Here is a 144,179-nt window from a genome sequence, read left to right as displayed (position 1 = left end):
CAAAATTGGGTCCAGAAGATATATCCAATGTGGCCACATGAAGTCATTTTTTGGGAGCAGGAAGTAGTCATCGTTTCATTCCAAAATATTATGAAATAAAACACATAAAAATAAAAATAATTACCTTTCTACATTGTGTCAAATAACTTATTTTGTGTCAATAATTACCTAAAGAATCTGGCCACCACATCATCGCGTATGGCCCCCCCACATACTGACCTCCGACCAACCTCGGGGGGGCCATCCTCAGGCAAGGCATCCTCTGACTGCATTGGGACACCACTCCTTATGGCGATGTTGTGAAATATCCCACACAGGACCACAATTTTCAAAACCATATCTGACAAATACATGAGCTCGCCACCAGAGTGGTGGAGGCATCTGAATCGGCCTTTTAAAAGGCCGATACAGCACTCCACCACTTGCCTGGTGGCTGTAAGTGCGGAATTATACTCACTTTGTGGGCCTGGTGTGGGAGCCAAATAAGGAGTGAGCAGCCAGGGCGTGCAAGGGTAGCCACTGTCTCCTGTGAAAAAGAAGTTACAACTTCAGGATCACTGTGTATCAAGCTTTGCATTGGTATCTACTAAAGGTCTCCACTTACCCAGAAGCCACGCATCACCAGCTTGTAGGTTGTTTAATTTTTGCCAAATCTCTGATTGCCGGATGATGAATGAGTCATGTGCACTCCCGTTTAATTTTGCATTCAGGGACAGGATCTGGAGGGAGGCATCACATACCACCATTACATTCAGTGAGTGATAGTGTTTTCAGTTCCTAGAAACTGCCTCCAGCCGTGCTGGAGGCTGAAGTGGTATGTGAGTACCATCCACAACCCCTATGATCTGTGGGAAGCCAGCTATTTGGTAAAAATTAGCCTTGGCCACACTAAGGGAAGCCAAATCCAAAGGCATTTTAATAAAATGATGGAGGTGCTTGAAAAGGGCCTCCATCACTGCTCTCAGGATCTTTGAAAAGGAGGATTGGGAGATTCCCGCAACTATTCCCACCGTGGTTTGAAAGGATCCTGAGGCACAGAAATGTAACACCGCCATAAATTGCGTAAGTGGTGGTATTGATGTAGGACTGTCAATTTGCCGCTCAAGATCACTCTCTATTAATGAGAGAGTGTCTATGATGATTTGGGGTGGAAGACGGTAGCGCCTTAACACCTCATCATCGGGCATTCCAAAAAGGGTGACGTGTTCTATATATCTGGGGCCGAGCATGCCTACGATGCCTACGCCTGGGACGAGATTGAGGTTGGTCGGCTTCCGGCAGCATGGCCACAATAATACGACCAACATCAACCTGAAATTGTAAGAATTGTAGTTAAGGTATGTTGCCCCCAAAAAAGTCTAAAAAATACTTATCTTTACGATACAATCCAAAGATGCTTACATGCCGGGGTATTGCCATGATTTTAAAACCTACGTTTCAAAAGACCAAAAAAAGTTAAGATTTTGGGGTGGCCATTTTGTAATTTTGATTTTTGAAAATTCATAAAAATAAAGGGGGTAAAAACACATTTCGAAAAATAGGAAACCAACATTGAGAGGACTTCCACAATTTGGCACAAAAAAAACAACCCAGAATTTGAGCGCTAAATGGTTCGCATTTTTACAAGGGGAATCAAGCCTACAAAAGTGCGCAAAATGGTTCGCATTTTTACAAGGGGAATCAAGCCTACAAAAGTGCGCAAAATGGTTTGCATTTTTACAAGGGGAATCAAGCCTACAAAAGTGCGCTAAATGGTTTGCATTTTTACAAGGGGAATCAAGCCTACAAAAGTGCGCTAAATGGTTTGCATTTTTACAAAGGGAATCAAGCCTACAAAGTGCGCTAAATGGTTTGTGTTTTTACAAGGGGAATCAAGCCTACAAAAGTGCGCTAAATGGTTCGCATTTTTGACATCCCCAAAAACCCGGAAGAAAACCATAATGAGCCCAAAATATGCAAAGAACAAGACATGAACATTTAACAAACAAGTTAAAATCAAAACTTACCAATACCCGATAAAGAAGTCACAGAACAAAAACAAACAAAATTAAAAAATAAAATTATTTTTTGGCCAAAACAAAAAAAAAGGAGATCCATATTTTACAAAAGGATGACGGGAAAAAACTTACACAAAAAAAACACCTCAACTAAAAGAACCACACCAAAAAATGCGAAAGGAAAGTTATCCAAAAAAAACCGCCTCTAACACAATCCAAAAAACCTCCAAACACAACTCCCTCCAACAATCCACTCCGAACAACGTAACCTCCAACAAACAACACCCGCTACCTCGACTCGAGTCGCCAAAAGCCATAAATAGTGTTTCTTTTCCCGCTCAAATTAAGGACGGATCATAGGAACGCACAATCAATGATGCGGCCGAATAATAAGGACGCATGTATAAATACGTCACGGAAAAAAACAAATGGTCTGGTGTAGTTCTTGTTTTTGCATGAAATATGGCTACAGACCAGCCAAACAATGGCCATGAGGCAGCCGGTAAGTATTTCTCACATTTCTAATCAAGGCTTAGTTTGCACCAGAATATAGTGAAAGATTGACATCTAAATTCAAATTAATTTAATGTAAATAGGTGTTGAGGATGACATGGAAGAGGCTGCTGGGCCCAGTATTCCGGCCAAAGCTGGCAAAAAGAAAAGGCAGCCACAATTCACAAGAAAGGAGATGGAGGTTTTGGTTCAGAAGTGTGTGGACATCCTGCCACAGGCAGACAGGAATATGGGTGTAAGCCAGAAGTGGAGAATGTGCGAGGAGATAGCCAGTGCTGTCAATAGGGTGGGTGATTATGTCCGTCTAGCCCGGGATGTCAAACGCTGGTAAGTAAAAACTTCCCAAAAAAAAAACAAAACAGGGTCAAATAATGCAGGAATAATACTTACTTTTTTCACCCACAGATGGCAAGACTTCAAATATCGCCTGAAGCAAAAAGTGGCTGACAGGGCTAGGCATGCAAGGAGGACAGGTGGGGGTCCCACCCCTGTGTTGTTGGAGTTGAATGATTTGGAAGAGCTGGCACAGGGGTGTGTGCAGGATGTGGAGGTGTTTGGCGTGTCCAACATGGATACGGACATGCCAGACTTTGCGGCTCCTCATTGTCCCAGGTAAATGTTGTGATGTAACCAACTCTGAAATGTTATTGTTACAATATGTAGATTGTAATGTTCCTCTTTTCTCTTTTTTCGCACAGAGACACAGGCGGATGAGTCTGCTCCAGAGGGGAGCCTTGGCCGCAGAATTTCTGCTGGCTCTGCAGGGGAGGAACCAGTACATCCGGCTGATGACCCTGCAGAAGCCAGTCCTGGGCAATCCCCCTTGCAGGCAGTGGCACTCCTCACAGAACTCAATTTTAAATCGGATTACCATACAGAGATTCTGCAGAGGATGGACGCCAGTCTGCTACGGGTGGCTAAGGCCCTGGAGCAAAATGCTGCGGCCAACGTGACCATTGGTCAGGCCCTGGCTGAAAATACCAGGGCCAACATCAGAATTGCCAATGCCCTGGAGCAGCTCGTTCGCCAGCACATGGTGGAGCCGACCTCCCTTCCTGCCGGAACATCTGGATCCTCCACCTCTGGCACAACAACAGCCATTCCTCCAAATGTGCCTAGCCCTGTGCCTAGTCCAGAGGAACGTCATCTTACATGGACGAACATCATCATTCCTGGACGAAAGTCCAGGAATGATGATGTTCGTCAATGTAAGATGACATTTTGCCTCTTTCTGAGTTCCGTTTTTTTGGAGGGAAAAATCCGAACTCCACGTGCAAACTCGAACCTATCCGAGCCTGCACATCCCTAGTTTAAACTGAAAAAATGTTACCTGGTTTAAAGCTCACCTGCCAGCTAATGGCTTTTAAAGGTAAGGCAGTCACCTAACATAGCTTCTATCATACTACCAAAAAGACAGCTGACACAGGTCAATATAAACTGCACCCCAGTCCTGGGAATGGTGAGTGCAGGTCTGTACCCCAAATCTGGGAGCTGGGAGTGGCGAGTACAGTGGATTTGTGACTTTATATATATATATATATATATATATATATATATATATAATGTTCGATCGATATATATATATCGATCGATGGATATCGCAGAGCCTCTGATTAGGGATGGCAACTGACTATCGTTGGTTTGCAAACCATCGATGGTCTGGCTGAAAACAAGTGGTTTGCCATTGCTGGTGGCCATCAATGTTGCACCATCGATGGCAACCCTCAATCGATGTTTAGGAGACATCGGCAGTTGTGGTGTACACAGATCTCCTCGACCAATTGCAAAACAAATGATGGCTTCTAACGATGATTGAACCATCGATGGTACAGCCGATATTATTATATTTAATAATATAAAAATTGTTATTTTTATGGTATACTGTGTTTTAAAAAAATATTTTTTTAAAATAAAATAGTGATGGATAAGTTTAAAATTATGTTCGTGACCTTCGTGACCTAATTCAATCATAAAAGAAACCGACAATTTTGGAAAAAGAATGTCAGTTAAGTGGTTAATAAGCCCCTGGATACACCCATAGCTGATGTATAAGTAGCATTAGTCACTTCGTAGATATCTTTTTGGGATATAAGCATTTGGGAATATGAATGTGAGTTATCAAAGAGGGCAATTAAGAGACTTTATTATGCCCTGGTACTAAAGGGGTGTGTGGTCTAGTGTATGGGGGTGTGGCCAACCCCCATTGTAAATGCTGAGGTCCTGTGTACAGGGGATTTGGCCAGAGCATCTATGCCTGAACCCCAGTCATCGGGAATATTGTTCCTAACGCAATGTTCTATTGTTTTATCTCAGATATTAGCTGCAATCAACCATGATATTAGTAATTGGTGCAATCATTTGTTTTTCACAAACATAGCATAAAACAATAGTAGATCTTTAAACTGCTTGTTACAATGTGTAAGGATTCCTCAGTGATCTCCCCTATAACCAGAGCTTTATCTATCACAGGGCGCACTGAGTGGCAGGGGCAGAATGGTGATGATCACACACATCAGCCCTGCGGATGCTGCCTATGAAGACTCTCGCAGCACACTCACCTACGGGAGCAAGGCCAAGCACATGAAAACACTGGTGAGCAGCCCCCAAGGGGTAACTGCATGTTTATCTATGTTACTAGGTATAACTGTGGTGGAAGAAGGGATTTATTATTAAATAAAACAAACATCATGAACGTTCAAAATCGGTTTTATTAGAAGATTGGTTGATGTGATCTTTTACTTTCTATTGGAAATGTAGCTACCGATTAAAATATGTAAAAAATATCTACTACAGGCTCAATCAGTCATAAAAGCTACACCTGTGGTATTACCTGTCTGTGTGAGGACACGTAGGTTACCCATCCATAATCTCCTGTCTCCCTGTTTTCTCTGAGTGTGCCGGTGCCCACTAACTAAAGGTGGGTACACACCTGAAAGATATATCTGCAGATCAAATGATCTGCAAATATATATTTAGATTATGGTCGTTCATACACACTAAACGGCATCACCTATCTGGCAGCCACTGGTCTCGCTGGCAGATAGGCGGATTTGGGTCGCCCCCCTCCCCGCGGCTGCCGCTGTGTGTACGGGCGGTCTGTACACACTTGCCAATGGACAGATATGTCTGCAGACATATCTGTCCATCGGCTGTGCAGCACAGCCAATGCAATAGGTCTGTGAACGACACGGTTCACAGACATATCATCTGTACACACTGGCCAACAGCCAGCAGATATATTGGCCGATCAATGTGTACCCAGCATAACTCTCTGTTTACCCTCCTCCTGCAGGTGGAGAGGAACCGTGTTTGTGCCCCCCACAAAATCCCTGAGGCTGCAAGAGAAAGCAAAGTGCAGCTGAAAGACCCTCAACCTCCAAGTATTCTTTTTCTTGTAATGAAAAGATTGAGAGGTCAGTTTATCATAGTTGTAACCTAACAATCTGCATCACCATTTATCACAGCAATACAAATTGTAGTTACACCACAAGCAGAGTTGGACTGGCACACAGGGGTACAGGGGAATCCCCCGGTGGGCCCCACTGCCTGTGGGCCCACCCCCTTCTCTAGGGCTCAGGTTCAAGACTGTGCACTTGAACTATGCATTATACCTATGTTACATTGTATGTTATATGTTACATTATACTGCACAGGACTATGGCGTATTTTCTACAATGCACTGCTGTTATTAATCTGGTACATTATCATGCATGCACTAGAAGTATTCACTATATATAAATTTTTAAGGAGCTCAGTCCATGCATTCTCTGTGGAGGCTGGCCACACCCCCTTTAAAGGCTGGTCACACCCCTAAATATGGGCCCCTATCACTGCATTTTCCTGGTGGGCCCTTCATTCCCCAGTCCGACACTGACCACAAGTTACCATGCTGGGTGGTTGAGAGGTGTGTACATATGCTGGTCTTTACAGTTACAGATTAGGCAAAGGAAGCCGCTGACCCAGGAACAAATTGGGGTTTACACTTCCAAACAATATTCCATTGACTGACGCAAAACATATACCAGACATAGTAGTAACTGTACTATTTCTATATTCTTTTCCATAGAGCCAGCACATAAGGACAAAGCCCCCAGTTCCAGTAACACTGGTCCTATGAGACGCTCTGAGTAAGTACTTTGTGCAGATATCACATGAACAATAAGTAACAATGTGATTTATGCATAGAAATGTAAAATTAGGAAAGTTAGTGTAATTTATAGAAAGAATAGATTGTTATGAAGTATTTTTTTAGCTATTACTAGCTATTATTACACCATAATATGTAGCTTTGGGTACATTATTATATTATACTAATCTTAAGAGGGGGGATGGAAGAGAACCAGCGTTTAATTGTGATGAATCGTGATTATTTAGTTTAAAAATGATATGCCAAGGGCTCCGTCACCAAATGGCAGACTTATATTCTTCCTCTCAGAACGTCTACTATTATGTCTGTAAATGTATAAACCTTTATTATCTGAATATTTTTTGTGAATAAATATTATTTGAATCAATTGTTATTTGATTTATTTATTTATGTCCTCTAAATATAAAGCACTGTGATCACCATCCGCTCCAAAATTATGTTTATAAGTGCTTTCCAGCACAATTCTGCCAAATGAATGATGGTAATCCTGCTGCTATCAAGTTGTTACAAAATATAGCAACCTTGATTCACTCTGCAGAGTTAATAACAACGTATCAGTCTATCTCTGCTATGCAGATAGTAACATAGTTTGTATATCAATCAGTAGTGTCACTATCCATTTATATTTCAATTATTTATTTCATTCTTATGATGCCAAATAACATGCCCTCAAATGCATATCAATCTATTTATGACATATGCCACCAACAGTTATAGAATGATGTAAATGCAGCGTGTATATGAACAGTGCTTCTAAGTACTACAGGACCTCAAGAACATATGTATATTTTTCATTGATCATCGATGCCGCACAGCATCAAGTCAGGCACATTAAATACATATGGTACTTTTGAAAATATCCAGATAAATTGATTCATCCACACAATAATTCCAGTGAATGATGTTCTATCTAATTATATCTCTTATTAATATTAAATGTATAACAAGGTTTATAGATTAAATGTGGTCACATTAAATACTGCAAAGCAGCGTATATGTGTGTGAAACACATTGAATCAATACTATATGGACAATATCAGTTGTTAAATCACATCCATATTTACTATTACTCATAGATGTCACAAAATGATCAGACAGCGTACATATCCACTAGGTATATCACAACAGTGCTTATGAGTGCCACCGTTTTAATGTATATAGTGTTTGCAATGCTGTCACACCTAAATTGATTTGATGTATATGCTGCTAAATACACTTCATATGGTGATCCTCAATGTTATAAGACTGTCTTTTGTCTCATTATTTATTCATTAATGATAAGATTGTCATTCACTGTCTCATAAATGAGGACACTCTTTTTGATTTATATTGAGTAACAGATCGATATATATATTTACAAAGCACATTAAATCAGTGCTTATCAATGCCACAATTAATCAAACAGTATATATGTTTTCTCATGGCACATTAAATTAGTGCTCCTAGACGCCGCAGAAACATGCATATATTTGCAGAGCACATTACATTAGTGCTTATGGACGCCACAATGTGAATCATATAATACTTCTGATGATATCAGACATAGGTAGACATAGTTTGTAATTAACGGAGGTTGCTGCTCAAACTGCGTGTAACCGATAAGTAAAAATCGGCATTGTTTTTTAACATAAAGTGAACGGGGCCCTCAGCATAGACCCGATGCGCATTTCGCCTATGGCTTTGTCAAGGAATCACTGAGACAAAAGACAGTCTTATAACATTGAGGATCACCATATGAAGTGTATTTAGCAGCATATACATCAAATCAATTTAGGTGTGACAGCATTGCAAACACTATATACATTAAAACGGTGGCACTCATGAGCACTGTTGTGATATACCTAGTGGATATGTACGCTGTCTGATCATTTTGTGACATCTATGAGTAATAGTAAATATGGATGTGATTTAACAACTGATATCGTCCATATTGTATTGATTCAATGTGTTTCACACACATATACGCTGCTTTGCAGTATTTAATGTGACCACAATTAATCTATAAACCTTGTTATACATTTAATATTAATAAGAGATATAATTAGATAGAACATCATTCACTGGGATTATTGTGTGGATGAATCAATTTATCTGGATATTTTCAAAAGTACCATATGTATTTAATGTGCCTGACTTGATGCTGTGTGGCATCGATGATCAATGAAAAATATACATATGTTCTTGAGGTCCTGTAGTACTTAGAAGCACTGTTCATATACACGCTGCATTTACATCATTCTATAACTGTTGGTGGCATATGTCATAAATAGATTGATATGCATTTGAGGGCATGTTATTTGGCATCATAAGAGTGAAATAAATAATTGAAATATAAATGGATAGTGACACTACTGATTGATATACCAACTATGTTACTATCTGAATAGCAGAGATAGACTGATACGTTGTTATTAACTATGCAGAGTGAATCAAGGTTGCTATATTTTGTAACAACTTGATAGCAGCAGGATTACCATCATTCATTTGGCAGAATTGTGCTGGAAAGCACTTATAAACATAATTTTGGAGCGGATGGTGATCACAGTGCTTTATATTTAGAGGACATAAATAAATAAATCAAATAACAATTGATTCAAATAATATTTATTCACAAAAAATATTCAGATAATAAAGGTTTATACATTTACAGACATAATAGTAGACGTTCTGAGAGGAAGAATATAAGTCTGCCATTTGGTGACGGAGCCCTTGGCATATCATTTTTAAACTTCATTTCTTTCTTTAATCTTTAATTTTAATACTTCGCCATTTATGAATCTTTAGAGGGACTATTTTAATCAATTATTAATAAAAGTTAATTTTTAAGAATTATTACTTAATTCTCAACTAGTGCACCCATATACTACTACTTTTTTGTTTGTTTGTTGTATGTATAATTAATAGTAGTAGGTAGCACCCCCTTGGTGTATTTAATATTATTAATACAGAATATTTATTTTGCATTTACAAGGTGGTTGTTGAGCTAAATCTGTGCGGTGCTTTGTGTTTTTCATGGAATCGTGATTATTGTAAGGGAGCTGCTTCAGAAAGCTAGAGATGTAATGTCTGGGGAAGGTAAATTGGCAATATAATTATGGAAGTACTGAAGATCTACAGCATGCAATGTTGCTGTCTAATATTGATCAATAATATATGTACTAGACACACACTGATGTATCAAGATTAGAAATTTTTTTTTTATTTAATCCAATAGTATTTAATAATTACATGAACATATAGGAAACATGAAACAAAGGAAAATAAAGAAGCAAAGTATTTAAATACATAAAGTCAATGTAAACTATGCATTATCTTCCATGCATGCAAACAATGCAATTGATGGTGAGGGGTTGTGAATGGGGGATAAGATGACAAATAGCTGGGAACACTATGGTCACTAATCTTCTCTGTTGATAATTAGACTGACTGAGAATTCTGATTGATGTTAGTGTGTCAGATTTGCGGCGTCCCGCTGTCTGACTGGATGAAGTATTGAAAGTTAGTGGTGATGTATATGAGAGTGGTGCCCCGGGGTATTCTTCCTAGGGCAGGAGTACGGCTCAAGTCTGGGTGTGCAAGGTAGGAGGAAGGCCTTAAAGGTGATGTGGACCCCCCTGTACAGAGCACTACACTGGCGCTTGGCCTGGGCGTTCCAGAACAGCACCAGTGAATGCGCTGGAGGCAGGTAACAACCACGTCCGAGAAGTGGATGTAACGGTGTGGGCTCTCACGGAGCTTGCTGCCGTTGATCCTCTCCTAATACGGCACTTACCTCCCCTTGCGTGTCCCAGATGGCCGCTCCTGTCCCTTGCCGGCTAGCGGTGTCTTCAGTCTCCATCTCTCGTCTCTGCCTCCGTCTTCTGTCTTCAGCACGCAAGCGCTGCCTGAAGTCACGTGGTAGCAATCCGGATGAGTGTAGTGAAAGGATTCAGGCTTGTAAGAATAAGTCCAAAAAAACTTGTGAGAATTCTTCTGTCTGTCTCGTGTAGATGCTGTGGGTCTCCAACGCGTTTCAGCTTTCGCCTTTCTCAAGGAGCATCATATTATACTAATCTTAGCTATTGTTGCATTCTCTTGGAGTCCTTTAGGTGCAAATATTTCTGCTTTCTCTTTTTAGGGCTTTGCTGCCTAAATTGTCATCCGTGGTCCCTGTCAAGAAAAGACCTGGCAGTACCTGAGGCCATGGTCTCCATTCCAACAAAACACCTGGCAGTATCTGAGGTCATGATCTTAATGCCAAATAAACACCTGACAATAACTGCGGCCATGATCCCTATGCCAATAAAACACCTGGCAGTACCTGAGGCCTTGGTCCCTATGCCAAAAAAAACACCTGGCAGTACTTGAGGCCATGGTCTCTATGCCAAGAAAACACCTGGCAGTACCTAAACCCATGGTCCCTATGCCAAGAAAACACCTGGGAATACCTGAGGTAAGTGCTATCAGTGTCATTGGGGTTACTTACCTTTTCCTTATGTCCTAGTATTTATATATCTTTGTCATACAATGTAATGCTTATTACACCGACATTTACATCTTATATTACTCCACAAGTGTCACAATTTATACACAATATGAGAAAGGAAAAATAGGTTTCTTGTAATATAAATGATCTTGCAAAATCTAGTCCATTATAATTGTAAATTAAATAAAAATAATTGGTAGTGAACAAGTCCATGGTCGCGATTCAATTCAAAGCGATGATGAATAGCCGTGGGAGGGAGTTCCCAGAGCTTTTCCATTTCTGGGGGTGCGAGGAGAAATCCAACAAAAGTGAGCTAACAGCCTTGCGCCTGCACTTTAGTCAGAGAATGCCGGTTCTCGCGACTAAACACCCATGTTAAGTGGTTAGCACCGCCAATCTCTGACTTAACAGTGCACTGAATTGAATCGCGGCCAATAAGACAAGCTAAATATATAAAACTAAGAAATGTGATCAAAGGCATGAAAAACCTCCAGATAAAACTAGTAAAACAAATATATTCCAATTATATATAATATACCTAGTCATCCATTGTAGTATTATATAATTAAATACTGAAATTCAGTTAGAAATCCAACTGCCAATTAAAATATGTCATAAAAGCTACACCTGTGGTATTACATGTCTGTGTGAGGACACGTAGGTTACCCATCCATAATCTCCTGTCTCCCTGTTTTCTCTGAGTGTGCCAGTGCCCAGTAAGTAACTCTCTGCTATCCAACCTTCCTCCCGCAGGTGAAGGCGCACCATCTGAGTCTGGCCCACAAGATCCCTGGGGGTGCCAGAAAAATCAATGTACAGCTGAAATTCGTCTCCCAGGTATTCTTGTACCATGTAATTAAAAGTTTAAGGGACCTATTCATCAAATGATACAAGGCCCGGTAACCATGCGGAAATGCTAGTTTCTTCATATTTAAGTTACCGGGCCATTCTTCATCATCAGGGGTCTGATAAGACCCCCTTGGTATTCAACAAACTCCAAAAACTGAAAGATGGTGCTTGTTCTTAGAAGCAAACTCTAAAAACTTTCAGTTTTCGGAGTTTGCTGAATATCAGGGGGCTCCGTTTGGCATGGGCGCCGCCATTTTGCCTTCTGGCCATGTAATGCGGCTGGCCAATCCTGGTGAGTCACATGTTCCCTCCGGCCAGTAACAGCACGGCATGGGGTATTTAGGAAGGTTCCATGCCTTCCTTCTTTGCCAGTGCAACGTGTATCTCAGCCTAGCTGAGAGGGAGTTCTCTGTGCTTATCCTGTTCCTGTGAATTGCTGTCTGCCAGTCTGCCTGTTAGCTCCTAGCTTCCGCTGGACTACCCCGCTTCCTCCACCACCCTTGCCCATACCTGAGTGCCTGAGCCTGCTGACATCCTGCTCATTTGCCTTGGTTCACTACCTGCATACCTGGCTTATTATTTCCTGCATCACTACCTGCATACCTGGTTGATTATTCCAGTCTCACTACCTGCACACCTGGACAGTTCTAATTGTTTCTACTTGGACATTAACCCATTACTCCCACCACAGAACTCTAGTGCACGTTTATATATACCTGGACTTTTATTTACTGCCATATTTTATGTCTACTCAAGCACGTATTAAAAAACCTAGTTTTATATTCAAACCCACTTCTGTGATCACTCCTGCTACCACCCCGGGTCCACAAACAACCCAGAACATAACAGTTTGCACTGGCCCTATGGAGCCGGCCACGGATCAGGAGTCAAGAGTGGATTTGTTCTGGTGCATTTCTGGTCGTTTAGAAAATCTGGAAAACATACAGCATCAGATGGCTCAATTTTTGCAAGAGATGTCTAAGCGACAAAATAGTTTGCAAACTTCCTTTTCTACCCATGGAGTCCCGTCAACTACATCCGCATCAGCGTCTGGGAATACAGGAGGCAGATCATCTCCCCGCTTACATCTTCCTTTACCAAGTAAACTTGACGGCAACCCTAAACTCTGCCGAGGATTCCTAAATCAGTGTGACATACATTTTACCATGCAGCCTGACAACTTTCTAACTGCAAGAACTAAAGTGGCTAATATAGTCTCTCTGTTATCCGGCCGGGGCTTGAAATGGGCTTCCCCACTCTGGGAGCGCTTAGATCCGCTGCTGGATAATTACGCAGGCTTTGTGTCATCCTTCAGGAGGAATTTCGATTAACTTGGGCGTACTGTATCAGCATCATCAAACATCATGACACTGAGACAAGGGGTCTGTCCTGTCAGTCAATATGCCGTGCAATTTCAGATTTTAGCATCAGAGTTCAAATGGAATGAGGAAGCTCTCACCTCGGCCTTCTGGTATGGGTTGTCAGACCGACCTAAAGGATGATCTAATCACTTGAGAACTTCCTACTAATCTGAACGACATGATTTAGTTGTGTATCAAAGCTGACCTACGCTTCAAGGAACGTCAGGCTAAAAAACACAGAACTGACTGGCAAAGGTCATTTGCCCCCTCCATTTCCACCTGTCCCATTCCTTCTCCTACTGAAGAGGAGCCTATTCAGGTGAATCATACACACCTCTCCAAAGAAGAACATCAGAGAAGAATGCAAAAGAACCTCTGTCTGTACTGCGGAGAGTCCGGTCACCTGCTGATCTCCTGCCCCCGTAAACCGGGAAATGCCAAATCCTAACTGACCCTGGAGACATCAAGTTAGGAGTTATGAGCCTGTCTCCAAATATTAAAGATTTCACGATTACCCTAGCTTTAGATTTTAAACCCAAACCTGTCTTTGATACTGCTCTACTTGACTCGGGAGCAGCCGGAAATTTCATAGCGTCTAGTTTCATAGATAAATTTCAGATTCCTTGTTTGTCTCTTAATCATGCCATCTCTCTGACCTCTATAGACGGACATCCTCTAACTAACGGGATAGTCACCAAGGAGACTCAACCAGTATTGGTCTGAATTGGGGCACTTCATTCTGAGTCCTTAAAATTCCTGGTGATATCAGAGGCCTCCCAAGAAATTATTCTTGGTCTACCTTGGTTGCGTCAACATAATCCGAGGATTGATTGGAGTTCTATGCAGATTCTTTCATGGGGTATGGACTGTCAGAAATCCTGTCTTCCAAAAATTCAACCTGTAAGAAAGACAGTTTCATTAGTTTCTTCTGCCATTCTTAAGGAATATCAGATGTTCACCGACGTGTTCTCTGAGCAGCAAGCAAATATCTTACCTCCTCATAGGGAATGGGACTGTCCAATTGATTTGATACCTGATAAGATACCACCTCATGGTCGTACCTATCCGCTATCCTTGCCTGAGACTCAAGCCATGACCAAGTACATCTGGGACAACCTGGCTAAGGGGTTAATTCGCCCCTCTACTTCACCTGTCGGAGCTGGGTTTTTCTTCGTTGGCAAGAAGGAAGGTGGTTTAAGACCATGTATCGATTATCGAGGCCTTAACGACATTACTGTAAAGAATTGATACCCTCTTCCCCTGATTACTGAGTTGTTTGATAGGGTCAAGGGCTCTGTTATTTTTTCTAAATTAGATCTGACAGGGGCTTACAATCTCATTCGTATTCGAGCTGGCGATGAATGGAAGACCGCTTTTAATACCAGAGATGGACATTTCGAATATTTAGTAATGCATTTTGGATTGTGCAACGCCCCTGCTGTCTTTCAGAGTTTCGTTAATGAGATTTTCCGGGATCTGTTATATGTTTCAGTTGTTGTCTATCGGGACGATATACTGATTTTTTCACCCTCTGTGGCTAAACCTCAAGAACATGTTAAAGAAGTTTTGACCCGTTTGAGAGAAAAACACCTTTACTGCAAACTGGAGAAGTGTGTCTTTGGAGTGCCCACTGTACCTTTTCTCGGCTACGTTATTTCTGGCTCCAGTTCGGAAATGGACCCCAAGAAGGTACAAGCAATTCTGGATTGGACCCGACCTTAGACACTGAAAGCCATCCAGAGATTGTTGTGCTTTGCCAATTATTATAGATGCTTCATTAAGGGTTTTTCTATATTGCTGGCTCACATTACAGCCTTGACCCGCAAAGGTGCTAATCCTGCCCAATGATCACCTGAGGCAGAGTCTGCTTTTCATCTTCTAAAACAGGCCTAAATCTCAGCATCAGTTCTTCGACAACCAGATCTGGACAGGCCTTTTTTGTTTTAAGTAGACGCATCATCTGAAGCTGTGGGAGCAGTCCTGTCTCAACGTTTTGAGGACAATCGAGTTCATCCTTGTGGGTTCTTTTCTAAAAAATTCTCACCTGCCAAAAGGAACTACGCCATAGGTGAGCAAGAACTACTAGCTGTAAAGTTGGCGTTTAAGGAATGGAGATATTTACTAGAAGGTGCTAAGTTTCCATTTACTGTATTTACGGACTATAGAAATCTCCTATTTCTCAAAAACCTTCAATGTGTGAGTCCTCGTTTAGCCCGCTGGGCAATATTCTTTGCCAGGTTTCAGTTCACCCTGACCTTCCGGTCTAGAGAACTTAATCAGAAGGCTGATGCCCTATCGAGATCTCTCCTCTGTGATGATCAATCTGAAAATCAAAGCAATACCCCTGTCTTGGAATCAAGAGTTTTCGCCACATTACAGGTTCAGCCTCCTACAGGAAAATCGTTTGTGGCCCCGGAATTAAGGAAGCGGCTTCTCACTTGGGTACATTCCTCTCGCTTCACAGGGTACTCAGGCACTCGGAAGACTTTGGAGTTCCTGAAAAGCCACTATTGGTGGCCCTCTATGAAGGCAGTTATAATGGATTTTATCTCTTCCTGCTCCTCCTGTGCCCAGCATAAATCATCATGACAAGCTCCAGCTGGGGAATTGCTTCCACTACCCACTCCATCACGTCCATGGACTCATCTCTCCATGGATTTCGTCACAGACCTGCCAGTCTCTCAAGGCTTCAATACTATCTGGGTTGTAATAGACTGATTCTCTAAGATGGTCCACTATATACCTTTGAGGAAGTTACCTTCTGCTCCTGACCTGGTACAGTTGTTCGTCAAACACATATTTCATCTTAATGGCCTTCCTGCTGAAATTGTCTCTGACCGTGGTGTGCAGTTTACTGTAAAATTCTGGAGGGCTTTGTGTTATGTTCTTCAAGTGAAATTAAACTTTTCCACGGCCTACCATCTGCAAAGCAATGGCTCCACCAAGAGAGTTAATCAAGATCTAGAGACTTTCATAGGAATTTTTATGACATCTTCCCATGACAATTGGGCTGCCTTGCTGCCGTGGGCAGAGTTTGCACATAATGCTTCCTACCACTCGTCAACTAACCAAACGCCATTTCAGGTTGTTTATGGCCTTCATCCTCGTGTTCCCGAATTCCGAAGCCTGCCTGTTTTTGATGTTCCGGCCGTGAAGGACACGGTGCAGAATTTTGCTGCCATCTGGACTCAAGTACGGTCTGATTTGCTGAAGGCATCCTCTTGCTATAAGACCCAGGCCAATAGGAAACGTAGAATAGTTCCACGCATGCAAGTTGGAAGCCAAGTGTGGTTGGAAGCCAAGTGTGGTTGTCCACCCGAAATCTTCATATGAGAGTTCCTTCAATGAAAGTTGCACCACGCTTCATTGGTCCCTTCACCATAACAGAAGTCATTAATCCAGTGGCCTATCATCTACAGTTACCCCATACCTAAAAATCCCTAATTCCTTCAATGTTTCCTTATTAAAGCCCCTAGTTCTGAATAGGTTCCACAGTGCTGTACCGGCTTCTCCTCGAGTCCAGACGGAGAGAGGAGTTGAGTTTGAGGTCACCCAGGTCTTGGACTCTTGTCTACGCAGAGGTCATCTACAGTATTTGCTAGACTGGAAAGGTTACAGTCCAGAGGAACGTTGCTGGACCGATGCTCGTGATGTCCACGCTCCCACGCTCATCAGGAGATTTCATTCTGCCCATCCGGAGAAGCCTGGTGAGTGTCCTGAGGCCACCCCAAAAGGGGGGGTACTGCCACGACCAGGGTATTTCAGCATGGCACTAGGCAGGTAGGCAGGTGTTACCTGTGAGGTCGTTGTGGCACGGGCTGTCTGGTGGCGGAGCTGGTGTCTGGTGGGGGGCTTTGGCTGCGCGCATTGTTGTGCGGGCCTGTTGTCACTCTGCACTGGTAAGGCCTGGCGGTGTCTCCGTTCCATTTGGCATGGGCGCCGCCATTTTGCCTTCTGGCCATGTGATGCGGCTGGCCAATCCTCATGAGTCACATGTTCCCTCTGGCCAGTAACAGCACGGCATGGGGTATTTAGGAAGGTTCAGTGCCTTCCTTCTTTACCAGTGCAACATGTATCTCAGCCTAGCTGAGAGGGAGTTCTCTGTGCTTATCCTGTTCCTGTGAATTGCTGTCTGCCAGTCTGCCTGTCAGCTCCTAGCTTCCGCTGGACTACCCCGCTTCCTCCACCACCCTTGCCCATACCTGAGTGCCTGAGCCTGCTGACATCCTGCTCATTTGCCTTAATTCACTACCTGCATACCTGGCTTATTATATCCTGCATCACTACCTGCATACCTTGTTGATTATTCCAGTCTCACTACCTGCACACCTGGACAGTTCTAATTGTTTCTACTTGGACATTAACCCATTACTCCCACCACAGAACTCTAGTGCATGTTTATATATACCTGGACTTTTATTTACTGCCATATTTTATGTTTACTCAAGCACGTATTAAAGAAGCTAGTTTTATATTCAAACCCGCTTCTGTGATCGCTCCTGCTACCACCCCGGGTCCACAAACCCAGAACATAACATACACATAGGTTACCCATCCATAATATCTTGTCTCCCTGTTTTCTCTAAGCGTGCCAGTGCCCAGTAACTTACTCTCTGCTTTTTACCCTTCCTCCTGCAGGTGGAGAGGAACCATGTTTGTGCCCCCCACAAAATCCCTGAGGCTGCAAGAGAAGACAAAGTGCAGCTGAAAGATCCTCATCCTCCAGGTAGTTTTGTATCTTATAATGAAAAGATTGAGGAGTTGGTTTATCATATTTGTGCATTAACTATCTGCATCACCACTTATCACAGCAATACATATTGTAGTTACCCCTCAAGTTACCATGATGGGTGGTTGGGAGGTGTGTACATATGCTGGTCTTTACAGTTGCAGATTAGGCAAAGGAAGCAACTGACCTAGGAACAATAGGAACAAATAAGGGTTTACATGGGTTTACACTTCCAAACTATATTCCATTGACTAACTGACTCAAAACGTATACCAGACATAGTAGTAACTGTACTATTTCTATGTTCTTTTCCATAGAGCCAGCCCATAAGGACCATAAGGACAAAGCACCCAGTTCCAGTAACACTGGTCCTAAGAGACGCTCTGAGTAAATACTTTGTACAGATATCACATGAACAATAACAATATAATTTATGGATAGAAATGTAAAATGATGAAAATTACTGTAATTTATAGATAAGAATAGATTGTGATGAAGTATTTTTTTTAGCTGTTACTATATAAATGTTAATCATAATACACCATAATATGTAGCTATGGGTACATTACTATATTGTATTAATCTTAGCTTTTGTTACATTCTCATGGAGTCCTTTAGGTGTAAATGTATCTGTTTTCTCTTTTTAGGGCTTTGCTGCATAAAATGCACCCTGTGGTCCCTATGTCAAGAAAACACCTGGCAGTAGCTGAGGCCATGATCTCTATGCCAAAAAAACACCTGGCAACACCTGAGGCCATGATCCCTATCCCATGAAAACACCTGGCAGTACCTGAGGCCGTGGTCCCCATGTAAAAAAAAACACCTGGCAGTACCTGAGGCCATGATCCCTATGCCAAGAAAACACCTGGCAATACCTGAGGTAAGTGCTTTCAGTGTTATTGTGGTTACTTACCTTTTCCTTTATATCCTAGTATTTATATATCTTTGTCATACGATGTAATGCTTATTACACTGACATTTACATCTTATAATGTAATGCTTATTACACTGACATTTACATCTTATATGTTGTAAATAAAATAAAAATAATTGGTAGTGAACAAGTCCATGGCCGCAATTCAAATCAAAGTGATGATGAATAGCCCAGGGAGGGAGCAACCAGAGCTAATCAATTCAGCCTGATGTTTGGCCCGACTAAAGGATTTCTTCTCGCACCTTCCTGGGGGTGCTAGGAGAAACCCGACAAAAGTGCGCTAACAGCCTTGCGGCCGGCACTTTAGTCGTGAGTCAGTTCTCGCGACTAAACACTCATGTTAAATTGCGAGAACAGCCATTCTCCGACTTAACAGCGCGCTGAATTGAATTGCAGCCAATAAGATAAGCTAACTATACAAATGTGAACAAAGGCATGAAAAACCTCCAGATAAAACTAGTAAAACTAATTTGTTCCAATTATATATAATATATCTAGTCATCCATTGTAGTATTATATAATTAAATACTGAAATTCTATTAGAAATTCAGCTGCCAATTAAATTATGTTAGAAATGTCTACTACAGTCTCAATCAGTCATAAAAGCTACACCTGTGGTATTACATGTCTGTGTGAGGACACATAGGTTACCCATCCATATGCTTCTGTTTCTGAGTGTGCTAGTGCCCAATAAGTAACTCTCTGCTGTTACCCTTCCTCCTGCAGGTGAAGGCGCACCATCTGAGTCTGGCCCACAAGATCCCTGAGGGTGCCAGAAAAATCAATGTTCAGCTGAGACTCGTCCCCGAGGTATTCTTGTACCATGTACTTAAAAGTTTAAGGGACCTATTCATCAAATGATACAAGGCCCGGTAACCATGCGGAAATGCTAGTTTCTTCATATTTAAGTTACCGGGCCATTCATCATCAGGGGTCTGATAGGAACCCCCTGGTATTCAGCAAACTCTGGCACTTGTTCTTGGGAGCAAACTCTAAAAACTTTCAGTTTTCGGAGTTCGCTGAATATCAGGTGGTCCATTTGGGACCCCTGATGATAATGAATAGCCTAAATATATGGAAACTAGCGTTTCTGCATGGTTATTGGGCCATTTATCGGTTGATGAATAGGCCCCAGTGTGAAGACACGTAGGTTACCTATCCATAATCTCCTGTCTCCCTGTTTTCTCTGAGTGTGCCGGTTCCCAGTAACTTAAACTCTCTGCTGTTTACCCTCCTCTTGCAGGTGGAGAGGAACTGTGTTTGTACCCCCCACAAAATCCCTGAGGCTGCAAGAGAAGATAAAGTGCAGCTGAAAGACCCTCATCCTCCAGGTAGTTTTGTATCTTATAATGAAAAGATTGAGGAGTTGGTTTATCACAGTTGTGCATTAACTATCTGCATCACCACTTATCACAGCAATACATACTGTAGTTACCCCACAAGTTACCATGCTGGGTGGTTGGGAGGTATGTACATATGCTGGTCTTTACAGTTACAGATTAGGCAAAGGAAGCAACTGACCCAGGAACAATAGGAACAAATAAGGGTTTACATTTCCAAACTATATTCCATTGACTGATGCAAAACATATACCAGACATAGTAGGACCTGTACTATTTTGATATTCTTTTCCACAGAGCCAGCCCATAAAGACAAAGCGCCCAGTTCCAATAACACTGGTCCTAAGAGACGTTCTGAGTAAGTACTTTGTGCAGATATCACATGAACAATAAGTAACAATATGATTTATGGATAGAAATGTAAAATGATGAAAACTACTGTAATTTATAGATAAGAATAGATCATTCTGAAGTATTTTTTTTAGCTATTACTATATAAATGTTAATCATAATACACCATAATATGTAGCTATGGTTACATTATTATATTGTACTAATCTTAGCTATTGTTACATTCTCATGGAGTCCTTTAGGTGCAAATGTGTCTGTTTTCTTTCTTTAGGGCTTCGCTGCAGAAACTGCCCCCTGTGGTCCCTATGCCAAGAAAACACCTGGCAGTACCTGAGGCCATGGTCCCCATGCCAAGGAAACAGTGGGCAGTACCTGAGGCCGTGATCCTCATGCCAAGAAAACACCTAGCAGTACCTGAGGTAAGTGCTTTCCGTGTCAGTTTGGTTACTTACCTTTCCCTTTATGTCCTAGTATTTATATATTTCTTTGTCATACAATGTAATGCTCATTACACTGACATTTACATCTTATATGTTGTAGATGAAATAAAAATAATTGGTAGTGAACAAGTCCATGGCCACGATTCAAATCAAAGCAATGATGAATAGCCCTGGGAGGGAGCTATCAGAGCTGTTCAATTCAGCCTGATGTTGGCCCAACTAAAGGATTTCTTCTCGTACCCTCCTGGCTGGCACTTTAGTTGGAGAATGGCAATTCTCACGACTAAACAACCATGTAAAGTCACGAGAACCTCATTCTCCAACTTAAAAGTGCGCTAAATTGAATCACGGACAATAAGATAAGCTAAATATACACTAAGAAATGTGAACAAAGGCATGAAAAACCTCCAGATAAAACTAGTAAAACAAATATATTCCAATTATATATAACATATCTAGTCATCCATTGTAGTATTATAGAATTAAATACTGAAATTCTATTAGAAATTCAGCTACCGATTAAATGATGTTAAACCAATGTTCAGCTGAGACTCGTCCTCCAGGTATTTTTGTACCATGTAATTAAAAGTTTAAGGGGTCTGTTTATCATAGTTGCGGACTAACAATCTGCATCACAGCTTATCACAGCCATACAAATTATAGTTACTCCACAAGTTACCATGCTGGGACATGTGTACATATGCTGGTGTTTACAGCTGTGCAATATTCATAAAAAAGACTGCCTTGGGGTATGCTGTAATGGAGGAGTGTATATTACATAGGACTGGAATACAGATTAGGCAAAGGAAGCGACTGACCTGGGAACAAATAGAGGTTTATACTTACAAGATATAATCCATTGAATAACTGATGCACAACATATACCAGTAACCAGACAAAATTGTAACTGTACTATTTCTGTATTATTTTCCATAGGGCCGGACTGGAAGGAGACCAGGCTCAGGACCTGATTCAGACCAGCTCGTGAGCGCCGAGCGCTCGCAAGCGGGTCGATGGTGCCCAAGTGCGCATGCGCACGACGAAGGCGGCTGTCGTGCGCATGCGCGAGACCCGAATAACGATGGCCAAGCCGTCATTAAGGGTCTCGCACCAAAGGGGGCGTGCTGTCGATGGTGATTGACAGCATGCCCCCTTTGGTGGGCGTGCCGGGGCGTGGCTGGCCAGACGGAGGCGTTCCCATGGGAACGCCTACCGTCTGGGTCCGGCCCCACTGACATTACTAGTGATGTCAGTGGGAGTGCTTTTGGCTCTGATAGAGCCAAAAGCACTCCTGGGCTTGCGGCAGCGAGAGGCTACTGCAGGGTCTCGTCGCAAGCCGATGGTCGCGATGGCCATGACCATCGCAACCATCATCATGGCCACTCGCTATAGCTGTGGGTGGTAACCCACAGCTATGCAAGCGGCCAGGAGGCCGCTCCAAAAGGTTGGAAGGACAGCCCTGATACAGAGAGAGCGCTCTGTCAGAGCGTCTGGCTCTGAATCAGGGCCTCAGTTCCAGGGACATTGGGCCTCATTCAGAGGCAGTCGGAGGATGCAAGCGGTCGCTCAGAAACTAGGCGGCCGCTTGCATCCTGACCGGCCGCCTCTGTTTCGGTCGTTAGGCTGTGGGTTTACACCCACAGCTCTATCGACCGCTAGGGTGATGGTCGCGATGGTACGACGAGACCCTAGGGTAGGGTCTCACTTGTCGTAAGCCCCGGAGAGCTTCTGGCTCTGTCAGAGCCGGAAGCTCTCCACTGACATCACTAGTGATGTCAGTGGGGCCTCCCCCAAACGGCAGGCATTCCCATGGGAACGCCTCCATTTGGGCTGCCACCCCCCCTGCCCGCCTTCCAAATGGGGCGAGCTGTCAATCAACATCGACAGCTCGCCCCCTTTGGAAAGAGACCCGCTACGACCGGCACTGTCGGTCGTAGCGGGTCTCACGCATGCGCACGAAGGAGCCGGCTCCCTCGTGCGCATGCACACTGGACAAACATCGAGGCGGCCGTGTGGTCGTAGACCGTATGGCCGCCTCTGAATGAAGGCCATTGTGCTTATGAGATGCACGTACGTACTTTGTGCTGATATCACATGAACAATATGTAATAATGGGAATTATGGATAAAAATTTAACATAATGAAAAATAGTGTTAGTTATAGAGACGAATAGATTATTCGGAAATATTTTTAGCTAGTGCTATTTAAATGTTCATCATGTACCATAACAGGGCCGTAACTAGGATGTAACATGCCCTGAGGGTGGAACCGGCTGCCTGACGCAATCTCTATATGCCACTGGGCGCCCCCTGCTATGTATTAGTAGCGGTGCGCCTGGCTATTTTACTGTAGCTGCACCCCTGCCTGTCACTCTCAGGTTGCTCCGCCTCCTGACCCATCTGCAGGGACGGGAGAGATGTCATGACGTCTCCTCAGCTCCCACAGTTCCAAGAGAAGCTGTTCGCTGGAAATTGGAACATGGGCGTGCAGGAGACAGCGGCAGGACCGTGACAGGTCCGGCACCAGTATCCTACATAGAAGGGCCCAGTGTGAGTGTCACTTTGACACACTAGACTCCAGTGCACAGTCACAGCAGGTAAATAGGTTACACATATCAAAGTACCCTCATACTGACAGTTATACCATTTTACCAATAGTAAAGCTAATATAAAAAATTTAAAGTATGTATGCAGCAGTTTCAGGGACTCACTGGAACCACATATAATACTATATTACTTTACACCATGGGGATATTTTTCATCTACACAACAGACTTCATGTCAGTAATCTAATCTAAGGACACTACTGCCAGCCTCTACTATTAGGGAATGGTGTCCTACAGAGAATAATATATTGTGTTCAACTGTGTTCTTCAATCTATGGGCCTGATTCACCAGAGATTGCAATACGGAGTACACACACAGTTCAACTGTGATAGCACGCTAATCCACTGCGATTGCAATGCAAACTCAGCACTACATAAAGATGCCCACTTTACCATATGCACATCCATAATACTCAGCAGAATAGCAAAACCATCGGTACAAACAAGTACCATCGGACCCATACACACACTGGCACAAGCCCTGACCTTACTCAGAAATTGCTAACAGCCACGCACGCTATGAGATCTCAGGCTACATATGACTTCACAGTGACTAATTTATGCACGCCCCTGAAACAGCATGTGAATGCACTGGCACACCAGCATTTAAAACGACCACCTCCCCGCCACCACGCACAAATGGCACTTCCTGTCAATCACTCTGTGCTGGGTCTGCGTAGCCTCTGCGATCACAGTCCTGATCGCAGTGGATGGCACGCACACTTTGATGCGTAGGCATTCACAGAATGCAACAAATCGGCCGATTGCATGTGTATTATCAACTGCGATCCAAGCTGAATCGGGCCCTATGTACTAGGGATGTGCAGGCTCGGATTAGTTTGGATTTTTCCGCCAAAAATCGGGTCTCAGAAAGAGTCAAAATGTCATCATTCCTGGATAAAAGTCCATGAAAGATGACTTTTGCCTCTTTCTGAGACCCGATTTTTGACGGGAAAAATCCAAACTTCGCAGGAAAATCCGATCTAATCCAAGCCTGCACATCCCTACTATGTACATACCGTCCAACATTTAAACACACAAAATGGGGACAAACAATATTAACAGCCAAGAGCCCCAGGACCAGACTGGTACAGTATAATTTGCCATGGCCCCTCCAGTGTTTCAAACTAACAGTAATATCAAAATATTACATGATGGGGGAGGGGGGGCACTGATGCTCCTTCTCACACAGGGCACCACAATGTCTAGTTACGGCTCAGCCATAATATCTAGTCATGGATTCCATTCATAAACTAATCTTTGTATCTCAGTAACTATCATAGAGCATATTACATTTTATTTAAATGTATTGTAATATATTTATATTTCTGTATAATAATGTAGAATAACTGATGAGTATAAAATGAGGAGGACAATGTCCCAATGAAGTGATTCAGCCTCATTAAGTTGTATAATGTTCTCATGGAGTCATTTAGGTACTATGGTGTTTTCTCTTTTAGGGGTTTGTGGCATAAATTGCCTCCGTGATCTCTATGCCAAGGAAACATCTGGCAATACCGTAAGTGCTCTCAGTGTTATTGTGTCTGCTTTCACTTTCATTATGACTTTACATTTATACAACTGTATACAACCTGGCACTGTAAACCTAGGCCTCCCCCGTAGTGCCTAAACATAGACCTCCCCCTAGTGCCTAACCCTAACCCCACTACTTACCAATGTTATTCTTATTACACTGACATTTGCATCTCATATTACTCCTCGTGTATCATAATTTATACACAATTTGGAGAAAGGAAAAATACTTTTCTTGTAATGGAAATGACCTGGCAGAAATATAGGGCCTAATTCAGACCCTCTCTCGCTGAGCGCTCGCAAGCGGGTCGATGTTGGCCCAGTGTGCATGCGCACGACGGACCCGGCTCTGTCGTGCGCATGCGCGAGGCCCGGATAGCAAGCCGTCGCTATGGGTCTCGCTACAAAGGGGGCGTGCTGTCGATGGTGAATGACAGCACGCCCCCTTTGGTGGGCATGCCAGGGGTGTGGCTGTCCAGATGGAGGCGTTCCCATGGGAACACCTACCGTCTGGGACCGGCCCCACTGGCATCACAAGTGATGTCAGTGTGAGTGCTTTTGGCTCTTGCGGCAACGAGTCCCTACCACAAGGGTCTCGTCGCAAGCCCGATGGTCTTGACCATCGCGACCATCTTCCTGGCCGCTCGCTATAGCTGTGGGTGGTCATCCACAGCTATACGAGCGGCCAGGAGGCCGCTCTACAAATGAAGAAGGATGGCCCTGATTCAGAGCGAGTGCTCTGTCAGAGCGTCCGGCTCTGAATCAGGGCCATAGTCCATTATAGTTGTAAACAAAATAAAGCAGCAGTGGACAAGTCCGTTAGATAAGCTAAATTTATAAAACTAAGAAATGTGAACATAAGCATGGAAAACCTCCAGATAAAACTCGAAAAACTGATATATTCCAATAATATATAATATATCTAGTCATTCATTATAATGTTTTAGAATGAAGCTATGCTTGTAGTAAAATATGCTCTATCTCTATTTAATTAATACTGCCCTGGAGCATATGAGAGCAGTTACCCTTCCCACCTTCCCAAATCCTTACCCTCTTCATGTCACCCCCTTGTGCCACTATTTTAATCTGTTCCCTTTTGAATGTAAGCTCTCTCTAGCAGGGCCCTCCTTCCTTTTGGTTACTATTCTAAAAAGAGTCCATTCTGGTCAGTACTATGCAGGACCCCTTCATTTAAAAATTCTCAGTCACAAATATATTGCAGATCTTAATTTCTTGATAACTGTAACTACATTAGCACGTGTGTTGCAAAAAAAAAATACATATATATATATATATATATATATATATATATATATATATATATACACAGTCAGGTGCATAAATATTGGGACATTGACATTTTGGCCTCTATTCACCACCACAATGGCTTTGAAATAAAACAAACAAGATGTGCTTTAACTGCAGACTTTCAGATTTAATTTGAGGGTAATTTGAGGGTAATTACATCCAAATCAGGTGAACGGTGTAGGAATTACAACGGTTTCTATATGTGCCTCCCACTTTTTAAGGGGCCAAAAGTAATGGGGCAAACTAAACAATCCTAAATCTAACTTTCACTTTTTAATACTTTGTTGCAGATCCTTTGCAGGCAATTACAGCCTGAAGTCTGGAATGCATAGACATCATCAGACGCTGGGTTTTATCCCTGGTGATGCTCTGCCAGGCCTCTACTGCAAATGTCTTCAATTCCTGCTTGTTCTTGGGGCATTTTCCCTTCAGTTTTGTCTTCATCAAGTGAAATGCATGCTCAATTGGATTCAGGTCAGGGGATTGACTTGGCCATTGCATAACATTCCACTTTTTAGCCTTAAAAAACTCTTTGGTTGCTTTTGCAGTATGCTTCGGGTCATTGTCCATCTGCACTGTGAAGCGCTGTCCAATGAGTTCTGAAGCATTTGACTGAATATGACCATATAATATTGCCCGAAACACTTCAGAATTCATTCTGCTGCTTTTGTCAGCAGTCACATCATCAATAAATACAAGGGAACCAGTTCCATTGGCAGCCATACATGCACCACCACTATGCTAAGCAGACCCCAATCTGGTGGCCACTATACTAAGCAGACCCCAATATGGTGGCCAGTACACTAAGCAGACCCCAATATGGTGGCCAGTACACTAAGCAGACCCCAATCTGGTGGCCAGTACACTAAGCAGACCCAAATCTGGTGGCCAGTACACTAAGCAGACCCCAATCTTGTGGCCAGTATACTAAGCAGACCCCAATTTGGTGGACAGTATACTAAGCAGATCCCAATCTGGTGGCCAGTATACTAAGAAGACCCCAATCTGGTGGCCAGTATACTAAGCAGACCCCAATCTGGTGGCCAGTATACTAAGAAGACCCCAATCTGGTGACCAGTATACTAAGCAGACCCCAGTCTGGTGATTAGTATACTAAGAAGACCCCAATCTGATGGCTAGCATATAAATCAGATACTCAATTAGGTATGTGTTGTATAAAACAGTCCCATAATCTGATAGCTCATGTATAGTAGATATCCTATTTAATAGTCTGTGCATTAAACAGGCTTCAAAGATGGGTTATTAATTTATCATCTCCACTTTATTCAGGTTCATCAGTGGGGGGTGGGATGGGACAATAAGACAAGAGGCTGGGTAGAGACCCTTTGATCCTGCATCTGTATATGCTGTTGGTTATACCAACATTGTGCTGTATTTTTGCAATTCCTGTCAATGGACATTCTAGTGGCCCATTTCTTGCAATGGAGTTGTGTGCTACACATAGATACTCTATTGAAATCTATAGGAAATTAGGCTGCGGTGGGGGGTTGGTTGGTGTTCGACTTTGGGAGGGAGGAGTTAGGGTTAAGCTACAGGAAAGGTGGGTTAGGGGTATGATACTTACCTGCATGCATCAGGATTTCAGCACCGGGATTCTGAATGTCGGCATTGCATGTGCTGGGATCGTGTATGCAACCTGTGGGAGGAAACAAAGCACCTGGGGGAAACCACACAAAGATGAGGAGGAAGATGTGGGAGAAAGTTGCAGCATTGATTTGGTAAGTGGAAACACAAGACATACACCATGTAGACTGTTTAACAGTAAATTTGACATTATTTTTGTAGTTATTAAATTCATCCTGCCATGGCACTGCCACCACACTGTCAGGTACTGGCCACAGTGATAGGGACACAGCAACAGCTGGAAGGAGGAGGTGGGGTGCCAACAGCTGGATACCGCAGTAGTCTGCGGTTTGCATCCAGCGGCTCCTGCTTTCATTGAGGTTAACGGTTGCCCTGTAGCTGCAGTGGGTGGGGGGGTATGCCGGCTTCCCGATCACTGCTGGCCACAGTGATCAGGACACAACAGCAGCCGCGGCTACCAGGAGCCAGGGTTGCTGCAACATTTGAATTCATGGCTGCACTACAGCCGCGCTGGAAGAGGGGGGTGCTGCCGGCTTGTCAATCACTGTTGATTGAGGGGAGTGCTACCGACTGTCAGTCACACTGCGAATAAATAGTAGCTGTGGGTGACTACGGTGATGGTCTGTGACGCATGTACAGTGTGACTCAGAAGCATGCGCGGTTCACTGATCGCTCAACTGCGAAAATATCGGCTTAGTGTACAACTCTGAATCAGGCCCTAAATACCCTGTGGGGCGTGACATGTTATGTGACATGACATGCTCCCTCTGGTAGGTGGCTGTCACTGTTATATGTATATACTAGGGATGAGCAGGTTCGGATTTTCGAAATCCGAACCCCCCTGAGTCCCCCCGATCTGAGCCGGGAACCGAGTCCAGCTTGAATTTTCCCATCAGACTCTGTTCCCGGAACGAGGCAAAACATCATCATCCCGCTGTCAGATTCTCGCGGATTTTGGATTTATCTAATGGTCATGTGATGGCCGCCATTTTTTATTCCGGCTGTGGAGCGTGCAGAGGGAGGGAGCTGTTGGCTACTGTTGGGTCACTGTGTTAAACAAACTTATAATAAAGTACTTATATTATATACATTACATACTGGGCTGGCTGGTTACTGTGAAGAGGGAGGGAGCTGTTGCTGACACTGACCATAGGGATTGGCTGGTTGGCTACTGTTGTCCATACACATAGGGGCTGCCTGGCTACTGTTGTCCATATAGGGGCTGGCTGTTGTCCTGTCCATAGGGGCTGGCTGGCTGTAGTGCTGTGTTGTCCAGGGGGTGCTCTGTACTTCAGGGGTGCTCTCTTCACCCACCCCCAGTGTGAAAATTGTAGCCATTGGCGTAGGTGCGCAGGGGTGCTGTGCTCCTGTCTGTCAAGGGGCTGCTGCCCAAAAATAAAAAATATTTTTACAGGGGCTGTCCTGTGTGGTGTACGCTGCCCTTCATCCAAATAATTTTTACAGGGACTGTCCTGTGTGGTGTACGCTGCCCTTCATCCAAATAATTTTTACAGGGACTGTCCTGTGTGGTGTACGCTGCCCTTCATCCAAATAATTTTTACAGGGGCTGTCCTGTGTGGTGTAAGCTGCTCTTCATCCAAATAATTTTACAGGGGCTGTCCTGTGTGGTGTAAGCTGCTCTTCATCCAAATAATTTTACAGGGGCTGTCCTGTGTGGTGTAGGGGTACGCTGCCCTTCATCCAAATAATTTTACAGGGGCTGTCCTGTGTGGTGTAAGCTGCCCTTCATCCAAATAATTTTTACAGGGGCTGTCCTGTGTGGTGTACACTGCCCTTCATCCAAATAATTTTTACAGTGGCTGTCCTGTGTGGTGTAAGCTGCTCTTCATCCAAATAATTTTACAGGGGCTGTCCTGTGTGGTGTAAGCTGCCCTTCATCCAAATAATTTTTACAGGGGCTGTCCTGTGTGGTGTAAGCTGCCCTTCATCCATATAAATTTTACAGGGGTTATTTACTCCATAAAAATAATGGAGGACAAAATTTTGGAGGATAAAATAAGGAAAGATCAAGAACCACTTCCTCCTAGTGCTGAAGCTGCTGCCACTAGTCATGATGTAGATGATGAAGTGCCATCAACGTCATCTGCCAAGGCTGATGCCCAATGTCATAGTAGAGGGCATGTAAAGTCCAAAAAGCCAAAGTTCAGTAAAATGAGCCAAAAAAATAAATTTCAATCATCTGAGGAGAAACGTAAACTTGCCAATATGCCATTTACGACACACAGTGGCAAGGAATGGCTAAGGTCCTGGCCTATGTTCATGACTAGTGGTTCAGCTTCACATGACGATGAAAGCCCTCCTTCTCCCGCTAGAAAAATGAAAAGATTTAAGCTGGCAAAAGGACAGCAAAGAACTGTGCATTCTAAGAAGATATCACAAATCCCCAAGAAGAGTCCAAATGTATTTATTTATTATCAGTTATTTATATAGCGCACACATATTCCGCAGCACTTTACAGAGAATATTTGGCCATTCACATCAGTCCCTGCCCCAGTGGAGCTTACAATCTATATTCCCTATCACATGCGCACACACATACACACTAGGGTTAATTTGTGTTGGGGGCCAATTAACCTACCAGTATATTATTGGAGTGTGGGAGGAAACCGGAGTACCCGGAGGAAACCCACGTAAGCACAGGGAGAATATACAAACTCCGCACAGGTAGGGCCGTGGTGGGAATCAAACCCATGACCTCAGTGCTGTGAGGCAGTAATGCTAACCATTACACCGTCTGTGCTGCAAATGTAGTGGCGGTTGCTGACCTTCCCAACACTGGACGGGAAGAGGTGGCTCCTTCCACCATTTACACGCCCTCTGCAAGTCCTGGAAGGAGCACCCAAAGTCCACTTGCTGATATTCAAATTGAAGATGTCACTGTTGAAGTACAAAAGGATGAGGAAATTGGTGTAGCTGGCGCTGAGGAGGAAGTTGCCGAGGAGGATTCTGATGGTGATGTGGTTTGTTTAAATCAGGCACCAAGGGAAAGAGTTGTTGGATGAAAAAGCCCATCGTCATGCCTGGGCAGGAGACCAAAAATTCCACCTCTTTGGTCTGGAAATATTTTTAGCCAAATCCGGACAACTGTCTTGCCATATGTAGCATATGTAAAGGTGTAATAAGCAGGGGTAAGGACGTTAACCACCTAGGAACATCCTCCCTTATACGTCACCGGCAGCGCGTTCATAAAAAGTTACTGTCAAGTTCAGAAACTGTGGATAAGACTGTAAGCAGTCCAGGGACACCGAAATCCCTTTGTCCTGTTGTATCCAAGCGCTTGCAAACTACATCGTCAACTCCGTCCTTGTCAATTTCCTCCTCAATCAGGATCGGATCCTTGAGGAAGATACTGTGTATCGAAACACGTTGGTGGCGGAGGACCAGTTGTGGTTTTGGAACCCTAACGGTGGCGAGTCGTTTACCGACCTGAAGTCCGGACTTTATTTAACATCTTTATCCAGGTCAGGTATATTTTTTACCACCATATGGGACTCTTTTTATGTTTTTTTAAATCTTCATATGTCATTTATAATAAAAATTATTTGGACAAGCTAAGAGGTACCAAGACCTTTTTTCCTTTTGTAGCCGAGGTTCCCCAAATTTGGTGTGAAGGTGAGAGAATGGTGGGACAGGACCTGTAAAGAAACCATTATAGGATTCAACAGAAATTGAGCCCTGTAAGTGGGGTACGTTTATATTCAAGATCTGCAGGGATAAGAATTTAGAGGAGTGTGGAAGACAAGATAAAGATACCTTTATATGTACTACATATTATTTATGACTGTGAGTTGGGGTATGCTCTTACCCAGTGTCATATAAATAAAGGAACCCAATCATTGGGGTTCATATGAATTTTGGCTATAGAAATACTACACTATGAATCTCTATATGATCTTTTGTCTTTCCGGTGATTTCATCTGAGGCTTATATTCCAGAAAAATAGAAAGGAGGAAGATCCTACTTTACATGGTTGGAAGACTCATATCTCATACTATATTAGTTAAGAATTTTTTCCTTTTTTTTAGCCATTTACTTTTATATTTCACGTGTGGCAAGTTCGAAGGGCTGGAGAACCTTGCACAACATGGAAATCATCCTCTACTGCGCTTAAGTCAGGTGCATACCCCCTCCTTTGCCTATGTCATAGTTGGATGTATAGGCTTGAATGGCCTTTTGCCGCTCCTCCATCCTCTGAAGCATATAGAGGGTTGAGTTCCACCATGTCACAACCTCTTGCTTCAGGTGATGGTGGGGCAGGTTCAAGAGTGTTTGCTGGCGCTCCAGTCTTCGGGCGCGCAGTCGCCGAATGGTGAAAGTGGCCAGAAATTTTTCGGGCCACCCAAAGCGTTTCCTGCACGCACCTGTCATTTTTCAGAAAATTCTGCACCACCAAATTTATTGTGTGAGCAAAACATGGTGCTGGAATTTGCCCAGATGTAATATTGGTGGCGTTGTCAGATATCACAAATCCCCAGGAGAGTCTAAGTGGGGTAAGCCACTGGGCGATGATTTCCCTCAGTTTCGGTGATGTGCCTCTTACTGAAATCGGTGATACACAGCGTAGCCTGCCTTGGAACGAGCTGGCGTTTCTGAGCTGTTGCTACTGGTGACGCTGCTGTTGTTGCTGCGTAAGGTGATACATCTACCCAGTGGGCTGTCACAGTCATATAGTCCTTAGTCTGCCCTGTTCCACTTGTCCACATGTCCGTGGTTAAGTGGACATTGGGTACAACCGCATATTTTAGGACACTTTTTCTGAGGTCTCTGTACAGTCTCGGTATCGCCTGCCAAGTGAAGTGGAATCTAGACGGGATTTGGTACCGGGGACACACTACCTCCATCAATTGTCTAAATTCCACTGCACTAATGGCGGATACCGGACGCAAATCTAACACCAGCATAGCAGTCAAGGCTTCAGTTATCCGTTTTGCTTCAGGATGGCTGCTGTTGTACTTCATCCTCCTCGCTAGGGACTGTTGGAGGGTCAATTGTTTAGTAAAAGTAGTGGTGTTCCTACTTCCTCTCTGGGATGATGAACGACTCCCAGTAGCAACAGCAGCAGCAGTAGGAGTAGCAATGCAGGATCCTCTGGAGGAATCCCGGATAGGAGAGTCAGTCATCCCAGTGACATGGCCTGCAGGACTACTTACGATCCTGACTAAGGAGGAAATTGACGAGGAGGGAGTGTTATGTTCTGGGTTGTTTGTGGACTTGGGGTGGTAGCAGGAGCGATCACAGAAGTGGTTTTGAATATAAAACTAGGTTTTTTAATAGGTGCTTGAATAGACATAAAATATGGCAGTAAATAAAAGTCCAGGTATATATAAACATGCACTAGAGTTCTGTGGTGAGAGTAATGGGTTAATGTCCAAGTGGAAACAATTAGTACTGTCCAGGTGTGCAGGTAGTGAGACTGGAATAATCAACCAGGTATGCAGGTAGTGATGCAGGAAAATAATAAGCCAGGTATGCAGGTAGTGAACTAAGGCAATGAGCAGGATGTCAGCTAAGGCAATGAGCAGGATGTCAGCAGGCTCAGGCACTCAGGTATGGGCAAGGGTGGTGGAGGAAGCGGGGTAGTCCAGAGGAAGCTAGGAGCTGACAGGCAGACTGGCAGACAGCGAATTTCACAGGAACTGGATAAGCACAGAGAACTCTCTCTCAGCTAGGCTGAAATACACATTGCACTGGCCCTTCCTAAATACCTCCCTTTTGGGGTGGCCTCAGGACACTCACCAGTCTTCTCCTGATGGGCAGAATGAAATCTCCTGATGAGCGTGGACATCATGAGCATCGGTCCAGCAACATTCCTCTGGACCGTGACCTTTCCAGTCTAGCAAATACTGTAGATGACCTCTGCGTAGACGAGAGACCAAGACCAGGGCGACTTCAAACTCAACTCCTCTCTCCGTCTGGACTCGAGGAGAAGCAGGTAGAGCACTGTGGAACCTATTCAGAACTAGGGGCTTTAATAAGGAAACATGGAAGGAATTAGGGATTTTTAGGTATGGGGTAACTGTAGACGATAGGCCACTGGATTAATGACTTCTGTTATGGTGAAGGGACCAATGAAGCGTGGTGCAAATTTCATTGAAGGAACTCTCAGACGAAGATTCCGAGTGGACAACTAGACCTGGCTTCCAACTTGCATGCGTGGAACTATTCTACGCTTCCTATCGGCCTGGGTCTTATAGCGAGAGGATGCCTTCAGCAAATCAGACCGTACTTGAGTCCAGATGGCAGCAAAATTCCGCACTGTGTCCTCTATGGCCGGAACATCAAAAACAGGCAGGCTTCGGAATTCGGGAACACGAGGATGAAGGCCATAAACAACCTGAAATGGCGTTTGGTTAGTTGACGAGTGGTAGGAAGCATTATGTGCAAACTCGGCCCATGGCAGCCCAATTGTCCAAGATGTCATAAAAATTCTTAAGAAAGTCTCTAGATCTTGATTAACTCTCTCAGTGGAGCTGTTGCTTTGCGGATGGTAGGCCGTGGAAAAGTTTAGCTTCACTTGAAGAACAGAACACAAAGCCCTCCAGAATTTTGCAGTAAACTGCACACCACGGTCAGAGACAATTTCAGCAGGAAGGCCATTAAGATTAAATATGTGTTGGACGAACAACTGTGCCAGGTCAGGAGCAGAAGGTAACTTCTTCAAAGGTATATAGTGGACCATCTTAGAGAATCGGTCTATTACAACCCAGATAGTATTGAAGCCTTGAGAGACTGGCAGGTCTGTGACGAAATCCATGGAGAGATGCATCTATGGACGTGATGGAGTGGGTAGTGGAAGCAATTCCCCAGCTGGAGCTTGTCGTGATGATTTATGCTGGGCACAGGAGGAACAGGAAGAGATAAAATCCATTATATCTGCCTTCATAGAAGGCCACCAATAGTGTCTTTTCAGGAACTCCAAAGTCTTCCGAGTGCCTGAGTGCCCTGCGAAGAGAGAGGATTGTGCCCAAGTGAGAAGCCGCTTCCTTAATTCCGGGGCCACAAACGATTTTCCTGTAGGAGGCTGAACCTGTAATGTGGCGAAAACTCTCGATTCCAAAACAGGGGTATTGTTTTGATTTTCAGATTGATCATCACAGAGGAGAGATCTCGATAGGGCAACAGCCTTCTGATTAAGTGCTCCAGACTGGAAGGTCAGGGTGAACTGAAACCTGGCAAAGAATATTGCCCAGCGGGCTAAACGAGGACTCACACATTGAAGGTTTTTGAGAAATAGGAGATTTCTATGGTCCGTAAGTACAGTAAATGGAAACTTAGCACCTTTTAGTAAATATCTCCATTCCTTCAATGCCAACTTTACAGCTAGTAGTTCTTGCTCACCAATGGTGTAGTTCCTTTCGGCAGGTGAGAATTTTTTTAGATAATAACCCACAAGGATGGACTCGATTGTCCTCATAACGTTGACACAGGACTGCTCCCACAGCTTCAGATGATGCGTCTACTTCCAACAAAAAAGGCCTGTCCAGATCTGGTTGTCGAAGAACTGGTGCTGAGATATAGGCCTGTTTTAGAAGATGAAAAGCAGACTCCGCCTCAGGTGACCATTGGGCAGGATTAGCACCTTTGTGGGTCAAGGCTGTAATGGGAGCCAGCAATGTAGAAAATCCCTTAATGAAGCCTCTATAATAATTGGCGAAGCCCAATAATCTCTGGATGGCTTTCAGTGTCTGAGGTCGGGTCCAATCCAGAATTGCTTGTACCTTCTTGGGGTCCATTTCCAAACTGGAGCCAGAAATAACGTAGCCGAGAAAAGGTACACTGGGCACTCCAAAGACACACTTGGGTAGACCAAGAATAATTTCTTGGGAGGCCTCTGATATCACCAGGAATTTTAAGGACTCAGAATGAAGTGCCCCAATTCAGACCAATACTGGTTGAGTCTCCTTGGTGACTATCCCGTTAGTTAGAGGGCGTCCGTCTATAGAGGTCAGAGAGATGGCATGATTAAGAGACAAACAAGGAATCTGAAATTTATCTATGAAACTAGACATTATGAAATTTCCGGCTGCTACCGAGTCAAGTAGAGCAGTATCAAAGACAGGTTTGGGTTTAAGATCCAAAGCTAGGGTAATCGTGAAATCTTTAATTTTTGGAGATGGGCTCATAACTCCTAACTTGATGTCTCCAGGGTCAGTTAGGATTTGGCATTTCCCAGTTTACGGGGCAGGAGATCAGCAGCACACCAGACTCTCCACAGTACAGACAGAGGTTCTTTTGCATTCTTCTCTGACGTTCTTCTTTGGAGAGGTGTGTGTGATTCACCTGCATAGGCTCCTCTTCAGTAGGAGAAGGAATGGGACGGGTAGACTTGGAGGGGGCAATTGACCTTTGCCAGTCATTTCTGTTCTTCAGCCTGACGTTCCCTGAAGCGTAGGTCAACTTTGATACACAACGAAATCATGTCGTTCAGATTAGTAGGAAGCTCTCGAGTGACTAGATCGTCCTTTAGACGGTCTAACAACCCATGCCAGAAGGCCGAGGTGAGGGCTTCCTCATTCCATTTCAGCTCTGATGCTAAAATTTGAAATTGCACGGCATATTGACTGACAGGACAGACCCCTTGTCTCAGTGTCATGATGTTTGATGATGCTGACACAGTACGCCCAGGTTCATCGAAAATCCTCCTGAAGGATCACAAAGCCTGCGTAATTATCCAGCAGCAGATCTGAGCGCTCCCAGAGTGGGGAAGCCCATTCCAAGGCCTGGCCGGATAACAGAGAGACTATATAAGCCACTTTAGTTCTTGCAGTTAGAAAGTTGTCAGGCTGCAGGGTAAAATGTATGTCACACTGATTTAGGAATCCTTGGCAGAGTTTAGGGTTGCCGTCAAATTTACTTGGTAAAGGAAGATGTAAGCGGGGAGATGATCTGCCTCCTGTATTCCCAGACGCTGATGCAGATGTAGTTGCTGGTACTCCAGGGGTAGAAAAGGAAGTTTGCAAACTATCCTGTCGCTTAGACATCTCTTGCAAAAACTGAGCCATCTGATGCTGCATGTTTTCCAGATTTTCTAAACGACCAGAAATGCACCGGAACAAATCCACTCCTGACTCCTGATCCATGGCCGGCTCCATAGGGCCAGTGAAAACTGTTATGTTCTGGGTTGTTTGTGGACCCGGGGTGGTAGCAGGAGCAATCACAGAAGCGGGTTTGAATATAAAACTAGGTTTTTTAATAGGTGCTTGAGTAGACATAAAATATGGCAGTAAATAAAAGTCCATGTATATATAAACGTGCACTAGAGTTCTGTGGTGGGAGTAATGGGTTAATGTCCAAGTAGAAACAATTAGAACTGTCCAGGTGTGCAGGTAGTGAGACTGGAATAATCAACCAGGTATGCAGGTAGTGATGCAGGAAAATAATAAGCCAGGTATGCAGGTAGTGAACTAAGGCAATGAGCAGGATGTCAGCAGGCTCAGGCACTCAGGTATGGGCAAGGGTGGTGGAGGAAGAGGGGTAGTCCAGAGGAAGCTAGGACCTGACAGGCAGACTGGCAGACAGCGAATTTCACAGGAACTGGATAAGCACAGAGAACTCACTCTCAGCTAGGCTGAGATACACGTTGCACTGGTAAAGGAAGGCACTAACCCTTCCTAAATACCCCATGCCGTGCTGTTACTGGCCAGAGGGAACATGTGACTCACCAGGATTGGCCAGCCGCATCACATGGCCAGAAGGCAAAATGGCGGCACCCATGCCAATCGGAACGGAGATGCCGCCAGGCCTTACCAGCGCAGAGTGACAACAGGCCCGCACAACAATGCGCACAGCCAAAGCCCCCCGTCAGACACCAGCTCCGCCACCAGACAGCCCGCGCCACAACGACCTCACAGGTAACACCCGCCTAGCGCCATGCTGGAATACCCTGGCCGTGACAGGGAGTTGACGGTGTGGTTTGCAGGTGCTTGGATACAACAGGACAAAGGGATTTAGGTGTCCCTGGACTGCTTATGGACTTAGCAAAAGTTTCTGAACTTGACAGTAACTTTTTTCTTTTATGAACGTGCTGCAGGTGGCGTATAAGGGAGGATGTTCCTAGGTGGTTAATGTCCCTACCTCTGCTTATTTCACCCTTACATATGGTACATATTTCAAGACAGTTGTTGTCCGGATTTGGATAGAAATATTGCCAGACCACAGAGGTGGAATGTTTGGTCTTCTGCTCAGGCATGACCGTGATGGGCTTTTTTCATCCCATGGACAACAACTGTTTCCCCCGGAGCCTGATTTAAACAAACCACATCACCATCAGAATCCTTTTCGTTAACTTCCTCCTCAGCGCCAGCTACACCAGTATCCTCATCCTGTTGTACTTCAACAGTGACATCTTCAATTTGCATATCAGCAAGTGGACTATGGGTGCTCCTTCCAGCACTTGCAGAGGGCGTGCAAATGGTGGAAAGAGCCACCTCTTCCCGTCCAGTGCTGGGAAGGTCAGGCATCGCAACCGCCGCCACACTTTGACTCTCCTTGCGGATTTGTGATATCTTCTCAGAACACACAGTTCTTTGCTGTGCTTTTGCCAGCTTGACTCGTTTGATTTTTGTAGCGGGAGGAGGGCTTCCATCGTCATGTGAAGTTTACGTTTCTCCTCAGATGATATAAAGGTTTTTTTTTTTAAGGTCATTTTCCTGAACTTTGTCATTTGGGATTTTATATGCCCTCTACTATGACATTGGCCATCGGCCTTGGCAGACGACGTTGATGGCATTTTATCGTCTATGTTATGACTAGTGGCAGCAGCTTCAGCACTAGGAGGAAGTGGTTCTTGATCTTTCCCTATTTTATTTTTATCGGACAAAGTTTGGTCCTAGATTTATGTTATATTGATATATACGTGCGGCTAAGGCGCACACAAGCACAGAAAAGAAGAATTTTAAATTTTTTTTGGAGTACACTTTGGGGGTTACATGACCCTTTAACAGATGAGCCAGCTGGCCCTTGATTTATGACACAGGTGCAAGCTTGGCGCTGCTCCGTTGTTAATGCACGTTTGGCTACTGCGCACACATTTCACACACAAACACAGAAAAAAGGAATTGTTTATTTTTTGTGGAGCGCACTTTCAGGGTTACACCACCCTTTAAGAGATGAGCTAGCCGGCCCTTTACTTATGACACAGGCGCATGCTTGGTGCTGCTCCTTTGTTGATGCACATGCAGCTACTGCGCACAATTTCACACACACAGAAAAAAAGAATTGTTTATTTTTTGTGGAGCGCACTTTGGGGGTTACACCACCCTTTAACAGACGAGCCAGCCGGCCCTTGATTTATGACACAAGCGCACGCTTGGCGCTGCTCCTTTGTTGATGCATGTACAGCTACAACGCACACAATTCATAACACAGAAAAGAAGAATTTTGTATTTTTTTTGGAGTGTACTTTGGGGGTTACACCACCCTTTAACAGACTTATTACACAGGTGCACGCTTGGTGCTGCTCCTTTGTTGATGCACGTGCTGCTACAGCGCCCGCAATTCACAACACAGAAAAGAAGAATTTAGTATTTTTTTTGGAGTGCACTTTAGGGGTTACATCACCCTTTACCAGACTTATGACACAGGTGCACGCTTGGCGCTGCTCCTTTGTTGATGCATGTGTGGCTACAGCGCACACAGGCCCCGATTCAGAGCTGGACGCTCTGACAGAGCGCTCGCTCTGAATCAGGGCCGTCCTTCCTGATTTTACAGCGGCCTCCTGGCCGCTCGCATAGCTGTGGGTGACCAGCGGCTTCCCAACTGTCATATCCCAGCGAGGGTGAAATGCCAGGCGTCTAGATGTAGACGCCTGACATTTCCCAGACGCCGGGAGAACGGCGCCCGGCATCCCAATCGAAGGGATGCCGGTGCGCTGTGAACGGACAGCCGCGGGGGGGAGGGTTAGGTTTAGGGCACCCGGGGGAGACTTAGGGTTAGGCACCCCCCAGGAGAGTTAGGGTTAGGCTAGGGAGGGTTAGGCACCCCCGGGGGGGACTTAGGGTTAAACCTTAGGTTTAGGCAGTGGGGAAGGGGGGGTAGGGTTAGGCACTTAGAGGGGGGATTAGGGTTAGGCACTTGGGGGGGAGGTTAGGGTTAGGCACCCCTAAAGAGTGTTAGGTAGGGGGTTAGCTTAGTCAGGACTTACCTATAGACGATCGGGATTTCCAGCGCTGTCGGGCTTCCGCTGCCGGGAACTCTGCTTTGGTCGGCCAGGCGCTGCCAGGAATCGAACCGCCGGCCATGCCGATTCCCCCTAACTCCCACCCTCCCTCTTCACTGTCCACAACCGGAGTGAGAAATGGCGCCGACGCAGGGACCTTTTATAGAATCCAAAACCCGCGAGATCCGGAAGGTGGGATGATGACGTTTTGCCACGATTTCAGTTCCGAGTCAGGCGGGAACACCCGAGCCGGACTCGGTTCCCGGCTCGGATCGGGGGGGGGCTCTGGGGGGTTCGGATTTCAGATATCCGAACCCGCTCATCCCTACTTTCCAGTATAGTGCCATTAATACTATATTTAGCCTTTGGATTTTTGAGACCCAAGTGCATGAACTTGCATTTTTTGGCATTAAACTGTAGTTGCTACGTTCTTGACCATTCCTCTAGTTTACCTAGATCATCAATCATTTGTTTTACCCCTCCTGGTGTGTCAACCCTGTTGCATACCTTTGTGTCCTCGAACCAATCATTTCAGCCACAGTCATGTGGAAGACCCTGGCGCTGAAATGATTGGTTTGTTAAAGTGTGTATGTCCTGTTTATACAACATAAGAGTGGGTGGCAGAGCCCAAGGACAATTCCATCTTGCACCTCTTTTTTTTCTTTGCATTATGTACTCCTTGGGGCCTAGTTTTTCAAACTGTCATCCTGTCTACCACTGCAGTGCCACTCCTAGATGGGCCGCGTGTTTGTGCCGCCCACTTGTGTTGCTTAGCATAGTCATCCAGCTACCTCGGTGCAACCTTTTGGCCTAAAAACAAAATTGTGAGGTGGTAGGTGTTCAGAATAGACTGGAAATTAGTGGAAATTAAGGTTATTGAGGTTAATAATAGCGTAGGAACAAAAAAAATAAAAATTCTCTTATTTTAGATGTTTTTATGCTTTTTTTTCCCCCAAAAAATACAGATCCAAAATCAAAACCAAAACCCGGAAGGGTGGTTTAGGCAAATTCAATCCAGATTCAAAACACGAAGAAAGATCCGGATCCAAAACACAAAAAGTGGCCAGTGCACACCCCTAATTACAACATTGTAATTGTACAGTTGTTCCTTTTCCCCTGCAGTGCCTACACTGAACGATATGTCATTCAGTGCAGGCACCCTTCCTCATCCCTGAACATGGTCAATCTGTCCTTATCGGCAGATTGACCAGCATGTTCATTCGATGATTAATGTCGAAAACAACCTGCAGGAGTGCGCATCGCAGGTCGTTTTCGACATTTTCATGCCCGATTAATGAGCGATTGAACGATCATTATCGTTCAATCGCTCATTTTATTCGGCAAGTGGATACGCTACTTTAAACAATGGAAAACAGACAAAAACAATTGTTCAAATTGGTTACATTCGTTAGATTTAACCAATTTGTCTGAACAACCATTTTGTCTGTTTTCTAGTGTTTGTAAGCAAATGGCAGATTGTCATTTGCTCCCATACATTACCAGATTTTCATTCCAACCAGCAAGATTGGACAGATATCTGACAGATAATTATATAGTGTATGCCCAGTATAAGTAATGTGAATTAATGACCTGATATAACATAACTGAGATACTAATGATTAAAGTAGGGGCGTATTAAGAGAGGAGGGGACGCATGTTCACTCCCTGTCCGGGGCCTCCTCCTATCTCCCTGGCTGCCATCAGCGAACTGACAGCAGTGGTAGACTCTGGGCACTAGAGTGTGCCCGGAGTCCACTGCACATGCACAGATCACCGGAAAAATGGCTGCGACGGCCATTTTTCAGGTGTTTTCTGTAGCGCTACTCCATGGGACATCGGAAAGGTAAGTAAAAAGAAAAAAGTATGAGTGCAGGGTGTGCAGTGCTGGTCCTCCCTGGACCCAGGCCCAGGGGCCCATGTGCACTGTACACCCTGTACTCATTATAATACACCCATGGATTAAAGGTCTATCAGCTGGAGAGCTCAGTATACAATCAGCCAATCAGAAGTGACCAGCTGGTGCTGCTGGTTGTCACCATCATTGTGTATGGTTGCGCCAGCACTCCAGCCACTGCAAGAGATACATCTCCAGGCAGGTGTATCTACCTTCAGGTCTGCATCAGTCATAATTATGAGAACACGCCCCCTTTCCTTCCCTTCCTCATGCTACTGCTCCAGGGCCTAATAAAGCATAAGCGTAAGAGGTGCCAAACTTTGAATACGACATATATGCACTGTTTATGGTATGTAGATGCAGTCAGGGCCGGCGCTAGGTTGTGCTGCGCCCAGCACCGTCCTGTGTTGCCGCCCCTTCCCTCCTCCGCTCCCTCCCAGCTGAGCTTAAATATAGCCCATAGCGCTGGGAGGGAGGTGGGAGTTTCCTGCGCCCTCCGGAAACAGTAGCGTTCCGAGCGACGGACCGGCTTGCCCGTGCCTGGAGCTGCTACTGGATGCAGTATGAAAATGTGTATCTCACCCAAAACAAAAGATGTACGTCCAACACTATGAGCCTTACTCTGTATATGTTTCCACAGATGCATACCTCCCAACATGACCCTCTCCAGGAGGGACACAATGCTCTGGTCCTGGACTTCCTTGGTAAGAGGTGGGGCTGCAGCGCAGTTCAAAAGTCAAATAGGGGAGCCACACCAACTGTCATTTCACACGCTGCCAAACATCACTGGCTGGTACTCACTGGCAGTTGGTGTGACTCCCCTATTTAAATTTTGGACTGTGCTGCAGCCCCACCTCTGGAGCCGCCACCAATCATAACTTACCAGGGAAGTCCAGGACCAGAGCATTGTGCCCCTCCTGGAGAGGGTCATGTTGGGAGGTATGCAGATGACCTCCGGCGATCGGTGCTACCCATACCCTCTGACCAGATGCAGCGCCGGTAATTCTGTGTGGTGGGCACTCGAGGGGGAACTGCAGACTAACTGCTCCAGCCCGCTCTCTCTATTTATACTCTCCCTCACTAACTGCCTTGCAGCCTCCTGACAGGCTTCCTGCTCTGAGCTCGAGCTGCCTCAGATATATATATGTGATTATATATCCTTATGTGTATCATACTATATGTAAGAGGGTGGATTGTATCCTCAGAGAGCGTGATTAAAAATGCCCCATTCAATTAATTTCAATGGGAATATGATAGAAGGGGCGCATGGGAGAGAGGGAGCCTCGCGCAGGGAGCAGTGGGGAGAACCATTAGCTGGACAGTTGGAGGACTAACGGCAATCAGACTGAGAGCTACGGGTCCCCCCCAGCGGGTCCTATAAGCTTGCTTCCCGGAAAAATAAGAAACTTGAAGCAGTGACAGGGATTAACCCAGCCCAGGATCGCTATGAGCAGCAGTGACGGAAGAGATACAAACCTCGGCTGGCGGCTGTGAGCGGCGGTGACGGAGGTAGTGTAAACCTCGGCTGCAGTCAGCTATGGAAGCCAGGCTACGGAGCCAGGGCAGGGGTTGATCCAGTGGCACAGAGTGTGAGACGGGAGGCGGAGTTTTCTGTAAGATCTTCTTGCCAGGTGGAGCTAAAGGTGAGTACACACCTGACAGATATATCTGCAGATGATGGTCGTTCATACAAACTGAACCATCATCTGCATGCTGTATCGGATTCCGGTGGCTGGGGGGTGGGTAAAGGGGCATGGCCTAATCATGTAACACATGGCCACGCCCCCTTCGTAAAAATAAATAACAATTTGCAGCGCTGGGGAGGGGAGGCACTGTGTGCCCCTCACCCAGCGCACAGCCAATGGGGGGGTGATCAGCATGATCACTGGCTGCTGTGTGCGCTAGGCTGCTGTGGATGGGGAGCTGTGCCGGACACAGGTAAGTAGTACCCACTCACAGATCCCCCCTTCTCTCTGCACCCGTGTACGGTACACACTGGCCGACGGGGGCATGATATATTGGCCGATCAATTGATCGGCCAATATATCGCCCATTATGTACCCAGTATTGATTCCTACCTATTTATACACTCTAAATGTTGATAAATAGCGTTATAGGTCGCACAAGAAATAATTGCTTTCCAGACTTGGATTGTGGTTCTGAAGCACAAAAAGATATTATTCACCAAAAAGCAGATAGTCACACGCTGTGATCTAAATACAATTAGCGCAAAAGATTATACATAAACAAGGTACATTACGCAGGCGCTCTGGATCCAGATTTCCGGCATCAAAGGTAAAGCCTCTGTCAACAGAAAGAATATGATGACTCCCTAGCAGGTTCACGGAGCTTGCATATAATCCCTTGCAAAGATAGGCAATACAATAGAACAAGTTGACATAATCCCATTGGTTCGTCTTCCTGGTTCTCCTGTTACGATGCAGTTCATAGGTCAGTTTGTATTGTAATAGTTCAGCCTCCAACAGCTTCTTTGTGTCTGTTTTAACTAATCAACAGACACTACATACAGAGATACATTCTAACCTATAATTCATATCTTGTGAATGCCTGCTGTGATCTCCTTGCCGATAGAACCGAAGATCTGCAAATAAACAGTGGTTTAGAATAGCACAAAACACGGTCTGCTTATCATGTACTAAACCTGAGATCTTAAATACAGTCGCTTAATTACATAATTAATAATGAATAAACCTTGAATATTAACCTTAATGCTAGGGAACCTTTTTATGTAAGTGTGCAATGTGTAAGTATAAGAATATTGTGTAGTTTCGCTAATATGTGTGATATGTTTGTGTTTTGTGCTTTGATATATTTATGTTTTATTTAATGTGTGTTTGCATATAAGTCTATGTGTACGTGTTATGCATGCAAGTCTGTGTGTGTGTTATGCAATTCAGTGTATTTATGATGGATTTAATATATATTTTTTATCCCTTTCTAACACATTTTAAAACTACAGTGCAAGGTGTTACAAGCAGCTAGGTTCACTTTCAAGCAGGGTAGAGACCCCCAGCTGACTGCCGTCGCCACTTCGTCTGATAGGCAGAGGAAAGCCTTTGAATTACCTATTTAGAATACACTTGTCAGTACTTCTTAAGCAAACCTCCAACCATTGTTTCTAACTTCTCATTCAAACGAATTCAATTGTCAGAGCCTGTCTGTATGCGGGGCTTCTCAATTTATATGTAAAACACTCACAGTATCCTGGTGTATATATTTTTGAATTACTTTTCTCAGAGATGTATACAGAAGCTGTTTCACATTACTAACTAAACCCTGCATGAATATTGTGTTTGTCAGTGTGACGGTGTTATATGTTATTCGCTATTTAGTGTTGTGCAAATGTGTGGCTACTTGCGCACACTGGGTGCGTGTGCACGTAATGGTGCGTCATGGATTGTACCAACATAAATCGGACAGCGGACGACCAAATCGTCCGATAACAGTTGAATTGCGGTCGCATGCAATTATTCGACTTTGACACCAGCATAAGTCTGACGACTGTATAGAAGCAGGCTCTACTGATAGTAGCCAGCCTAACATCACAGCCACGTGAAGTAAACCTGATAAAGCCCTATCGCCCAGGAGTGGTGAGCAAGTGAGATACTTTGTCACATCGCCTAATATCAGGAGAGGAAGGGGAACTTACTATACAAAGAGTAGATACTTATTAAATGTGAAGGGGTGGAATTGGTCTAGGTCACCCACAGCTATACGAGCGTCCAGGAGGACGCTCCATTTTAATGGAGGAGGGCCCTGATTCAGAGCGAGCGCTCTGGTCAGAGCGTCCGGCTCTGAATCAGGCCCTTAGATCAAACCTAGGAACTTCTATAAAGAAAACCCAAAGATAAAGGTTGGATTACCTCTAGGCACCCTGTAACCAATGGGACCACATTGAGGAGCATAGACTGATATAACCAATAGCCTTTTGCAACTTTTGCTCAGACAGGACTGAAATGCTAACAGGAGTCATATGCTTTAAATGTTATGTAATTGTTTCATGCGGGAAAGGGAAATGGTGAGTTATAATTATTATTATCCTTTATTTATATGATGCCACAAAGGTTCTGCAGCGCCTTACACAGTATATAAATGAGCACACAAGACACAGTTAATAGTAATACAAAACAATGTAGGACAAGGACATGGTTTATAAACATAGCTGCATAACACAAGCAGCAGGACGTCAGCAACCAAGTGTTAGGTGCCAATTGGGGAGTTAGGAGTACATGATACTATAAGTAGGGATATCAGAAGCACGAGGGACGAGAGCCCTGCTCGTGAGAGCTTACATTCTAAAGGGGAGGGGCAGACAGACTGGGGCGACACAGATAGGATAGATAGTGAGGAAGGAGCATGGAGCAGTGAGTTAGGATATGTGCTGCGGAATGTGTGTGTTTAAGATGACCTGATGTTATGTCAAAATTATGTCATTCATTCATCTATCTCTATGACAGAAAATAGATTTTGATTATGTGTTATTTACATTAGAGATGTACAAAATAAAGTTGTAGCACTTTAATTATTGTGCGTTACATTTTAGCATCTATATACAGCCTGATAAAAAATGGATATATTATGGGACTGTCCCACCATCCTAATACAGTAGTAACTACTTTAATCCCAGCTGCTGGGTGCTATGCCATGCTCCAGTAGTAACCTACATGTTTGTGATAAATATATTTCCATGTGATGCTCTGCTATATTCACATTTGAATAGAAAGGCGTTCAATGTTATGTCATATGTCACAATAGTTTGATGCACCATATACTGTATTGAGGGAAATTTTATTATTTGTTGACCTAATGTTTAATGGCTAATGTGAAAATAAAACCCAATACAAATGTTGAAATAAATTGTTACATTTATTCGGTATATTGAATTTACAAAATTGAAACTCACCTGAATACCAGGATCGACGAGAGAGAGAAATGTGATGTGTAAGCCCTGTAAAAGAAGAAAACAGTATGAAGGTTAGTTAGCTATAATTTGCCTATATTAGTGAAATAAATAATCAAATCATTTATATGATCATTGGGGCCTACCCAAGCAGGCCCACTTTAAAAACAATCTTATTATTACACTTAGCTTGGGTGGAGGCACTAAACAGGATTACACCAGTATTTTCTACAAGAGACTAGTGCCTTAGTGCCTAAATATACCACAATATATACATATAATCCGCACAATCAGCCCCTACCCCTATATTACTAACATAAACATTTAGAATCAGTGCCGTAGCTCCTGGCACCCAGCGCAGGCCAAGCCTCCTCCGTATGATGTCATGCTGAAAGGACGTGGCCTGCACCCAGCACTGGGAGCGGGTGATTACAGCAATGCTCTGAGCATCCTCAGGATGCTCTGATGTGCTGTAAGGGCAGCGTTGTGACCTTCCTAAGGATGCTCCAGGCTACACTGCTACAGATATTCTGGCAGCGGGGTGCCATTAAAGGCACCCTGCTAGCCAGTTGCAGGAGCTGTGTGTGGGTGAGCGGCGGTGCCGCAGCAGGTCTCTGCGCTCTGTGTGGTCACACCTCTCACACACCCCTAGTTACAGCCCTGTTTAGAATAAACAATAAAGTCATACCTTGAGTACCTCTATTCATTTTAAATAGAAGTATACAGTTTAACTGGATACATGAGTACATACTAACATAACCAATTTACAACTCATCAATAATCCTTCACTTTCCTATTACAGTTTATCAGATTAAAAGAACATCACCAAGGGCTCTATTTATTAACATTATTTTTACTAAAATAAAATGAAAAAGAGTGTTTTCACACCATTTTAGTTTCACCTACAGTTACTAAAGGGCAATTGGAGTAGAATTCGTAAAATTCTACTCCAAGCCCTATCACTTATTTTTAGTAAGCAGATTGCATTTACCATAATAGTAATGGGAAATGTGATTTGGCCAAAGTTACTAAAAATAAATTGTGAAAAAATACTGGGGAAAGCCCTGTGATAATAACGCCAAAAAAACCCAAAAAAACCTTACCTGACTCCAGGGACCGGTGATCAGGTCTTTGGTGATGTCCTCCCTCTGGTCAGTTGGTCTCCCATGCTACACTGCGGCCCGGTCGTCACCTGACAGGGTCCCAGTGCAGTATGGGATGCCACCTGACCGGAGGACATCACCGGAGCCCGGATCATGCAGGTAAGAGTAATTAAGGGAGAGGGGGGGGAAGACACTGCTCCCTGTGAAAGGAAAACACTGCGTCATGAACCTAAAGTGTCCGACACTGTCTCTGTGTAGGAGAAAGGAGACGCTGCCTATAGGCAGAGACAGTTTCCAAATCAGGAGTCACCTCCTCTGTAAAAAGACTGGATTCCCCGGCGCTGCCCGGAAGTCCCTCTTGTGCCGCCTCCTCCCTGTGGGCTCTGACTCTTAACCTGCCTGGATAGAAAAGAAAATGAGTTAGGGCGGGATGTATCAGACTGAAAAAATGCGGTAAAACCCCTGAAAATGCCATTTTCGGGGGGGTTTACCACATTTCCCATATGTACTTAGTCTCGGTGGGTAACGCCATCTTCAGATGACATTACCCAATAGGAGCATATGGGCTTCTTATCGGGACACCCTCTGAGAGAGATCCAATCGGATCCATCCCAGCTCCCCCCTCGGCACTTGCGCGTCCTTCTGTGCATGTGTAGAAGGACACCAGAGGGACTTTTAGGTGTTAAACCCAAAAGTCCCTCTATTCATGGGTACCGCAAAGGATAGCTGTTATCGGGAGAGCTGTCCTTTGTGATTTTAATCGCATTTCTTCGTACATACCGTGGTAACTAGCCCCGGTATGTACCCGATCAGATGTTGGGTGCACCGCATCGCAGATGTGATGCTTAGTTAATCCCACCCTGTGTAGCTGTCTGTGTAACTGGTGGTGCTGACAGCTTCTCCTGACCAGCAAAGATCAGGTGGGTGACAACACAACACAATACATGCCTTCTCAGTGTCACTCCCTATAAACATATACAGTGCAGCATGATCAGCTACATTGGATTCCTGTGCCTCACCATAGGGGAAGTCAATAAAAGCGAGTGTGTAAGTAATAAAGAGAACATAGATGAGAGAGAGACTTATCTAATGTAACTATCTGTTTCAGTAAAGCTGGGTACACACTGTAAACATATATTTGCAGATCGACTGATCTGCAGTTATATCAGCAGATGATGGCTGTCATACACACAGAACCATCACTGCCTCTGGCCGCTGGTCCCACTGACCAGGGGTCACCCCGCGATCCCCTCCCCGCTGGCCTCTGCTGACCGCCCATACACACAGCACGATGAGCAGATATATATGCCATTGGCTGAACTGCACAGCCGTCGCGATATGTCTGTGAACGACGTTGTTCACTCATAGGTTATACCTAGGAGATGAGCACCTGCCCCACACTGAGTAGTAGTGACTCAGTGTGGCTGGCAAACAGAGTTGGATTGGGGGGCAAGGGCATGTGTTAAACGTTTGCTATGAGACAGCAGGGACTCAGCATTGGGTAACAATAATTGCCATTAACCTGTTATGTACTACACAATACCACAGTGGCATCACTAGGGGGGTGCAGGCTGCATTGGGTGATAACATCCAGTGGCAAACGCAGGATTTTGAGAGGGGGGTTTCCAAATACCGAATACAGAACCAATGAAATAAATCCACAGACATATATATATATATATATATATATAAATAAAATATTCTAGGGTGGCACTCCCAAAGACAAAGTGAAACGGTGGGTGCCCTCCAAAGATAACAGAGTCAACTGAAATCATAAATATAGCAAACAGGCGGCACTCCCAGTAGAAATAAAGATCAACACAGGAACGTGAACTGAATCACCACCAGGTGTATATATATATACACACACAATCTTACTAATGTCCAACGGTGCCCTCTGGAAAGATTTTATATGAAACCAAATGAAAACAAGCAGCAGCACTCGTTTGAAGTATGTAATATATATTTATATATATATATATTATATATATATATATATATATATATATATATATTGGACTGTTCAGCATTACACACACTGACACAGTGACAGACACACTCACAAAGACTACACTCACACATACAGACACACAGGGCTGCCATCAGAAATTGTGGGGCCCAAACAAACAAAGCAGGCCCCCCCACCTCCTCTACACACTGAGCTACCCCCTATATTACACACACACACACACACACACACCCCCATCTCAATCCCAAAAAAACTATTAGTATACAAACTCCCCACAATGCAATACTACACACCCTAACCTACCTTCCCTACCTGATAAAATAGGTGCACACACCCCCTGATATATTACATCCTTAAGCCTATCTCAATTCACAGATAATATATAAGTATACACCCCCAGATACATTACTATACCTCTCAACCCCCTTCCCATCCCTGATGCATAACTATACACCCCCAGATACATTTACCTCACCCCTTCATACATTACTATACCCCCCCAGACAATGTTTACCCCCCCATACATTACACCTCTCAACCCCCAGACAATGTTTACCCCTCCATACAATGCCCCCCTCAACCCACCTCACCAGGCTCCAGGTAATATAAGTATATACCCCCACCTCACCCACATAACATGAATAAGTACATCATTCACCCTAAGGTACTTACCACTGATTGCAGCATTATGTGTCCCTCACACTCTGGCTGCTGCCTGCATGGGACATGGACAGGCCCGTCATAGCAGGAGGGGGCGGGCCTCATAAAGGGGAGTAGACTCTGGAAAAAGCAGAGAGAAGGGCCCTCACCTGCCATAGAGAGAGACAGGCCAGGCATAGCAGGAGAGAGAGCGAGGAGGGGGCAGGACTCAGGGGGCGGGGGGAGGGGACTTATCTCATCCCCTGCAGGGGAGAAAGAAGAACAGGTGGCCTTGCATAGACGCAATGTCACAGCTTGTTAATGGAGCAGTGCTCTGCCCTCCTGCATGCCGCTAGTCACAGTGTTGATCCTAGCCGCAAACTGCTCTGTATTTACAGGCAGACATCTGCCTGTAGCAGTTCCCAGGCAGGATCATCTGCATTGTGCGGGGCCCCCTCTGAGCCCGGTACATAATTTCTGGCTGTACCCCCCTGACGGCGGCAGTGACACAGACTTACTACACACACACACCGACAGACACAAAGATTATACACGCACACCAACACAGACTACACACACACATCTAGGCAAACAATGACAGCGTCACTTATTAAAGAAACACCCCCGCACCCCCTCACCTGCGGCTCCAAGATAGAGCGCTGGGAATAGAGAGCCTCTCACAACGGAATGCCCCATCGGAACTGCCTAGAAGGAGCTGCGCGCTGCCATTACAGCGCCCCCTACATTCAGCCAGCAACCCAGCCAGTTGCAAGTTAGCTGAACTCCGGCTGCTCCTTCTCTAATTCAGCTGCACAGCGATGGAGCGGCGGCCAGGGGGGTTTCTAGGTACTCGGAAACCCCCCCTGCGTTCGCGTATGACATCTGAGGGAGTGACACCCAATAAGCAGAGCAGCACTGCTATTTTGGTGTCACCGGGCAGCACAGCAGAAGCAGTGATGGATGATGTGCACGTCATCCACATCCCCATTTCTGGAGAGGTTGGGGATTACCCTGCAGTTCCCCAGCGTGATGAAAATGGGAACTTGATGCATGGTCATGCCTCCAAAATGGCACACAGGAGGTATGGCTTCACTGGTACGATGCTTCACCCCCTTTTGTGTGCATGAGGATTAACTGAGTGCCGCAACAGGTGTCACCACCCATAGTGATCATCTAGAAGCACCGACACTTCCTATGCTGTGAATGGGACCAGGGTCGCATCAACTCGGGTTACACTGCCTTGCACAATGGGTTGAACCCATGTTTAACCCTGCTCCTGACTCTGGTTTTCAACCAAATGACAAGGTAACCCGGGTTATTGCAGCAAGTGTGAAAGGGGTATAAGTGGTGGTTTGCAAAAGCTGCGGTTTAAAATGGCAATGATTAAAAATGGCTAAATATTTGGCTTTTGCCAGCTGCTGTAAATAAACCCCATATTATTTAATAGGGATGTGCGCTGACCCCCCGTTTTTTGGTTTTTGGATCTGGATCTCTCCTGGTTTTGGATCTGTATTGGTTTTGCCAAAACCTCACCTTAGTGTTTTGTTTTCGGGTTTTGGATCTGGATTTTTTCTTAAAAGATAAAAAAAAACAGCTAAAAATCACATAAAATGGGCCTTTTTTTTTTGTTCCTACAATATTAATAGCCTCAATAACATTTGTTTCCAGTCATTTTCAATCACTTTTGACCACCTCACAATATTATTTTTTTTATCTAGTTAAGGCCAAAAGGTTGCATCCAGCTAGCTGGCTAACTAAGCTAAGTCACACAGTGGGCGGCAGTAACATGTGGCAGTTCAGCTTCCAATTTCCAACACAGATACAGTGAGTTATACAGTCTGGGTTGGATACACCAATAGTGCACTTACTGTGACAGCAGTGTCGGCAGAGCGGGATTGCTGACGGTGTCCTCAGTACATGGAATGGCAGTGTTGCGGTGCTGGCAGTGTCCTCAGTGCAGGGTACTGGTGATGTCTGCAGTGCCAGTGGTGTTTTTAGTGCAAGTTTGCTGACTGTGTCGGCAGTGCGGGGGTTGCTGACGGTGTCCTCAGTACATGGAATGGCAATGCTGCGGTGCTGGCAGTGTCCTCAGTGAAGGGTACTGGTGATGTCTGCAGTGCCAGTGGTGTTTTTAGTGCAAGTTTGCTGACTGTGTCAGCAGTGCAGGAGTGTTCTCAATGCAGGGTGCCGCCGATGTTGGCAGAGCGGGGGTGCCAGCGGTGTCCTCAGAGCGTGTGTGCTGACAGTGTCGGCAGTGCAAGGGTGCTAGTGGTGTCCTCAGTGTGGGAGTGTCAGCAGTGTGGGGGTCGCTGACGGTGTCCTTTAGCACGAGGGGCAGCAATGCAGGTGTGTCGGCAGCGGGGGATGCTGCCAGTGGGGGTGCCGGCAGTGGCAGCGGGGGATGGCGGGCGACATCTTCTTTTGCTACCTGACTATGTGCAACTGTGCATATTAAATGGACTTAACGCTGATTGGCTGAGAGCCGTGACAGATGGCTTACTCAGCCAATCAGCGTTAAGCCAGCTCAGTACAAAACCTCGCGACCCGCAGGGCCGGCCCTAGCCCAAATTTTTTGGTAAGAGAGTAGGTTTTTTGGCACCCCCCCCTTTGCAGTTCCCGCGGTAGTGGTCCCCCCTGTGCAGTGCCCCTTGTGCCCCCATTAGTAAGCTTATATCGTGTCCCCAGTAGTAGTCCCCCTATGTAGTGCCCCCAGTAGTAGTCCCCCCCCATGCAGTGCCCCCAGTAGTGGTCCCCCCCTTGTAGTGCCCCTAGTAGTAATCCCCCCTCTTGTAGTGCCCCTAGTAGTCCCCCCTAGTAGTAGTCCCCCCATTGTTGTGCCCCCAGTGGAGGTTCCTCCCCATGTAGTGCCCCCAGTAGTAGTCCCCCCCAGTAGTAATCCTCCCTTCAAGTGCCCCCAGTAGTAACCCCCCTTCTAGTGCCCCCAGTAGTAATCCCCCCTTCAGTTACCCCCAGTAGTAATCCCCTCTTCAAGTGCCCCCAGTAGTAATCCCCCCTTCTAGCCCCCCCAGTAGAGACATACGTAATAAAAAAAATAAAAAAACACTTACCTGAACCCCCCGCTCCTGCTCCCGCCACCGCTATCAGCTACTCCCGACCATTCTCCAGGGCCGCTTTGCATTATGGGAGAGATTTCATGACGTCATGAAGTCTCTCCCATTACCCACTGCGGGAGCCGGAAGATGGCTCCAGCAGTGGGAGCAGCAGCAGCCGATGAGAGTCTGACAGACTGTCATCAGCTGCTGAAACAAACACACAGCTGCCGGTCAGCGCTACACGCGCGGTGCAGCTGTGTCACAGAGACACAGTCTGCACCGCGGTAAGCCTCTGATAAATCTGCACGGCCGCGGCGCCCTTCACTATGTGGCGCCTTATGCTGCCGCGTACCACGCGTAACCATAGAACCGGCCCTGGCGACCCGACAGCGGGATTGCACGGTTTTGCCTTGGGTGAGGGCAGGGGCGGATTGGGAAATGAAAGTGGCCCTGGAAAAAAAGAAAAGAAAGAGGCCCTATGCGTGCGCGCCGAAAAAGTGGGTGTGGCTTTGTGGCAAGGGGCGTGGCTTTGTGGCAAGGGGTGTGGCCTTGTGTGAAATGCTATGCCCGCAAGCTCGTCTCCTTGTTTTCATCATACTGTGGACATGCCCACTACTCCGGGAACTGATGGATATGCCCCCAGTCCCTCTCACCAGAGAGTAAACACAGCATGTGAATAAGTATTTTCTTACCTATATGATTTCTTTGCAACTCTGAAGAAATTCATGCAGGAGATCACATGGTCCGGAAGCCGCCTGTTAGCGTAGGAATAAAGCCAAGGTCATCAACATGCAACAGAGGTTCTCGCCAGTACCATCCCCCTGTATCTCACCAGCATCATTCCCCTGTCATTCTCCAATACCATCCTCCTGGGTCTCTCCAATACATCCCACTGTCCAGCTGCAGCTACTCTTTGCCCCCAGGGCCATCTCCTTTTCCCCTGGAAAACATCTCCTCTGTGCTCCCAGTGTCAACCCCCTCCCCACATCACAGCATCCTCCCGCAGCACAGCAAAACCCTCTCCCCTCACAGCACTGCTCATAGCCCCCTTCATAGCCCCTCACAGCACAGCCCTCCTCATCACAGCCCCCTCATAGCAGTCCTCCACACCACAGCCCCCCTCAGCACAATCTCCCTCATATGACAGCCCCTCATAACATAGCCTTCCTCACATCACAGCCCCCCTCAACACAGCCCCCCTCAACACAGCACAATCGCCCGCTCACAGCAGAGTCTCCCTCATATGACATCTCCCCTCAGAGCAAAACCTGTCATTACAGCCTGTCACAGCACAGCCCCCCTCATCACAGTCCCTCATAGCACAGGCCCCCATATCACAGCTCCTCACAGCATAGTCCCACACTCTCCCCACTTACTCAGACCCCCCACATACAGATCTTTACTCCCCTCCCTCAGCTCCCCCCCCTCACACACACACAGCCCTTAACCATACATAGATTCCCCCCACTAACACAGTTCAACTACCCTCTGTACACAGATGTCCCCTCCAGACCTCACCATAGATGTCACCTAGACGCGGGGGGGGGGGAGGCAGGAATCATCTGCTGAGCTGGCTGCAACACATTGAAGAGATCAGTGCTTCCATACAGCATCGAGTGCGGCTCCGCCCACAGCAAGCCCCCTGTCTGGAAGCACTGGTCTCTTCAATGTGTCTCAGAAGGTAATCCCCCCTGAGCCCCCGCAACTAACACCGACCAGGCTGCCTATACGGTAATGAGCCCGAAGGTATGTGCTCAGTGCTTATTGCTGGACACACATTTGCCAGCCCTGCACATTACCGTATAGGCAGCCTGGGCTTCGCAGTTGTCTGTTACTCACCTGCGGACCCGCACCACTGCCTCACTCCTCATCCCTCGATGACGCCATCGCTGACGGCGGGCAAGCTGGGTGGGTGGAGCTTTAACAGGCTGGCCTCTCTTCTCGCGAGAGAAGCTCAGCCGCGCAGGCACACTGTAAAACACACATTGTACAGGGGCCGGGTGACGCGAGTCGGGGGGCGGGGCCACAATTGAAAAGCGGCCCCACAACCAATCGGCCCACCGGGATTCTTCCCGCAAAAAGTAATGGCCAATCCGCCCCTGGGTGAGGGATCCGAGCTTGGCTCAGATCGCTGAAATTCTGGTGGGTTCGGATTTCTGAGATCTGAACTCGCTCATTTATAGTATTTAAACCAACAATGGTTTATATCAAAGTTAATAAGCTCAATATTTAAATCCTTGACCACTTTAATTATTTTTAGTGGTTGGCAACCATGTAAACCAGGCCAACCATTAAAAAGAATTAAAGGGGGCAATAAAAAAAGATTATAAAACTATTCCCCTTCAAAATGACTCTTTCGTTTGCATGTAATAAGCAATAGAATAATATACAGGTTCTGAAACTCGGTCCACAGGACCCAAAACAGTGCATTTTTTCCAGGTCTCCTCACAGAATCACAAATGAAATAATTAGCTCCACCTGTGGAATTTTTAAAAGGAGACCTGGAAATTGTGAACTATGTGGGCTGGGGCCCTGAGAACCACTCGACTAGAGGTTAAGTTGTAATATGAAACTCATGTGGCTACTCTGCCACCTACTGGAGGAATATTAATAGTGCATACATATTTATCTTTGCAGTTTCACAGCCATATAGTAAAAATAATAATTATTATTCTTTCTATATGTGGTACTAAAATATTAGGATTTGATTTGCAATAAGAGATCAAATTGTATATACAATGATAGCAATACAGGAGCATGCAATACACCAGAGTATACAGCATACAGTGTATATTTTTTCACCCATATTTTATTTTCCAAAATGCAGAAAATATACTTTTCATAGGCCACTAAAATGCACATTCATTTGGTTTAATAATGTAAACACATCATGTAAATGGCTAACCTGGCATTTTTGGTATTAATCTGTATTTTTTTCTGACACATACACAGTTTGCTACCAATTCTAGCACCATGATGGAGTTTTGCTAAACCAAAGCAGAAGCCCCAGGAACAGTCCCAGGAATAGTACAAATACTTATCTCAAGGCAGCTGAATCAATCAAGTCAGTCAGGGGGTATTGCACGTTGTTTCCCCTGTTTAACTGATACAAATTGCTGGCTTTTTTTTTTTTTTCAATTAGAGTGTTTGGACTGCCCTGAGAAGCAGCTCTGTCCAGGTGAAGCTAGCAAGTAATCTGCTTTTGTGTAATTATACTGCAATGGGCCAATGGTGCAATTCCTGTGCTTACCTTTGCAGGCAAGGATTGAAATGATGCATCATGGGTTTTATTCAATGTGACTGGATTTTTGCAGGGTTTAGAAGAATACTTGTAGAATGGATGGAGAATCTTCCCTGGAGAGATACTTGGATCAATGTGAAGCTAAGGTAAGCCCAGCATTATATATTTAGATAAAGAAAATATTACAACGAGCTATTGTGTATGTATGGTGTTTTGCCTATATAGTCAGAAGTTATCTCAGGCAGTAGGTTTTTGGAAAGTTTGTTATGTTCCTTGCAATCCATCCAATGAGACTACGATTATTCATATGTGTGGCATTGTCACGACTTTTTTTTTTTTTTTAAAGGGATTGTACAGGTCCATAAAATGTGAACTGTTCCAGTTCTTGAAAACATCTCAATGTACAGTATGATGAGAGTGAATGATCAGTTAAGTGACCTATTTTCAAAATGTACTGAGTGTGTCAATTTAACAAATCTTGATTGGTTTGTGTGTGTAAAAATCCAGACCCTCTATCTACCCCAAACCGCTCTGCTCCATACTTACCTACTTTTGAAAAAGCATTTCAGGAAGATTGTGAAAGCAGCACCTATGGGTGCAGGGTAAAATGGGTGTGTACTGCTACATCTGAGAGGCGTGTCATAATACTGACTTACTGCTTTGGGACTTGTTTACATTTGGATGTAAGATCTACTTGTTGATGAAAACACACTAATACTTTTCAGAAAATGCATGTAGCCATAGGGTTCATTGAGGTCTATTTACTAAGCTGTGTTAGGAGATAAAGTGAATGGAGGTAAGGTACCAGCCAATCAGCTCCTAACTGCCATCTCACAGGCTGTGTTTGAAAAATGAGTTAGGAGCTGATTGACTGACTGGTATCATATCACCATTCACTTTATCTCCTTAGTGCCTTTATAACCAATGCAGGGAAATACTAATGATCCCATTTGAATGTACATATGTGGATTATTATTATTATTATTATTTATTAAAATATATATATATATATAACAGCTTCATAAAGGGGATAAGGTGCAATCAGGGAGATTGCTACTATATCAGGGAGGGTTGGCAAGTATGCTCTGCGACCACTTACCTTAAGGTGCCTCTCCACTAGATCAGTGATTCCCAACCTCGGTCCTCAAGGCACACTAATACCCCTTTTACACCAGAGCAAAAACCTGGGTTTTTGCTGGGTCTACCCGGGTCGCAGCTCAGTGTAAAAGGGTCTCTGAAAAATAACCTGGGTCAAGTGGCCCTGCAATCCAACCCAGGTAGCTACCAGGGTTGGACCCAGGATGGACCCAGGTAATGGTGCAGTGTAAACGGTGCAACCCAGGTTATCTGACCTGGATAATGCCTAAAATGAGAGGATTGGTGGTTGTGGAGCATTCACCTCCCACTTTTTATGACCTCACAGGTTTAGCAGGGCAGACCTAAGTTCAGTGTGAACAGGGCTGACCTGGGAGTAACCCAGATCAAAGGTGCAGTGTAAATGGGTCTGACCAGGGTTGGAACCATGTCCAAAAACCCAGGTCGGACCTGGGTTTTTGGTGGAAAAGAGGTATTACAGTCCTGGTTTTAGTGATATCCATGCTTAAGCACAGATGGTTAAATCAAAATAACTAAACTTACTAATTAAGTCACCTGTGCACAACTATGGCTATCCTTAAAACCTGGACTGTTAGTGTGCCTTGAGGACCGAGGTTGGGAACCCCTGCACTAGATGATTAAAATGAGCGATTGAACAATATCGATCTCATTCAAAAATCGTTTGCAGATTGTTTCAAAAATTGGTCTTTTAGACATCTATCATCGTGCAAACATGCTGGTCAACCTGACGATAATGTCAGGTTCAGCATGTTTGCAGATGATTGATTGTGCCTACACTGAACGACTGCTTGTTCAGTGTAGGCACATCACAGACTGACAAACGACTGCACGATTACAATGTCATAATCGTGCAGTCTTTGCCTGTCTTCTAGTGGCTGGGGCACCTTTATAGTAGTAGTGTAAGGCTAGTTTCACACCTGCTGGTTTTTTGGTGGGTGTGAAAAAAAGATAAACAGGGAAGTGGTGGTTGCTTTCAGGTGGCCCGGGCATGGCAGCCGTCCTGCGCAGTGGATACTCCCGGCTGTTACACAGCAACCGTGCCCAGGCTGTGCGAAAGGATCTACTGCACACCAGTGGTGTATAGGAAACCATGTTTCATTTCACACACACGGGCTTGTGCTGGCCGGGCTTGTGCAGCTGCTGCTTCTGCACATGCCCAAAAAACACTTTAAAGCGGCTCAAAGCCGCTGCTTGTGAAAAGACTTATCTGGCTACCGCCAGGTTCTTGCCCGGCCGGCCAAAACCGGCAGGTATGTGACTCATATTTGCCGACAATCAGCTCCAGCCTTCCGGGAGGGAGCTGATTGGCGGCTAATAGCGGGGGCGGGGGCCGGCCATTGGGGTCACATTGGGGTGGAGCCGGGGCGTGGCCGCATGATCGCGTCATCGTATTTTAGGCATTGTGAAGCAGGGGGAGGGGCCACGATGACGCGATTCTGCGCGAATTGCGTCACCCGGCCCCCCACTGCATGTGTTTCTGTTTTTTTCAGGGGGGAGGTCGGGAAGGTCGGAGACTTCCGGGAGGCCTGCCTGCCTTTCCGGGGGGCTGGGAGCGGCACCCGAAAATCGGGAGGCTCCCGGCCAAATCGGAAGGGTAGGCAAGCCTGATGTAACTGGCCTAAGGGCTATTTTGCACACACCAGTTTTGACTGGCCGACAAAAAAAACAGGTGTTTTTTGCTTTCCTGTGGATATGTCCCTTTAACACACAACGGTTTTGTGCCGTGTGTGATGGTTTTGCCGTGTGTATGATTTTATTTCCAATCACTGAAACCGTGGTTGGCAGCCGTCCTTGTCGCTGGATATTCCCGGCTGTAACATGGCGACCGTGCCGTCTGAGAGGACCCATCAAATTACAAATTAGTACATGTTAAAAAAATCGCCCGTTTTTTTGCCGGCTGGTCAAAACCGGTGTGTGTGCAATAGCCCTAAGGATCTCATTTATCATTAGATATTTGCAGCATATTCCGATATCGGCTGCTGTCCCTCCGTTTCCGCCAGCAGCCGCAACCCCCTTAAGTTTCTATGGGTGATGCGATGCTGTCAGATTTACCAAACTCCGGAATGCAAGTATTCCAGTGCTTGGCCCCAGCATGTAAACACCCGCTAAAGATGGTATTGTGCTGCTATAGTCTGTGGGCTACACAACGCAATACTAGCCGGGAGAGGGTTCGAAGCCCCTGTACCTGTGGGGGGCTCTTTGATGCATGCTGGCATTAAAAACGCATCTTACAATATAATTATGGACGCTAGTAACACGCCCAGAATATATTGCAAATGTGATTGTTAATAAATGGGCCTTATAATCTGTTTTGACAATGGTAAATTATTAGTGAGGTTTAGAGGGGGTTCTGCAAGCTGCTCAGTAAAATAGCTTTAGAATAAAATTGATAACTTTGTGTTTGTACTTAGTCTTTATTTATTGAAACCCAAGCAGAAGATAAAAAGAAATACATAGTCTAGCCTAACCACATGCACTAATGACGACCTTTTGTAGTGACTGTTCTACATTAGTTGGTCTAATGATTGATGTTTATAGCAATTTTAAGGGGGAATTCCATTAACCGTGGTGAAATGTTCGTTTACCCAGGTAGTTGCGCTGTAATTTTCAATGATGATGGCCATGATAAATGTGGGGAAATCAGCCTTTGACCCAAAGATGTGCAAACTAATATTGAAGTATAGAAGTCTAATAGTGGTCAAAAGCAAAATAACTGTGACTCTTAAAAGGTTTTTATAACATTGATAAAAATGATAGAAGGAAAGTGTTTTGCAGCAAATTAAGGGGTCTATGTACTAAGCAGTGATAAGTGCCAGCCAATGGGCTCCCAACTGTAATTTTTCAAACACAGCCTGTGAGATGACAGTTGGGAGCTGATTGGCTGGCACCTTATCACAGACTTATGACTCTTCACTCTGTCACTTATCACTGCTTAGTACATAGACCCCTAAATGTTATAGATTGATTTGGGTTGTATAAAAATGCAAGCAAGTTTATGTATTTTTCGTCAATTTAAGCCACTTTGTAAAAAATGGTGCATACACACGGTCAGATTTGCTAGATCAGGGGTGGGGAACCTTTTTTTTTTCTTTTTTTTTTTCTACCGAGCGCCATTTTGAATATATATATATATATTTCACAGGCCACGCCCCCTATGTGTAAAGTCACACTGGGCTAGGCCACAATCGCCAGTGATTACAGCAATGCCCAGATCATCTTAAGGATGTTTCAGGGAGCTGTAAGGGCAGCGGTGTGACCGTCTGAAGCGTCCTAAGAGTGCTCCAGGCGGCACTGCTGAATAGATTCTGGCTGCAGGGTGCCATTCTAGGCACCCTGCTAGCCAGATGAGGCTAGCAGAAAATAGCTCATTGGGCCAGACCAAATAGTTCTGGGGGCCTTATACGGCCCCCGGGCCCGAGGTTCCCCATCCCTGTGCTAGATCATCATTATCGTTGAATGATTGAAAGACATCATCAATGATTTGAACGATTATATGAATGAAATTGTCCAAATCTTACTGCAAACACAGTTGATGTCCGATATCGTTATCTGGCTATCTGATTTTTACAATCGTTATCGTTCATATCTTTAAGAAAATCTGACAGTGTGTATGCAGCATAACTCTCGCCTGCAAGTCTAAAAACACCTGTCCCATCAATACAACATTTCGTATACCTGTCCCACATCAATTAACCCATTATTCTGCATTTTGCAGATTATCGCCCCAAAAGGACATTATTGGCAAAATTAAGCTAATAACTTCTAAGTTCATAATTAATCATTAGGGGGTATCCCAGGAGTTCTGAACCAAGTCCCGATATTTTTAACTTAAACTAGTGATTTTCACCTGTTCAGCAAGGAAAAAAGGTGCATTAAGTCCTATGGAAAGTAACGTGGCTTAATTTGGACAGTTAGCTGCGTTAACCCGTTTACATTGTTGAATTCTCCAAAAGAGGGCAAGTGGAGAAGTAGCAACCAGTCAGATTCTAGCTATCATTTATCTAGTACATTTTATAAAATTCTATATTGGTTCCTATGTGTAACTTGTCCTCTTTGAAGGTTTTGATGAATTTCTCTCTCTAAACGATATAAAAATAACTATTTGTTTCCTAAAGTGCACCGAGTGTCATACAGGTGCGGTTTTAAGGGCCAGGCTGCCCCAAGGCACAACTTTATTGTTCGCCCCAATTTTATTATTGCTAAATATCCAAAACATCTACAGGTCTCAACCTACTAGACAAAATGGCAGTTAATTAGATGCGCTAAACAGATTATATTATTATTTTTTATTGTTGTAAACTAAAGTAATTTGGAAATACGTTCTCAACGCTACTGATGATTGTAGGAAACTGAAACAAACGTGTAGAATATATTACACAGTACTTACCTGTAAGCTAGAACTTTGAATGTGAAAAGCTTTCAGCTGAATAACTCAGTGGGCAGTAACCAGTAAAAGCAGGCTACATGTCGCATACACATCCCCCTCATTGATGGCTCTACCTTTATGTCGGGATTGGTCCCAATGCAGAGGTGGACTGTCCCTAGGGGTACAGAGGAATTCCCGAGTGGGCCCCAGTGACTGTGGGCCCCCCCCCCCTGTAGGTGCCAGGTTTCAGACTTCAAATTATACTATTGTTGCTCTATTAGATGGTCAGTTACCAGGGACACTGATAAGCATGGAGGCTTGGTTCTCTACTATAGAAACTACATCTAGATTTGCCCATTGGGTAGCCAAGCATCTGTGGTGTCTGACCACACCCTTTAAGCATGGGGCCCCTACCACTGCTTTCCCCCGGTGGGCCCTTCATCTCCCAGTCAGACACTGTCCCAATGCCTCCAGACAGTCAAGGTCAGCTCCAACCTCACACCTCCCGCATCCCAATTAACTGCCTGCAACACTAACCCACACACCCAATAATTTCATTTGGTCCTGGACCACCAGCCTGTGGCACCCCTGCAAGTGCCCCACAGCACAACCACTGCCATACAATGATTCTATATTGTATAGGTACAGCAAATATTTAAAGTTTTATGTGAGGGGTCTTGTCTTAGATTTCCAACATGGCCAGTATTTGAAGACAAGGCACCGAAAGTGGCTGGCTGTGGCCCCTCCACTCGCATGTGATTTCTGAGCATGGCTGCCGTGCACAGATGATAATTAACACAAATGTATGAATGACTGTAAGGGACAAGTCAACAAACCATTTTGCGATTTTCTTAATATCGTTTTTTTATTTGAAAATGCTGCCAGCGTTGGGCTGCTGTGTCAGGAGCAATGCGTGACGGCCAGTTGGCACATATGCGTGACCCTTTCAACCCGCAGGGCCTGGAAAAGCTTCTCTAAAACTGGAGAGGCTCTTCCTTGGTCCCCATTGGACCGCATAATTCTTGCCAGCTATAGATGTCGTAAGCCATTCAGTGACACACAGTGGTAATCTTAGTTTACGGCTGTTTGTTAAATATTGAAAGGAGGACATAACCCCTTTAGCGAGTGCTACAGGGGTTATGGCTCATTAAATGTGTTCCTTACTTTTTAGCAGCATAATGAAAAGTAAAACAGAATAAGGAATTATCTCCTGGATCCCACCCACTTAATTAGGGATGCAGGGACCTTAAGATGCAATTCACTGGGAAACTCTCCCTGCACTTACCACCTCTCCTCCTGGGGGAGGGAGGCCCCACATTAGGCAGAAATGCAGTACAGTGATGTCATCACCCGTGCCCGCAGTTTAGAAAGTTTCCTTTTAAATGGTAGTGTTTATTTTTTCCATGGACACATATAAAAGAAAAAATATATAAATAAAAAACAAGTGGACAGGAAGGTGCTTGATGATCCTCATGGATGGTGGAACTGATCCTGTAGTGAATCGCAGTATTGTGCTGTGGTCCCATAACAATATGAATTGTCTCCTGCATTTGTCAATTCACAATACATGGACCATGTTTACAAAAAGAAAAACGTAAAGAACATAGGCCCTCATTCAGAGCCGTACGCTCTGAGCAGAGCGCACGCTCTGAATGAGGGCCGGGCTCCATTTTCATGGAGCGTCCTCCTGGACGCTCGTATAGCTGTGGGTCACCACCCACAGGCTATACGAGCGTGCATTGTGATGGTCGCGATGGTCGAGACCATCGCGACCATCGAATTTGCGAGCCGGAGCCTGCGGTTGAGGTTTTCAACCGCAAGCTCCGGAGTGATTTTGGCTCTATCAGAGCCAAAATCACTAGTGATGTCAGTGGGCTGGCTTCTGACGGGAGGCGTTCCCGTGGGAACGCCCCCGTCAGGGAGGCACGCCCCCGGCACGCCCACCGAAGGGGGCGTGCTGTCAATCAACATTGACAGCACGCCCCCTTTGATCGGACACAACGAGCGAAGGACTTTCCTTCGCTCGTCGCGTCTGGCGCATGCGCACGACGGAGCTCCCTCCGTCGTGCGCATGCTCAGTCCATAACATCGACCCACTTGCGAGCGGACAGCCGCTCGCGAGTGGGTCTGAATCAGGCCCATAGTGTAAACTTATGCAAAACTTCATCCATTTCTCATATAAATGATTTCTGACCTGTATAAACCACTCTCCTCTGAATGACATCCTTTCTAAAACTCCATTATAAAGACCGTTTCATACATGCATGGCAGGTGTGGAGGTGGGAAGTTTGACTGGGGCTGTACACCTGTCAAACCGTAATGCAGGTGTCCTAAGGCGAGCTCAGGGAGGACAGAAACCTCCCGTGGAGCAGAAGGGTATTTTATATATACTATTAGTATCCATTCTACAGCCTCCAGCTTCTACGGACTTGGTGTGTCCTCTTTTTTAAAAGCGCGTGGCGGTTTTCTGTAAGAAGCCCACCCTCTTACATCAGGGCTTTTTTACGTTTTAAATCAAATAAAGTATTGGATACAGTCCCATATTTCAGAAATGTTGCTGTACAGACTGGGTATCCCGGTTCAATAGTCATTAAAAGTTTCAAGAAACCACATCTTCTCCATCAACCAAAGAGCCAGCTATGGTGATTATATTCTTATGAGCATCCTCTGTACCCCTGCAGGACATCAGGCTTCGCAAAAATAATCCCTCTTTCCATTGGACCATTTTCTCACCTGAGATATTTTGGCAAAACCACAACTAGTAAACGCCTGCTCTGCTACATGTATTTATTAATTGAAAGAAAATTGTGCCCTGATAGGAATCACTTTCATTGATGTATATCGTACATTGCTACTAGTCAGACCTTTTAAAGGACTACACTTAAGCAAATTCATCATCACCCCTGATATTCAGCAAACTCCGAAAAATAAGTTTTCGCTGTTTGCTTCCAAGAACAAGTGCCATCTTCATACGGCGTTTGTTTTCGGATCCCTGTTCCTTCCTATGGGAAGGAGTTCCAGGGATGCGAAGAGGAATTCTTCCTCACTACCTCCCTGGCGGCTGTGCGCATCTATGACCTCGGGTAGCCAGGACGACGGGGAGGAGGTAAGTAATGCAGCCACTTCTGTAACTGCGATACTAACCAAGGGGACAGCTGCTTTTTGGAGCAGCTGTCCCCGCACCGGAACAATGATGAATTTGCTTAAGTTTCCCTCGCAGTGAGATGATGAATAGGCCCCTTAGTGACTAGTGATTTGAAAACCACTTTTAGTGAAATATGACGTTGTGCAGTGAGCTTCAAAATGAGCAGAGATGTACTGTCATTCACAGTGAGTAAGGAAAAAGACCCCAAAAGATTATTATTTTGTTCTACACCACACCTGATGCCTAATTGTATGTCTCTTGCAGCTGTATATAACTCCTTCTTTCTCTAACACAGGATGTACTTGACTCTACTCCTCAAATGTACACGCCTATGACTCCTTATGATGACCTAAATATACAACCACTCCCCGGGACTTCATATTCATCTGTTTTGGATCAGTCCAAAGACCTCTCCACGGACTTCTCCTCAGTGGACCTCAGCTTTCTGCCTGATGACCTCAATCCAGATCATGAAGACAAGGACGACTATCAAGGACAGGAGTACTCGTCCCAAATGCAGGACAGTGGCATTTGCATGGATTCATCTGGTCAGCCATTCACACCCTCAGAAAGCAGAGATGCTTCTAATCTCTGCCCCATGCCCATTACCCCCATGACACCAATGACACCCATGACACCTGTTGCTGAGATGTCTGGAATAATTCCTCAATTACAGTAAGTAACTATACACATTGGGGTGAGAGGAGACGTATGATAACAGAAGCAAAGGAAAGAAGCCGAGTCATCCTTGGTATCTAATTAGCTGCTTGTTTTCAATTTCTAAAATATGCTAGAAGGATAGTGAGATCGCAAGAGTCTAGTTTGTGATATCCCCAGGACCGTGCTGCCTGAGCGCTTGATTCAGAGATGTACACAATGGCGGTTTTTATGCAGACGAGCAATTTTTATTTATTTATTTTTTTGCTTTTGCGCATGCGTTAAAGTCGCACTGCTCACGTGCAGTGATTGTCTTGTGAATCCGCATACACAGATAACCTATTTGCAAAGTTAATAACAGGTAGTTAATGTCTGGGAGAGGCAGCGGGGAGGTGGGGGTGGGAGCGACTAGAAAAAAGCAGGTGTTTTACCGCTTAAATGCTGTTACATGGGCGTGCATAAATTAGCTATTGTGATCGCACATGCAGTATGAGAGCTCTCGGTGTGCCAGGAGAGACGCTGTATTTGAGACAGGTCAGACTTTCCCCAAGGGCTGCGTGGCTGATCGATGTGCTTCGATGTTATCGATATTAACACTGGTACGCAATGTCAGATGCAGATGAGAAGGTAGCAGTGGGCGTCCCTATGCCAGGGTAAGCTTTGGAACTATTGCCATATTTCGCAGCTTCAGTCTGTGCGAAATCACAGCTGCGATCACATTGGCGTCCATCTCTGAATCGGGCTCTTAGATCAGTCTTGCCTTCACACATGGATGGAATTGTCCCATGTGCCCTTGATGGCCGACGTGTGTCTAAAGTCTGAACATGCATTGTCAAGAGGTGCTGAGATTTGTAGCTCCACAAGAGTGTAACCTCTGGGCAGCAGATAGGTGTGGTCACACCCCTTTGGGTAATAATCACTGCACCGATTCAGTGGCTAACCGATGCCACCAGCTTCATTTTACCACAGCTGCTAATAAATTACAGTGCCAATTATTGGTTGGCCACAGATCCTGGTGTTAGCACCTAGTAGTGAGTATATAACATGATGATGAGAGAAAAGTATTGAAGGAAGGAGCTTTAAGGCCAGATGTAATTTGTTACATGACATTACAACCTGTAACGTCAACCCCAGGGAGTTTTGTTAATATTGTTTCCATCCACAGTGAAAGATGACTAGTGGTAGATTAAGGCCGGGTGCACAGTGAGCGATGTGTACTGGTACGATATGTTGGTCCATCGGGTCGACGTATTGTACCAAGGTTACACATTAGAACGTTGTAATGAACGACTGGGTGATCCCTCATTCCGTCCATTACTTGCAATAGGGCCGCATGCAATATTGTCCTGTTGGACGTGCAGCACAGCCGACCAGACGATATGTTGCATGCGACCTCGGGAACGCACATATTGGCCGTACACACTCAGCGATGCGGCCAGTTTTGATTCGGCCGGAAACAACATATTGTGCCGACATCCTCTCAGTGTGTATTCAGGGTCTCATTCAGACCCACTCGCAAGCGGGTCGATGTTTCCCAAATGCGCATGCGCACGACGGAGGCGCCTCAGTCGTGCGCATGCGCGAGTCCCGAATAACGACGGGGTAGCCGTCGTTATGGGTCTCACACCAAAGTGTGTCGATGGTGATTGACAACACGCCCCCTTTGGTGGGCGTGCCGGGGGCGTGGCTGCACAGACGGAGGCGTTCCCATGGGAACGTCTACCGTCTGGGTCGGGCCCTACTGACATCACTAGTGATCACTAGTGATGTCAGTGGGAGTGATTTTGGCTCTGATAGAGCCAAAATCACTCCAGGGCTTGCGGCAGACGAGACCCTACCGCAAGGGTCTCGTCGCAAGCCCGATGGTCGCGATGGTAACCCACAGCTATGCGAGCGTTCACGAAGCCGCCTCACAAAAAAAAAAAAACCACGCCCTCATTCAGAGCGTCCGGCTCTGAATCAGGCCCTCAGCTTTATAGTTCATAAATTGCAGTTTAGGATATATTTTTGCCAAAAAATCTCTAATTAAAGCATATGTGCACCAGGGCTGGTGGAACCCAGAAAAAAATGTATGTGTTTTTCCCATGTAATTTTGTTTTGATAGTTATTTTAAATTACAACTCCCCTATGTCTGGTGAGATGCACTTCTAAAGCTGTCTTTTCTGCTGTCATCTAGTGGGTAGAGACCATCTACTTATACACAATAATGTTTATGTATTTATATCTGTTATTCATGGGCCTAGTCATGATAACTAATGGGCCAGTTACACATGTGGAAACTCTAGCTTCTGCATTCATTATTAGGGGCCTGATGGGGCATGCTTAAGATTCAGAAAACTAAAGCTGGGTACACATTTCACGATGTTTATTTACCCAGCCCACCTATCGTTAAGACGGCACCTGGCGGGGTTACCGGCATCGGCAAGTGCATACACACTTGCAGATGTCGGGACCGACATTGTGGCCATGCTGCATTCCCTGCAGCATGGCCCTGCATGAAGGTCCGACGGGCGATGTCGCTGACGATGCGTGGGAGCGCACATAGGGCCTCATTCAGACCCACTCACAAGCGGCTGTCCGCTCGCAAGTGGGTCGATGGTGTGCACTGCGCATGCGCACGACGGAGGGAGCTCCGTCGTGCGCATGCGCCAGACGCGACGGGCGAAGGACTTTCCTTCGCTCGTTGTGTCTGATCAAAGGGGGCGTGCTGTCGATGTTGATTGATAGCACGCCCCCTTTGGTGGGCGTGCTGGGGGTGTGCCTGCCAGACGGAGGCGTTCCCATGGGAACGCCTACCGTCTGAAGCCGGCCCCACTGACATCACTAGTGATGTCAGTGGGAGTGATTTTGGCTCTGATAGAGCCAAAATCACTCCAGGGCTTGTGGACGAAAACCCCGACCACAGGCTTCTGGTTGCACTGGCGATGGTCGCGATGGTCAAGACCATCGCAACCATCATCCCTCACGCTTGTATGTGCTGTGGGTGGTGACCCACAGCTATACGAGCGTCCAGGAGGACGCTCCATTTTTATGGAGGACGGCCCTCATTCAGAGCGAACGCTCTGCTCAGAGCGTCCGGCTCTGAATGAGGGCCATAGTCAGTTACATGGAGTGTACACACTAGGCTATGTTGCTGACATATCGGCTAGTGCAGGGGTGGGCAATAAGCGGCCTGTTGAACTACAAATCTCAGCATGCCTTGTACCAGTTTTAGCATGGAAAATTAGCAAAACTGTGGCAGAGCATCCTTGGATGTGTAGTTCAACAACAGCTGGGGGGCCCCTTATTACCCACCCTTGGTCTAGTGTGTACCGGCCGTAAGAGTTTTTGCAGTTTACCTGCGGGAACCTACACCATCCTAACATGGCGTTGGTTCCCAAAGCCATGCTCTTTCCTATGGGTAGGAAGTATGGGTTGTGAAGATGGTTCTGATCTTCTCCCTCTGCCCCATCTAGCCCTGCTGCTGTACACATGCGTGACCTCTGCTGGGTTGGTCCTGGCAGTATAGAATTCTGCTAGAAAAGAATTCCCTTGTCTGGGGCACTCTTTGTTACATATAGTGTATTGATGAAAAATAATTAAAACATAATCTTTATTAGTTAAATACCACTAAAAGAAAGCAGGGGTATAAATAAGACTCAAAATATTATGACCAAATGGTGAGTCTTCCCTGTAGCAAATAAAAACTAAATAGTGGTTGTATGGACACTGTCCGCTACCTGAATTTAAATCGCATGAGTGTCCAACAATAGGCGATAATATTGATAAGCACTCAAAAACTGGAAGTAAGATAACCGTAATAATAATGGCGATTGCCCTTCCAAAATGGTGTTGTGGCAGTGAAACCTTAGGTTGTTCCCCTTATACGTAGATCACTAACTCTCCAAAGACTGTGTAGTGAAGATGTACATAATCCTTATATGCCAAAACTACAAAATAGTTCACAAGCATATATCACTACAGTTATGTCTTCACAAACAATGAAACGGGTGAATCCTGAAAACTTGGACTGAATAATAAAGGTATAACCTCATGCAGATACAATCAGAAACTTTCTGATGCAGTATAGTTCCCACATAACAACATTAGTGCATATCTTAAGTTTATCCATTTCAGTGTAATTGATCATTTTAATGCATGAATATGCCTGAAAAGGATCCCAAGCATGTAGGACATAAAGATAGTATGATAGTTTGTTAGCTTTAACAGTGGAAGTCAATGTCAGTGATATCAGTACTGGTATAAAGATATCAATCGTATAGCATATTCACTGTACATCAGTTTCCTAAAACATATGGTAGCAATAATGACACTGGTTGTTTGAAGAGAAGCAGGAGAAGTAATGTATATCAAATCTGTTAATAGCCACACATATAATGTATCAGGTAGATCCTATTGATCTTAATTGTATAGCAGAAATGCAAGTGAGTATTCTATTCCTCAATGAGCCCGTCTGTTTTCAGCTGCTGCCCTTGTTGTGGATACCTATTAACCTATCCCTTGCTGGCGGTTTAAAAAAAAAAAAAAAAAACTCAATAGGTTATTGTAAAACTGTTTATAAGGGAACTGACACATTAAGTCAAACACACATTGCTTCATTCTATCAAAACCTAAACGGACAGGTATAGTATGTGAAACTATAGTAATCTAATCACAGCAGCCATAATTACTAGAACAATAAATACAATAATCGAAATATGAGTGATAAGATGACCAAAATATAATAATAAAAATAAAATCGGAAAATTAATTAGGGATTGAGATATATATACAGTCAGGTCCATAAATATTGGGACATTGACAGAATTTTCAGATTTTGGCCTGTATTCACCACCACAATGGCTTTGAAATGAAACAAACAAGATGTGCTTTAACTGCAGACTTTCAGATTTAATTTGAGGGTAATTACATCCAAATCGGGTGAACGGTGTAGGAATTACAACAGTTTCAATATGTGCCTCCCACTTTTTATGGGGCCAAAAGTAATGGGACTATCAACTCAAAAGCTATTTCATGGACAGGTATGGGCTATTCCCTCGTTATTTCATTATCAATTAAGCAGGTAAAAGGTCTGGAGTTGATTCTAGGTGTGACATTTGCATTTGGAATCAGTTGCTGTCAACTCTCAATATGAGATCCAAAGAGCTGTCACTATCAGTGAAGCAAGCCATCATTAGGCTGAAAAATCAAAACAAACCCATCAGAGAGATTGCAAAAACATTAGGTGTGGCCAAATCAACTGTTTGGAACATTCTTAAAAAGAAAGAACGCATCGGAGAGCTCAGCAACACCAAAAGACCCGGAGGACCACGGAAAACAACTGTGGTGGATGACAAAATAATTATTTCCCTGGTGAAGAAAAACCCCTTCACAACAGTTGGCCAAATCAAGAACCCTCTCCAGGAGGTAGATGTATATGTGTCGAAGTCAACAATCAAGAGAAGAATTCACAAGAGTGAGTATAGAGGGTTCACCACAAGATGCAAACCATTGGTGAGCCACAAAAACAGGAAGACCATTATAGAGTTTGCCAAACAACATCTAAAAAAATCATTACAGTTCTGGAACAACAGCCTATGGACAGATGAGATAAAGATCAACTTGTACCAGAGTGATGGGAAGAGAAGAGTATAGAGAAGGAAAGGAACTGCTCATGATCCAAAACATACCACCTCAACAGTGAAGCATGGTGGTGGTAGTGTCATGGCGTGGGCATGTATGGCTGCCAATGGAACTGGTTCCCTTGTATTTATTGATAATGTGACTGCTGACAAAAGCAGCAGAATGAATTCTGAAGTGTTTCGGGCAATATTATATGCTCATATTCAGTCAAATGCTTCAGAACTCATTGGACAGCGCTTCACAGTGCAGATGGACAATGACCCGAAGCATACTGCAAAAGCAACCAAAGAGTTTTTTAAGGCTAAAAAGTGGAATGTTATGCAAAGGCCAAGTCAATCCCCTGACCTGAATCCGATTGAGCATGCATTTCACTTGATGAAGGGAAAATGCCCCAAGAACAAGCAGGAACTGAAGACATTTGCAGTAGAGGCCTGACAGAGCATTACCAGGGATGAAACCCAGCGTCTGGTGATGTCTATGCGTTCCAGACTACAGGCTGTAATTGCCTGCAAAGGATTTGCAACAAAGTATTAAAAAGTGAAAGTTAGATTTAGGATTGTTTAGTTTGTCCCAGTACTTTTGGCCCCTTAAAAAGTGGGAGGCACATATAGAAACCGTTGTAATTCCTACACCGTTCACCTGATTTGGATGTAATTACCCTCAAGTTAAATCACATCTTGTTTGTTTCATTTCAAAACCATTGTGGTGGTGAATAGAGGACAAAATATGAAAATTCTGTCAATGTCCCAATATTTATGGACCTGACTGTATATGTGTGTGTTTATATTTATATATTAATTATAGATATGCACTAATATTATGTGGGAACTATAATGCATCAGAAAGTTTCTGATTGTATCTGCATGAGGTTATACCTTTATTATTCAGTCCAGGTTTTCATGATTCACCCGTTTCATTGTTTGAAGAAATAACTGTAGTGATATATGCTTGTGAACTATTTGTAGTTTTGGCATATAAGGATTATGTACATCTTCACTACACAGTCTTTGGAGATTTAGTGATCTACGTATAAGGGGAACATATAAACCTAAGGTTTCACTGCCACAACACCATTTTGGAAGGGCAATCGCCGTTGTTATTATTACTGTTATCTTCCAGTTTTTGAGTGCTTATCAATATTATCGCCTATTGTTGGACACTCATGCGATTTAAATTCAGGTAGCAGATAGTGTGCATACAACCACTATTTAGTTTTTATTTGCTACAGGGTAGAGTCACCATTTGGTCATAATATTTTGAGTCTTATTTATATCCCTGCTTTCTTTTAGTGGTACAGGTTGAGTCTCCCATATCCAAAATGCTTGGGACCAGGGGTATTTTGGATATCGGAATATTCCGTATTTTGGAATAATTGCATACCATATTGAAATGTCTTAGGAACAGGGCCCAAATATACACACAGAATGCATTTATGATTCATATACACCTTCTACACACAGCCTGAAGATAATTTTATACAATATTTTCAATAATTTTGTGGCTCAAACAAAGTTTGTGTAGATACATGAAATTCATTTATATGTCATATACACCTTATACACACAGCCTATAGGTCATTTTATACTTTTATTTTTAATAATTTGTGCCTTAAACAAAGTTTGTGTAAATTGAACCATCAAAAATCAAAGGTTTCACTATCTCAGTTATACTAAAAATATTCCGTTATGTTTTAATTATTTTTCATCAATCCACTATATGTAACTAAGAGTGCCACAGACAAGGGAATTCTTTTCTAGCTCTAGCCTAGAAATTTTTTGTATTTAGAGTATGTTATATACTTTCCCATGGGAGTACCACCAACACATCAGAATACCTGAAATTAAAGGTTTATCACTATAATTGTTGGTATTTAATCAATCAATTAATATATTCCAGTGCGGGATTCTCGTCTCTTTTTTTGTAGTTAGTATAGAATTCTGCCACTACTAATTAGTGGCGAAATGAATGGTGGCAAGTATTGTAAGGACAGCTGCTATTCAGAGCAGCCGTCCCCGCACTGGAGCAATGCAGAATTTCTCTGGTATATAAGTGTCAAACATCGCAACTCACAGCGAGTTGGATACTTAATTACCGGGGGCCCCTTGATATTAAATAAGCCCCTCAGCATCTTAATCTAGCTACATATGAGCAACAGAGTTAGTTTATGAAAATGGACATTCCTTAGCTCCAGCCCAGTGGCCAGTCACATTGGGGTATGTACAGTATGTGTTGCTGGCAAATGTTTGCTCACATAGGGGTCTATTTACTAAGCTGTGTTTGGTTGGTACCTTATCTCTGTTCACTTTTTATCTCCTAACACAGCTTCGTGCATAGGCCCTATGGACCAGCAACAGTGTATGCTAATTGCACTCAAGTCCTACACACCTCCAATACTGTCCTACATAGACTTCACTGATGCCTTTATCCCAGATACCAAACTACTTGTACCACACCCCCAAGCAATCTATGTTGCCCAGTGTGGGTCTTTTTGTTTTTGGGCCTATAATCTCTTCAGCAAATCAAAATATTTGGTCATTACAAACAAATTAATGTTTTTGTTTATTTTCTAACACTTAAATCTAAATGTGAAAATGTTGAACAAATCTTTTTCTATGTATTCTAACACTGACTTAATGTTGGATATCCCTTTTGAATGAAATTGGTTACTGGAAATGCAAATGTGTTTTCCACTTTGTTTTTGATTTCTCCAGAAATATTGTGTCCACTGTGAATTTAGCCTGTAAACTTGACTTAAAGAAAATTGCCTTGCATGCCAGAAATGCAGAATACAACCCAAAGGTAGGATGCTCCAGCATGTATGTATGTGTGTATGTAATACTATGTATCTATGTAATTTTTCTGCACAAATGCCAAACCTTTCTCCATCCTGTCTTTAGAGATTTGCAGCAGTTATCATGAGAATCCGGGAACCCAGAACAACAGCACTTATATTCAGCTCTGGGAAAATGGTCTGTACTGGGGCAAAGAGGTGAGGCTGATATATAGCATATATTGGTATGATCTATATAATTTTAGTTTGCCGTAGGTAAAACCTGGTATATTTAATCCTAAAACAAAATACTGTAACCTCTATTCTGTGTGCACTTAAGGACAGCATGTATTTCATGGCTTTCACATTAGATGGATATTCAAGATTATTTGTACATACCATAAATAAAGGGACCGCACAGATGTGTCCTCCACACCTATCCTGTGTGCGACACATGGAACCACTTAGACGCTCCACCAAGGGTAGTGATTCTCGGACTTACATACTTTTTAATATATTGGTGCCTTACTTGTATTGTAGTGGCACACAAAGTCTCTCCCAGCAACTACATCCAGAGCCAGTGTCCAGAATATCTGTAATGATATAGGAAAGAATCCTGGACTGCACACCCATACATTTTGTTTTTATTTATTTTTTTGCAATAAATAGGTTTTTAGCATAATCATGGCCATATCCAGGTAACCTCTGTATGGTAGTTCCCTAACATACTAAGTTTCAAATCCAGAGCGCAGGACACCCCCAAATTAGCTCAGCCGAGCCACCCAAGGGCATCGCTCTAATAAGATAAGTGATGTGTGAAGTAAGAAAGGTAAGAGCAGCTGCGGCTGCATATATAGAATAGAAGTGAAAATAAAAACAAACCGTAAAGTTTTAAATGTGCAAAAAAGGAAGAATGTGTTATAATCTGATGCCCTGAAGCAGACCACCCAAAGCAATCCAGGGGACCCACGCTCCAAAAAACAACCCAAAGTTGCACTACAGTATATAACCTTTTTTTTTTTTTTTTTTTTTTTCAAAATAATTTTTATTGTTAGAACAACAAAATATTGTGATACAAATATATATTCACAATCATTCAACAAAATAATTATAATATTTGCAGTGTGGAAATCCAGATATAAATTGTAGTTGCGCATATAAGAAACATTTATATACATCGTTACATATATTATTACTGTCAGTAAATCGGTTACCATTAATGGTATAGATCAAAATCATAGATTAAGTCAGGTCAAAAAGGGGGCCATTATCAAGCACTTCCAAATTAAACCATGATGTTCGTTGGAAACATTTCCGTATGGAGTCCTTAAGTGATGGGGAAAGAGTACGAATATAGGGTAACCATGTGCCAAAAAAACTTTCAGTATACTTTTCTTTATTAGTGGACGTCTCTGTCCAATCCATTGTAAACAAAAATATAATTCTAGGGTGTAATAATGTAAGGGTAGGTGGGTGAGGGTCAATCCATTGTGAGAGAATGGTCTTTTTAGCTGCTGCCGTCAATTTGGTCATAAGTAGCTATTTTCCCTTAGTCAATCTCTGAGAATGTGTGTTTTCCAATATATTCCAAAAAGCCCAATCTCTAAGAATCACAAAATCAATTTTTAGAATTTCTTTAATATAATTATTAAGTTCCTCCCAGAAAACTTGTACCTGTGGTCAATCCCACAGGCAATGCACGTTATCAGCGTTAGGCGCTGAGCATTTATAACAGTTTGCGTCAGGCGCATCACCAATAATATATTTAAATTTAGGGGTGTAGTATGCTCTGTGTAAAATTTTTAGATGCATTTCAGCATACGAGACTGATCCCAGTTGTTTGTTAATTTTAAAACATGAAAGAGCAATAGACTCTATGGGGATTTGTGGGAAGACCTCCTTCCATTTTGCAAGTCCTGTAGTACTTGTTTCTAAATCAATAAGTGGTCGGGCACAGGAATATATAAAAGATGTTGAAAAGGGTTCTTTTGGTTTACAGCGTAGTGCACTATCTAGACACCAGTTTAGATCAGCTTCCGAAAATCCACGCAACACATTTTTTTATATATAACTCATCGCCTGTAGATATGGAAATAAAGGGATAGTGACCAGAGGAAATTTCTCCTGCATTTGTGAACGAGTGAGAGGTTGAAGTGTTTGGTCATGTAAAAATTGGTAAATGTACCGAACACCACTGGCGTGCCAGCATTTAAATTGGGCGGAGTTACCAGGTGGAAAAGACGGATTTTTCCATAATGGTAAAAAAATTGAGGACAATTTGGATAAATGGGATTGTGATCTAATAACTCGCCATGCTATGCATGTCATATTTATTAATATGTTTTCTCTAGCTTCTGAAGGTATGTTACGAGGATGGGTATGTAAAAGAGATATCAAGTTGTGGTGGGGAATAAATGCCTGGTCCATAGAGTATGTGGTGTAAATGTTGTGACCTCCAATCCAGTCCATTGCTATTCGATAATTAGCAGCCATAGCAAATTGTCTGAGACATGGCAGATTTACCCCTCCTAAATGTGTCTGCTGTTGCAATTTAAACAATGAAATTCTGGGTCGTTTTCAGGGTCCACAGGGTTGACCTTGGGGTATAGCTGGATCTGGATCCACGGGCATCACGCAGTTAAAGCTTTAGCTGCTCCCAGGATGCACTTGGGTACATCCTCCTCTATACCCCGCCCCCGAGCCACAGGCACCTCAGTTTGAGTTGGTGCTCGGCCGGAGTCTGGTCACCCTGCGCAGAGGGGCTGCAGGAGCAGCCCCCCAAAGCTTTTTAATTTTTTCTAAGAGCCTTTAATTTTTTTATTTTTACTGGGCTCTTCAGAGTGGCAGCGAAGGACTGTCTGTGCAGACGCCCACGCTGCTGCTCTTACTCCCCGCTGCGCCGCAACGCCAGTATCGCACTGGGGATCGCGGCAGGAGGCCAGAGTCCGTACTAGCCGGACTCTGGGGACCTCCCTGGACTGCTGCCGGGGAGAAGGTAAGCCGCGAGTCGCCGATTAGTGGCGGCTCGCGGATTTTACTATAATGCAGTCCTTTGCCCCCGGTTCTAGGGGACAGACCGGGGGCTGCTAGCAGTGGCGGCGGGCTCCCTCTCCTCGGAAGTATACCCCGTGAGACCACTAGACCACCAGGGATTTAACACGGCAAGCGGGAAGCCGGCAGCCCTGGGGTTAATAGCTAGCCAGGGGAGGAAGCCTTCCCTGTTTAGCAGCTCCTCCCCTCAGCTCAGCGCGCCTTTCAGCACGTAGTCTGGCGTCGCTGAGCTGCAGATTACTCGGCCACTCCTCCTCTGAGGTCTCTGGGGGTCATCTTCTCTGTGGCAGCGCAGATCTCTCAGGGAGCACGCGGACCGGTCCCCCTGTGTACATCTCCCCCGATCAAGGACAGTGTACACAGCGCTATAGCCCTCCCAGACACTGAATCTGGGAGGTTGATTGTAGTGGAAAAGGTGCAGTGAGTATAACTTCTCTGCATGGTATGTGACTTTTGCAAGTGCTGCCTGTCTGTGCTTATTTCTACTTACTGTCAGCTTATACCTATCCCTTTACCTTTCCTACAAGCCCTAAAGGTTTGTGGGGGAGGGGCGTTTCTATAGACGTCACCTATATAAATCACGTATTTGTGAGGTCCGTCACATACAGTTGTGTGCTACACAGTACCATATTGTGGGCTGTTGTTCAGCACACTTGATTCGACTCTGTTGCCAGATAAATTTATTTCTGTAATATATTTTGTCATGTCGGACAAGGAGATTGAGCACTCCGTGGCTCCGGTGTTGGTATCCTGCGGATGCTGTTCTGCAGGAGTGGATAGGGAGGATTTGTCACAGGATGGCCTGTGTAAACGGTGCCAGGTGGTTCCTGGCCCCTCAAAACCTCCTATGAGGCAGGAACCACCATGGGCGATGTTTTCTCAGATGCTGGTGTCTATTGCGGACCGTCTCTCGGTCCCGACTGCGGTTCCTGCTAGGACGTTGCCTCACCCGGCCGTCACCCATTCCCCGGGTGTCCCGCAATTATTGCGAACTCTCCCGGGTCTCTGGCTGTTAATCCTTATGCGGGGTTGCCTATGTATCTACAGGCTTCCCCTGTGATGTAGCAGTCTGTGGTGGCCTTCCAGGCCCCTATGGCTGCTCCTCCACCCTGGGTGGATGTGCTCTCCAGTTCCGTACAAAATTTGGCGGCCGCGTCTTCGGCTTTTCAGACTATGTTGCAGACTGACATGCCTTCTAGGGCGTCAAAACGCACATTAATGGCGCAGGCGGCTCATGTATCGGACTCAGAGGGGTCCTCAGATGATGGGGAGGTTCCTGATGACACTGACTCGGACACATCGGTACAGGAAATGGATACCAAGTCGTCCATTAATGTGCGAGCACTGGTTAGGGCGGTGCGAGCCATTCTCCTAATAGAGGATGAGGCACCAGCTCCTAAGTCGAAGTATCCTAGTTTTAAAAAAACAAAGGTGGCTTCTGCAGTGTTTCCCCTGTCTGATCAGTTGACGGATCATATGGCGGTGGCTTGGCAGGCGCCCAGTAAGAGATTTCTACCTCAGAAGCGGTTGGCTTCTAATTACCCCTTTCCTGAGGCACATTGGAAAAAATGGGAAACTCCACCGGCGGTAGATTCTCACGTCACCCGTTTAACTCGGAGCGCTACTTTGCCATTACCGTCTATGTCCTCACTGAAGGATCCCACGGACAGGAAAGTTGAGACTTGCTTAAAGTCCATTTTCTCCCTCTCAGGGGCAGTGGCCTGACCATCCATGGCCATCTCCTGGGTGGCCAAGGCCATTGAGGGATGGGCCAACGCATTGGAGGATACCTTTCCGGACGACGTTCCGGATGTCCAGAGGGTGTTGTTGGGACAGATGAGGGAAGCTGCTTCCTACATTGGTGAAGCTTCTTTGGATGCTAGTCTGCTGACTTCTCGAGTATCGGCTGCAGCAGTGTCTGCCCGCCGATCGTTATGGCTGAGGTCCTGGCGAGCGGACTCTGATTCAAAGAAGGGCCTGGAGGCCTTACCTTTCAATGGGGAATTACTGTTTGGTCCGGACTTGGACAAAATAGTGGATACCCTGGCTAAATCCAAGTCAGCTTTCCTCCCTTCAGCAGCAACGCCTGCCAAGGTATGGAGCTCGGCTTTTCGTTCCTTTCGGGTTCAGGGTAAGGCAAAAGGTCAGTCCTTCCTGAGACAGTCGGCGATTAAGTCCACCCCTAAACCCAAGAAGCAAGCCTGGAGTGCTCAGCGCCCTTCTTCCAAGCAGGAAGATAAACCGGCGGCCTGATGGGGCGGGCCTCCCACTGGGGGACCTCAGAGTGGGAGGCCAACTTCTCCAGTTCGCCCAGTGTTGGCACAATACCACCACGGATGCCTGGGTTCGAGAAGTAGTCTCTCAGGGGTACGCCCTGTCTTTTCGGGTCCGGCCGCCATGCCAGTTTTTTTGCACGAGTCCTTCTCTATACAAGACCAAAGCTTCCCAGATGCAGGTAGCTGTACAATCCTTGCTACAAGCAGGGGTCATTGTTCCCGTTCCGCAGTCTCAACGCGGGACGGGGTAGTATTCTGCTCTGTTTCTGGTACAGAAGCCCAATGGTTCTCATCGCCCCATCCTGAATTTGAAGTCTCTGAACAAATACCTCAGGGTTCCCAGGTTCAGGATGGAAACGTTACGTTCCATCATTTTGGCAATGGAACCCGGGGACTACATGGTCTCCCTGGATATCCAGGACGCCTATCTTCATGTGCCCATAGCACTGGCACACCAGAGGTATCTGAGGTTTGCTATACTGCAGCAGTTTCGGCCTTTCCACGGCTCCGAGGGTGTTCACCAACGTGATGGCAATTATGGCCGCCCACCTTCGGGACCAGGGCATACGGCTGCTGCCGTATCTGGACGATCTTCTTTTGCTGGCGAGCTCCCCAGAGGTACTTCTTCGACATCTCCACCTGACCATTGCTTGTCTTCAGGCACACGGGTGGTTGATAAATTGGAAGAAGTCATCTCTGATCCCATCACAATGGATGGTTCATTCGGGAGCCCTTCTGGATTCTCGTCAGCAAAGGATTTTCCTGACTCCGGAAAAGGTGTCTTCCCTACAACTGCGGATACACAGTTGCCTGAGCAGGGCCAGGGTGTCAGTACACTCTGCCATGAGTGTCCTAGGGCCCATGGTGTCGGCGTTCGACATGGTGGAATTTGCCCAGTTCCATTCCAGGCCCCTGCAGAGGCAGATTCTATCGGAGTGGAATGGGTTACCTCACCGGATCCGATCCCAGACACTGGTCTTGTCTTCGGATGTGCGCCACTCTCTAGCTTGGTGGCTTCAGCCAGCTCATCTCATCAAGGGTCGCCCCTTTTGGATCCCGGACTGGGTTCTACTCACAACAGATGCCAGTCTCCGGGGTTGGGGGGCAGTGACCGGCTCGTTGTTTCTTCAGGGCCGTTGGTCTGCGGAAGAAGCAGTTTTTCCCATAAACGTGCTGGAGCTGCGGGCCGTGTACAGAGCTCTGCTGTCGTCAGGCACAGCTCTTCACGGAAGGGCAGTGCAAGTGCAGTCCGACAACGCCACCACAGTGGCGTACATCAATCACCAGGGAGGAACTTGCAGCCGAGCTGCGAGGTCAGAGGTGTCTCAGATCCTGGATTGGGCGGAGCGCCACCTTCCAGCGATCTCGGCAGTCTTCATCCCGGGAGTCCTAAATTGGGAGGCAGACTTCCTCAGCCGTCACGACGTGCATCCCGGGGAATGGTCGTTTCACCCAGAGGTGTTTCAACTTCTCGTGAACAGATGGGGACTGCCGGAATTGGACCTGATGGCCTCTCATCACAATTACAAGTTACCCGTGTACGGCTCAAGGACAAGGGACGCAGGCGCAAGCCTGGTGGACGCGCTGTTGGTGAAATGGACATTTCACCTAGCGTACCTGTTCCCTCCGATCTCCCTGCTACCTCGGGTACTCAGAAAAATCAAACAGGATGGGGGCACGTTTCTGCTGGTGGCTCCAGCGTGGCCCAGACGTCCTTGGTACTCCGATCTCAGGAGCTTGTCCGTAGACGCTCCGTTCCTTCTGCCTCAGCGTCGGGACCTGCTGTCTCAGGGGTCCAGCCTTTACCCGGATCTGGGTCGGCTATCTTTGACGGCGTGGCTCTTGAGACAGCCGTCTTAAGGTCCCGGGATTTTTCTACCTCTGTCATCGGTACCATGCTGTGGGTGTGTAAGCCTGCCTCTGCACGGATTTACCACAAAGTGTGGCACACTTACTTTCAGTGGTGTGAGTCCAGAAACTTTGATCCTCAGGTGTTCAGGGTTTCTAGGATTTTGGCATTTCTGCAGTCAGGTCTTGACCTGGGCTTACGTCTTGCTTCCCTGAAGGTTCACGTGTCGGCTCTGTCCGTATGGTTCCAACGACGGATCGCTTCCCTGCCTGATTTTCACACTTTTTTCCAAGGTGTGCTTAGGATTCAACCTCCCTTTGTGCCTCGTGGCTCCATGGGACTTGGCGGTGGTTCTTTGGGTCCTGCAGGGACCTCCCTTTGAACCTCTTGAGTCGGTTGACCTCAAGTGGTTAACACTTAAGACTGTGTTTCTCATGGCAATTGCTTCGGCCAGGAGAGTATCCGAGTTGGGGGCACTTTCCTGTAGTCCCCCCTTGTTAATTTTTCACCAGGACAGAGCAGTACTTCGCACCCGTCCTGAGTTTTTGCCTAAAGTTGTTTAAGTTCCACATCAATCGGGAACTTGTGGTGCCAGCTTTTCAGTCTCCTGATCTTACAGCTGGTGAGGCTTCATTGGACGTTGTCCATGCTCTAAGAATTTATGTTGATCGGACTGCTTCAGCTAGAAGGTCCGATTCGTTGTTTGTCCTCTTTTGGTTTTCATAAGAGGGGTTGGCCTGCCAACAAACAAACCTTAGCCCGTTGGCTTTGTTCTGTTATTAGGGAGGCTTATGTACAGGAAGGTTTACCTGTCCCAGCCTCTGTTAAGGCTCATTCCACTCGGTCTGTGGGTCCCTCTTGGGCTGCTAGACGTGGTGCCTCCGCTGTTCAGCTGTGCAAGGCAGCCACTTGGTCTTCCATTTAGACGTTTTTGAGATTTTATGCGTTTGACACCTTTGCCTCTCAGGATGCATCCTTTGGGCGCAGGATTCTCCTTTCTGCACAGGAGCGTCCCCTCCCTTAGTTGAACTGCTTTGGGACATCCCCAAGGTCAACCCTGTGGACCCCCTATGGACCCTGAAGTAGAAAACAAGAGATATGGTAAGAACTTACCTTTGTTATCTCTGTTTCTACGAAGTCCATAGGGTCCACAGGGCGCCCACCCTGACGCACCTGGCTTCGAATGGGCTGTGTTGCTGGTCACCGGTTTTCCGTCTCCCATTTCTGTGAGTATGGTTTTCTTGTGTGTTCCAGTCTTCCTTCTCTCTGTTTAGTCTCCTCCTCCGGCCTGGGCTGCTTACCAATTGAGGTGCCTGTGACTTGGGGGCGGGGTATAGAGGAGGATGGACCTAAGTGCATCCTGGGAGCAGCTAAAGCTTTAACTGCGTGGTGCCCATGGATCCAGATCCAGCTATACCCCAAGGTCAACCCTGTGGACCCTATGGACTTCTTAGAAACAGAGATAACAAAGGTAAGTTCTTACCATATCTCTTGTTTTTGTCCGGGATAATTGGCAATATTTGGAGAATATAAAGGAATCTGGGGAAACTGATCATTTTGTAAAGGTGACATCTACCTATGTAGGATGGTGGAAGATGGGCCCATTTATTGAAATCATATGTTTTTAACAATAGTTGGGTATAGTTAACCTCATATAGCTGAGAAGGGTGCGAAGGAACATTGACCCCTAAGTAAGTAATGTATTTATCTGCCCATTTGAAGGGAAAGGAATTTTCACATCCTGCCTTCGCCTCCCCAAAAAAGACCAAGGCCTCTGTTTTAGCATAGTTAATTTTAAAACCCGCTATCTCCTCGAGCACCTGCAGAATTTGTAGGAGTAGTGGAATAGCTTCCTTAGGATTGGCAAAATATAATAGGAGGTCATCAGCAAATACCGAAAATGTAATCTCGTGTTTTGCCAAGAAAATGCCTCACCAGTCTCTTGCTTTTTCAAAATGACGCAGGAGGGGATCTAGGGCTAAATCAAAAAGTAGTGTCGAAAGTGGGCAACCTTGTCTCGTGCCTCGAGCTAGGCAAAATGGTTTGGTATTTAAGAGATTTATTGTCAAAAATGCTTTCGGATCTTGATACAATGTTTCAAATATATGAATAAAATCAGGACCAAACTCTTGATAGTTAAATATGCGTATTAAATGAGACCAAGACACTCTATCGAATGCCTTGTCAGCGTCACAACTCACCACAATGTTTCTTTTACTTTTCTCCGTATGTGACTGATACATTGCTGCTAAAATTGTGCGTATATTGTGAGTAGAGTAACGTCCTTTAATGAAGCCTGTTTGAGCCGGATGCAATAATTTAGGTAGTAAAGATTGTAAGCGCTGGGCCATAATTTTGGAAAACAATTTCAGGTCCTGATTGAGCAGAGAAATTGGGTGGTATGAGGCGACTAAAGCAGGGTCTTTATTGGGTTTCGGTATAACTATAATGCGCGCGGTATTAAATGCAGGTGGTGCAGGATTTCCGCCCAGGGTTTTACCAGTAGGTAACGCTTTTATAATAGAAGTAATCTCTTGCTCTGTTATAGATAAAAGAAGACTCTCTCTATCTAATGGTGTAAATTTGGTTAATCCTGCCTGTTCCAAAAACTTCATTCCTTTATCTGAGTCATCCATAGGTGCCTGGTATAATGTTTCATAATATTGTAAAAATGCTTCTGCGATTTTATCAGGCATCCTAGTGGACTCGGAGGGGGTCAAATTGATTAAAGAAATAGGCTTAGAAGACGTCTAAGATTTTACCATTCTTGCTAAAAGCTTACCAGGACGGTTTCCCCAACGAAAGTATTTGTTTTTTTGATAATTGAGGTTTGTTTGGGCTTGTTTGGTACATATCTGGTCATATAAAGCCTTAGCATCCCTATATACAATATATGACTTGTCTGTTTCTATACCTGTAATTATATATCTGGGGTAATTAGATCAGTATTGAGGCAGTGAGTAGGTGCATAATAAAGATCCACGCGCAGTTTTTTTTAGGTTTAAATGAAAATAAATGGTGCTTTACTTGTCAGCATTTCAGGAACAAAATAATAAACAACCTAACCCCTCATGCAGGGCACTACCTCACTGCTTGAACCCTGACTATATTGGGCAGCTAGTCTGCAAATATAACAATCTCTTGTAGTCCCATGCCTGTCTCTTACAGGTATAAACATAGCCACCTGACTTCACACAAAGTCTCTCTTGTGGTCCTCCCTGCCTGGCTTGCAGGTCTGGACACTGGCCTGACTTCCACAAAGCCACACAAACCGTCCCAGAGATTTGCGGTACTCCCTGCCTGACTGCAGGTCTGGACACCGGCCAAGCCTTTCCCCCACTGGCCTTTTGGCTCACTGGGCTCTGTAGCTGCCACAGTCCTCCTTGGAATGGTTCCACATGTAGCCTGACTGGTCTTCCTCGTTGGCTCTCACCTGAGCTCTCTCCATAAGGCAGCCTCTAGGTGTGCTCACAATTCCTTGTTCTACACTGTGTGGGCGGGTCCCACAAAGAATACTGTACATGGCTCACTATTGCCACCTACCATGATATTGCCACACAGTGTATTGTAATTTTTGTAGCATCAGGCACTTCTGCTGGTGGCAGAAGCTACCCCGAAGCTAAGTAACTCACCTATGCAATTATCGGGCCAATCACCCGATATTGGCGTTAGCCATTAAACTGCTTAAAAAAACACACCTGCAATCAGTCTGATCGGGAGGTCGTATCTTATATGCAGTTTAAGATGCCTAACCTCCTGATCCATTGAGGAACGTGCACAATGAGCTACAAATGGCTCACTGTGAACGGGGGTCACACTGATAAGATAATTGCTCTGAGGATCGGAGCGTTTATCTGATTTACTGAGTGATTGCATAGTGTTTACGTAGCTTAAGTAATATCTACATTCTGGGGTCATAAATAGGCCTTTCCCTTTCTTCTTCAGGTTCCATAGGGATCCACAGGGATACTATGGGATAATGTGGTTGGAGTGATCCAGGTACCAAACAGTTAAAACTTTCAGCTCCCAGGATGCCTCTGGTCCTCCTCCACATATACCCCACCCCTGGCCACAGGCATTCAGTTGTTCGTTTGGTGCGGCAGAATTCAGACGCACATTTGTAACAGGGGACTGCTCAGGCAGTCCTAATCTTTTATTTTCTATGTTTTGAGTTAGCAGTCTGAGCATCTGAGCGGGCCGCAACACCAGTAACATTTCTGGTGATTTCGGTGTGTCACGGCAATGCTTGCTAGCAGCAATGCTGGGGCCCGGACTGCAACCGGAAGCACAGACATGTCAGGTAAGGCAATTTCTTGTTTCTGGCATCGGAGACGCACCGGAAGCCGCTGCAGTGAGGGCTCGAAGTGTCCGCGTCCTCACGACATCGCCGGGGCCTTATTGTTTGACGCCGGGGATTTCCAGCAGACTCTTCTGCTGCCATGAGGCAATCATACCCGGCTGGTTGATGCAGCTTAGGGAAGGTAGACTCTCCCTTGGCAAACCTACCCAGATGCAGTTCCTTCAGAGGTTTTCGCACATCTGGGTTGCTCTTCCTACTCGCCTCGTGTATATGAGACACACTCAGTCGATTATCTGTGCGCTACTGTAGCTGTTGGTCTCAGGAGGTCTTTGGGTCAGTCTCCTTGTATACCTCTCCCATGGGTCAGGTATATAATGCTCTATATCCTACCAAGCATCATGTTTTGAGTAGTTGATTCAGAGCCCATTGCAACTAAATTGCATATGCATTATATGTGACTGTTTGCTGGCTGCTGTGTTGATACTGCCTTTTATTTCTGACTGTCAGTTATAACTATCACTGTTTTTCTCCTCATCCCTCTGTTGCAGGTGTGTGGGAGATTTTTCTTTATACTTCACATTTATTTGTTATTAATGAAGGCTATCACATTACATTACTTTGCATTATTACCTTTTATAGTTGATATGGCAAAAAGTAAAGTGAATCAGGAGGGGGAGGCCCCTGTGCTGGTTTCATGTAAATCCTGTTTGGTGGGCTTGTCCTCTCAGGACTTTATAAAGGATGGTTTGTGTGCTGTCTGTTATAAAGAGCCACCTCACCCAGTATACCAGTTCCTATACAGGAGCCATCGTGGGTGTCCTCCTTGTCTCAGGTAATGAAGCAGTTTGTGGATCGTATGGCTACTCCCACACTGCCTCCTTGTATGGGGTACCCACAGCATGCTCTGTTTGCACCTCCTATACATCCTTCCTGGATGGATGCTCATGCCGACTCAAGTCAGAGTGCAGTCAGCTGTTGCGAGCAACTGGTAGTCACTAAGCTGCCTACACAGAAGTTATATTTTTATTGGTCTGTTCAGCATATGGATTTGGACGCATCATCGGAGGAATCAAATTATGCGCAGGGTTCTTCTTCGGGGTCTACCTCAGGAGAGGAGGACTATCCTTCTACAGTGGATGTTTCATCTTTGGTGAGGGTGATTAAATCAATCCTAGGTATACAGGATGATGAAGCATCTCCTAGTAAGTAGACTCCAGTGTTAAAACACCGGAAGGTGGTAAAAGCTGAGTTTCCTAAATCCGAGCAGCTCACTGAACTTATGGAAGAGGCATGGGGTAACCAGGATAAACTGTTTTATGTTACTTAAAGATAAGCATCATTGTATCCTTTCCCAGCTTCTGAATGTGGTCACCCACAGCTATGCGAGCGGCCAGGAGGCCGTTCTAAAAAAAAAAAAAAAAGACCGGCCCTGATTCAGAGCGAGCGCTCTGTCAGAGCATCTGGCTCTGAATCAGGGCCAAAGATCCTACAGATGGGGAAAAGCGAAATATCTGAATGTAATATTTCCATCATCAGGAGCTGTTACTCGTCCAGCTATAGCTGGGGCTTGGGTAGCCAAAGTGGTTGAAGAGCATTGGAGGATTCTCTACCAGAAAACAGCTAACATCTCCCACATACGGGAAGCAGCCTCCTATTTGGGAGGAGCTGCAATAGATGCTTTAAAAGCTAAGAGTCTCGCATCTGCAGCCTCAGTGGTGGCTCGTAGGGTCCTTTTGGTTAAGGTCCTGGAAAGCTGATACATAGAAGGCTCTGGAATCCTTGGCTTTCTATGGAAGTATACTTTTTGGAGCAGAGTTGGATAAGATAATAGCTACTCTGGCAGCTTCAAAATCTGCAGATCTGCTATCTACGGCTACATCAAAGTCTAGGCAGTTTTTTTTTTCAGTCCTTTCGTCCTCGGGGACAAGCAAAGGAACAGTCGTTTTCCAGGCAGTCTAGTTTTTGCAGGACAACCAGGCAACGAATTAAGAGGTCTGGGCCGGCCAAACGTCCAGCATCTAAACCGGACCACAAACCCTCGGCCTGATAGGGTGGGCCTTCTCCTGTGGGATCCCAGGGTTGGGGGCCGACTATTTCAGTTTGCGGAGGACTGGCATCAAACAACAACAAATGCCTGGGTCCGAAAAGTGGTCTCTCAGGGGTATGCCTTCACTTTCCGGAGGCATCCTCCCCAGAAGTTTTTTTGCCCAAATCCTCCATCAGATGCGGTCAAGGCCTTGGCCCTTCAGTAAGTCATTTACTCCCTGCTGCAGGCAGGGGTAATAATACTGGTTCCTGTGTTGCAACAAGGAAGGGTTAGTTATTCCAATCTATTTTTGGTTCAGAAACAGAATGGGGCTCATCGCCCTATTGTAAATCTGAAAACCCTCAACAAATTTATCCGTGTACCAAGTTCCATATGGAAACTCTTCGGTCAATTATTTTGGCAATGGAGTCTGGGGATTTTAGGGTTTCCCTGGACATGCAGTATGCGTGTGCATGTGCCACACGCATGTGCCACACGCATTCTGCATGTGCCTATTGCGCCATCCCAGCAATTTCTACGGCTTGCTGTCCTTCAACAACATTACCAGTTTCAGGCGCAGCACTTTGGTCTATCTACTGCCCCTCGAGTCTTTACCAAAATAATGGCAGTTATGACTGCCTATCTCAGGCGTCAGGGAATCAGAATACTACCATATCTGGAAGACCTTCTGGCCGCTTTATCCCCATATTCAGTTTGGAGCCGGCGAAAACAGGAGCTTGCGGAAAGGTATCAGGGAAAAATAGTGGAATTTTTGGGAATTCATCCTGGGACCACCCTAATGACGTTCTGACATGGGGGATCACTGTGGGTACCTCCGTTTTTTCCCTGCTGAAGGTAATTGGGGTTTTTAAATAGCCGCTGCAGGTGTTTGTTTTGCGGCTATGAAGAAGTGATGAAGAATAGCACTTAGGAATAACTAATTTTTTACAAAAAAAAAATCTATCAAATTTTGAGGTACATGAAAATGGGGGTTAATTTTCAAAATTCTGCAAAAAAAATGCACTTGCCACTCCTCTGCGCAATGAAGAAAACACCTGCCGCATACTTGGGGACCCCTCTGAATTTAATTTGGCTATTTTAGAAGTGTGTTCCCTAATATTTTTTTTTTTTTTATTTTATTTTTTAACCCCAAAATTAAAGTTTAATGTTTTGGGGTGTCCTGATATTTTATTTTATTTTTTTTACTTTGACCGTTTATTTTCAAATGACATTCCCAGGGGTGCAGGCTATTTTATTTATTTATTTATTTTTTTAAAAGCCTGCACCCCTAAACCCCAGTTCTGCACTTTTTTTTGCCACCTATTTCAGTGGTGAAAAGTTATCCCCGTTTTTTTTTTTGTTTGTTTTTTTTTCAAAGACTTTTCCAACCTACGAAAAGTCTTTGAAAATTTAATATGGGGATAATTGAAATAGGCAAAAATGAGGTAATCAGCGATTAAATTATCGCCGATTCCGATTTTTGCTGCCTTATTGAATACCTCCCATAGACCTCATGGCATCACGTCACAACCATAAGTTCCCCAGGTCCAGAGACCCATCGGCAGTCTTCGTGGACACACTGGCAGTAAGATGGGACTTCAACCTGGCGTATCTCTTTCCTCCGATTTTCCTCCTCCCAAGGGTCCTCAGGAAATTCAAGCAGGAAGGCGGAACAGTAATACCAGTAGCTCCTGTTTGGCCCAGATGTAATTGGTTCACCGACATACAGAATCTATCCATAGACAGTTGTATCCTTTTCCTCTATGGCCGGATCTGTTAGCGCAGGGTCCCTGCCTGCATTCGGACTAGCCTCGCCTGTCTTTGACGGCATGGCTCTTGAGTCTTTCATCTTAAGAGCCAAGGGTTTCTCCAGCTCTATGATTCAAATGATGCCCGCATCTATTTCAGAGTTTGACATTGTTTTAGTCAATATTGTGTTCCCACAGAAAATATGACCCTAAGGTGTTTAGGGTTCCCCGGGTACTGGCTTTTTTTTTCCAAGCTGGATTAGATCTTTGTCTTCGCCCGGCCACTTTGGTGAGTGCAGGTTTCTGCATTGTCAGTCTGGTTCCAGAGTAAGATTGCTTCTTTACCAGATATTGGAATTTTTTGTCGGGGGGGGGGGCTCTCTGAGATCAGCCTCCATTTGTCCCACCGGTAGTAGCACCATGGGATTTGTCTTTCGTTCACAAGGTGCTACAAGCTCCCCCATTTGAACCTCTGGACTCTGTAGACTTGAAATGGTTGACATCTAAGACACTTTCTTCTGCACGCAGAGTCTCTGACTTGCCAGCGCTCTCTTGTCACTCACCATTTTTTATTTTTCACCAGGATAGAGCTGTTCTTCGTACAAGGGAGGGTTACCTTCCTAAGGTAGTGTCCTGTTTTCATATGAATGAAGAAATTGTGGTTCCTGCTTTTCAGGCTTCACATCTTTCTGTAGGTGAAGCCTCCCTGGATGAAGTTCGTGCTCTCCATATCTATGTGGAGCGTACAAACTCTTTTAGATTCTTCTTCTCCCCCCCCCCCCCCCCCCTTTTTTTTTTTTTATTGTTATATGGTTTTCACAAATGAGGATGGCCAGCTAACAAACTGGCTAGATGGTTACGTATGACTATTACATATGTATTACAGGCTGATCTGCCTGTTCCAAACACTGTGACCACACATTCTACTCGGTCTGTTTAGTCGTGGTGCCTCTGTTGAGCAATTGTGCAAGGCATCCACTTGGTCTTCTCAGGTTCTACGTCTTTGATACGTTTGCCTCTCGGGATGCTTCCTTTGGGCGACGAGTTCTCCTTTCTGCTCAGGAGTGTCCCCCATCCTTAGGGGAACTGCTTTAGGAATTCCCCATGGTATCCCTGTGGATCCCTTTTGGAACCTGAATAAGAAAATAAGAATTATGGTAGATTTACCATTGGTAATTTTCTTTGAGGTCCATAGGGTCCACAGGGCACCCACCCTGACGCACCTGGCTGCACTGGGTAATTTTTCTTTGTCACGGGTTCCCTCATCTTGTATGAGTGTTTCTGGTGTACAGTTGTTCTTCCTTCCCCTCTTTCCTTCTCTTGCCTTGGGCTTGTTTACAAAATTGAATGCCTGTGGCCAGGGGCGCAGTATATGTGGAGGAGAACCAGAGGCATCCTGACTTCTCTCCCATAGTACCGAGCGGACAACGGCAGGCGGGGCAGGAGCAGGGATTCAGGTAAGTGTATTGTGTATGTCTGTGTGTTATGTAATGGGCACTTCTGGCCAGGGGAACTGTAAGGGGGATCACTACTGGGGTACTGCATAAGGGGGATCACTACTGAGGGCACTTCTGGGGGCCTGCATAAGAGGGACCACTACTGGGGGCACTGCATACTGGGGGTACTGTATAAGGGGCACTACTGGGAGCCTGCAAAAGGGGGACCACTACTAGGGGCACTGCATAGGGGGGACTGTATAATGGGTGCATTTCTGGGGGCACTGTATAAGGTTGCACTACTACATGGGGCACTACTACTGGGGGCATTAAGGTGCATAAGGAATGTTCCCAGAGTGACGAGAAAGGACAGGAGGGTGTTATTACACGCCCCATTTTTTTCAGTGGCCACACCCCTTGTGACATGTGAACATGCCCACTTTTTGGCATGTGCGCATAGTGTGTGTGTGGGGGGGCTTCCATTTTTCACCTTGCCCTGGGCTCTAAGTACCCTAGTTGCGCCACTGCTGACAGTGTATGGCAAAGTCAGTCTGACTGAGTTCGATGTTGCAGAGTATGGCCAGCATAAGTGAGATGATTGGTTAATCCGCAATAACACTTGCATTGTATATAACCTGTCGCTGGTTTGCTCTTGTTGTATTCTTTAGAGGTGTTTTTTTTGTTGTCATTGTATTACAGTGAGGAGCAGTCCCGGCTGGCAGCGAGGAAGTACGCCCGTGTTGTACAGAAGCTGGGCTTTCCAGCAAAATTCCTTCACTTTAAAATTCAAAACATGGTGGCAAGCTGTGATGTGAAATTCCCAATACGACTTGAAGGCTTGGTCCTTACTCATCAACAGTTTAGTAGGTAAAATACCCTTCAATAGATAATAGTTGTAACTTTTTTTTTTTTATCATAAGCCAGTCAATTTTAAATATGATTTTTATTTTAGTAGTGTCTATTAGGACTTTCAACACTATTTGCTAATAAGTAGTAATCCAGTTGGAAATGAAATAAAAACCTTGAGGTTTAAAGTTGAACTAAACCTCCTGCCTGTGAAAAGGGGACTGGCATTCAAATGCCAAGAGGTAAGAACATAGCCTTTGCTGCCCCTGCAATTGTGCTACATCTGGTAAGGGTTTTGCCTTGCATAGTCCCCTCTAGTAGGTGCCACCACCCCGCTTCCTGAGAAGTGATTTGTTACTTTGCTCCAGGAGAGTGGAACCAAATTTTGTATTCTGCTTGGCTCCTTGCTGTCTGTGACAATATATGTCAGGGATGGAAGGGGGTAACTAAACCCTCTGAGCTGGGAGCGCAAAATGTGATTGGACAATTCTAGGGACTGTGTAATGGGGTGCTGCACTCGCACAACTCTGCACACCTATTGGAAGCTCGTATCCAACACTGCTGGTAAGTGTCTTGGAGTACACTATAGCTGTCGAGACTTCAGGGGAGGGGGCATGGAATATTTAATGTCCAGGAAGAGCAGTTGGTAAAGGGGAGGGACTGTCCTAACATGGGCATCCTCTTCAAGATGGTACCATTGGTGTGGGATGACCAGCTCTCTGTCCAATGTCCAGTTAAGCTTAAATTGTAAAGCGCAACAGAATATGCTGGCACTATATAGGTAACTCGTTGATGGTGTTTTTGTTATTAAGCTGTTGATGGCCCATGCCATACTTGTCTGGATGTTCAGCCTTTGGGCCAGGAGATCAATATGATCATAAACTTGGCCACATTTACCAGCTATGCTGTATTCTCTTTTTAATGTGGGCAGGCTGAATACTGTTTAGTCAGTGGCTTTAAGGTAGAAAAGTATCAGACACATTATTCCAACAAGAAGAATGGAAAGATGTAATATACTTCCTTTCACGTTCTGACAGGGAGCATGACCATAATGGTGCATGTGGATGATTGTAACAGGGACAAATGTGGGTGTATCAAACTGTGCAGATATACACTGCTCAGACCATTTGTGATGCATATGGTCTGCATTGTGCAGTCTACGAGATTTAATCAGAAAGTTGACACCTTAATGTCAACAGTCTGCTGACATTTAGATGTCTGCGCATGAAATTACAGTAGGCTGCAATTAGGTTTAGGTTGAAAATGTCAACATTATGTCAGTGTTGACATTTAGGCCATGGCCCATATTCAATTAGAGGCGAACAGTCGGAAACGTTTTGCCTGTCCGACTTTCCGCCTCCTTCGCTTGTTTCAGGGGCGGAAACTGTAGGCACTCGTCCCCGCTCTTCTCCATATTCAATTCCTAAACAGGCGAAAACGGAAAGCGGTGAATGCGGAACAGGCGAAAAGTACTGTCAGAAGTGGGGAAATCAGTCTGTACCCCAAAAAAAGATGCACTAACACAGGGAAGCAATGTAGATGTGTACTAATATCCCTAATAAAAGTGTTTGGGGTACTTAAGTAGTTTAAATTGCTTCTTATTAGCGTCTTTGCAAAAGTGGTGAAGAATGGCACAAAGCAGTATTTTTTGTGAAAATAAGTAGTTCAGTCAAATTTGGGGTACTTGAAAATGGGTGCTAGCATATTTTTATGTCTGCAAGGTGAATTTTTGAAAAACCACCTGCATAGATACACCTGCAATTTTAAAAACACTTGGCCCCTCCTTACAGCACTTCAAGAAGTCTATTTTGCTAGTTTTTATGTTTGTCCCCCCACTTTTTACTTTTTCGCCCCCAAAACAAAAGTACACTTTTGGGGTGTTCTGAGGTAATTTTTTTTTTTTTTTTTTTAAAGTTTATGGTTTATTTGTCTTTTGGGGGGCTGTCCCAAGGGTTCTGAGTCATTTCCCCACGTTTGCACCAGAATATAGCGATTTTGCACTTTTTTTCACCTGGTGTTCATAGGAGATACTTTTCCGCCTATTAGGCGAAATCATCCTGGAATTGAATATGGAGATACTTTGAAAACAGGTGGAAAGTCCAAATCCACTCAAACTTTTGTCCAAACTGCACTTTTCGCTACTAATTGAATCCGGCCCCATGTCAACATTTTATATTACACCCCCAGTCTACACCTCGTTACGCTACGTATTGGTGCCATGGTACCAACTGCGTTAAAGACCGGATGGCACAGACCAGCTGGTAATGAAAAAAGTCTGCCGCCGACTAAAGCAAGTGGTGGCAAGTTCCATGATTATCTTGTTTCTCACTGAAACACACATTTAAAATGTTTATTCTTTTTATGTTCTATAGTACTTAGTATTTTCAACTTTTACATGTTTTTATTGTGTGCTTACAGTTATGAACCTGAATTGTTTCCAGGCCTTATTTACAGGATGGTGAAACCAAGGATTGTGCTGCTCATATTTGTGTCTGGAAAGGTTGTATTAACGGGTAAGTTTGTATATTCAGCACATTCATCGCTGTCTTAGAGCTTTCAAAAAAGTATTTATACGGATGTGTTCATTAGTAGCACAGATTTCTACAGCCATTAAAATGTCAAAGGAGAATACCAGTCGCATATGGAGTTGTGGAAAGGCAGTTGCACTAATCCGCTTTGCTGTGGTAGAGGTAATTTGCGTGTGCGCTATTGACACTTGGCCCAACCCCTAAAAATGATGGAGGTAATAATACTTATCTGTTCATTGCCGTGATGTGAACAGTTTTCTACCTTTAAAGAACCATGATCCCCAACCTCCAACTCCTCCAGAAGTTATCAGTCTAACTGGGACCCCAATGTTCTAATTAAGATCTCTGCATCTAACTACTTGTTCTGTAGGCACTGGCTAAAATTGTAATTGTTGTCAGTGGAGGAGTGTGTACTCAAAGTGCTACCTGATCCGGTCTTTGCAGAGGCACATTTAGACCTCATGGGGCCCTAAGCAGGACAGCAATTTGGTGCCCCCCTCCTCAAAATATTCATAGCACTATATTTTAATTTGTGATATTGTGTGCCCCCCCCCCATTTGTAGCAATCCCCAGGGCCAGGCTCGGACAAGGTGATAATGTGTGCCACCCCCCCCCCCCTCATTTGTAGCAATCCTCAGGGCCAGGCTCAGGCAGTGTAATAGTGTATGCCCCGGTAAATCCGCTACTGGGTCTTTGTAAAACATGTTTTCACCATGTGCTGCTCTCTGTGCACTCTCCTTGTTCACACTGGTTTGTAATTATATCTAGTGTCCTGTGCTCTGGTCTCAGAAAATGATCGCCATTTTCCCGAAGACCTACGCATGTGCAATAGATTCTGAAGCCAGAATCTACTGCGCTCAGTGCACTGACAGAGGAGGGGGCCCAAAAGGATGCTGCACACTGGCCCCCTTCTCTCTTAAAGCGCCCCTGGTTCCATGTTTCTACATTTTAGCAATGAAAACCAGTAAATATGTGACCTTATGTAATAAAAAAAAATATATACATTTTTTATCTCAAGCTGGCTCAGCTAGCAAAATATTGATTTTTTTTTTTATTTTGTGAGATTTGGTTATTCTAGATCCTATTTGCTCAACTTTGCCACCGCTGTGGGCCACAAAGAATCTTACCTGATTATTTTATTGGATAATTCAGTTTGTTTGTGGTCCTCTTCTAACCAGAATGCAATGTGTTCCTTATTAATCTGACACTTACCCATGCAACTTGGGTGTATAAAAATGGGGTTAGCAGATTTGTCTGTATTACAAATGACGCTTGCACAGATTGTTCCAGACACAGTATTTTCTTGTGAACTAGTAATCTATTAAAGTAAATGTTCAAACTCCATCAAAAGTCTTCTCCTCGCTCTGAGGCTGAGTTTTGAGGGACAGACTTATGTAGAAAGTGCCTGGGCAATATGATGCAGCCTCCATTTCCTCACAATTGATCCTACAGGGTTTTCTTTTTATATTGTGCACTAGTATATGAGATCCAAGTGAGGCAACTAAATCATATTACACTTTTTTTTTTTTTTTTTTTAACAATTGATGTGTCACTAGTCACATGTACCTCATAATATTTCTCATAACAATATAGAAATAAGAAACAGCGGGTTGGGTAGGTGATCCTGGCGCTGATAATACCGGCGGTCAGAATCCCGATGGTGGAAATCCCGACGCATGCAGGTAAATATTCTAACCCTAACCCAATTTTTCCTGCAGCCTAACCCTCACCTCCCACAGCCTAACCCTAACCCTCTCCCTAGTGCCTAACCCAAATACTCGCCGTCGGGATTGCAGCTGTTGGGATTCTGGAGCCGGGATACTGACTGCATTCCAAAACAGCAGATAGTCTTTTAAATTACTCCTTTATTTTTCTTCCTTTTATCCACTATTTAAGTTTTTTATTTTTTGACAGTTAGGCTTTACTTCAAATTTTTATTAAATCGTATTTTTTTTAAATCACTGCAAATAAGGAGTGTTTATCATTCATGTGACAAACATTGGAACAGTGAATATACATTAAAGAATGATTGGACTGTATAGTGCACCATACTTCCAAACCTGTTTTTTAATAACTAGAAAAATAATGGAAGCACTAATAAATGGCTGCTGGTTTAAGAAATAGTATAATTTGTATTGCACATATTACAATACAAATAAGTATTCTATCAATCAAGTAAACAACAGGTGCAATAATTAATAAGGCTCAATGTTAGCACGGATCCGGCGCAAATCATTTAAAAAAGAGAGGGAGAGAGAGAACACAATCTAATGTGAAACAATATGCATCAATAGGTAGCAAAGCAAAAAATATTTAAAAATGCAAGTTGATCATGGCCAGCGAGTATGTATTAAAGCTGTTCGCAAAGCTATCCAATCACGGTCAGTTGTAGATAGTGTATTATAGCCAGCAAGCATAGAGTAGAAACTGTTAGTAGGGGTATTCAATCACAGCCAATTAGTATGCAGGAAAATGAAACTTAGTCACAGGTATTAGCATAAAAATAAGTCAGTTTGTAATATGCAGATTCTGCTGCTGAATTTGGTATTAGTATTGTGTTTGGTACATTACCACCCGTCCATTCATTTGTTGGATGGAGTAGAGTCCTGACCTCTACCCCAAGTCCAGGGGGAGGAAACTTTGTAGTACTGGCTGGATATTGATTTTGTGTTGGACACTTAATGTCATGTGTCTGCTGCGTGCACCACGCAGTCCGTAGGTGCTGATGACCTCGGGCAAAGGGACCTTCACTTCTGAATCACGGCACTACTTGCCGCTCACAGTGTTGTGCTTAGCTGGGACAAGTTCGCCGACTCGCGCTCTGCTACTTCCGGTATCGGGCTTCTGGTATGCGCTCCACAGGCCAACTGACGCGTTTCTCCGCCCTTTGACATGGCGGTTTCATCAGAGGATGGTTCTCTACCGATTGGCACTGTTATACCCCTCCTGATGTAAACGGATTGGTTGACTTTCGATCCGAATTAGGAAATTAACCATTGGCATTGTATTCGTGCTTTCCAATGGAGTGGATATCTGGAGCGCACATATCATGGTGAAACAAAAGCAGTATAGTCTATTCATTTATATTTATCAATCAAGTCTTATTCTGAGGTGCCTACATAAATAATCAGTATATACTGTATATAATGAGGCAAAATTATCCACATTGCGGTAACTAAGGAAACTGTTTGTACAACTAAAGTAAATACCTAACAACTAGGTTAAATTAAAAAACACCAATATGGTACAATTCTAATATATAAACATATAAATATAATGTGTGTATATATGTATGTGTGTGGAATATATATATATATATATATATATATATATATATATATATATATTTATTCCACACACATACATATATACAAACACACATTATATTTATATGTTTATATATTAGAATTGTACCATATTGGTGTTTTTTAATTTAACCTAGTTGTTAGGTATTTACTTTAGTTGTACAAACGGTTTCCTTAGTTACCGCAATGTGGATAATTTTGCCTCATTATATACATATATTTATTCTGTAGAGGAAATGTAGTTAGAGGAAAAAGGAAACTAGTGAACCTCTATAAGAAACCATACTAGTATATTCATGGTCCAATATTTACATATATACCATGATGGGATGTTTATTAGTAGACCCACATTGAGAGATCGTGAGCTTGAAATTATGTAGAAAAAACATATATATATATATATATATATATATATATATATATATATATATATATGAAATCTCCTAATATATATGATGTATATAGATAATATGTCATTGAGATTATTGTCCAATTTAAATATCGAAAATAGGGAAGAGATGAAATTCCCTATACCCAGAAAAGAATACATAATCGACCACCAATGATAGTATAAAAAAAATGTGTACAACTAGCTATATAGAGGGACTATAACATATCATGTTAATTTCTATGGTCCAACTAATGGCTAATGCCAGATGGAATACAGGTCATATAGATACTTTACAGAACCCTATATATAACTAAAGTATTAAATATTCAATTCAATAGTCTCATTGAGGCCATATGGATCCAGAGTTTTCAGCCTGAAGATCCAATATGCCTCTCTTTTACATAATATATTAAACCTATTCCCTCCTTTCTCTGTACTTTTAATCTGTTCAATCGCTTTTACCTTAATTCTACTAATATCACCCTCCACACAGACTGAAACATGTCTAGACAGACTGTGTAAGATTTTTCTTGAGGATATTCCTTCGGTGTTTTAAAAATCGAACATCAAGTGTACGTGTGGTGCGCCCCACATATTGGAGGTCGCAACCACATTCAGTTATATAAATAACATCATTGGAATTACAGTTGAGAAAAGATTCTATATGAAATGATTCTGATAAGGTTTTAGATAGAGAGACAATTTTTCAATGTCCCGCATTCTTGCATGTCATGCATTTCTCTCTTCCACATTTAAAAAAAACCCGTCTGTTTATCTGGTAACCAGTTCAAACGATCACCCAAATCCTGTCTGTTTTTCTCTTTTTTTATTGTTTCTATCATTGGTGTTTCGATTTTTCAAATACATACTGGGAGCCATATATATGCAATATATATAATTTTGTGTCTTTATTGTAGCATCTCTCATTGAACCTATTATATATTTCTAATCAAACCTATGAGTAGTTATTGTAGTACTTACCTGTCTGGTGGTTTTAACCCCCTTTAGTGAATCTGCACACACCATAAGCCAGTGTTTCCCAACCTCTGTCCTCAAGGCACACCTAATGGTCCAGGTTTTAAGGATCGCTATACTTGAGCATAGGTGACTGAACACCTCAATTATTTTGATTTAGTTGTCTGTGCGCAAGCACGGACATCCTCAAATCCTGGACTGTTAGCGTGCCTTGAGGATTGAGGTTGGGAATCGTTGCACTAAGAACACAGAGTCAAAACAGATATACGAAACTCTGCAATTAACAAGGTGTATAATGGAGGTTCTTAGTGCATATTTGCCAAAACATGTGAGCCCATCTACCATGTGAAGATAAACATATAATCATATGGTTTCCTAACACATTCGGTCAATTCATCAAGGACTTGCCATAAAAGTAACTCCGATTATGTAGACCGCATAGGTTCTCCTGCATTGCAACACTTTTAGGAAAGTCCACCCATGGCCGCCATCTTCTTGAGGCTATAAAAGGTTAGGGCCTGGGGAGCGGGAGAAGGAAGTGTCGTGGCTTGGTAAAAGGAGAATTATTTTTTTTTTTTCAGTAAAGTTCTTTTATTACATTTTTTTATTGTATTTGTAGTGGAGGAATATGGGAGGAGACAGAAAAATAAAGGGGGAGGAGACCAAATTAATTGCTGAAACACAGACTAGATTTTCCTATGGAGAAAAACATGAACTGTTAGGATGTCCTTGAGGAGCGAGAATGGCCACGAATGCTATACAGAACAGCATCTGACTGCAGAGCATAAAATCTCCCAAATAAACTAATTTGCTCAGCTACTATTTAATTGCTTCTGACCCTCCAGCACTCTGATCAGGTCCTTCAATGGCACAGTGTATGTGGCAAGTGTTAAATTTGTAAATAAACCTTTTAATATATTCCTTCCTATAAACCTCTAAGATTCACCTGCCTAGAACCTCTAAGACAAAACCCTGCCTAAAAACCTCTAAGACAAAACCTGCCTATAAACCTCTAAACACAACGCTAATTGCGTACGCAGTATGACCGCAAATAAAGGCAGGAGTGGAATCTTGTGGTTCCAACGCACAAGTATTATTCAGGTAAAAGTACAGTCAGTTACACGCAATCTATACATACATAATTTAGGCGTAAAAGGAAATAATACAGACCAAGTACGGTTATAATACGCTGCGCCTCTGGACCCAGAGATAGACTTCTGACTAGATATCCTCAGTTCACCCAAAATTCAGCATGAACTGGCAAACCAGTGTTTGGACACGTGTATTTATTCCCCCCCCAGACTGAAACAGGACAAAGGGAGAACTTCCTGCTGATCTCATTGGTTCCCAGAGGAGAAGCATATGTAACAACACATTTAACAGGTTGTTTCAAATAGACTTTCCCTGCCTCTAACAGTAGGAGTCTTTCTGGTAACGCCTCCTGTAACATTCCATCAACTAAAACATTTTGTTGCTTGTAAGTTCTGCGATCCGTAACTTGAGTTTGCATGATGCGATCTCTCCACCGATAACACCGGGATTCTGTAAAAAGCGTACGCATCAGAACGAGACCAAACATACCTTGCTTATCATGTATAATACCTTAGATATCAAAAACCTCTATTTCTTAGCATTTAAACTAACTTAACCAACTTGAATCATACAATTTGATGCTAATGGAACTTTATGTGCGAATATGTAGTGTGTGGGTATTCAGGGTTTGGTAAGGACGCTAGTTATTAATGGGTGAGATTTAAGTGCATAATCTCTCATACACGAAGTGAACATCCAGCAGTGTGGATGGCTGAGGGTTGTAATTCTACATGCCCTCTGTCAGCAAGCCCCCACCTGCTGTGTTCAAAGGAAAACAAAATCTCTTTTGTTCTCACAGACTCTTGTGTGAAATGCAAAGGTATTATCACCTCAAATTGTGGGATTTGGAGACATCCTGTCTAGGATTCAGGCAAATCCAATTGTGTAGATATTATATTACAATTGCCACAACTATACTTTATCTGCATCCAGGGATTCCCAATTTGTATGTAAAAATACCCATAAGTCTCTTCTTATTTACTTCTACTCAGACAGCTGGTTTTTCCCGTTGCCCTTGGTAGGTAAACAAAAACATTGCCATCTGTTCTTAGCTCCTGGATTATAACTTGAATTAATGCTGACCACACAAAATGGTGTCTTGCGATCTCATTTCCAACATGGAGTCTTGCGGCCATTCGCAAGATGGCGTCGCTGCGATTAAATTTTAAACTGAACTTGTCTCACTCAATTATTCAGCTTCGACAGTCCACCCTTTGATAGCAAACAACATGCTATCACAACCTAATTTGAATCTGTTTAGCCATGCATTAGAATATACCGTTCAATGTTATTATGGTATGACACAGTATGGTCATTTGAACCATTCAGATAATGCGTCTCCGGGAGTGACATAAAACTGCCCTTATATGCACACCGCGGATCCTTAAGGGATCATGGGAAAGATGTGGGGATGCACCTATCCTATAAGGAGAGCCTTGGAAGGGGTTGGGACTGCATTACCTAAGATGACTTAAAACAACATAAACATTATATCCATGCACGACCACTCAAACTCAGGCTACATTGTTATACACTACGTCATAACTCAGGATTGAATTACAGTTCTTCCTTATTATTGTTGTTCACATTTTCACAACAATTTACTGTACTGAAATTGGACCGGCACTCCCCTGATTTGGTATAGCACTCCTCCTCCTGACTCCACTCCATCAGCTCCGCCATCAGCTCACATCTCCTTTATCGGTCCCCCATCACAGACACCGAGCATCCCCAAACAGATCATCATGACAAAAAAAAAATAAAACTCTGGAAAAAAAAAAAAGAACTAGGATGACCACAGCAGACCACTCCATTGCTTGAAGCACTGATCTACACATTTCTTTAGCTCAGATATCTCACCGTCACCTTTTTAATCCTTCCGGCACAAGCTTGCAATCGACAGGTCCATGTTATCGGCCTTGTCTCTGCCTTGTATCTCCACCGGTTGGTTAACCTCCCTATGAGCGGAATGGATCCACGTATCTTCCCTGGCCACCCTTTGAGGGTGCTGTATCATCAGATACGGACCTTTCCACCGATCAGTCAAACTACCTGAGCTTAAAAAAATTTTGGATCATAACAAATTATTCCAGATTTGACATCATGACAGGTTGCATTAGACATGTTAGTTAATAACACTTCCAATTTCGGTTATTCTCATTCATCTTCGTGAGACCCTGTACAGTAACCTCATTATCAATTTTTCACATGAGGCTGCCTGTTTGGACAGTATCTCAAAGGGGGGGGCAAATAAAGGAAAAGACAGTCTGGGATAATCTTAGTGTTGTTACCCATCATCTTACGTATGTTCTTGAAAACGTCACCTGTAAAATAAGTCCCCCTATCACTTTTAATAATTCTAGGGATATAGTATCTGCATACAGGTTCTTGCAATTAAATCTTGTTATTAATAGCCACTGCTCTAAATAATGCCTGTGCCGCTGGGTTGGATTTGGATAGTTTTCCGAGTAGTCGACCTCAGCCTGGCATGGCTGCCGTTTATCCTTAGCAACCTTGTGTCCTATGAGTGGGAGATAAAGCACAACAGTTTAATATCATTTAAACATGACCCAAAATACAACAATAAATCATCCACATTTTACATTAGAACAGATCCATTGATAGGTTGAAAAAAATTATAAACAGTCATATAAGGCCTGGGAGAAGATACTGGGGTTACCTATGAACTCATGGGAAACTCGTGTTCCTGTGTGGTGTTCTTCGCTTTGCACTACTTACTTACGTGTCCCACTTGGTGACAGTTAAAACATAATTTTGAATGGCGTGGATGAAAAGATTGTTGTGGGATTTGAGCAAGAGGGAAAGGTGGTGGGTATGGGTAAGGATAGGGAGGGTAAGGATATTGCGGGGGATATGAGTATGGGACCTGTGGTTGTGTATGATATGTGGGGTAAGGATGTGTTTGCTGTGGTGTGGGATTGGTGAGGACGTGTAATTGTTCAGGTGCAGGTGTGTGTGTGTGGGTGCAGGTGTGTCGGTTGGCTGTGATGTTATTGTCATTCCTTCCAGAGCTTGTATACTGACAGCCATTAGTTTTTCGCTCTGGGTCTCTCTCTTTTTGGAGATGTTTTTATCATGTTCTATGGCAGACTCTATGAGGTTATCTATTGGAAGTCCCCTCCAGCCAGGTTGTGAGGTCTGAACCCAAATCTTTAAATCGTCTTTCAGACCGTCCATGAGTACCGTGACTATCATTCCCCTGTGGTGAGTGCTATCTTTAATATCTTCTATCCCAGTGTACTGGGTGATAGCCTGCAGAGCCCGGTCGCAATAGTCTTCTGCAGTTTCACTCTCCTTTTGCTTAATTGTGAAGATTTTGTTCCAGTTAACTACTACTGGAAAATATACACCCAATTGAGTCACAATGCGGGAAATGTTACCTTGGTTTACTTGGTCTGTTAAGGGAACGTCTCCATCCAATACATAGTCCGTGATAAATTTTGTCACGTCGGTATTGTGTGACAGGCAGGCCCTTAACACTACATGCCAATCTTTATTAGTGGGCTCATGAGAACTACCCAAATTTCTCAAAATTCTTTGACATTTGGCTAGTTCCTTTTTGGGATTGGGGAAATCATTTATGATGGAATTCAGTTCTGCTCTTGTCCATGGACAATGCATTACCACTTCCCTCGTGGGCACTACACCGTTTGCATCTGCATTTCCATTCGGAACAGTTATTGTCCGAATGGGATGCAGACCGGCAGCGTTGCTACCTCTGACCTGGTTACCTGGCTGGGGGTTTAATCTGCTGCTGCTACGTATGGTATTAACAACTTCCTCTATGGGTGCAGAGTGTGTTAACACTTCCCTTGCTGTTACCGATGGAGATGGCGGCGCCACCCGTGATTGTGGTGATGCAGCATCTATCATTTGCACAGCATGGGAAATGGCAGACATTACAATAGGCTCATCATCCATATCATAAACACTTTCTTTATGGTTGCTTAAGAGAGGGTACAAGTTGCTTGTTACATTTTTATTGGTATTTTTGGTAACCGTACTTGCACCTCCATCCACATAAGGTGGGGGAGGTGAGCGTGAACTGCTGGCAATACTCTCCACGACGCTACTTTACCGCATGTGCGCGCTAATTTGCGGCTCGCCCGTATTGCATCTCAGCGTCGTGGATGTATTTTCTGGCAATGCGTTCGCAACGCTAGTTTGCGTTGTTTGCACATTTTTAAGCCAAGCATCCCCTTCAAGCTGCCATATTTTTAAACATTCAAAATACTTAATCTTTTTCTCTCGGGATCGCACCATACTGATGTGATCCTGGACATTGTCTAACACATTTTTATCAAAACTACCAGTTCTGGGAAATGGTCTAACACTCTTTCTCGTCATATTAAACCATATATCACAATACCTTATTGCATAAGTACCGTACTTAGTGTGCATAATACAACGGGCTGATCCAATTGGAGCCTCCATTAGCAGCACATCATTGTCTAACATTTCTACTGTTTGCGTGGCTCCCATTCTGAGACAACTCCTACACTTTTCAATAAGAATGTAAACTGGTGAAAGACAATCAAGATACTTTCACTTACCTACGGACGTTATTTCTAGATGCGCCAGCTCACCTACAGACGTTATTTCTAGATGCGCCAGCTCACCTACGGACAAAATTTCTAGATGCGCCACGCTCACCTATTATCTCTCAGCTCACAATCACACCTAGTGCGGCTCAACTACAATGCTCAAATTTTATTGAACACTTCAGTCACACTGAGAGCCGGTCCCTAACAAAAATAACAAACCATACACCTGCTCTGTGTACTGAACGGTAAGCTGCTTACCGAGCGGCTAGGCTAACCCTTGCACCTAGCCCTTAAGGATCATACGATACCCTTAACTGTCCAACACATACTCACTGTTACACACTTTTTCTCTGCGCAGAAAATAAACGTTTACCCAGATATTGGTAGATAGAAAAAAAATGTAAACCTCAATGGCTTTGTTCAAACATGTGGCAGCAGAACCGGAAGTGCGTATACGCTTATTGTGCGACCGGCCGCATACACAATTATGCGACTACCACACAAGCGTATAATGACTTTTTAACTGCGTATGCAAAAATGCATCTCAGCCGCATACTCAATACTGCGGCACCCCTCTAAACGTAAGGTTCTATCAACAGAGAAAAAAAACTTTTTTTTTCCTCTCTTGTCCCTGAATTCTGATCAGCGCTTCCTCTACACAATAATCGGCAGTACGCTCTCAGCAACACTGTGGTAATGAAAGACTAATGCATCTTTCAAAAGGCGCCTCCACCCTTTTGCTGAGAGAGGACTGACGGAGTGTTATCGTGTATCAGATAGTGTGATAAACCGATGAGCCCCCACTGTTAAATTTGTAAATAAACCTTTTAATATATTCCTTCCTATAAACCTCTAAGATTCACCTGCCTAGAACCTCTAAGACAAAACCCTGCCTAAAAAGTGTTTGGACACGTGTATTTATTCCCCCCCCAGACTGAAACAGGACAAAGGGAGAACTTCCTGCTGATCTCATTGGTTCCCAGAGGAGAAGCATATGTAACAACACATTTAACAGGTTGTTTCAAATAGACTTTCCCTGCCTCTAACAGTAGGAGTCTTTCTGGTAACGCCTCCTGTAACATTCCATCAACTAAAACATTTTGTTGAGTTTGCATGATGCGATCTCTCCACCGATAACACCGGGATTCTGTATAATGCGTACGCATCAGAACGAGACTAAACATACCTTGCTTATCATGTATAATACCTTAGATATCAAAAACCTCTATTTCTTAGCATTTAAACTAACTTAACCAACTTGAATCATACAATTTGATGCTAATGGAACTTTATGTGCGAATATGTAGTGTGTGGGTATTCGGGGTTTGGTAAGGACGCTAGTTATTAATGGGTGAGATTTAAGTGCATAATCTCTCATACACGAAGTGAACATCCAGCAGTGTGGATGGCTGAGGGTTGTAATTCTACATGCCCTCTGTCAGCAGGCCCCCACCTGCTGTGTTCAAAGGAAAACAAAATCTCTTTTGTTCTCGCAGACTCTTGTGTGAAATGCAAATGTATTATCACCTCAAACTGTGGGATTTGGAGACATCCTGTCTAGGATTCAGGCAAATCCAATTGTGTAGATATTATATTACAATTGCCACAACTATACTTTATCTGCATCCAGGGATTCCCAATTTGTATGTAAAAATACCCATTGTCTCTTCTTATTTACTTCTACTCAGACAGCTGGTTTTTCCCGTTGCCCTTGGTAGGTAAACAAAAACATTGCCATCTGTTCTTAGCTCCTGGGTTATAACTTGAATTAATGCTGACCACACAAAATGGTGTCTTGCGATCTCATTTCCAACATGGAGTCTTGCGGCCATTCGCAAGATGGCGTCGCTGCGATTAAATTTTAAACTGAACTTGTCTCACTCAATTATTCAGCTTCGACACAAGCAATTTACAAGACACCGAGAAATCACTCATTGCTACTTGGAATCCTTGGATAAACAAATCCTTCAATTCACGCTGGAGATGTACTAAGCTCTAGAAAGTGATAAATTATACAGTGATAAACTACCATCCTCTCACCGAAATCTGTATGAAATACCGCCAGCCGCATGGCCGGCGCTTCGATTCCCGGCAGCGCCTGGCCGGCCAAAGCAGAGTTCCCGGCAGCGGAAGCCCGACAGCGCTGGAAATCCCGATCGTCGATAGGTAAGTACTGACTAACCTAACCCCCTAACCCTCCTTAGGGGTGCCTAACCCTAACCTCCCTTCCCCGCTGCCTAACCCTAAGTACCCCCCGGGGGTGCCTAACCCTCCCCCAAGCCTATCCCTAAGTCCCCCCCGGGTGCCCTAAACCTAACCCTCCCCCACCATCCCCCCCCCCGCGGCTGTCCGGTCGTGGCACCCGGTGTTGAGGAAATGTCAGGCGTCTCCATCTAGGCACCCGGCATTTCACCCTCACCGGGATATGACAGTCGGGATGCCGGCTGCTGGTATTAAGGCAGCCGGCTTCCCGATTCAATACTCTCTCACCTACTAACTGTCATGTTACAGGCTGTGTTTGAAAAATGACAGGAGCTGATTGGTTGGTAGTTTATCACTTTCCAGAGCTTAGTACATCTTCCCCCTCTCTCCTTTCCGAACAGTCTGGTTCCACCATATAGGGCCATATTCAATATGGGGCGAAAAGTCAGTTATCAGCGATAATTTATTGCAGATTACGTCATTTTTGCCTGTTTCAATTATCTTCATATTCAATTTTAAAGACACATCGCCGGTGTGAAAAGTCTTTGTTAAAAGACGAGATAAGTTGTCACCATGTAATACATGGTGAAAAAAAGTGCAGAATTGGGGTTCAGGCTTAAAAAAAAAAAATAGCCTGCAGCCTTTGTAATGTCCCCTTAAAGCAATCTGTGTTTAATTTTTTTTTTTTAAAAGTTCCTTAGGACACACCAAAAAATTGTACTTGAATTTTTGGAGAAAAAAAAAATATTGGGGGACAAACTTCTAAACTAGCTAAATCGATCCCAGGGGGGTTCCCAAGTATGCGGCAGGTGTTTTCTAGAATGCGGCTGGTAGTGGCAGATGCATTTTTGAAGACTTTTAAAAAAAATCATTTTAGGGACTTAAAAATATGCTTGCACCCTTTTTCATGTACCCCCAAATTTGATGGCCATAGTTATTCCCCCGCCTCCAAAAAAAGATAAATGTTTATTCTTCACAGGCACATTTATGCACCTGCCACGGCTATTTAAAAACCCTGATTATCTCCAGCAGGCAAAAACCGGGGTACCCCTAGTGATCCCTCATGTCAGGACATCTTTAGGGGGGTGCCAGGATAATTTCCAGAAAAGTGACAGGACTTATGGCTACTTACCTTTCCGCCGGGTCCCATTTTTGCCAGATCATAATTGAATGCGGGGATAAGCGGGCACGCGCCCCATACTTTATCCCTGCAGAAAACGGCAATGAGGGCGAAAAGTCTGACATCTGACTTTTCGCCCCATATTGAATATGGCCCATAGATGGATAGATGTCCACTTTCATCTTAAGCAGAACTGTAAAAAAATTTTCTTGGATGGATGCTTTCACTCCTGGGGCCTGATTCAGAGCCGCTCGCTCTGAATCAGGGCGGGGATTTTTTTTATTTAACCAGGTCACTCGCTAAGCTGTGACCACCCACAGCTTTTGCGAGCGGCCTGGAGCCCGTCGCGATTATCGGGCTTGCGAGGAGACCCTGTGGTAGGGTTTCAGCTCTCGCAAGCCCGAGTGGACTCCCTGCTCTAATAGAGCAGGAAGTCTACTACTGACATCACGAGGGATGTCAGTAGGGCTGCCCACAAATGCCAGGCGTGCCTGCGTTTGTGCAGTCTACCCCCCCGGCCTACAAAACGTAGCGACTGAGCTGCCGTTGCTGGACTGGTCTACTGCACGTGCGCACGCCGGAGGCGGCGCATGTGCAGAGGGGGACCATCGACCTACTTGCGAGCGGGCCTGAATCAGGCCCCTGGTCTGATGACTGTCTCCCCAAATTCCCCTTTTTCCCTACTTCCCAAGTTTGTTACTTCTATTAGATCTAGTCGCTCATTTATCAGGTAATTGTATTTTCATTGTTTCATGCCAATACTTACCTCTTTGACTTCCTGTAGAAAGTTTTAAGATCATGTGATTGTCTGTTACTTAAAAGACATGTACTATCTTTGTCTTGCAAGTTGCTGTGGCCTTTGTTGCAGAGGGAGATGATCAATGTAGATTGTTTTAGTCTTCCTTTAACCATATATGTGAAGAACTACCTTTTGTGCAGCGGGGGTGGTATGATTGATCGACATTGACCATGTCAATACAGGTATGTTCATATGGTCAGTCGACAAACCACCCCTGGTGGTCTAAAGGTGTCACATGAGAAGCAGTTGCGGAGGTGATGTTTCAACAGATGCATTCCAGTGGGTATTCTACCCATATCGCTAATCGTAATCTCTACCTCTAACCCTAACCATCGGCAACTTCAGACATGGGACCTCATTCAGAGTCTGTTGTACGCATCCGATGTTTCCAAACCACGCATGCGTACGGTTAGTTGTGCGTATGTGCGTACGAGACCTTGCGATCCAAAATGCTGTCGATAGTACGGTTTATCGAGCAGGAAGTGGCTTCCGAGAGTTGATTGACATGAAAGGCTGTTTGTGGGTGTTGACGGTAGTGGTGGTATGAAAACGCAGGCGTTCCTCACCGTTTTGAGGGCATTTTAGGGGCGTACATAAATTACCTGCTACGACCGACCTAGAAGGCCGGAAGTAGTAAAACGTCACTCTGCGAGCAGGTTCGAGACCTGGCTGATCGTACAGCTTGAGGTTGGTTATGTGCTCTCGCAAGCCCTAGACTACAATCGATACTATCGACTGTTATTGATGTTAGGATTGATGTTTCTATTTTGAGCCACACAATGCAAGCAGCTAATAATCGATTGATGAAGCTTATAACGCTGCTAATTGGCTTGTAGTTGATTCAGCTGCGTTTGCATTAGCGAATAATAAGAATAAATAAATTTCATGGGGATGGCTTTTTCTATGCGTTTTTTTATTTTTGTGGGCATCAACAGAACACAAGCGGCCGCAACCATGAGAAGAAAATTAACATACAACGTCTGACAACGATTGACTCCATCGCTTGCTGCTATCACTCGCTAGCTAGAGGAGGTGCATTGTTCATGTATGGGCGTCACTTTGGTTGCGATTACTTCCTTTTTCAGTTTCTCGGTCGTTAGGCGTACGACCGAGCGGCCGCTTACGACCGACTCTGAATGAGGTCCATGGTGCCTATCGACCATCTGACCAGGTACCTGTGCAGCCCAACAGAAATTCTAATCATTCACTCCTCATATTCAATAAATATCACTCTCTTGCCATTTCCACTTCTGAAACATTTCTACAGTCGGGCTCTTTCTCATCCCTGATGCCACCAAAACCCTTATCCACATACTATGGAATACTTGACTATTGTAAGATCCTGCTGACTGGTCTTTCTCTAATTTTCATCTCTTAACAGCCCTGCTTTGCTCCCCCCTCTCCCCCCCCCCCCTCCTGCAACTCACTTCATTCACACATACATTTCAACAAAACTATTTGATAAGTAAGCAAAATATTGGACTCTAAAGGGTATATTTACTAAAGTGAGAGCTTTTAACAGTGGAGTTGTTGCCCATAGCAACCAATCAGATTCTAGCTCTTCTCTTCTAGAAGGTGCTAGATAAATTAGAAGTGGAATCAGATTGGTTGCTATGGGCAACCAAAAAAACCTCCCACTTTAGCAAATAACATTTTGTATGAATTGTACTCAAAATATCTATTTTTCCTTCTCATTTTTGTCTTGTAGGTGCAAAAGAACGTTCAGAAATCTATGAAGCTTTCGAAAATATATATCCTATACTGAAGGGTTTTAAGAAAACCACATAATTCTAACCCCAAAAAAGGCACATCCTGTGTGTATAATAATGTAAATAGTTCTAAAAAATGGTTTCTAATTGTTTTTGCATTAAGTTTGTGTGTGTGTGGACTTCTTGTATATTTTTTCTTTTATGTCCAGTAATGTTTCATATCCTTCCCCCCCCCCCCCCCCAATTCCGAGCAATTTACACAATTATGATAGAGGGAAAAAAAAGTATTGTATTCTGTGTGTGTGTATAGGGGCTTATTCTCCGGGAAGACAGCAACAAACAAGTAAACTTTGCGCCTTGATAAAAACCATAATCTTACATTGCATATGCGGCAGATTTAAAATGGGCAGAGATTTAGATTGGAAAGGGGCTTGTCTAAACTGAAATCTAATCAGAAGAGTGGGCAAATCTCCTGGAGGGTGGCAATCACTTCCCAAATGAAGTGGAAGGTCTGGGCAGCAGATAACACACTTGTGCAGTCACGTCGCCCACTTGGACATGCCACCCAGACAGGGCGGCCAGAAAGTCAGTAACTATGATTTGTGGGCTACATGCAAAAGCAGCCAGTATTTACCCTGCATCTAAAGAGCACAGCAAGAAATTTAAAACAAATTGCAACAGTAGCCAACAAACAATACAAGCAGATAATAATGAAAAAGTGCATAAGCAACCTAGAATATTATAACAAATAGTAGTGACATATAAATGTTATATGCTGGAAATGTTAGTAACGTGTTGCTGGAACTAATATACATAGCCGTTGTCACACAACTAAAACAGAAAAACAGTTTAAGACTGAATTAGTATTTATCAGCGGAAGGACATAATAATAGAATATTAACACTTTAGCGTAATGCTCACTAAAGTCATGGAAACCAAAAGCCAAAGTGCCTGCAATGGTTTGGGTGAAATGATGGTGTTGCACAATATAGGTGGCCCAGTGGCGTAAGTTCATCCTCGACGCAAGTTATAATTAAGTGCCCCCCTCGTCACAGCCGCTGACACACTGTAATGTAGCATTTCGCAAGCTGGTACACCCACAGTTGCACACAGAATATAGAAATGCCAAAGATTATTTTAATCAGCAGAAGCTGCTTGTGCATTCTATTCACATCGCTGTGTGAATAAGACACATTTGAAGGGAAAAATTAGCACAAAAAGATGCTCGCCGCTACCGAGTCACTCTGCTCATGCGTCATGTGTAGCGTGGAGGATAGATGTATGTGGACACATCTTTATGAGGCTCAGAGTCCTCCTGATGGAGGCGAAAGCCACCAGATGTGGGGTGGGAATCCCTCCTGATACCCCTGATGGAGGGGAAACCCACCTGATGTGGTGGTTTTGAGGGCTGAGTTTGTCAAAATACTGTAAGACTGCCACTGTGATGGGACTACAAATCACAAAATGCTCAATCTACTGCCAACTGCCTCAAATGCCAGAAAGTTGCTCCACCAAAGATCTGCCCCCCAGACTCAGTTGTTCAGTGCCCCAGGCCCCCGCCACCCATGCCCTTTTACTCGCAAATCCAGTTCTATGCATCCTTATTGACATTCAGCAGCGGTTATCCTCGGGTCAGCCACTTAGGGTTCTGCTGCACGGGTCCGCAGCTAGGGCTGCTGCCAGGTAGGAGTGGGACGGAGAGGTGTGTGGGTGCCGGGACTGCTGCATGGGTCCAAGGCTAGGGCTTTCCCCAGGGAGGAGTGGGATGGGAAGTTGTTGGTGAGGGGATGCGCTGAGCCTGCTGCCGAGGCTAGTGCTGCCATTAGGGTGGAGTGAGGCAGAGAGTTGTGGGTGAGGGGGGCGCTGGACAGGTCACACTGACATAAGCAGCTGCAACACCAATGAGTAGAGACAGGTTATAGATAGACGGAGACTGCAGCTGATGACATGGACCTCTTCACTAGTATATGATGGCTTCTCAGGTGTCGGGAAGAGGTGCCATGTATTGGGTGGCCGTGACGGTACACTCTTGATACATAGTTACAACCCTAAATGGGGTGAATATATATGGAGGAGGTGCCCCTTCAGGAGCCCAGCGGCAGGCACCTCCATTGTCTCCCATAATTCTGCCCAGGGTGGTTGTTAATTGGTAGTATGTCGCAGTAGAACGTCTGTGTAAGCTTGCTTCAAACATGAAAGACCCCATTGAAATTGGTGATATTACAACCTGACCTGCACTAATCAGAATAGAGGGTGGTTACTTGTCCCTGAGTGGTGTTACATCACCATTACTAGAGATTCTAGACTCAATCAACCAATCAAACCAAGTGCACACGCAGTTAACATTGTCCCTTTATAAGGAGTGGTCACTCCTCTGTGCCTGAGACTACCTGGAAACATAATCACCGCCCAGGTGCCGGCAAGTCTAGGGTAGGGGGATGGTTCCCTCCAAAACTTCCAGGATTCTGCCTGGGGACCTTGCCACCCTCTCTGGACAAATCTGAACTCCAGGGACAGGCAGAAAGCTCCTGGGTGCAGAGTGGAAGCTCTTTGTTGCTCCAAGAAAACAATTAGCTTTTTGTGTTTGCCAGCTCTTTCTGCACCTCATACCACTTTCAGGCATAAGGCAGCAGAAGGCATTCTGTTTGCCTTGGAAGGAGCCTTGGTGACCCAGCAGCCCACAGAGAGCTCTGGACCACTAGGGAAAAAGAGTAAGTGCATTTTACTTTCAAATATACATTGTAAAATACATACTCATTTCATGCATTTTATGCAGACTTTTACAAATATACTCTGCCTGGGGCCGGGCTTTATCCACCCAGGCACTGCAGAGCATTTTATTTTAAAACGTGTGCAGTGTTTTTGTATACTGTGCCCAACAATAGGCTTTAACTCAGTCCTGCCTTGCTGGGGCACTGGGAGCTAAGGAGCTGATTCAGACCCGATCACTAAGTTTCGCTCTCACGCAGCCAAAAAGGGCCAGGTATGCAAATGCCGCGATCGCACTGTCTGGTTTAAGGACGCCCTCTATGTCTTAGAGAGCGACGGCAGAGCGAATGCACACCAGTATAAAGACGCACATCTTTCTTTCTTAACACGTCATCTCCAGGAAGTGTGTGATTAATCGGTAACATCGAGAGCCATCGGAGCTGCATGCACCGCTTGAAGTAGACCCTACACACCGCAAGCACTGCGATCAGTGCTGGCTAAAATACAGCCAAGTGATGTGGACAGTGATGCTTCTTTGCTAATTATGCACACCAGTAAAACGCTGTTTAGACGCCTGCGTTCGCCCATCCACTCCCCTGTTCACAAGCACCTTCCCCTGTTACCACCCACAAATGGCGCTATCTGTCACTCAAATTAGCGTCCAGTTTGTGTACTATGAGCGCACAATTCCCGAGCACACTGTGACTCGCGCATGCATACTTTGATGCATGCGCAAACGTGCGATAATCGCCCATAGCGTGTGTACGCAGCTTAGCGAACGGGTCTGAATCGGGCCCTAAACTCCCAAAACCCAGTGTGGGACACTCAGCCCCACAGCCTGGGACTCTGTTCTGGCTGCAGTAGCTCTACATTTACACTGTCCTGGCTGCCTTCTCACAGCCGCCAGAGGTGATCCGGGTCTATGGCGCCCAACATACAAAAAAAATGCATGTTTTAAACATATGGCACCTGGTGCTGGACAAACATTTAAAACTCTTCCTCGTGCTTTAGAGCTGATTCAGCCATTTAATGATGGTGCCGTAGCACAAGAGGTAACCCCTTCAGTGCCGCTGCCGCCATTTTGGCACCAGAGGGAGAGCTGCCTTGGGACTGGGAACTAGCAACACTAGCATTTGCATATTATCGCTGATACTGCAGCTTCCACCTCTGATCAGACCCTTGGTGCTCCCCCTGTGAAGCAGTAAAAGGTCCGTGTCATCGCCTTTCTCGGGCCCCATTTAGCACTGCAAAGAGAGGATGTCCTGTTTCTGCAGCTTCTAAAAATTAAAAGTGGTGGTGTTAGATTGGCAGTAATCTATCTCTCTAGAGTCAAATCACAATCTCCTTGCATTAGACTGAGACTATAATGCAGCTCCAGCAAAGAGGGCACTGGTACCTCAAAATATGTAACCCGTTAAGAAGAGTCCTGGTGTTGTATATTAAAAACCGGGATTGTTCTAGGGACGGGCTAACGGGGCCATCGCCTAGAGCGCCGGCCCCTAGAGGGCACCGCTAAGTCCCCGTAAGAAAAAAGGAAAAAGCTGGGTCGGTCCTTTTATTTCTTTTAGTGGCCGCCGCCACACTCCTGCCCACACCCACCCTCCTGCTGCCGCAGGGAGGCTCTATTCGCCGGGCACTGGCTGACATTTTGTTACCAGCGGGCACCCGGCTCTCATCCCGCAGCGGCAGCCGAAAGCTGGAACTCTGGCTTCCCCAGTGAGCGCCGGCTTCCCCAGTGAGCACTATGGGAGAGACGTCATTATGTCTCTCCCATAGATCTGAGGAGCAGTAAGACTGCACGGCAATGGACGCAAGAGTGGAGCTTAAGGTAAGTTTTGCGTTTGTATTTTAAACTGGGGGCACTACTAATGGGGGCATTACTATAGAGGACATTACCACTGGGGGCATGGGGGGCACCACTACTGGGGTCACTGAATAGGGGACACCACTGCTGTGGGCATTGTATAAGGAGCACCACTACTGTGGGCATTGTGTATAAGGGGCACTACGGTTTGCCATAACATGAATAAGGGACTACTGTGAACTACTTTGAATTGGGGATAATGTATTATACAGGGCATTACTGCGTGCAGCATAGTGTTATAAAGGGCCTTACTGTGTGTGGCATAATGAGTTATAAAGGGCATTACTGCATGTGACATACTGCGTACGGCAATTATTCACTGAGGGGAGAGCTTGGGGGAAGCACAGCACCTCCGTAAGTGCTGGGCATGCCCTAAAGTGTGATGAATTGGGGGTGTTCCATAAAGACACGCCCCCTTTCTGGAAGCGTGCGCCTTCGACGCGCGGAGAGGAACACCATCTATAAAATAGGGGTGGGCACAACTGGGAACTTTCACCCTGAGCTACACAATATCTAGAATCGGCCCTGATTAAAAAACAGGACCAGATCCTACTGGTTCCATACTAAAGGCAAAAAAGTCTGATTCAAAGAAAAGCCAGAAACACAGAAGAATGTGGATCCACACTACATCCATAGGAAAAGCTGGATCTACAGAAAGACAGATCCATGCTAAAGTCACAGAAATAACAGATTCATATTAAATGCACATGTAGCTTGATCCACATTGCAGTACTAAATATATGAAAAAGGTGAGATCCATACTAAATCAATAGACACGTTTCCTCTATTTTCCCTATGTTAACTATCCGAAATTGTGGGGTCTATTTACTAAACTTTGTTAGGAGATAAAGTGACCGGAGATAAGGTACCAGCCAATCAGCTCCTAACTGCCATGTCACAGGCTGTGTTAGAAAAATTACAGTTAGGAGCTGATCTCTGTTCACTTTATCTCCTAACAAAGCTTAGTAAATAGACCCTTATATGTTCTATCCTCATGTGACCAAGTCTGGGCGTTTTGTTGGGCGATGGATACTTTTCCCCACAAATGTTACAAATTTAAGGGATTATGTACTGCAGTCTTAAATGTGGTACCACAATAAATAATTTGCATACACTTGCATTAGTGATTAGTTATTTTTTTTATAATCTAATTTCCTGTTTGTGGGTAAACACTGGATCCATACCAAATACACAGAAAAAGCTGGATCCACACAAAAATACACAAAAAAAAAGCAGGATCCATACAGAAATACACAAAAAATGCCACAGGAAAAGCTGTCCCCATACTAAATGCAGAAAAAAAACTTATTTAGTATAGATCTGTCTTTTCTGTATATTTAGTACAGCAAGATCTTGGTGTTTGTGTAGATCAGGCCTTTTTTTGTATACAGTATTTATTACAGCAAAATATGGTTGTGTGGAGATACACTGAAAAAGCTGTATGTGAATTTAGTTTGGTTCTGACTTTTTCTGTATATCTCATATGGATTTGTCTTTTTCTCTATTCTGATAAAAATGAATGAAGGGAACTTCCGGTGGGCGGAGCATCGTGATTGCCGCATTTTAGAGTTCTCTCCGTCTCAGCCCAAAGAAATCCGTCTACATCGGTGACCCGATAGACTTCTTTCACCTAACACACATCACAATTGCTGTTTGTGAATAAGTGCTAACAGGTGATTGTAATTTTGGAGCTGGTCGGACCAACCAAGCCACCGGATTTTGGCCGTAACTGTTTGGGCCGCATGGCGTGGGCCTTGTGAGGAGGAACACTCACGCTGTCATCTTTCCTGGAGATCCCCCCCCCATCCTTTTCTTACCGGGTGCGCTGCGCCTGAAAGAGCGGTGATCCGGATGGGCTGTGATCCGTGAGAAGCAGGCGTCTTCTGTCCAGCACACCGCTGAAACTCCTGTCCCTGCCCCTCCCGGTGAGGCTCCTCTCGGTGGCCCAGGTCTGCTCTGCAGCACAAGCCGGGCGGGTCGTGACCATGGGAGTGTTCATCTCCTGTCAGCCTGAATCCCTTAGCCTCCCGACTCCTCCTTACCTGCCCAGGCCTGAACTTATCCTGTCTGCCGGCCGCCTGGATTGCTCCTCCGCGCCGGCTGCTTGGACTGCTCCTCCGCGCCGGCCGCCTGGGCTGCTCCTCCTTGCCTGGCACTTGGACGCTGCTCCCCCCTTGCCGCTTGGTCCACTCCTTCTTGCTGGCCGCCTGGACTGTTTCCCCTTGCCTGTTGCCTGGTCTTCTGGATGGATCTGAGGCTGTGAGAGCTAAGTGCAGGTTGTACCCTTGCGGCGGTGGCTGCGGAAGATCCGGGGCTCTGCTGGGCCTGTCGGTTCCCCCGTGCTTCTCCTACCCGCATTCCCTACATGCTGTTTGGTACGCTGGGGTGATCCTCAGCTGTGCCTGTCACATTTCAGTAGGGGCTGCGCGGAGGGTCTATAGGCACGCTGATCTATCCTAATCCCTCTGCAACTTGCTATCTGTCTGCCTGTGCCGCGGTGCTGACTCCAGGTAACCGCAACATCTGTCACCTTCATTAAGGAGGTAATCAATTACTGTCCACCGTGCACTGGCGGCGGGGGTCCCTGGTGTCCATATCCAGCTCACTCAAGGTTCATCAACCAAACTTTCATTGCTGTGGGGGTGATCCACGCAGTACTGGTGTGGTTTCTCTCTGCATGACCCACGCCACCTACCTTTTCTCATCAGTTACATGGGTCTGTAGCTAAAGGTTATACATATTTTACTGTGTGTTGTTTTGTGCTCAACATCTATGAAAACGTGTACTACTTTATAAGTTGCTCTGTTTATCAATGTTTGATCCTATACAGTGACATTTCATTGACACCGGCACCACCTGGTGGATTGTGAGGGTATTAAGTGCATGTTTTCTGCCATTACACAAAGGTCTTACAATCTGATTGCTAATTCTCTCACACCATATTAGACAATCTAATTTGCTATCCCTGAAACTTCCCATGAGTAATTGTCAATTAATACTCACTCACTAGTACTTCCATATATTCAACTGATACTCCTACCAGTCTGACCTCAATAGTACTATATATTATTTTTGGTCTCATTGTTGCTTAGTCTGTGTACTTATTTTCACGTGTGTGGGTGTCGGTCGGATGGCTGACATGTGCATATAATCAACTACTATTTTTCCTAACTTGGTCTCAACACTCCTTGATATCCCTAGTGACCTCATTGTTACTCAATCTATACTGATTAGACGTTAACCATTTAGCCATTTATCCTAGTCTTGTCTTGATGTAACTATATCATACAGGAGGGGTTCTTTAATTTAATCATCTATACCTTAACTTAACTACCCATATCTTAACAGATTTGCAATTACATGGTATGGAAAGATTTCTATACATGAATACACAACTACCTCAAAGAATGGTCAAATCTAACAAAGGTGGTAACAAATCTCACCATAATAAAAACACCCTAACTCATAACGTAAACTCAATGGAAGACTCTCAGCCTTCACCATCAATGGCTGCACCGACTTCCCCTGCCTCCGATATGTCTCAGGATAATTCCCCATTCTTCCAACATATGGATAAAAAATTAGACAACATCCAAACATCTATTGACAAAAAAATGGATACTATTCAGCTTTCCATAAACACAATCCTAACTAAACTTGAATCCAACACCAAAAGAATAGCTGATTTGTAGCAGCGCACCAGTGACAACGAAGATGCCCTAGCGATGTTACAGAACATTGTAGACGCAAAATCCAAAGTAATAGAAAATTTAACTGACAAGTTGGATGACCAGGAAAATCGCAACAGACGTAATAATTTGCGATTCCTGGGAATCCCTGAGTCGATAAAAGGCCCAGACCTCAACGACCTTCTTAGTGTAGATCTAGTGAGTGCTCTTCAGGTCTCTACTACTAATGGCACAATCGCTATTGAAAGATGTCGCCGAATCGGCCCTGACCGCCAATCTAAACATAATAATCCTAGACAGGTGATAGCCAGATTCTTGGATTTTCGTGATAAAGAAAACATTCTTCGAGCATATCGTAAGGTCACTTCTCTCAAAATCCGTGACTTCACGGTGCTAATCTTCCAGGACATCTCAGCTGTAGTCCCTCTTAAAAGAAGAGAATTTAGTCCTATCTGCAAATTCCTCTTTGATAAGAGAATCAAATTTATATTGCAATACCCAGCAAAACTGAGAGTTATATTAGATGGCAAACCAATCACCTTTGATAACCCACAGGCAGCAAGAGCCCACTTTAATATGTCACCTAATTCGCCTGTTGGGCCTAACCGTTCCCCTCCTAACGGCTGAGTTAAGATATCCCTTTTGGAGGTGATAATTCACATTTTCTAAGTTACATTGAGTCCAAGACTCACAGGTTCATAAATTGTTACACTAAAATTGTTCTGAGTGAAATATTTGTCTCATACCACACTTGCTAAGTTGCGGTGAGTCTAAGACTCACAGGTTCACAAATCAGTGCACTAAAACTGTTTTTAGTAAAATGTCTGACCTATACCACACAAGGTTTTCTGTGTACCTTTGTACTTTGTTTTTATTTTTTTGTACTCCCCTTTTCCCCCCCTTCTTTTTCTATCCCCTTTTCTTTCTTGAGCGGTGGATCCGGGGCCGGAGGGGGTCAGAGCTTTCACACATTGCTAGTTGCTCTTCAAAATGCTGCAAGAATCAGGAGCCAATTCGTACAGCTCACTGGGACAGGACGATGGCTTTAATGTCCAACTCATTACTTAATGCAGGCCATACGAGACGAGGTGTTGGTTGATAATCGACCCTCTATCATTATTTACTTAACTCATAACTAATACTGTTTTCTAATTAGCGTTTCCTATCTTGGAATGTAGCGGGCGTAAATTCAGCCATTAAACGAAAAAAAGTGATATCACATATCAAATCATTTAATCCCGATGTTGTATTGCTGCAGGAGCCTCACTGGGTGGAAGGACCCTACGCTAATCTATCTGGTCCTTGGATTGGTGAATGTATAGCGGCTCCTTATACTTGAAAACAAAGGGGTGTTGCAATTCTACTAAACAAACGACTGGAATATAATATTATTAAATCTGTAATTGACCCAGAAGGGCGCTTTATTATACTTGGCATTCAAATCTTTGGCGAATTGTTCACCATACTTAACATATATGCCCCAAACGCACCTAATTTTGACTTCTTCTGTAAAATCTCAAATTTACTGATGAAAATGGACACCCCTAATCTAATAATTGGTGGGGACTTTAACCTTGTAATTGACTCATTTATTGATAGATCACCAGCTATCCCTTCACGCCCATCCGGGAGGAGGGATGGAATCCGCCTATTAATCTCACACCATAATCTGCTAGATCCATGGAGACTATTAAATTACAACAGCAAAGAATTTACTTTCTTTTCACACGTACATAATGTGTTTACTAGGATCAATCATATTCTCGCTGCGGACTCACTGCTTCCAAGAATACAGAAGGCGCATATCGGGAATATTCTCATTTCTGATCACGCACCCATTTATCTGGACATCTCCCTGAATTCCCCTCATAACACAAATAAACACTGGCGCTTCCCATCCTATTTGTACTCGAAAGACGATTTTAAGGAATATCTTAAAATCCAATGGGACTGCTATAGATCCACAAATGATATACACCAAAATGATCCTGTCCTGTTTTGGTCCGCGGCTAAGGCCATTATGCGTGGACATATAATCACTTACATATCTCATAGAAATAAAGAACGTAGAGAAAATGTTCAAAAACTCAACCAAAATCTTAGCGAGGCATACCACAATTATCTAACTGACCCGTCGGACACCAACAAAAACACTTATATAAAACACGAAAATCTCATGGAAACCTTCCTTTCTAATGAAGCACAGCTAAAAGTGTCCTACACTAAGAATAGATATTTTAGGTGTGGTGGAAAGGCGGGAAAATTACTGTCGCACATGGTCCGCCAACAATCCAAAAGAAAATATATTTCAAAATGAAAAACCCCTGGTGGTGTTATTACCTCGCAATCGGAAATAGCAAATAGCTTTCACTCATACTTTTCAGAATTATATTTAGCTAACCCTGACTCTCCTCAATTAGCATCAACCCTACTCGCGGAGGCGCATCTACCTCAACTAACAAGGTCACAACGGGAGATAATGGAGTCAGATGTGACGGTTGAAGAGGTTCGTCGTACCATTCACACACTCAAACTAAATAAGGCTCCGGGGCCAGACGGCTTTAGTGGCGAGTACTATAAGCTCTTATGCGAAGACTTGACTCCGACTCTTACATCCCTTTTCCAACTTATTATAAAGGTTGGGGCGACCTACCCAGACTTTAACAAAGCCCATACGATACTACTGCCAAAACCCAACAAGGATGAGGAGCTGGTGGGATCTTACCGTCCCATCACACTTAAATCAGGACTTTAAGCTACTAGCAAAAATAACAGCTACCAGACTACAAACATTGATGCCTTCCCTTTTAACCCATCACCAACTAGGTTTTACTAATTCAAGACACTCAGTCCTAGGCATTAGATCTGCTATCTCTGCCATTGTTGCATCTAAGAACTGTACAAATTCCCAAAATGTCTTGTTAAGCCTTGACGCAGAAAAGGCTTTTGATAAGATAGCCTGGCCCCACCTATATCGAGTACTGAAAGAAAGAGCATTTGGCCCGAAATTTATCAACCTGATCAGTTTTTTTTACTCCAATCCCACAACTAAACTAATTGTTAACAACTTGTTAGGTGCCCCAGTTCTTATTGCTAGAGGAACAAGGCAGGGGTGCCCTTTATCCCCTTTCCTTTTCAACTTAGCCCTGGATCCCCTGCTACGCATTCTGCAGAATAGTAAAAAATTTAAAGGCATCCCAATAGGCATTAAATCTCTTAAGATTCTGGCCTTCGCTGACGATTTACTTCTCTTTTTTTCTAACCCTGAAGATAGTATGAGGGAAGTCATATCTAAGATATCTCAGTTTGGCCTAATCTCTGGCTTTTCTATTAACATCCAAAAATCGATAGCTATGGCCTTATACCCAGTTCATTGTCCTCGGTGGGCAGCTAATTTAAATCTCCAGTGGGCAAATACCTCTATTCCCTATTTAGGCGTACAATTGCCAAAAAATATCTCCTTACTATACTCACTTAATATCACGAAAGTAATCTCCTAAATTACGGGGGAACTGAATCGTTGGCAGAATCTTCAATTATCTTTTTTAGGGCGGGCACAACTCATAAAATGATATCCTTTCCAAAATTATTTTATGTTTTACAAGTTTTACCAATAGTACTAACCAATAAAGATGAAAAAAGTCTGAACGCCACTTTTCGTCGCTTTATATGGAATGGCAATAAACCTAGAATTAGCCTTAAAATCCTACAAAAAAACAAAAAAGGAGGCATTATATTAAGCCCTCATATGGCTTTCTATAATCAGGCGGCTATCTGCCGTTATATTAGGGATTGGCTACACTCTAATAATAATTATGCCATTTCTGAATTGGAACAACCGTTTATTCCCGACACCCACCTAGTGGCCTTTCTTCATATGGCAAAAAAGGACATACCTCTTTCAGTAATAGAGAACCCACTGCTAATGTCCACTAGAACAGTGTGGTTCAAAATAAGAAAGGCTTGGAATTTGAATCCCTCCTGTTCTTTGTTTTTGCCAGTGTGTGGGAACCCAGCTTTTCAAAATGGCAGCACCAATTATCCCTTCTATTCCTGGTCCAGAAATGGTCTCTCTTCGCTTAGATGCATCATGGATGTTCCATCTTGGAAGCAATTATCTTTTCAAAATGCGATAAAAAAATTTGGGTTTATCGAAAATCATATTTTTGCCTATTTTCAATTGCAACACTACGGATACGCATCCTCACAAAACTTAATGGATAATGATTTCTAGGACCAGACCAAACACCTAAACTGATCTCCCATTTCTATTCACTAGTACGCTCTCCTTGCTATTCCAAACCACATCGCACAGGCATATCATCATGGCAGGAACAATTTCCACATCTCCAAATTTCAGATATTATAACCACTCTTTCCTATTCACTGAACACCTTACCGGCAACCACATATAGAGAGATGATATACAAAATATTTTACAGGGGATATGTCTCTCCCTCTCGGGCGAATGAGGTGGGATTGTCGGACTCCCCATCTTGCCCCAAATGTGGCCAATCTCCAGCTACACTCTTTCACTGCCTTTGGAACGGTTCCCTAATCCAGTTGTTTTGGTCACAAATCACTCAATATATAAATCTTCATTTTACCCAGTCGTTTGTTCTAACCCCAGAATGGTCGGTTTTGGGCTATTTGGGATCTGATCACCATCCACCCCTAGAAAACAGATAAATCCTCACCATAATATCTAATGTGGCCCGTAAGAGTATCCTACAGCAATGGATATCCCCTCTTCCACCTTCCCTTAAATTGTTTGAGAAGCTGTTTTTCATTTTCAAAATGGACTGGACGAAGGCCTCTCTCCAGAAGGAACTCCGAGTTAAACGTTTTTTCATTGTGTGGGGGAAATATATAGCCTCTCAACCTAGCGACATTAATAATATGGTATATAGATGTTTTAAATCAACACAATGGCTGCAGGCGCATACTAATTGTGCTGACACCCTGCCTTAGCAATAAAACATACTCCTTGATATTCATCCATGTTGTGTGACTGGCTGCTGGGGATGTGATGCCCCGCGGGCTCTGGCTCAGCCGCTCCCCCCCCCCTCCTTTCCTCTTCTATCTTTCCATTTTTCATTTGTATTTCTCCCCCACTTATTTATTTATTTACTTTCTCCTTTCTTTTTATATGATTTAACCCTATATTTTTATATTATTTTCAAAAAAATATATACAATGTGAGACTTCTTTATTCTTATAGAACATGTTCTTGAACTTTATACAGTGATTTATACTATTTACACCCTTGTTCTATATTACTAGGTAAATCTGAAACAAGACTGGCATTTCTGTCTATATCTACACTATATGGCAATTCAAACCTTGGCCCTGATTCAGAGCCGTTCGTTACAGGCAGTACGCTCGTTGCGTTCCGATGTTGACTAACCGCGCATGCGCCGGTGTTACACTGCGCATGTGCGTACGGCTGATTGCGAGTTTTTTTTGTCTCGTTCGTCAAATAGCGTACAGGAAGTGACATGTCAAATGTGATTGACAGAACAGGCCGTTTTTGGGCGTTGACGGGGGTGGAGATGGAAAAACGCAGGCGTGGCGAGGCGTTTTTGGGGCGTACATACATTAACAAATGCGAACGTCAAATGTGTTCGTACAAACTCATACATCACTGGATGATCCTCTTTCCCTTCAAAATGCTCGCACAGCTTAGGGGCTGGATAACTCGACCACAGTGGCGATGGCCTTCTCCTCCGTCCCGGCACTCCACGATGTTGCATCGATTAATCACGGCTTGTCAGAAACTCAATTAGTGTTGGATTGAAAACCGGCTTGGTATGTGTTTGGAAAGCAGTTTTTTTGGATAGCACAAAACCGAACGCAGGTGGAAATCATAGCTGCTAATGTCACGATTACACAATCAATTAGCGTACATTTGTGGGGGTGTATTTTGGCCGCAATGTGTTCGTTTTTGGACTATTGTAACAATAATGTCATCATGTTTAGGTTTGGTCCCTCATTTTGTGTTTGCAAGGTGATTTTTACTCCTTAGGTAATGTTTTAAACGTTCCTTAACGAGCACTTTTTTTACAATGTGTAATTTGTGTTTTTGAACGTTGTTGGCTTGTGGGCCCGGATTAAAAGTAACCCATTTTGTCAAGAATGTCAGAATGCAAAGTCGTACATTTCTGCAAAATTTATTTGTATCCACCCATAACAAAAAAACATATTGAACTACAACATTTTGGGCAGTGTTCCACAATATTTATTAATTGTGCAAACAATAATTTTTGAATAAACGTAAATGTAAAAATTAAAAACAATTCACAAGAAAGGAGAGGGAAGTTTTGGCCAGAAAGGAATATGAGGCAAGCACAGAAGGAGTGTGGGAAAAGTAGCCAATGGTGTCACCGTTTTTTTGCCCGTTTGGCTGGGGGAGGGAGGGCGCCAGACCGGGTCTGGGATGTCATCGAGCTGGCCTGTCCAGAGGCAGATGTTGTGGCCTCTGGACTAGGCACAGGGCTAGGCACATTTGGAGGATTGGCTGATGTTGTGCCAGAGGTGGAGGATCCTGATGTTCCGGCAGGAAGGGAGGTCGGCTCCACCATGTGCTGGCGAATGAGCTGCTCCAGGGCAGTGGCGATGCAGATGTTGGCCCTGGTATTTTCCGCCAGGGCCTGACCAATGGTCACGTTGGCCGCAGCATTTTGCTCCAGGGCCTCAGCCACCTGTACCAGACTGGCGTCCATCCTCTGCAGAATCTCCGTATGGAAATCCGATTTTAAATTGAGTTCTGTGAGGAGGGACACTGCCTGCGAGGGGGATTGCCCTGGACTGGCTTCTGCAGGGTCCTCAGCCGGATGTACTGGTTCCTCCCCTGCAGAGCCAGCAGAAATTCTGCGGCCAAGGCTCCCCTCTGGAGCAGACTCATCCGCCTGTGTCTCTGTTGCAAAAATGAGAAAAGACTCACATTAGAATCTACATATTGGCACAATAACATTTCACAGTTGGTGACATTATAACATTTACCTGGGACAACATGAGGAGCCGCAAAGTCTGGCATGTCCGTATCCATGTTGGACACGCCATACACCTCCACAGGCTGCACACACTCCTGTGCCAGCTCTTCTAAATCTGTAAACTCCAATGACACAGGGGTGGGACCTCCACCTGTCCCCCTTGCATGCCTAGCCCTGTGTGCCATTTTTTGTTTCAGCCGATATTTGAAGTCTTGCCATCTGTGGGTTAAATTGGAAGCATTACTTTTTATTTGATTGGGTTGTTGGTTTTAGGGTGGTCAAGTGTTTACTTACCGCCGTTTGACATCCCGGGCTAGACGGACATAATCCCCCACCCTATTGACCTCCACGGCTACCTCTTCCCACATTCTCCACTTCTGGCTTGCACTCATATTCCTGTCTGCTTGTGGCAGGATGTCCACACACTTCTGAATCAAAACCTCCATCTCCTTTCTTGTGAATTGTGGCTGCCTTTTCTTTTTGGCAGCTTTGCCCGGATTACTGGGCCCAGCAGCCTCTTCCATGTCATCCTCCTCACCTATTTGGGGTAATTTGAAGAAATCTAAAATTCCCAACTTGCACAATAATATGTTTAGAATTAATCATTGAGTCAAAATGCATGAAATACTTACCGCGGGACTGTTGTCCATTGTTTTCCTGGTCTGTATCCATGTGTGTTGTTCCAACTAGAAATACACCAGAATTGTGTTTTTGTCTTGTGACGTATTTATACATGTGTCCTTATTTTGCGGCCACATCATTGATTGTGCGTTCCTCTGATCCTTCCTTAATTTGGGCGGGAAACTAAACACTATTGATGGGTTGTGGCGTTTCGACTCGAGGTGGCGTTTATTGAATGTTGGAGGTTACGTTGGTTGGAGTTGATTGTTGGCTGGTTTTGGAGATTGCGTTTATTGTTTTTTTTGTGTTAGCTGTTTTTCTTGGTTTTCAGTTCCTTTTTTTTCACTTTTGGTTTTTTGGATCGCTTCCAGTTTTGGTAAGTTTGGGGAAGTATAACTTCGGGGCAATTTGTCTCTCATTGTGGTGTTGATTTTTCTAATATTTTTTTCCGTCATTTCATCTCTCTTAGGTTTTTTTTTGGCTCTGCCCCAAAGACATTTTGGTCCGGTTTCTTAGATATTAGCTCTTGGTAAGTTCATGTGTTAAATTGTTTAGGGAATGTTCTTGTTTGTCTGTACGCAACTTTGGTTGGCCTTCCACATGTGACGTTGTTTTTTGGCTAATCGAACTCTGTTTTTTGTTAATATTTTTGGACGCCGTTATTGTGCCCTGTATTTGCGATCTAATTAGCGCATTTTTACTACTTGCTATTGTGCCCTGTATTTGCAAACTAATTAGCGCATTTTTACTACTTGCTATTGTGCCCTGTATTTGCAAACTAATTAGCGCATTTTTACTACTTGCTATTGTGCCCTGTATTTGCGAACTAATTAGCGCATTGTGAAATGTGTATTCATCCCTTAATAATGTTTTTTGTCGCCTGGAGCATTGGTTGATTACATTTGGCCTCTATTTGGTGTAGTGTGCGTAACGTCATTTTGCTCTTGGGCCAAATGTGTGTGTGTCCCCTTTTATGTTTTGTGTTGCTTAAATTTGTGATAATGACATGGCCAGCATAAAATGATGTATATTTTTGATGTTATTATTTGCAGTTACAACATATCATGACAATACCCCGGCATGTAAGCATCACTGGATGGTATTTGAAAGCAAAGTTACATGTATTTTTATTGGGTGTTGTAAAAAGGCTGACCTTCCAATGTTGTCATTTCAGGTTGATTTGGGTCGGATTGTTCTGGCCCTGCTCCCGGAAGCCGACCAACCTCAATCTCGTCCCAGGCATAGGCATCGTAGGCGTGCAAGGCCCCAGATATTTCGAACACGTGTCACCCTTTTTGGAATGCCAGATGATGAGGTTTTAAGACGATACCGTCTTCCTCCAAAAATCATCATAGACACTCTCTCATTAATAGAGAGTGATCTTGAGCGGCAAATTGACAGTCCTACAGCAATTCCACCACTTACGCAATTAATGGCGGTGTTACATTTCTGTGCCTCAGGATCGTTCCAAACAACGGTGGGAATAGTGGCGGGCATCTCACAATCCTCCTTTTCCCGGATCCTGAGGGCAGTGATGGAGGCACTTTTCAAGCACCTCCATCATTTTATTCAAATGTCTTTGGATATGGGTGCCCTTAGTGTGGCCAAGGCCAATTTTTACCAAATAGCTGGCTTCCCACACATCATAGGGGTTGTGGATGGTACTCACATACCACTTCAGCCTCCAGCACGGCTGGAGGCAATATTTAGAAACCGTAAACACTATCACTCCCTCAATGTAATGGTGGTATGTGATGCCTCCCTCCAGATCCTGTCCCTGAATGCAAAATTACCAGGAAGTGCACATGACTCCTTCGTCATCCGGCAATCAGGGATATGGCACAAATTAACCAACCTACAAGCTGGTGATGCGTGGCTTCTGGGTAAGTGGAGACCTTTAGTACATAACAATGTTAAGCTTCATACAGAGTGAGCCTGATGTTGTCTTTTCGTTTTCACAGGAGACAGTGGCTACCCTTGCACGTCCTGGCTGCTCACTCCTTATTTGGCTCACACACCAGGGCCACAAAGTGAGTATAATTCCGCACTTACTGCCACCAGGCAAGTGGTGGAGCGCTGTATCAGCCTTTTAAAAGGCCGATTCAGATGCCTCCACCGCTCTGGTGGCGAACTCATGTATTTGCCGGATATGGTTTCGAAAATTGTGGTCCTGTGTGGGATATTTCACAACATCGCCATAAGGAGTGGTGTCCCAATGCAGCCAGAGGATGCCTTACCTGAGGATGGCCCCCCCGAGGTTGGTCGGAGGTCAGTATGTGAGGGGGCCATACGCGATGATGTGGTGGCCAGATTTTTTAGGTAATTATTTGCAAAAAAACAGTGTTGATACCTAATATGGTTGGGTTTGTTTGAGAGCATCTAATTTTTTGCTAATTTGTTTCTCCCTCTTCTGTTTTTGGACATAATCTTTGGCACTCCAACGATGACTACTTCCTGCTACCCTTACAAAACCTGTATGTGGATATTTTGTGGCTATATTCGGGAACACTTCTTGCCACGCCATATATGTGGAATCATGTTGGCATGGTCCTTCGTCAACCAGTTCTTGATTGTTTTTTTGGGGTGTTTGTTTTTTGGTATGTGTTGTATTTGAGATTATCACTGTGTGTTTTGTTTGTGAGTGACCACTTTGCAATTTCTGTTATGTTGGTATTAAATTTTTTTAGAGCAAAATGTTGTCCCTTTTTTGTAACGTTACCACCAAGTGTAACCAGGTTCACACATGTAACATTTGACTAAGGGGTAATCCAGTACTGACGCCATTTGTGCAAAAATGATTCCTTTATTCTGGGTCCTAACCAACACCAAAAGGAAGCCTGGACAATCCTTTTGCTTCGTAATATTGCCCTAAGCTGCTTGCACACCAACTAGGAACCTGGAAAATGTTGAAATATCTAATTGTGACTACACCAAAAAAGGGAAATCAGATTTGTACTGTTAGGTGTTTCTTGTGGCTGTTTGACCCAAAAATACAACACACACTCTTATTGGCCCAAATGTGAAATCCTTGCAGGAACACTATACTTATGTCAGGGTAAACAATATGTGGTTGGGACAAAACGAATGAGCCAGAACGTAACTTAAAACAAAACAATTTATTTACAGAATGTTGAACAAAAAAAAAACTAGTCCCTAAGGAGGACCGACATACGGTCAAGGACCACCAGCACCCCGATGATTTGGCTGTGCATCTGGGCCACACATCCTGTTAAATTTGCCCGAAGCCTCTGTTCCTCTGTGGGTGAGAAAAAATTGGGGATTAATACAACAATAGTGAAACCACATAAAAAAACAATTAAAAAAAAAAAAATGCATTAAAATTCATCACACTAAAATGGTGTAGGGCAAAAATACAAGGCCTATGTCCAAATTCAGACAGGTGTGCTATGTGTATGTTGAAAACAGCAGTAACAGGTTACGGCAAACGACCAAAACCACTTATTTTTGTGTTAAACAAACAAAAAACATAAAATTAAAAACAAAAAACAAACAGTTTGTGTCGAAAAAAAACAGCAAAAAAAAACATACCGGAAGACCCAACGCCAGCTACAGAAGGCCCTCCATCGTCCTCCTCGGAGGTGGGTCCATTCCCCAAAGATCGGGGCGGTGTAATGACCGACTCCGGGGAGGGGGTCATTCGAAGAGGGGTGGTTGGAGGAGAGGGGGAATTGGGACGGAGGGGAAGGAGTCCAGAAAAATCTGGCTGAGGGTGTAGGAAGGCTGGGGAGGAGGGGGGAATAGGGGAAGGAGTGGAGTTGGAGTGTTGGCTGGGGGTGGGGGAGAGTGGCCGTGCTCGCCGTCTGGCGGGACGCTGATGGCGTAGTGTTCGCTGGGCCCCTAAAAGATTGTAAACAAATTGTGGTTAGATCCAACACAAATCCGCAAAGAAAATCAATTTCAAATGCACCCACAAACCCCCCCCAAAAAAAATTAGAATGAATAAAGATGAAAGACAGGGAAAACATGGCCATGCAGATATGAGGAGAATGAATAAAGATGAAAGACAGGGAAAACATGGCCATACAGATATGAGGAGAATGAATAAATATGAAAGACAGGGAAAACATGGCCATGCAGATATGAGGAGAATGCATAAAGATGAAAGACAGGGAAAACATGGCCATGCAGATATGAGAATGAATAAAGATGAAAGACACGGAAAACATGGCCATGCAGTTAGGGCCACAAAGACAAACATGAAAACCACAATCCATTAAACTTACTCGCAGCGATCTGCATGCGAAAGCATGCCAGCAATCGGGGCGTCCGCCGTTGCAGGTCCGACCACCTGCGCTCCAGCTGCCCGATATGGCGGCGTGAGCCGAAGGAGTGCAGGCGGGCCCGAACCTCCGCATATGCGGATCGCTTCTCCCGGTTGGTGATGGGTGGAGGCTGGCTGGTTATCCACCGATCCATCACCTCCGTAAGCACCAGCAGCTCGCGCCTGGTGAATGCGGAGGCTCTCATGATGGCAATGGAGTTTTGCCAAAAAAATCATTTTTGATAAAGTGCTCAAAAATTTTCTGATTGGCTAATGTATTTAGGATATTAACAGGAGCAATTCTATTGGTTAGTGTCTGAGTCATGTGTTCGACAGGGCCAGAAATCTGAGGAGACTTATGATAGGCTTAATGCAGTGACATGCGTAAGCAAATTTACATTAAAAAATGAACTCCATGAAATATGCGGGGCTAAAAACAAATATACCAATTAGTTTATAGGGGTTAACATGTATTTTGACAAATAAAAGCGAATGTTTAAGCCGTACGTATTCTGCGGGTAAACACAAACACGGACATAAATAAAGTTTATTGCATTGTGTAAAAAAAAACAAAAAAAAAACAATTAAGCTAATTGATATATTGATTGGCATGTTACGATTGAGGGAGGTAGGCAGAATAAACGAGCAGTTAATCGAAATGTCTCAGGCCAACTTCCGGGTAGTACTAGTGCGTGCGTTCCCTTCAAACCACTTCGGGGATGTACGCTCGCTATTTGGCATGCTCGTTAGTTAGAGGAGGGGTCGCCTGAGTTTGGGGAGGATGTTTTGATGCGAACGAAAATACGAGCGTGTGCCTGAATTTAAATATTTCTTTACGTTCGCCTAACGTACGAACGGCCACTTGCGTCCGGGTCTGAATGAGGGCCCTTGTGTGTTAAGAAATGTTTGTTCAAATAAAATTCAGCAACTGATGTATGACTGTAATCCAAAATGCCAACTTTGTTTCACCATCGAAACTATGTAAACTATATTCTATATATATTCTGATTATATGTTTGTATTTAAATCTTTTTCTCAATAAAAAGATATTGTTATAAAGAAAAAAAAATGAATGAAGAGAATAAAAGAACTACCAGAAAAAGCCAAATGCACAGATTTCACTGATATCTCTTGCATATATTACAGATCCGATGTTGCACACCATTCCCATAGACTAGTATGAGGTCAAAGAGTTAATGGTGCAGTACATGGCACTACTAGATGGTACATGTGTGGTAAATTGAGGCATCAAAATAGATTAAATATATATAGTAGAAAATGGCTTGCAAACAAATGTCTTCATACTGGTGGGTTATGTCAGATGGCTTCTTTACTCATCACAAATGTTGTTAGAGCACAGTATACATGAGATGGCTTCCTGACACTAACAGGGTCAGCACTAGGTTTCTCTGCGCTTAGCGCCATCCTGTACTGTACTCCCCTCACCCTGAGCGTAAACCAATAACGCCAGCGGGTGGGCGGAGGGAGTTTTTTTTCTGGAGCAGGATGGTGGTGAGTGCCTCTAAAGTAATGTTCAGCCAGGACTGCTCCTTTCAAGTTATGGCGCTCTGAGTGATGGCCCTGCTAACTTGTGTTTTGAGCTGCCACTGGACACTACCCATGCCCAACCATATGGCTGCTAGTCAAGTGTTGGAAGCTCCGTCCACTGGATCCTACAATCCTTTTATCCATCACACACTACAGAGCAATCAAACACTTGTAGTGCAGCTGTGTGTAAAACCTTTCCAGTGTGAGATCAGGATCCTTAACCCTGTCTGTCCTCTGTCTTAGGGAGCGTCCTGTTCATCAGAAGGTGGCAAAATACCCTCTTTGCCTCTATCTATATATAAAATAAAAATCATGTTAAATAATGCTTCCCTTTTACACTTTAGGTGACTGATTCAGGATGATGTTCTCGATGCAAACATAAAAGAAGAAAAACAATACAATAGTGTAATATAGTTATATCAGGGACTGTAGGTCCCATACAAACAAGAGGAATATATAAGGATATGTAAAATCCCCCATATGAGATAAAGCTGATACCGATGCATATCATAAATCAGTTTTTGTCCCTGGATCTTTTGGGTGGATGAGACCTGACCCCAATATAAGGGAGAAAATACTTTGCTAGATGTTGTGTTATCTTTTTTAAGAATTTATTACAAGATGTAAAATAACAAACAATATGAAATAAAGTCACCAAATATTCCTCTGTAAAATATAGGGAATAGGTCCGATGATATCAGTCACCAACGTTTCTTGTACAATATTACTGGCTCAAATCTTCTTTTGGCCCAGGATAACACTTTAATGAATATTCCAAAGATCATGTAAACGAGAAGAAAATAAAAATTTCTGTATGGTGAAGTACGTTTAGACAAACTTTATTTCCACATCAACATATAAAAACACAATCCAAGGATAGTTATGGTTGAAGAACATTCCGAAAGGACAAATAAGAAGGGTCCGTCGGAATTGCACAGATCTACAAGTGTTTAAAGAACAATCGGAAACCTTAAAAAATAAATTTCTCTCTAAAGGCTACAAAAGTGCCGATATAGAAGGCCCTATCAAGGAGATGATAGAGGTTAATAGAGATGATTTATTACCGATCAGGGGAGGAGAGAAAAAGTTGGGAAATAACAGTGATTTGTCACATTCAGTAGTCAATATAAGGAAGTGGAAAAAATAATTAAGAGACATTGGCACCTTTTGGGGAAGGATGTTTTGTTAAAATCCATCATATCAGAGAAGCCAAAGTTCGTGTATAGGAGGGCACCCAATATAAGAAATAAGTTGGTTAAGAGTGCGGTGCCACCCAAGAGAGAGGGCAGAATTAAAACGACAGGGTTCCACAGATGTGGACTTTGTCTGATGTGCAAAAACCACAGGGGACAATCAAGTAAAGTTGAAACCTTTATTTCCAATGTGACCAAGGTTAGGTATAAAATTAAAGATTTTATTACCTGTAACAGCAAAAACTGTATATACCTTTTGGAATGCCAGTGCGGACTCCAATATGTTGGTCGCACATCAAGACCTTTAAGGGAACGTTGGGCAGAACATTTAAGAAATATAAAAAAAGGGTTTGAGAAACATTCGGTCTCCAACCACTTTAAAGAATTGCATGAATGTTCCGTTAAAAGTCTTAAATTGGTTATGGGCATTAGTCAGGTCACCAATCATTGGCGAAAGAAAAATATAGGTGATGATCTGGCCAAGGTTGAAATGAAATGGATTTATGACCTATGCACCTTGTCCCCTAATGGATTGAATACGGACTTTGAGCTCAAGTGGTTTCTTTAATGGTTATGTATCATTTATGTACTTTTTTATCTGTTTTTATTAGTATATATTATTCATGTATTTTACTTTTATATTTATTATGTGCTGCATGTTGAGGCTACCCATTTGGGTATGGTTTTAGTGTCCCTTAAAATCGGTATTAAGTTTAGCTGTAGCAGCTTTATATGTATTTGTAACCAGCCTGTATTACTATGTATTATACTATTTATTTTGCTTTTTGCACATTTATGGTGACTATTAGTATACTGATCCGGTTACCCACTCCGTATGTGGAACGCAATTTTCTGTGTTTGCGTTCCAAGGAGGTTGGGAACAACAAGCATATCCGGGATGCTGGACGCGACGTATTTCCGTCACGTGGAGGACGTGACTAGCGTCATGTGGTACGCGCGACTAGCACTATCGGAAGTACATTCCCGGTAGCTACAGTAGTAGGTAAGGACCATGGAGGTATGGCAGCGTCAGGATGTTGAGTCTGTCACTATGGTGACTTTAGATTGACAGCATGATATGGAACGATATGCCCTCCGGACCGGAAGTAAATGGATAACGGGGAATCAGGAAGCACTATGCGTTCCGGTTGTGGAACGCAATTAAGCATATTTGTGAATTATATATTTAATATTTGATTTTATTTATATAAATTAATATATACAGGTTAACTGATAAAGTACCTAGTGGACTAAGGATAGTGATTGACCTGACAGATTAGGATTAAGACAAAATTGAAAGGTTATTGTCCTACCCAATGAGAAACCAGTAAAGGGGATATAAGTGAGTGGCATACAGTACACACATACCCTGAGGAAGACTCTGATTATTGGTGAGTCGAAACGCGTTGGTGTGTGACTAGTACCGTGGGGGGATATCTCCAAGACTGAAGCAAGTCCACGAGTCATTCCCGGGAGACGTAGTGGAGTTTTACCATCTTATGCTTGCTTGGGTGCTAGGAGACTACACCCCTATAATACGGTACACGGCTAATTTTTACCCTATCCTTGGATTGTGTTTTTATATGTTGATGTGGAAATAAAGTTTGTCTAAACGTACTTCGCCATACAGAAATTTTTATTTTCTTCTCGTTTACATGATCTTTGGAATATTCATTAAAGTGTTATCCTGGGCCAAAAGAAGATTTGAGCCAGTAATATTGTACAAGAAACGTTGGTGACTGATATCATCGGACCTATTCCCTATATTTTACAGAGGAATATTTGGTGACTTTTTCTAGTGGCGCAAGAACTATATCTCTATATATTCGTGTGACTTTTATTTGGAGGAATAGAGACTTCTCCTATGTAGTTTTTTTGCAGCCTTTATAGTGTATGTGAAGCGCTGGTGCATTTTCTACTGTGTTTTAAATATGAAATAAAACCTGCATTTAGACAGAATTCTATAACCAGGGGGATTAAAACCATATCAGATGGTAGCGATATAAAGCATGGTCAAAAGTGGGTTGGAAGACTCCGGACTCTCTTACTCCAATTAATACTCATGTCCTGGTGCAGCAAGTTCTCAAAGGCAATAGGCCAGTCAGTAGGTCCATAAATTCTAATGTGTTTCAGGCTGCAAGTGCTATTTATCAAGGCTGATAGATTTTTCTTTATCCATTTGTTGGCTCAATGTAATACCTCCCATCCACCAGCTCCATGTACTAGACCATTACCTCTTTGCATCAATTGCTTGGATCTATGGAGGGAGGGGTATATAAATAGGCCACATAGAGTGTTTGTAAGGTTATCACTATAATTGGGGAGTTCATGACAAGAGACCGTTGGAAGGAGTATGTGATGCCCACAGTTTTATTTAATATAATTAAATATATATATGCGATTGCACACTGAATAAACAATCACCCCTGGCTTCATGGTACAAAGAGGGAATCGGTATGTAATGCCAACGGCTGTTTAGCTGCCGGATCAAATACAGCGGCAGCCAGACGGATCGAAATCCCGACTGCAGCAGGTAAGTACCCTAACCCTCTCCCGGTATACGTTTATGATGCCGGCGGTCACAATGCCGACCGCCAGCATCTAGACTACAGAATCCTGGCGAGGGTTAACTAACCTACGCCGGGAGACCGGCAACCCGATCTAAGGGATGCCGGGCGCTGAGCATGGAAAGCCGCGTGGGGGCGAGGGTTAGGTTTAGGGTTCCCGGGGGGGACTTAGGGTTAGGCTAGGGGGAGGGAGGGCTAGGCATCCCCCCGGGGACTTAGGTTTAGGCGGCGGGGAAAGGGGGGGGTTAGGCACCCTAAAGGAGGGTTAGGGGGTAGAGTTAGGTTAGTAAGTACTTATCTTCTAGACAATTGGGATTTCCTTCCATGTCGGGCTGGCGCTGCCGGGATTTGAACCGTGCGGCCGGCGGTGTATCATACCGAATCCCCCTCTCCCTACCCTAACCCTCCTTTAGTGGTGCCTAACCCTAACCTCCCCCTGTTAGTGCCTAAACCTAACTCCCCCTCCCTGCACCCTAAACCTATCCCTCCCAGGGGGGGCCTAACCCTAACACCGCCCTTGTGGTGCCTAACCCTCCCGGGGGGGTGCCTAACCCTAAGTCCCCCCGGGGGCTCATAACCCCCCCACTGCTAAATGATAAGACACCCAGCTTACCTTCGTTCGGTATGCTGGGTGTCAGGATTTTGTAGTGGGGCTAATGATAGGCGTCGGGATTTCGACGCCTATCTTTAGTCCTATGTCGGGATATCGTCGGGCGGGATTGCGCCCACCGGTATCCTGACTGCATCCCCATTTTTCCTAATCAACTATGGAGAATCCTAGGAGCTCCCACAAATCTGATTAGTTGGTGGATAGAACACCATCTTATGAGCATAACAACTTCCTGGCACAGCTGAAGCATTGCAGAGATCCAGGTAGCATTCCCTAGTGCATCCCATGGAACTGGCAGACCTTTGCCAAGCCTGGAGCCACATCCATACCTGGTAAATGGGGAGGGAGGGGAAGAAAGGAGTATTCTACCCTCCACCTTCCTAGATGGTGTTATTTAGCCCCATGCATCCAGGGCCGGCAACAGAAATCTCTGGGCCCGGTACACTGATGTCTCTGAGGGCACCACCTTCTCACCATCACCCCTGATCCCTCACATCCCTCCCCTGCATGTGTGATATGTGAAGCATGATAATGTTAACTGAAAGATATGCCAGCCTTTAAATAAAGTAAAAATACACTATGACTTACCACACTGTCCCTCTGTCACTGATGATGCAGGCTGTAGTTCTTGTCTGCCGTCTCTTGCAAGGTCTTCTTGATGTCAGTGCTGTTGATGCCTCAGGGGTAGGAAGGATGGTGGCTGCAGCCAACCATACTCAGTCGTCAGCCCCTCATCACCTTCCTCAATTTCAGCCTCTCTTCACCTTTCTCTGACCCCAGCCCCCCATCATCTTCCTCTGTCCCCAGCCCCCTTCATCTTCCTCCATCCCCAGGCACCATCCCCTTCGTCTGCTTCCAGCCCGTCACCTTCCTCTGCCCCAAGCCCGCATCACCTTCCTCTGCCCCAACCCCCTTCATCTTCCTCTGCCTCCTCCACCTTCCTCTGTCCCCAAGCACCATCACCTTCCTCTGCTTCCAACCCCTGTCACCTTCTGGCCCTAGCCCCCATCACCTTCCTCTGCCCCAGCCTCCTTCATCTTCCTCTGCGTCCAGCTCCTGTTACCTTCTGCCCCAGCCCCCATCACCTTCCTCTGCCCCAGCCCCTATCACCTTCCTCTGCCCCAGCCTCCTTCACCTTCCTCTGCCCCAGCCTCCTTCACCTTCCTCTGCGTCCAGCCCGTCACCTTCTGTCCCCAGCTCCCATCACCTTCCTCTGCGTCCAGCCCGTCACCTTCTGTCCCCAGCTCCCATCACGTTCCTCTGTCCCCTTCCTCTGCGTCCAGCCCATCACCTTGTGCCCCAGCCCCATCACTTTCCTCTGCCCCCAGCCTCCTTCACCAGGCACCATCATCTTCCTCTGCATCCAGCCCGTCACCTTCCACCCCCAGCGCCTGTCACCTTTCTATGCCGCCTGAACCTTCCTCCGTCCCCAGCCCTAACAGCAGCCTCAAGTACTTAACAACTGATAGCCGGCCGGGGATCCATCCACATCCGCCCATGCAGGGAAGACATGCGCGGCGACGTGACTAATGATGTCACGCCGCCGCGTTGCAGATGTAAAGGTCATCCCCGGTCCGGGCCGCAGCTGAGCCACCAGGAAGAGCCCAACGCTGCCCAGGCCAAGCTACAAGGGGGCTGGGCGGCGGTGGCTATTGTTCCCATCTGGACCCCAGTTCGGGTGTCCCTAGTTCCCTCCTGTCGCCGGGCCTGCAGGCAACCTTCACAGCTGTTCTTTAAAACTACACGCCCTCCAACCTGACTCTACCCTCCTAGCCCTGGCAAGATAAGTGGTAGAGCTTCAACCTGCTAAAGAATTAGGCCACACAGCAATTGAGGTTGCAACAGCTGGCAGCGAGGTGGCATATATGGAGCGTCAAGGGAAACACATATAGGCATGCACTGCAACAGAGGGGCAGTGGCTGATGGCTATACCATCTCACAAGCCATTGAATGATAACCATCATTCAATACCATCAATGTGGTCCCCCGGACGATGGTTTTCATTTTATACTGGCTAGCATAGGGCTACTACTGGCTGTCAGCCAGTAGTAGCGCTGTGCTGTGAAGCCATTTTAACAGTTCATCCCTCATCTAGCTGTGTGTGCTGACTTCACAGCTTCAGCTATCAGCTCCACCCACTCTCTCGTTCATATGCGAGCAAAGTGGCTACTCACATCTTGCACCGCTTCCATGGACATGGTCTCTGTCTTCCAGCCGAGACCTGTATGGGATTTGTCAATCTGCAGCGTGCGTGTGCGAAACTTCAATGGTAGGAACCATTGATCTATGACATTGCATAGCTTTATACCTTTAATGGTTCCTCTCGTTTACCATCCAATGGCGTATCTATATTGGGTGCAGGGTGTGCTGTGCAGACTGGCTCCTGGGTACAGGGGGGCCCAATACATACACCCTGCATCCATTTATAGTTGTACTTACCATTGACGTGTGGTGAGGTCAATGGCTGGGGAAGCACACATGGAGATGGGGCTGAGTGCTGGGAGCCTGTCTCACCCCCTACTCACTGTAACTCTCCCCTCACTACACTAAGCTTCAGTATCCATTGACTCTCTCACCTGCATCACTGTGTCTTCTCTTGCTGCTGCTGACTGAGCTCTGATCTCTAAACACTGCAGTGCACTTCCTGGTTACATGACACATCCAAGGTGTCCATCACTGCTCAAGGCAGGGATCAGTATGAAACACCGTTGGACCTATGTCCGGCAGTTCAAATCCAGACCCTGGAAGACTGGCAGCAGTGAAGATCCCGACAGTTCCAAAAGCAAGTATTTACTAACCCTCCTTTAGGAGTGCCTAACCCTAACCTCCCTCCCTAGTGACTAACCCTAACCCCCCCCTTCCCCGCAGCCTAAACCTAAGTCTCCTGAGGGGGGTGCCTAACCCTAACACCCCCGGGAGCCCTAAAACCTAACCCTCCCCCTGCGGATGTCCGCACCTTACTTACCTTCATTCGGTATGCCTGCCGTTGGGCTCTCGGCGTAGGTCTGACAGGTGTCGGGATTTCGGCGCCTGTCATTAGTACCTTGCCAGGATTTGACAGTTGGGAAGCCGGTGGTTGGCATTTCAACTGTCTGCTTCCTGACTGCATCCCTCTGTGGTACCCCCAAGTTTGTTCCCAAATAGGGGTCCCCAATATTTTTTTTTATATGTATGTACACATAGATATACTGCAGCCCCATTCCTTATTTTAGGCTGGTATAGTGAACTTTGACTGACCCTGCTCTCCCTGAACCCCTCTGAGCATGTGCAGACAGGGAGGTAGAAAGTGCCCCTTGGTCAGCGACCCATTTTTGGAGGGAAAATCCTGCCCCATTGATTGGTAGCCTAGGTGTCCAGGCAGAGATCCCTGTAGGCGGCCTGTTGCTGAGTCCCCCCTGTCCACTCATAGATGCCAGACCGACAGGGAGGAGAGTGAGGGAGAGTTTATAAATTACCTTCCTCTAGGCTGTCATTTTGGTAAAGTTCTGCAGGAATTGTGGTTCTTGTTGGTTTCACATGCTTGCCAGCTGGGGTCACCAGTAGATGACGACGAGGTAATAAATAAATACCTTGTCATTGAATAGTGTAATTAATTTCATTCCATCTGTAAATGGTAAATATCTCCTGTCATTTGTTGTTAATTATTAACAAATAATAAAATTACGTTGCACCTTCCCTCCTGACTGGTCATTGTGTCTGCAAAAGGGGAATTCAGGCTTGCCTCTCTGTCACGGTGTGTCCTATCTGAACACGGGGAAATTGGCCACCGAAGCAATCCGAACACACCTGAACCTGGTGCTAGTGGTGCAGCACTGTACAAACCAGTCAGTATATAACACCTCAAGGCATGCCCCCCATACTCAGAGGCATGCCTCTATTAGCTCTCTTTCTGTGCAGCTCACTGCCTGTGGTGTGGCCCGGCCCCCAGCTCTGCAAGCAGTGTCACTCTGCCTATACAGAAGTGAGGCTGAGCTGTTGCTGCCACAGTCCCAGGGAGCTCCACAAAGCTGGTGAATGTTAACTATAAAAATGATTACAATAAACAAAGAAATTGTTTAAAAGTTATACATGTCTTCTTTGTATTTTTCTAATCATTTTTATATCAAATCTCAGGAGTTGACATAATGGCTTCCACATCTAATTGAATCTGCCCCTAAATCGCCCATTTATTAAAGTTTGCATTTGCAGTGTGATCACATTATTGTAAAACTATGTCAATATATTCTATGGGCCATATTCAATTTGAAGCGAAATGTCGGAATGTCATTTTCGCCTGTTTTAATTATCCCCGTATACAATTTCAAAGACTTTTTGCAAGTTCGAAAAGTCTTTGAAAAAAAAAACGGGGATAACTTTTCACCACTGAAATAGTGGGCGAATAAAAGTGCAGAATTGGGGTTTAGGGGTGCAGGCTTAAAAAAAATAGCTTGCACCCCTGGGAATACCCCCTAAATATGCACTGTGTCAAAAAAAGTTTTTTAAAAAAAATAATAGGGACACCCCAAAAAAATTGATTTACTTTTTTGGGGTTAAACGAAAAAAAAAAAAAGGGGAACATATTTTTAAATAAAATTAATTCAGGGGGGGTTCCCAAGTATGCGGCAGGTGTTTAAAAGAATGTGGGTGGTAGCGGCAGGTGCATTTTTGAAAATGCACTTTAGGGACTTAAAAATATGCTTACCCCCATTTTCATGTACCCCAAATTTGATAGGGATAGTTATTCCCCCCCGCCCCCACAAAAAAAATCACTAGTTCTTCATAGCCGGCTATTACAAACCCCAACTTCCTTCAGCAGGCAAAAATGGGGGTACCCATAGTGATCTCTCATGTCTGGACATCTTTAGGGGGGGTACCAGCCACATTTCTTAAAAATTCCCGTTTTTTTTGCGGACCATATTTCGCCGGCTCCCCCGACTTTATCCCCACTCTAACCTCCAACGTGGAGCGAAAAGTCCGTGCTGAATATGGCCCTATATATCTATATTTTTTTTTTTAAAAAAAAACAAGCTCTATCGTAATTAATTTGCTGAGCACAGCATTACATATAGTAGTAGTAGTATCCTCATTGTCCGGACACCCGCCCACGGTGTCCGACTGAGCGTTCATCCTATTACTTACTAGCTGCACATACTGCTGGCTGGTGTAGGGAAAGGGGCACTATAGTACTGGCCCCCGTTACAGTGGTGTCCCGGAGAGGGCGGGTCATTAGCATGTAAGGTCACGCCCCTGAGCCGTCATCTTACCCTGCAAACATACGAAGCCGCACCTTCTCCCAGCATGCACTGGACTAAAAACAAAACCCCACGTGACAAGAGCCGGTGACTAGAGGCGGACATGGCGTCCCCCAGTGGGAAGGGAGCCCCGAGTTGGCAGTACCTGGCGGCGGTGACTGGGAGCCCCTGGAGCCCCCGGAAAGGAGTGGAGCCTGCAGACCCGGTGGATGACGCTGAGGGGCTGTATGTGGCTGTGGAGCGGTGCCCGCTGTGTAACACCACCCGCCGCAGGCTGACATGCGCCAAGTGCGTCCAGAGCGGGGATTTCATCTTCTTTGACGGGAGAGACACTGAGAGGTAACTGGGGGTGGTGGTCTCCCTGAGCGCAGACATCATGGCTGCCAGTTACCCTAATAAGTCACTGGCACAATCCATGTAAGACAGTTTCCGGCCCGGTGGGGTCACGGCAATAGGTATATTGGGGGATGGGTGTCACTACAGCAGGCAGTCTGTCACTCCTCAGATGGTGTGGAACTACAAGTGGCAGGATGCTCTCTCCTGTTGGTGAGCTACCTATGTTTAACAGAAAGGAGAATGTTCAGCGATGCAGGAAAATGTCACCTTTTAAATCAGTACTAACAGATCTTCCAGTATATCTAGGAATGCACCAGGGGTTGCCATCCCTGCCTGGGTACCTGTCGGTGGTTGCCATTGCTTGGGTACGCATTGGGGGTTGTCATGCCTGAGTACGTATTGGTGGTTGGCACACCTGCATGCCTGGGTATGCCTTCTGGGATGCCGTACCGGCATGTGCGGATACTTGTTGGGGAGTTGCCACACCTACATGTCCGGGTATGTGTGGGGGGGTTGCCATGCCTGTATGCCCAGGTATGCGCCGGGGGTTGCCATGCCTGGGAACACACTTGGGTATGCCACACATGTCTGGGCAGTGATGAAGCTAGGCTTTCTGTCACCCAAGACATAGACTCTGCACCCCTCCCCAGTAGGTAGTAGTCATCCTCTATCTATATGACCGTTATATAATACGGAAAGCAGCAGTGACCACCATATAATGTCGAGCGCCGCTTCAGTGGCTGCCATACAATATATATAACGAATCAGTGATGGGCATACAATACAGAGAGTATTTTTGTTTATCTTGCAATATAATTTCCTCAACGAGAATTAATGCTTCCTCAAAGTATAGTATTATCTACTTCGGCATCGTCGTAACAATGCCAATCAATGTAATTAATATACATAATCCCCATTAATTAGCCCCAACATCAATTAATTCCATTTATGTACATTAACCCACTAGTAATCTCCCTCAGCTCGGGATGAATCAAGTATCACAAATAGTTTAAGATACATCTCATGCATACTGGCATTTTTTTAACGCCAGTATATGTACAATGAGGTAAATGGCTGGGGAGGTACTGGCTAGTGTTTGAGCCAGATAAACAGATCTATATGAACCTGAGGGTTCATGTGGGCATTATACAAAGGCGCAGCAGTCTATAGTGCTGGAAATTTGGTGTGTTTTGTTCAGGGATGTGTGGAAAAGACAGAGGAGGCAGTGCCTCACCTGCCATACACTTTTTACTCCAGAGTTTTGACTATAAAAATGATTAGAATAATACAAAGAAAATATCTATAATAATTTCTTAAAATATTTCTTAATTTTTATAGTCAAAACGCTGGAGTTTCCCAAGTATGACAGGAAAGGCTCTGCCTCACCTGACTGCACATCACTAATGACCTGCTGGGACAGCTCACTGATTAAGCTGTCATGATTAAGAAGTGATTTTTGGCTTTGACC

General features: G+C 44.5%; 2 protein-coding genes across 8 annotated transcripts in view; both read left to right on the top strand.

Moving 5' to 3' along the window:
• The first annotated feature begins 56,466 nt into the window (after window positions 1-56,466).
• Window positions 56,467-117,220, top strand: TBPL2 (TATA-box binding protein like 2). 7 transcript variants are annotated; one of them, XM_088461352.1, is made up of 8 exons: window positions 56,467-56,487; window positions 57,249-57,321; window positions 66,098-66,477; window positions 74,793-74,880; window positions 74,979-75,070; window positions 92,237-92,404; window positions 94,802-94,896; window positions 111,069-113,106. In XM_088461352.1, the coding sequence occupies exons 2-8, from the start codon at window positions 57,271-57,273 to the stop codon at window positions 111,146-111,148; spliced, it is 954 nt and encodes a 317-aa protein (XP_088317478.1). In that variant the 5' UTR covers window positions 56,467-56,487; window positions 57,249-57,270; the 3' UTR covers window positions 111,149-113,106. The 7 variants fall into 7 exon arrangements, 6 of the variants coding, with proteins under 6 accessions (XP_088317478.1, XP_088317477.1, XP_088317476.1 ...); XM_088461351.1 differs by lacking the exon at window positions 56,467-56,487 and adding an exon at window positions 57,082-57,112; XM_088461350.1 differs by lacking the exon at window positions 56,467-56,487 and adding an exon at window positions 117,168-117,220 and having other exon boundaries at window positions 57,186-57,321; window positions 111,069-111,188.
• Window positions 117,221-142,428: 25,208 nt separating this feature from the next.
• ATG14 (autophagy related 14) overlaps window positions 142,429-144,179 on the top strand; it is a 58,005-nt gene continuing 56,254 nt past the window's right edge. Inside the window, exon 1 of the mRNA XM_088461393.1 lies at window positions 142,429-142,714. Coding sequence (XP_088317519.1) covers window positions 142,479-142,714 — 236 coding nt within the window. The 5' untranslated portion in view covers window positions 142,429-142,478. The remainder of the gene's footprint in view (window positions 142,715-144,179) is intronic.

The sequence above is a fragment of the Taudactylus pleione genome, unplaced genomic scaffold (assembly GCF_031769625.1).
Source record: "Taudactylus pleione unplaced genomic scaffold, aTauple2 ptg001041l, whole genome shotgun sequence".
Classification (NCBI taxonomy): Eukaryota; Metazoa; Chordata; class Amphibia; order Anura; family Myobatrachidae; genus Taudactylus; species Taudactylus pleione.
Note: the sequence above shows the minus strand (reverse complement) of the source record. Positions and strands in the feature narration are given on the sequence as shown.

Excerpts from the sequence above, each read along its gene's own strand:
- TBPL2 (XM_088461350.1), top strand. The coding sequence starts at position 57,271 with ATGGATGGAGAATCTTCCCTGGAGAGATACTTGGATCAATGTGAAGCT. Across the intron at positions 57,322-66,097 it reads TGGATCAATGTGAAGCTAAG|GATGTACTTGACTCTACTCC; the intron begins GTAAGCCCAGCA and ends TCTCTAACACAG. Across the intron at positions 66,478-74,792 it reads GGAATAATTCCTCAATTACA|AAATATTGTGTCCACTGTGA; the intron begins GTAAGTAACTAT and ends TGATTTCTCCAG.